General features: G+C 38.0%; 6 protein-coding genes across 15 annotated transcripts; 4 read left to right on the top strand and 2 right to left on the bottom strand.

Moving 5' to 3' along the window:
- Window positions 1-3,685: 3,685 nt before the first annotated feature.
- Window positions 3,686-50,760, top strand: BBS7 (Bardet-Biedl syndrome 7). The gene is made up of 19 exons (XM_003816412.5): window positions 3,686-3,971; window positions 6,168-6,233; window positions 10,936-10,998; window positions 12,536-12,711; window positions 15,037-15,223; window positions 19,637-19,709; window positions 20,378-20,494; window positions 22,113-22,243; window positions 26,269-26,353; window positions 27,692-27,794; window positions 29,501-29,693; window positions 31,198-31,272; window positions 35,516-35,581; window positions 39,948-40,087; window positions 41,838-42,002; window positions 46,494-46,603; window positions 46,717-46,820; window positions 46,954-47,077; window positions 49,208-50,760. The coding sequence occupies exons 1-19, from the start codon at window positions 3,936-3,938 to the stop codon at window positions 49,339-49,341; spliced, it is 2,148 nt and encodes a 715-aa protein (XP_003816460.1). The 5' UTR covers window positions 3,686-3,935; the 3' UTR covers window positions 49,342-50,760.
- A 145-nt stretch (window positions 50,761-50,905) lies between these two features.
- Window positions 50,906-58,750, top strand: CCNA2 (cyclin A2). The gene is made up of 8 exons (XM_003816416.7): window positions 50,906-51,777; window positions 52,549-52,792; window positions 54,104-54,216; window positions 54,430-54,653; window positions 55,618-55,825; window positions 56,284-56,397; window positions 57,018-57,151; window positions 57,509-58,750. Exons 1-8 carry the CDS (start codon window positions 51,565-51,567, stop codon window positions 57,555-57,557), a joined length of 1,299 nt encoding a protein of 432 aa, XP_003816464.1. The 5' UTR covers window positions 50,906-51,564; the 3' UTR covers window positions 57,558-58,750.
- On the bottom strand, window positions 58,281-73,894 carry EXOSC9 (exosome component 9). 2 transcript variants are annotated; one of them, XM_003816413.6, is made up of 12 exons: window positions 73,718-73,894; window positions 73,287-73,381; window positions 72,417-72,536; window positions 72,193-72,295; window positions 70,448-70,585; window positions 67,593-67,675; window positions 65,121-65,253; window positions 63,551-63,639; window positions 61,838-61,984; window positions 61,169-61,350; window positions 58,747-58,825; window positions 58,281-58,418 (listed from the first exon to the last, which is right to left on the bottom strand). In XM_003816413.6, exons 1-12 carry the CDS (start codon window positions 73,781-73,783, stop codon window positions 58,334-58,336), a joined length of 1,320 nt encoding a protein of 439 aa, XP_003816461.1. In that variant the 5' UTR covers window positions 73,784-73,894; the 3' UTR covers window positions 58,281-58,333. The 2 variants fall into 2 exon arrangements, with proteins under 2 accessions (XP_003816461.1, XP_034814994.1); XM_034959103.3 differs by lacking the exon at window positions 58,747-58,825 and having other exon boundaries at window positions 73,718-73,888.
- A 34,482-nt stretch (window positions 73,895-108,376) lies between these two features.
- LOC130541495 (uncharacterized) lies at window positions 108,377-110,082 on the bottom strand. The gene is made up of 2 exons (XM_057302254.2): window positions 109,766-110,082; window positions 108,377-108,940 (listed from the first exon to the last, which is right to left on the bottom strand). Exons 1-2 carry the CDS (start codon window positions 110,080-110,082, stop codon window positions 108,802-108,804), a joined length of 456 nt encoding a protein of 151 aa, XP_057158237.2. The 3' UTR covers window positions 108,377-108,801.
- LOC100988236 (small integral membrane protein 43) lies at window positions 108,949-116,254 on the top strand. 9 transcript variants are annotated; one of them, XM_034959094.3, is made up of 6 exons: window positions 110,369-110,394; window positions 111,314-111,422; window positions 112,019-112,034; window positions 113,294-113,356; window positions 113,491-113,648; window positions 114,449-116,254. In XM_034959094.3, exons 2-6 carry the CDS (start codon window positions 111,403-111,405, stop codon window positions 114,639-114,641), a joined length of 450 nt encoding a protein of 149 aa, XP_034814985.2. In that variant the 5' UTR covers window positions 110,369-110,394; window positions 111,314-111,402; the 3' UTR covers window positions 114,642-116,254. The 9 variants fall into 9 exon arrangements, with proteins under 9 accessions (XP_034814981.2, XP_014200210.2, XP_034814985.2 ...); XM_034959090.3 differs by lacking the exons at window positions 110,369-110,394; window positions 112,019-112,034 and adding an exon at window positions 108,949-109,998; XM_014344724.4 differs by lacking the exon at window positions 112,019-112,034 and having other exon boundaries at window positions 110,235-110,369; window positions 114,710-116,254.
- Window positions 110,081-110,272, top strand: SMIM43 (small integral membrane protein 43). The gene has a single exon (XM_063603891.1). It carries the CDS (start codon window positions 110,081-110,083, stop codon window positions 110,270-110,272), a length of 192 nt encoding a protein of 63 aa, XP_063459961.1.
- Window positions 116,255-125,318: the final 9,064 nt, after the last annotated feature.

The raw sequence follows: 125,318 nt of genomic DNA, 5'->3' as shown, positions 1-125,318 counted from the left end.
ATTTTAATGTGGAATTATTTTAGCCTCAGAGAAATAATTGTCTGGAACATAGGGAAAACTTTTTCAGATATTGCTGCAGTAAATAACTTCTCTTCTTAAGAAGCACCTCTTCTCAGGGATTTAATTCTTTTTGTTTCACAATTATTTGTGAACTCTTTCCTGGAAAACCACAGTGGCTCATGTCTGTAATCCCAGAACTTTGGGAGGCTGAGGTGGGCGGACCACTCGAGCCCAGGAGTTCAATACCAGCCTGGGCAACATGGCAAAACTCCATCTCTACAAAAAAAAAAAAAAAAAAGAAAAAGAAAAACCACAAGAATCAGAAAAGTAGCTGTATCTGAACTTATCTGTATTTCCCCAGGCAGAGCTCTATGCACATTAAGGAAGGACTGATGAAAGTGAGTCAAAGAATGTCAGCTCTTAAATCCTGGGTCACTATGGGTCAGTAGTAGTCTGTGGGGCCCCGAGAGTCAGGGGTGGTTCCTGAGGCCTTTTCACAGGTGTCTGCAATTTTGAAACTATTTTCATAACACTAAGTTGTGATTTGCCGTTTCACTCTGCCAACATTTGCACTGATGGTACCGAAACAATGGTGGTTAATACTGCTAGTGCTTAAGCATAAATCAAAATAGTGGCTCCAAACTGTACTAGTAGACACCATATTCTATATAACATGCACTGATAGGAAACAAAAATCATTTCATATAAAAATGTTCTTAACGAAGCAGCAACATTGTTAATATTATCTTTTTTCTTTTTTCTTTCTTCTGATTCAGCCCTCATTTATTACATCTTAACTCTTGAATATGTCTTTTTAAATGTTCTATGTGATGACATAAGGAGTATGTATAAAATCCTTCTACTGAATACTGAAATACATTAGTTGTCTCAAGGAAAAGCACTTGTGGGATTGAGCTGCTAGCTGAACTTCCAGCTTTTTTCATGGGACACTTTTTATTTGAAGGAATTACTCACAAATTATGATTATTCAGACTTAGATATTTGGCATTTACTTTCTTGTGAATTCAAGAAGGGAACCTGTCAGTTCAAGGAAAACAATCGACATTTGTTGCCAATGTGTAAATTTCAAACTTTCAAGCACAAATTTGAATTTTGGAAAATATGTATTCACCATCTAAGTTTGACAGATCTCCCATACTCGGGACTTTACTGATGAGATCCATGGTGATACTAACAGATGGAATTTTTTGATGTTGTGTAACGAAGTCACAGTTCACATTGCAACTAACCTTTCAAAAAACTACTACTTGTTGAGTTTGGACCAAATTGTCTTCATATACATGAACAAAAACAACATATAACAATAGATTGAATGCAGTAGCAGATTTGAAGCTCCTCCTGTCTACTATTAAAATGGACAGAAAATAGATTTGCGCACAGTACCAGTTATTTCATTTTATTTTTTTATTTTGGAAAATATTTTTTTTCATTAAGATATTTGTCATAGGTTTTAAAAAAACACTAATTGTTTTCAGTTCTAATGTCTAATATGGTAAAAATCAATAGGTAACTCATATAAACAAATGGTCTTTATACTTTCCAAAGCAATCTACAGATTCAGTGCAATTCCCATCAAAATATCATTACTACTTTTCACAGAACTAAAAAAAAAAATCTAAAATTCATATGGAACCAAAAGACAGCCTGAATAGCCAAAGCAATAATAAGCAAAAAGAACAAATCTGGAGGCATCACGTTACCACACTTCAAATTATACTGCAAGGCAAGTTACCAAAACAGCATGGTACTGGTAAAAAAAATAAAAATAAAAATAAATAAATAAATAAAGACACATAGGCCAATGGAACAGAATAGAGAACCCAGAAATAAAGCCAAGTACTTACAGTCAACTGATCTTCAACAAAGCATACAAAAACATAAATTGGGAAAAGGGCGCCCTATTCAATAAATGGTGCTGGGAAAACTAGTTTAGCCACAGGTAGAAGAATGAAACTGGATTCCCATCTCTCACCTTATACAAAAATCAACTCAAGATGAATCAAAGACTTAAATCTAAGACCTGAAACCACACAAATTTTAGAAGATAACATTGGAAAAACTCTTTTGGACATTAGCCAAATGCAACAAAAACAAAAATAAATAAATGGGACCTAAATAAACTAAAAAGCTTCTGCACAGCAAAAGAAATAATCAGTAAACAGCCCATAGAGTAAAAGAAAATATTTTCAAACTGTGCATCTGATAAAGGACTTGTACCTAGAATCTACAAGGAACTCAAACAAATCAGCTAGAAAAAAACAATCCCATCAAAAAGTGGGCAAAGGACATTTTTCAAAAGAAGATATACAAATAGCCAACAAATATGAAAAGATGCTCAACATCACTAAATCTCCAGGGAAATGCAAATTAAAACCACAGTGAGATACCACCTTACTCCTGCAATAATGGCCATGAGGCAGGCGGATCACGAGGTCAGGAGTTCAAGACCAGCCTGGCCAACATGGCAAAACCCTGTTTCTACTAAAAATACAAAAATCAGCCAGGCGTGGTGGCGGGCACCTGTAATCCCAGCTACTCGGGAGGCTGAGGCAGGAGAATCACTTGAACCCGGGAGCCGGAGGTTGCAGTGAGCCGAGATACTGCCATTGCACTCCAGCCTGGGGGACAAGAGCAAGACTGTCTCAAAAAAAAAAAAAAATTTTAGAAAATATATGTTGGCGTCGATATGGTGAAAAGGGAACACTTTTGCACTGCTTGGGGGATGTAAATTAATACCACCACTATGGAAAACAGTATAAAGTTTCCTTAAATAAATAAATAAAGGTGGAGCTACCATTCAATCCAGCAATCCCACTACTGGGTATCTACCCAAAGGAAAAAGACACATATACACGCATGTTTATAGCAGCATAAGTCGCAATTGCAAAGATATGGGACCAACCTAAGTGCCCATTGACTAACGAGTGGATAAAGAAAATGTAGTATATATACACCATTGAATACTACTCAGCCATAAAAAGGAACGAAATAATATCTTTTGGCAGCACTTGGATGGAGCTGGAGGCCATTATTCTAAGTGAAGTAATTTAGGAATAGAAAACCAAATACTGCATGTTCAGTTATGAAGATGCAAAGACATACAGAGTGATAGAATGGATTCTGGGAACTCCAGGTAGGGAGGAGATTGGGAGCGGGGTGAGGGATAAAATACTACATATTGGGTACAGTGTACACTGGTGGATGACGGGTACACTAAAATCTCGGAATTCGCCACTCAAGAGCTCATCCATGTAACCAAAACCCGCCTGTACACCCAAAACTATTGAAATAAAAAAAAATTAAAAGTGAGAGAAAACCCACAAAAAGCAAATGGTCTTTGTGCTCCTCAACTGTTTTTAAGAGTTTTGTAAATAAGTCCTAAGGCCAAAAGTCTGAGAACCGCTGCTGTAAGCTAGCACCTATAACGGTGGAACCTAATTCTTTGTGGGACCCTTTCCAATGTCAGAGTGAAATCGGTCAGAATCTAGCAGGCTTAACTAGTTTTTTCTACAGCGATAAGGAAAGAAGTCCAGTATTAGCCCTGGGCCGCGGTGAGGGTGGAGCCAAGACTGCGTCTGGAGTCTCTGTGGAAACCGCCCTGTTTGGGTCTCCCGGACCTCGCCTCTTTGGTTCCTCTCCGCCTCTGATTGGAACACGCTGTCAGTGGGCGGTGCTTCGGGAAAGGGGCGGGCCTTCATCTTCGTCCAGGAGCCCCTCGCAGCAGCGTACTGACGTCACGCAGGACGCCACCGCCCTGTCGCCCCGCCTGTGCAGCCCAGGACCTAGGCGCGGTAGCTGGGGCTGGCTTTTGAGGGGCGCGGGCAGCCTTCTGACTGGGTCGGAGGCCTGCGGGCCCGAAGCCTCTGTCCCTCCTGTTCTTGTCCGGCGCTGCTTAGCCCCTCCGCGTAGTCATCATGGATCTGATTTTAAACCGAATGGATTATCTGCAGGTAAACCCAAGGGATGGGGCGGGCGCCGCGCTGGGCAAGCCCAGCACCCGGAGAGGATTCCTTCCTTCCACTGACGAAAGTCTGGGTCGCCAGGAGCTGGTGCGGAGGCGAAGGAGCCGGGCTGGGTGCCGACCTCTCAGCACCCCGCCTTTGGGCAGCTCCCTTTCGTCTGTGACGGTCCGAGGGGACCGGGGAAAAGCGGCGCAAGCCCCCACGGTACTGGCTTCTGCCGGGTCCTGAGGATGCCCTGAAAATGTGACACTGTCTCATCCCGGATTCCCCCCAGGGCCCTTCTCCTCCTCCCTAGCCGTGGCTGCCCGAGGGCCTCTAATCCTCAATCTCCATCTCTACCCGGACCCTTTTGCGGAGCACCACGCACTTGTTTCTTACTGTGAGCTGTACCGCACCAGGCAGATCATAGTAAAAGCAATGAAAACCGGGCCGGGGGCAGTGGCTCACGCCTGTTATCCCAGCACTTTGGGAGGCCGAGGCGGGCGGATCACCTAAGGTCAGCAGTGGTTAAACCTCGTCTCTACAAAAAGTACAAAAATTAGCCCGGTGTGGTGGCGGGCGCCTGTAATCCCAGGTACTCGGGAGGTTAAGGCAGGAGAATCGCTTGAACTCGGGAGGCGGAGGCTGCAGTGAGCTGACATCATGCCACTGCACTCCAGCTGGGGCGACAGAGCGAGACTGTCTCGAAAGGGGGAAAAAAAGCAATGACAGCAGTTTAATGTGCATCTAGCTTATTCTAAGAATTTAGCATACCTACCAACATATTTAATCCTCATAAGAATTTGCAAAGTAGACAATATTATAAATGAGGATCTAAGGGGTTAGAGAAGGCAAGTAATTTGCTTAATAGCTAAAAATTAGGGAGTTGCTATTTGAATCAAAGTCTCGGACTCCAGAACTGGTGTCTTTTTGTTACACTACACTGCCTTTCAGAATTTCTTTCAGACCTAAAATTCTCTCTACCCCAATTCCTCATCATATTTTTAGGCCATCTCATTTTAGCTAATGGTACAAATGTTTGCCCAGTCAATTTTCTAGGGGTTTATGCTATGTACTTCCATATCCAACTGGTCACCACATCTTGCTGCTTTTAACTCCCAAATATCTCTTGAATCTGTCCCATATCTTCCATCTCTATTACCCTCATTTGGGTTCTCATCTTCTCTTGCTTGAATAATTGAAATAACCTCCAAATTGGGCTCCTGAACTCCAGCTTCATCTCCCTCCAAGCCATCCTTCACATCACTTGCTAGATTGATGTTTCAGAAATACAAATCTAAGCAGATGACTTTAATACAATTTTCTGGAATGCAGAATAAAGTCATTTATACTATATGAACGTTTTATCATGATGTGTTGTTTTCACCAATTCCTCTCCCATTGGTCCCATCCTCTTCTCCTAACTATACACCAGCAGTGACAGTTCCCTGCTGCTTTCATCCTCTGTATTTTTTTGTAAAATAATCTTCACCTGTTAGATTGGATGTTATGGCCTTTATCATATTTGGTATTTTAGCAGAAATCTTTTTTTTTTTTTTTTTGAGACAGGGTCTTGTTCTGTCACGCAGCCAGTCTGGAGTACAATGGCATGATCATGACTCACCACAGCCTCAAATTCCTGGACTCAAGTTATCCTCCTGCCTCAGCCTTCCAAGTAGTTGGGCCTGCAGGCATGCACCACCATGCCTAGCTAATTTTTTATTTTTTGTAGAGACAGAGTCTCCCTGTGTTGCCTAGATGGTGTTGAACACCTGGGCTCAAGTGATCCTCCCACTTCAGCCTCCCAAAGTGCTGAGATTACAGGCATGAGCCACTGCATGTGGTCTTCCGTTGCATTTTTAATAACTATAATCTATTTTCAAAGTTCTTGAATCACTTTGCTGAACAACTGTATGCAGTTGGAAAAGAAGGCTTCTAGAGATATTTTTTAGTAAAGCATCTTGCCAGTCATCTTACACAACTATTTTTGGCTTGACAACTTTATAGGATAAATTTTACTATTTTGGTTGTTTCCTATATGTATTCTGACTAATATGACATATCTCATTAGAAAATAAATTAATTACTGATAATAGTTATATCACTAATTTCAGTTTAACAAAAAGGTTCACTATAACTTAAGTTATTTTAATCTCTGTAATAACTTCAAATTAAATTCACTAGGCATCTGGTGTTTTTCTTTAGGTGGGAGTAACATCTCAGAAGACTATGAAGCTAATTCCTGCCTCAAGACACAGAGCTACACAAAAGGTACTGTATAGATTCTGATTTCTCCACTATTCCCTAGCAGTGACAGAGGAGAGGCTCCTATTTCCTTCTTTATTATTAAGTTATTCTCTTAAAAATGCTAATGTTAAAATGGAAATGAATTTTTTAATTTGAACAGAAATTGGAATACCAAGGGACATTTATAGACAATAATTTTCTTGGACATTAAAATTATTATATACCATTAGTAAATAGTGTAGGCAAACTTAAAAACCATACTCCATTTTTCTGTGTATCAGATGTATATATGAAAAAAGAAATATAAAGCAGAATAAGATATCAAGAAAATGTTCTCTTTAAACTTTCTCATATTTTAAAGTCATTAAATATTTTGATGTTAAACTGTACTTAACTAACAATATTGATTATGTTTAAAGAAATGTTGATCCTATGATTTCCACAAAACAATTATAGTTTCTTAGTAGACTAGCCAAATATTTTAATGGCTGCAAAAAATACTTTATCCTGATATATAAACATTTTAGCAAGATGAATCAACAATTACACATAGTACTAGAAGTCCTAGCCAGAGCAATTATACAAGAAAAAGAAATAAAGTGCATCCAGATTGGAAAGGAGAGTCAAATTATCTCTGTTTGCCGATGACATGATCCTATATATAGAAAAACCTAAAGACTCTACCAAAAAACTCTTAGAACTGACAAATGAATTCAGTAAAGTTGCAGGATACAAAATTAATATACTGAAATTAGTAGTGTTTCTATACACAACAAACTAGCTGAAAAAGAAATCAAGAACACAATCCCAATTATCATAGATAAAAGATAAAATACTTAGGAATAAATTAACCAAGGAAATGAAAGACCTCTATAAAAAAAACTATAAAACACTGATGAAAGAAATTAAAGAGGATACCAACAAATGGAAAAACATCCCATGTTCATGGATTGGAAGAATTAATTTTGTTAAAATAACAATACAACCCAAAGCAATCTACAGATTCAATGCAATCTCTATCGAAATACCAATGTCATTTTTCACAGAAAGAGAAAAAAAATCTTAAAATTTGTATGGAACCACAAAGACCCCAAATAGCCAAAACAATCCTGAGTAAAAGGAACAAAGCTGGGGCATTACACTACCAGATCTCAAAATATACTACAAAGCTGTAGTAACCAAAACAGCATAATACTGGCATAAAAACACAGAGACACAGAGAACGTAAAACGGAATAAAGAACTCAGAAATTAATCCGCATATCTACAACCAACTGATTTTTGACAAAAGAGCCAAGAACAGCCCCTGGGGAAAGGACAGCCTCTTCAATAAATGGCGCTGGGAAAACTGAATATTCATATGCAGAAGGGTGAAACCAAGACTCCCATCTCTCACCCCATATAAAAATGAACCCAAAATGGATCAAAGACCTAAATGTGGCCAGGTGTGGTGGCTCACACATGTAATCCCTGCAGTTTGGGAGGCCAAGGCGAGTGGATCACTTGAGGTCAGGAGTTCAAGACCAGCCTGGCCAACATGGTGAAACCCTATCTCTACTAGAAATACAAAAAAATTAGCTTGTCATTGTGGTAGGCACCTGTAATCCCAGCTACTCAGGAGAGGAAGACTCCATCTCAAAAAAACAAAACAAAACAAAACAAAAAACAAAAAAAGACCTAAATGTTAATGCTTTAGGACATTGGTCTGGGAAAATAGTTAATGAATAAGACCTCAAAAACACAAACAACACAAGCAAAAATAAACAAATGGGATCATATCAAACCAAAAAGCTTCTACACAGGAAAGGAAACAATCAATAAGAGTGAAAAGACAATCTATAGAATGGGATTTAAAATATTTGCAAACTACTCATCCAACAAGGAATTAATATCCAGAATATACAAGGAACTCAAACATACCAATAGCAAACAAACAAGCAATCTGATTAAAAAGTGGGCAAATGATCTAAACATTTCTCAAAAGAATACATACAAATGACCAAAAAAACATGAAAAAATACTTAACATCATTAATCATCAGGAAAATGGCAAATCAAACCACAATGAAGTATCATCTTACCCCAGTTAGAATGGCTATTATCAAAAAGACAAGAAAACAAAAAACCAAAAAACAGCAAATACTGGCAAGAATGTGGAGAAAGGAAACTCTTCTGTGCTGTTGGTGGGATAGTACATCCACTATAGTGAACAGTATGTAGGATTTTTCAAAAACTACAAATAGGGCTACCATATGATTTAGCAACCCCACTACTGGGAATTTACCCAAAGGAAAGGAAATCATTATATCAAAGAGACAACTGCACCCTCATGTTTTATTGCAGCACTGTTCACAATAGCCAAGATATGGAATCAGCCTGGGTGTTTAACAACAGATGAATGTATAAAAAAGTGTGGTATATATACACAATGGAATACTGTTCAGCAATAAAAAATAATGAAATCCTGGCCAGGCATGGTGACTCACGCCTGTAATCCCAGCACTTTGGGAAGCTGAGGCGGGCGGATCACCTGAGGTCAGCAGTTGGAGACCAGCCTGGCCAACATGGTGAAACCCCATCTGTACTAAAAATACAAAAATTAGCCAGGCACAATGGCAGGCATCTGTAATTCCAGCTACTTGGGGAACTGACATGGGAGAATCGCTTGAACCCAGGAGGCAGAGGTTGCAGTAAGCTAAGACCTTTGCACTCCAGCCTGACAGACAAGGGCAAAACTCTGTCTCAAAAAAAAAAAAGAGAGAGAGAGAAGAATGAAATCCTATCATTTGCAGTAACATGGATGAAACTGGAGGACATTATGTTTAGTGAAATAAGCCAGGAACAGAAAGTTGAACACCACATGTTCTCATTAATATGTGGAAGCTAAAAAAAGTTGGTCACGTTAAAGTAAAAAGTAGGACAGAGACTACTAGAGGCTGCAAAGGGTAGAGGGAAGGGAGGGATAGGGAGATATTTATTAAAGGATATAAAATTATAGCTAGATAGGAAGAAAAAACTCAAGTAGTCTATACCACTATAGGATGACTATAGTTAACAATATATAGTTTCAAATAGCTAAAAAGAAGGTATTGACTGATCCTAACCCAGAGAAATGATCAGTATTTTAGATGATGGATATGCTAATTATCCCAGTGTGATCAGTATATGTTATATGTATCGAAACATTGCTATGTACCCCACGAATATGTACAATTGTTGTCAATTAAAAAATAAATGAATAAAATAAAAAAGATAAACCAACAGATTTCTGATTGTCATTTATTGTATTAAGTCTACTAGATTAGCACTTCTCAAAATTTTTGGTCTCAGCACCCCTTTACACAATTAAATGATTGAGGATCCCAAAGAACATTTGTTTATGTAAGTTGTATGTATCAATACTTACTATATTAAAATGAAAACTAAGAAATGCTTAAACTATTTTATTTTTAAAAAATTAACTATTACATGTTTACATAACATGTCTTTATGAAAAATAACTATTTTTCAAAACAAAAAAGAATTTAGTGAGTTTAGTGTCATTATGTTATACTTTTTGCAACTTGTTTAATGTCTGGCATAAGCATACACACATAGATTTTCATATTTGTTTACTGCATTCAATCTGCTGTGCTATGTTGTTTTGGCTGAAATATTTGAAGAAAATCCAGCTTACACAGATACATAGCTGGAAATAAGGAGGGGTATTTAAGTAGCTTTTTCAGATGATTGTGACTCTTTCTATTTGATACTATGCCTAAACTTGATAAGTAGTAGTTTCTTAAATCAGAGCTCCCAGAGTTTTTTAGCACCAGGAACCAGTTTCGTGGAAGACAGTTTTTCCACCAACGGGGCTGGGATTGTTTTGGGATGAAACTGTGTTCTACCTCAGATCATCAGGCATTAGTTAGATTCTCATAAGGAGCATACAACCATGCGCAGTTCACAATAGGGTTTGTGCTTCTATGAGAATCTATGACGCTGCTGATCTGACGGAAGGCGGAGCTCAGTCTGTAAATGATCACTTTCCCGCTGCTCACCTCCTGCTGTGTGGCCTGGTACCCAGCAGGCCACGTACTGGAACTGGTCTAAGGTTGTTTGATATCTACTTTTGAGGAAGAAGTGTTAAAATGTCCCTCTATATTTATTTCAAAATAATTCATTGTCTACATGTTGGTAATTGTTGAAACTAGGTGATAGGCACATGATAATTCATTATAATATTTTGTGTACATTTTCATACATTAAAATTTTTCTTTTAAAAAAGGTGTTTAAAATTATTAAATATGTCAGTCACAACTTTATTTGATAATCTGTTTTAAAAGTTAATCTTAAAATGTTCTTATGCTCCAGTTATGAAAAAAAATTACTTTGTAGGCATTTCTGTCCATAACTGTTGTCCGGCAGTATACCTTCGTAACAACCTGCATGTGGACTCCCAGAACCTACAATAAAAGTTGAAAAAAAGCAAAACAAAATATATTGTGTTGTCCTATTAACACTATAGGAACAAAATCTATGGCCAGTTACTTTTCTAATGACTCTCCATATCCTTCTCTTTTGGCTCTTGTTCTTTTGAGGATTATTTTTTGTGGGGGTGTCTTTCCTAGATTTTCTGATCTCTATTAAGTCAGTATTTATAAATTAAGAATCTTGCTTTCCCTGTATATAATTATTAGGTTATAATATTAATAATAGTAACTTTAGATTATCTTCCATCTATTACAGGTGGTTATTGGAGATCATGATGGGGTAGTTATGTGCTTTGGCATGAAGAAAGGAGAAGCAGCAGTAAGTATAGCTTTGTGAAGGGGAAAAATGGTTTTCTAAAAGAGAATGCACTATTTATTGAATAATACTAGGTTAAAACTTTCCTAAAATACAGGTAATGGAAAATGGGTTCTGAGGTAAGTAGTTATGTGAGGTATGAGTCTGCGGGTAGTTCAAAAGTAATTTGCTAGCTAGTTGTAAGGCACCTTTGGCATCCTGTGGTCGTGGGTTACTTTTCTATGCTGTGTAATATATTACCTCAAATTTAGGGCCTTAACACAACACACATTTATTATCTAACAGTTTCTGTAGCACAGGAGTTTGTGCTCAAGGTTTCACACAGCTGCAATTTAGATGTCAGCTGAGCTGTGTTCCTTTCTAGAGTGTGGGGTCTTATTCCAAGCTCATGTGGTTGTTTGCAGAATTCAGTTCCTTGCTATTATAGGACTGAGGTCCCCACTTTATTAACATCTGTAAACCAGGGGCTGCTCTCAATTCCTTGAGGTCTCTGCAATTTCTTGCTCTGTGGTTCTCTCACAGTCCTTCTCACAACATGGTAATCTAATTCATCAAAGCCAGCAGGAAATTTCTGTAGTCTGCTAAGAAAGAATCTTATGTAGCATAATGTAATCATGGAAGCAACTAACCCACAACCTTTTCCACTTAATTTAACCTAATCAAGGAAGTTATTACTATTACATTATCATATTTACAGATCATAATTAGAAACTTAGAATGATGAGTCTGAGATGTGAATTCTAGTATTCATTATATATTATATGGAATTTCCAGAAAGATGAAGAGAATAAAAACTACCAGAAACTCAGTGTTTCCATTATTCATATTCTCCCAGATATCTTATTCTCTGTATATAAAGTCATGGGGAGGAAGTGGAGGAGAAGAAGCTGGTGCAAATAATAAAATGGAAAATAACCACAAAAAAATTAATGAAATGAATATTGTTTTCAGTTAAATAGATATATGATTATAGGTATTAAGTCATACATTCACATTTTCAGTAAATTCTATAGTCCTTTAACTATTAAAATTTATAAAAATTGTAAAGAAGCCAGGAAAGATTAGTTTTAAAAGATGATTGAAGTGTAAAAACATGTTCATTGGACCTCATTAAAGAATTTGCCAAATGGACTTCCCTGTTCATAGGAGTATTGTTAATCCAATGCCTCTAAAACTTCAATAGGCATAGGAACCAGCTGGGGAATCTTGTTAAAATACAGATTCTCATTCAGTTGATCTGCTGCATTTTAAATAAATTTAGTGATGCTAACATTGCTGCTTAGTGAACTGTACTTTGAATTACAAGGATTTAGATTTCAATGACATCATTCAAATATGTGTGGGAATATATATTTAAAAGTTAAGTATAGCAAAAAACCTGAAGACCTGCTAAAGTATATAGATTATTATCTAAAATTATTTCTATATAGTGGAACTATAATATTTTGCAAATTTAACATCATAACATTTTCTATTGTAAAGGAAAAAATGCTCACAATAAAGTAATTTGTGTACTTTTTTCCTGAATGATTTTTTTCAGGCAGTGTTCAAGACTTTACCGGGGCCGAAGATTGCAAGGCTGGAACTGGGAGGGGTTATCAACACACCTCAGGAGAAAATTTTTATTGCTGCAGCATCTGAGATTAGAGGCTTCACAAAAAGAGGAAAACAGTTCCTCTCCTTTGAAACAAACCTCACTGAAAGCATTAAAGCTATGTATGTCTATTGTTCTCTTTTGTATTTTTACATACTTATTTATCATATTTTGGATAGATATAAGGCAACTAAGTATCATATCTTAATAGGCTTTCTGGAAAATAAAATTAACTAAAGGTATTTTATTAGTCAGAAACTAAATTTGACCTACAATCAATATTAAATTGGTTGTTGAAATTTTTTTAAAGAACTTTATAGTATTTATACAATCATTTTTGACTACTTGGTTCAGTTTGATTCATGATCAAGGTATCAAAAAAATTGAAAATAAATCTAGATATTTAGCTTTATGTTCCTTGGCTATTTTTGATAGTTCTGGTTTTCAGGTAGCATCATTATGTTAAAAGGCTGGCTGTCAAAGTTAGTGATTACCAATAGGGTATAATTTCAGGTATATCAGGTAAGACTCTAAGTGAAATATAGCTCCCTAAATGGCTTCCTGATATGTGAGATTTCGCAATTCAGATTTGAGTTTTTGAATCACAGGGAGCTGAAAAGGGCTTTAAAATTCATCTAATTCATTATTTCTTAAATTTGCTACTTAGAAGAATCCCTTGGGCCACTTAAACAATTCCTTGTCCTACCTCATACCTGCCGAATTAAAATAACCAGGAGTAGGTTTTATTTTTATTTTTTAAGTTCTTCCTTTGAATCTAGTGCAGCCAAGTTATATAATCAGCCAGACTCTTAGGCTAGAAACAACTGATTCAGCCCAAAGTTTTGTATAATGCACAGCACATCTCCTGATGTTTGGGATGTAAAACATTGGCTTGGTGAAATTAGATTAAAATTAAACTATGATAAGTGGAAATATGTAATTTCAAATGGTTTAACAAGAATAGTAACACTTTTGAAATACACTTGTATATAGACATGGCCAATGATAATTGTGAAATACTGAAAGTAATGTGTTAATAGCGTAACTCTACATTCGGACAGTTATATGGATAGTAGTGTGAGAAAGATAGAGAGTTTCTCAGTAATAGTCTCTTTAAGTGGTTTCTTAAATGTTTTTACTAGAGTGGCAAAGATGGGATAGAAAAGTTCTTTACTCAATTTTTGAAAATTGATTGTCTGAATCCCCACATTTGTAAGGTTTTATAGGAAAACAAAAGTTATAACTTAAAGATATTCAGTAAGGAAACTGACCACTTAACATTAGTCACCACATATCCTTTCCTGCTTAATGTTGCCATGTATCCCCGCTCATGTCAACAATAGAGATTGCTAAATAGTACTTTGGCCAATATAATGCAAATATAATACAGACTGGTTTCAAAATGGAATTTAAAATTTTGAAAAACATAGAGAATTTCATGAAATTGATAAAAATAATAAGAGGACTATTCAATCATATGCAGAGCCACAAAGTGAGGCCACTTAATAACTGAAGAAGAGAAAATCAGGGAGGATTATTATAGGATAAGCTCTTCAGAGAATAATTTTAATATAAAATTTTTAAATAGAACTTGGAGGTAGAGGAATACATGAAACATTCAAATAAAATTACCCTCTTTATGATAAATTTGGTAATAACAACCTAGAAGTGAAAAATATATCACACTTAAATATAATTTTTGTCAAGACATTTTAGCTCACCCAAGTGAAAACTCAGTTCAGTCTAAGAATTAGAATATAGTTATGACTATTGACTAAATTTTGTTAAGTGTAATATGAAATAAACTTGTTTTCGTTTCTTTTTTCAAGATAAAGTTCTAATGAAATCTTTTTTTTTCTGCTGTTTATCATTTAGTTTGAGGTAGAATCACTTAAAATAGACTTTTTCAGGCAATTTAGTGTGGTAGTAAGAAAGCTAACTCGAGCAAAAAACTGAGTTGCAGTCTAATCTACTACTAATACTTAGGTGCCATTAGGCAAGTTATTTTACATTTTATTATTCACCTGTAAAAAGGAATAATAATGGTCCTTATTTTATAGAGTTATGATGATTAATTGATCTAATACATAAAAATCACTTAAGATAGTGCTTGGCACATAGTACACAAAGAAGTCATTTTTTGATATATTAATTGTCTTTGGATATAGACAGTTAAATTATCATTATCTTGTCTTTGTTTTCCATTTTTCTGAGCTCAGTTTTTATTGAGAAGCCCGAGGCCTTAACATCCTCATTTTCAGCTTTCAAAATCAAAAACAGTGTTATACCAAAAAGACTAGGAATTAACTAGGAGAAAGTTTTAAAAACTGTGTTCTCTAAGTCTATAATAAAATGTTAGTAAACTGTATACATTTTTCTGTTTTTATCTCTGAAAAAAATTCAGTACCTGTGCTTATTTTTAAAAATTACTATTTTAATGTTCTCAGGCACATATCTGGCTCAGACCTCTTTCTCAGTGCAAGTTACATCTATAACCATTATTGTGACTGCAAAGACCAACATTATTACCTTTCTGGGGATAAAATCAATGATGTGATCTGCCTTCCAGTGGAAAGATTATCTCGTATCACACCTGTATTGGCCTGCCAGGACAGAGTGCTCAGAGTTTTACAGGTTGCTGTTATTTGTATTTTTCTAATTTTTTATAATTTATGTGAAAGAATATCAATGAACATTATGTACTTGAGATAAATTAGTGGTTACTGTTTTAAGGGCTTTTATAAACATGTGGAAACAATTTTTAAATAATTTGACATATTAATTTTTTTAACTTAAGTCAAATGTGTTCTTTTGTAAGTTTTTAGAGAAGCATATTTGGAAGAAAAAGGATATTTTTTGCCTCACCATACACAATTTCTGAGCTATTATCAGAATGGAGTACTTTGACTACAGAGAACCTTTACCTGCCTTTTTGTTTTGTTTTCTTCTTCCATCACCTTTATCTTCCCCAAAAAATCAAATTAAAGGAAGAAATTGGGTTGGAGGGAGGATGTTATATAACTTGAGTTTATCCAGTGTTTATGGAAGTATATGGAATAAGCACTCAGTAAATATATGTTGGATAAGTAAATGAGTGATAGAGGGAAAATTCATTTTGATGTCCTTATATTTCTGGTAAAAACTACGATTGGCTAAAACAACTGCTTCAGGTCATTGTTATGAATAATAACAGTTACCACTATATCTTCTTGAGAGTGACTTTCAGTAAAATATATGCACACACACACACACACACTCTATAGGATGCTTAAAATAATGTTTAAAGGTAAATAGCATGTAACAGTTAGATGAACTGGATCAGAAACAGGCTGATATAGTTGGTGCAGTTGATGAAAAAGTTGAGCTGTGAAGTCCATGCCACCACAGGCTATCTCACTCTTTGGAATTCCATAGTCAGATGGCCATTTCTTGGCATCAGCCCTTTTGTAAAAGGAAAAATCCAGTGAGTCTATGAGGTTTTTACCCCCCCAGGGACAAAGTAATGTTAAAGGTTCATTTTAGGCCAGGCATGGTGGCTCACACCTGTAATTCCAGCACTTTTGGAGGCTGAGACGGGAAGATCATTTGAGGCCAGGAGTTTGAGACCAGCCTGGCCAACATGGTGAAACCCTGTCTCTACTAAAAATACAAAATTAGCTAGGTGCAGTAGCACACACCTGTAATCCCAGTTACTCAGGAGGCTGAAGCACAAGAATCACTCGAACCCAGGAGGCGGAGGTTGCAGTGAGCTGAAATTGCATCACTGCACTCCAACCTGGGCAACAGAGGGAGACTCCATCTCAAAAAAAAAAAAAAAAAAAAAAAAAAAGGAAAGAAGAAAAGAAAAAAGGTTCATTTTAGAGTTATGAATGATTAATTTCCCCCGTAGCCTATGCTTTTAAATATGAATTGTTTTGAACAAGGCTTTTAACAGGAGCTGTTTAGCATTCAATTAGAAATTGACTGAATTCTAGGATTCTGCTTTGACAAGAGATCCATATGCTTATTATTTGTAAAATAATTACTAAAGATCTGTAGAAAATAAAGTTGAAGTCTTTCCCTCTGCACTGCATGCTTTTTTCTCACTCCCCATCTATCTCTGTGAATAATCCATTACTCCAGAGGTTGCCTCTTTTTAACAGTTTTATGTATATTCTTTTGTGTTTATATAGTTACGTGTAGATATCTGTAAATTTTAATATGATATTTTAAATAAAAGATAAAACAGGCTGGGCACAGCGGCTCAGGCCTATTACCCCAGCACTTTGGGAGGCCGAGGTTGGCGGATCACTTGACTCCAGGAATTCAAGACCAGCCTGGGCAACATAGCGAGACCCCCATCTCTTAAAAAAAATTTAGCTGGGCATGGTGGTGCATGCCAGTAGTCCCAGCTACTCAGGAAGCTGAGGTGGGAACATCATTTGAGCCCAGAAGGTCGAGGCTGCGGTAAGCTATGATCACACCACTGCACTGCACTCCAGCCTGGATGACAGAGTCAGATCCTGGCTCAAAAAAAAAAAAAAAAAAAAAGATAAAGCATATGGCTTTCTTACGTTTTCTAAATAAACATTAAACTTTTTTTAGTCCTGGTGTAGTGGCTCACGCCTGTAATCCCAGCACTGTGGGAGGCTGAGGCAGATGGATCACCTGAGGTCAGGAGTTCAAGACCAGCCTGGCCAACATGGTGAAACTTTGTCTGTACTAAAAATACAAAACTTAGCCAGGCATGGTGGCCTGCACCTGTAATCCAGCTACTCGGGCAGCTGAGACAGGAGAATCACTTAAACCCGGAAGGTGGAGGTTGCAGCGAGCTGAGATCACAGCATTGCCTTTCAGCCTGGGCAACAGAGCAAGATTCCATCTCAAAAAAAAAAAAAAAATTAAAACAAAAATGTCATACCATATTAACTATAATTTTGCAAATTGTGTTTTCTTTTTTTTTTGAGATGGAGTCTTGCTCTGTCACCCAGGCTGGAGTAGTGGTGCAATCTCGGCTCACTGCAACCTCTGCTTCCCGGGTTCAAGCAATTCTCCTCCTTTAGCCTCCTGAGTAGCTGGGATTACAGGCGTGCACCACCACACCTGGCTAATTTTGTATTTTTAGTAGAGACGGTTTCACCATGTTGGTCAGGCTGGTCTTGAACTCCTGACCTGATGATCCACCCGTCTTGGCCTCTGGAAGTGCTGGGATTACAGGCATAAGCCACCACACCCGGCCCATTTTGCAAATTTTGTTTTCATTGAATTATAGATCATGGATATTTTTTCCATGTGAGTATAAGTACTTCTAACTCATTCTTTAACAGCATCACAAATACTGTGCCCAAAATGACAAGCATTACAAGTAGCAAAATTGAAAAACTGATAAATATATAAGGACCTAACTTGTTTTTTTATCTAAGTAGCAGGTCATTCAGCCTCTGACTGGAGCAGATTTTGGGAATACCCAAAGGCAAGGCCAAAATTTTCCTTAGGAAGTAACTTTGTGTCTGTTAAAATATTTGGATGTATTCCAAGTTAAAGACTTCCAGTTAACCTACAGAGAACAGAGGGAATAATTTGTTCCTAGAGACTTGATAGGAAAATCTGCCAGTGTCAAGTTTTCAGGCAAACAATGTATTTAAAATGTATTAAAGGTAGAGAATATGTTAAACGTTTTCTTCTTGGTCTTTACATTTTATATATATATACACATATATATGTACATATATATGTGTATATATGTACATATATACATGTACATGTACACATATATACACATATGTATATATGCATATATACACATATGTATATATGCATATACACATATGTATATATGCATATATACACATATGTATATATGCATATATACACATATGTATATATGCATATATACACATATGTATATATGCATATATACACATATGTATATATGCATATATACACGTATATATGCATATATACACATGTATATATGCATATATACACGTATATATGCATATATACATATACACATACATATATGTATATATGCATATATACATATATACACACACCTATATGTATATATGCATACATACACATACATATATGTATACATGTATATATACATATATACACATATATATACACACATATATGTGTATATACATATATACACATATACACACATATATGTGTATATACATATATACACATATACACATATATGTGTATATACATATATACATATATACATACATATATGTGTATATACATATATACACATATATACATACATATATGTATATATACACATATACACATATATACATACATATATGTATATATACATATACACATATATACATACATATATGTATATATACATATACACATATATACATACATATATGTATATATACATATACACATATATACATACATATATGTATATATACACATATACACATATATACATACATATATGTATATATACACATATATACATACATATATGTATATACACACATATATACATACATATATGTATATACACACATATATACATACATATATGTATATATACACATACATATATGTACATATGTATATATACACATACACATACATATATGTACATATGTATATATACACATACACATACATATATGTACATGTGTATATATACACATATACATACATATATGTACATGTGTATATATACACATATACATACATATATGTACATGTGTATATATGTATACATATACGTATATACGTATACGTATACGTATATACGTATACGTATACGTATATACGTATACGTATACGTATATACGTATACGTATATATGTATACATGTATGTATATATGTATATGTATATATGTATATATATGTTGTTTTCAAATCAGTTGATATATGCAAAATTGCTAACAAATGCAAGTTGTATTCATAACCTAATTTTTAAAGCAATTTTATTCTAGGTGTTACTAAGAGTACTGTATTTGAATATTGATGTTATTCATGAATGCCTCTATTATTTTCAGTTTGTATTCTGTTTCAGTTTTTAAATACTTCTCCTTCAGGGATCTGATGTGATGTATGCAATTGAAGTTCCTGGACCCCCTACTGTCTTAGCACTACACAATGGAAATGGCGGTAATCAGGATTTTATTTTTCACAAATCAACTATGTGTTGTAATAGTAAGTGAAAATGGGAAATTGTAGAAAGGACATAAACTAGAATTGAGACAGTTGTCTTTCTGGTAACTTGCCAGTAACTAACAGCACGAGTTATTGAACTTTTAATTCTCCGTTTTTTTCTTTTTTGGGGGGCTGGGGGGCAGGGTCTCACTCTGTCTCCCAGGCTGGCATGCAGTGGTACAATCTCAGCTCACCACGGCCTCGACCTCCCAGGCTCAAGGGATCCTCCCACCTCAGCCTCCCTAGTACTACAGGCGCACACCACCATGCCCGGCTAGCTTTTTGGTATTTTTTATAGAGACAGGGTTTCGCCATGTTGCCCAGGTTAGTCTGGAACTCCTGGGCTCAAGGGATCCTCTCACCTTAGCCTCCCAAAGTGCTGGGATTACAGGCATGAGCCACGGCACCCAACCTAGTTTCTTCATCTTAAAATTATATAATGGGGAAATGTCTTATCTCTTATAGCTATAAAATTGTGTGAATATATAACCATTCTCAAAAATTAAGTTTTATATCTTTTTATAGTACTTTTTAAAATGATATTTTTACATAACAACATTTTAATTTTAAAGAGATTACTAATTGTAGGATAAATATAATATGTTGACTTTAATTATAACTAGGTGACTCTGGAGAAGACCTTTTGTTTGGGACATCAGACGGAAAACTTGCGCTTATACAGATTACTACATCCAAACCAGTACGCAAGTGGGAAATTCAAAATGAGAAAAAGAGAGGAGGTATGCTTTTCATGTAGTTCAGATTCTGAGGTGTCAATGATTATTAAGTATCTTAAATTATATAATTTATTCTATTTTATCTATTTATACTACATAGCAGACTTAGCAATTCACACCTTGATTTATATACTATTTGTTTATTTGTCAGGTCTATTATACTATTGGCATAATTTTTTAAAAGTAAGAAATGCTGATAGTAATTTGGTATTGATACGTTTTTATAGGCTAATATCATTTTATGCTAAAATCCAATTTTAATTGGATTTTAATTGTCTGAGGTAATTTAGTTTTTTGAGGTACAGAATTAATTGGAATCTGGGAGTCTTTGTTATAAGGCAAAGAAGAAGTGCAGTGGGTCAGAGAATATTCCTGTTTTCTAAGGAATTTATACCTTTCTAAGGAGAATTTATAACTGATTTGGTAGATAGTGAGATGCCTATGTATATGTTCAGGATGTTCATATATTCATTTATTCCTTCAACAAATACTTATTAGGAGAGACAGAGTAAAAACAAATAAATACATAAGACAGCTTTACCTAGTCACCTGAAGAAAATAAAACAGGACTATGTATTAGAGAGTGATGGTAGAAGGAGGAGGGTCACTTTTAGACCAGGTAGTCAAAGATAGCCTCTTAGAAGAGGTGAAATTTGAACTGAGATCTGATTGATAAGAAAAAGAGTTAGCAATATGAAGATTTGGGGGAAAAATGTTTCAGGAAGAGGAAAAAGTAAGTGTGAAAGATTTGAGGTGGAGGTAGATTTGATTCATTTGAGGAACAGTAGGAAGGTCAGTCAGTTTGGCTAAATGCGTTAACATGGCAGGAGATGGAGTCAGAGAGGTAGAGTAGAGCCAAATTGTGTAAGCCTTGGAAAACAGTTTGAATTTTAATCTAGGTGCTGTAGGAAGTCATTAGAAAATTGTCAGTGGGAGTGTGACATTTAATTTACTAAGCCTAAACAAAACAAAGGACACTGGAGAATGGATTGGAGGGGGCGGGGGGCAGCAGGTCAAAACTGGAAGCATGGAGACCAGTTAGAGGAGTTATTATAATTTATTCTAGTCTAGGCTAGCTTAGTCTAGGCTATCAGTAGCTGGAAACGTAGACAATTTCAGTATATATTGTGGAGGTAGAGAAGATGGAATTTGCTAACGGTTTTGATATGAGGGGTGGTGAGAAAAAGAAAGAAATCAGAGATGTGGCCCAGAATTTTTGTCTGAGCAGCTAGGTAGAATAATTTATGGAGATCGGGGAAGACAGAGGGAGGAGCAGTATTGAGGGGGTATGGTAAAGAGGGGAATAAAGAGTTTTGTTTGGGGTATGGGAAGTTTAAGATGCAGATGTCTGTGAGAAGATACCAAATTGAATATATAAGTCTGGAGCTTTGGCCAGAGCTGGAGGGAGATATAAATGTAGGGGCCGTTCTCACACAGATTATATTTAAAGACCTGGAAATAGATGAATGTGGATGGACAAGAGAAGAGCACTTGATTTTGCTCAAAGTTTTTTTGCTCACCATTCTGAGTCGGTATGTGTGTTTTTTTAATTCTTACTTGGCATATACTTGACCATAACTATTAGTCTTCTTAATAACTTATCACATATCTCTTTTTAAAGGTATTTTGTGTATTGACAGCTTTGACATTGTGGGTGATGGGGTTAAAGATTTACTTGTTGGGAGAGATGACGGAATGGTGGAAGTGTATAGTTTTGATAATGCAAATGAACCTGTTCTACGATTTGATCAGGTAAGTTCATTAAAAAAGACTATATGCTTATTATTTGTCAAATTATTATAGAGATGACAGATGGTTTGAATTTTATTAAGTGAAAATATATTAAAATCTCGTGTTTGGTTTAAAATATTGCTATTTTGATGTTATCAGAATCTTCTCTAGACTTCTCTTGTGTTTGAATAATAGACTCTTGCCTTTAAGCAGGATAATAAATTACTTTTTCATTATACTTTAAAATATTATTATAAGTCTCTAAAGTATTAAATATTTTGCCTTAGTTTATAACATATAATGACACTTTATGGGAGTAATATTTATATGTTTGGTTAATATAAGTAAGTCTGTTGTTTTAAAATAGTAAGATTTTAGGAATAAACTTTATATTGTTAGGACAGTATCAGAAATAACCTTAAGCAAAATGAAAAAAGTAGCAGTTTCACTCCTACCCACTCAAGGGCTGCCTGTATAAGAAGAAATACTAGATAAAAGTAATTTTAGTTCACAAATTTTAAATGTAATTAAACTCATTTATGCCAAGCTATAAAGTTACATAGAGAAGCATTCTGGCATAAATTGAATCTGTAATTTTCATGAACTAGTGTTCACCAATCCAGGGCTTCCCTATTCTGCTTCATATAGGACACACTGAGGCTATTAAACTTAAAGAAAAAAAAGAGTTCACAACTCAGTGTCAACTGAGTCTAATTTTTGGTCTAATTTATCTACTAGTGGTACCTCCCAATCCTAACTTTAACTGCAGTTCAGAAAATACAAGTGGTTTGAAGCACAGGTGTGAAGTATATCATTTAGAAAATATAGGGATAAAAATGTTACACAGTTGAGATTATTTTATAGATTGGTTTCAAATTAGTTCATCTTGTTTTGGTGTAAAAAGTCATCCTGCTAATGATGCAGGTAGTAGTTTAGACTTAGAAATAATAATCCATTGTTGATGATCTCCTGCTTTTTCTCATCAGCCCTTTGAGAAACTTTTCTATTCAGACCCCAAGTCTCCTCTTTGACTTTTATTCCAAACCCCAGAAATGTCATAGCATTTACCTGTTCCGCCAGGTCTGGCACTAAGAAATCCTATCCTCTTCCTATTTCTTCTGTCTAATGACAGAGGTCCTGCTTTCAGCTTATGCTTAGGTTGGGAATACTCTGCCTCATCTTGGATTCACATCATCACTTTCTATGTTGCTTTTCTAATCAGGAGAAGACGTACTGTCTGACACAGTCTGGACTGGTAGATGGTTGATTAATCAAAAAAGGTAGTTAAGGGGTGAATCATAAAAAGAGAAAATATGTATACTTTAAATATTGCATTTTAACTTAAACTTGTATATTCATTTGCCAATATTTTGAGGAAGGACCAAGGTCTTTTTTTTGTAAGTTTAGTTCCATGTTTTCTTACATAAAACTTATCCATACTATATTGCCCAGGATCTCTGATTTTGTGGTTATAGGATCATTTCTTTCTTTCTTTCTTCCTTTCTCCCTTTCTTCCCTTTCTTTTCCCCTCCCTCCCTCCCTTCCCTCCTTCCCTCCTTCCTTCCTTTTTTCCTTTCTTTTTTTTTTTTCCTGCTCCTTGCAGAACAGGGCTACCCCATAGGCAGTGTGCAGAGTAGCCCCGATTTTTTTATATAAGTACATAAGATAAATGAATTTCATTAAAATGTTCTATTAGCAAAAAAATGTATAGAAATGAACAGTTAAAAAAAGGAAATGAACAGTTTTTTAAAAATTTTTGTAATGTTTTCCAAGTATATTGCATTAAATATACTCTTTAAAGTTGTAATTAATAGTTCCCTGATAAACCACTCAGAAAGTGAGAATGTGCGTGTTTCTATTGGATAAGTAAAACATTCTTCTGCAAGTCAGGTGATTTCCAGTGTTTTGTGTTCAGTAAATTAAAGGAAGATCTAATCAATCTGTCAGATCAATAATAAACAATTTTTTGAAGACTTTATTATACACAACAACTGGACACTTGTTAAAAATGCGGATATTTGACCCCACCTGTAAATCTAACTTTATGTGATTTATTATAATCAAACCTTTGTTACTTGAATTTCTCAGGTAATTAGCCTCAGGAACAACTATCATAGCCTAATTTGCAGGATAGCTCAGAGGTTTGCCCCCATAGGGTAGGTGAAGAGTACTAGAATTTTGTTGATTGTCCGGTTTAATGCTAGTGTCCCTTCCTTCCACTCCCTCCTTTAAAACAAAGGTTCTCAGCCTTGCCTGCTAAGAACTACCTGCCAGAGTTTTTCAAACTGCTAGTCAAAACCAATTAGTGTGTTGCCAGTGCAGTTTTTAAAAAACAAAATAGAATAGATTAGAACATATCAGAGTATGACACAAATCTTTTAAGTTAGATACATTGCTGTATATGTTTATGTGTGAATGTATACCAGATTGTGATATAAAATTTATATTGCTTGCTTTCCAAATAGCTTGAAAGCCACTTACCTAGAGTGTTTGTTAAAAACACAGTTTCTGGCCTGGCACAGTGGCTCACACCTGTAATCCCAGCACTTTGGGAGGCCAAGGCAGAAGGTTTGCTTGAGCCCAGGAGTTCAACACCAGCCTGGGCAACAGAGGGAGACCCCATCTCTGCAAAAAATTTAAAAAATTAGCTAGGCATGGTGGTGTACACCTGTAGTCCCAGCTACTTGGAAGGCCAAGGTGGGAGGGTCACTTGAACCTGTGAGGTCCAGGCTGCAGTGAGCCATGATCATGCACTGCATTCCAGCCTGGGCAACAGATCAATGTCCTGTCTAAAAAAAAAACAAACAAAAACAAAAAACCAGCTCCCTACAATTATTTTAAAATAAATAAATAAATAAATAAAAATACAGATTCCTAGTTGAGTTACCTAAGTGGTTGTCAGACAAGTTTGGAAAGTACTGCTTAAAAGATGGTTATTATAAACCCTGAGTCATCTGAAAAAACTTGGTTTCTCTCCACAATAGCAGATTTCCTAAAGATTCCATATAGGTTACCATCTTCTTTCTTTATCTAAAAAACTATTTTGAGAATACACATAAGAGATGCTGTATGGAATTCAGATAATAGACTACACTTACGGGGTATTTTGCTTTTTGCTTTATGTAATTTTTTTTTATTTTTTATTTTTAGACAGAGTCTCGCTCTGTCGCCAGACTGGAGTACAGTGGGACGATCTCAGCTCACTGCAACCTCCGCCTTCAGGGTCGAAGTGATTCTCTTGCCTCAGTCTCCCGAGTAGCTGGGAGTACAGGCACGCGCCACCACACCCGGCTAATTTTTTTGTATTTTTAGTAGAGATGGGGTTTCACCATGTTGGACAGGACGGTCTCAATCTCTTCACCTCGTGATCCGCCGACCTTGGCTTCCCAAAGTGCTGGGATTACAGGCGTGAGCCACCGCACCCAGCCTTGCTTATGTAAGTTTTTTAAAAACCTTTCTTTATAAAAATAAACTGGCGGGGCGCTGTGGTTCACGCCTATAATCCTAGCAGTTTGGGAGGCCAAGGTGGCAGATTGCTTGAGCCCACGATTTGAAGACCAGCCTGGGAAACATGGCAACACCCCATCTCTACAGAAAAATACAAAAATTAGCCCAGCGTTGTGGCGCGCACCTCTGGTCCCAGCTACTCTGGGGCCTAAGGAGGGAGGATCGTTTGAGCCCAGGAGGTCAAGGCTGCAGTGAGCTGTGATTGCACCACTGCGCTCCAGCCTGGGTGACGGAGGGAGACTTTGTCTCTAAATAAATAAATAAACTATTTTTGCTCATTAGGTGGGTATATCGTTAGCTGAGTGGTACCCACAAATATACTAGGGTCGTTTTCAATCTTCTTTCCCAAATTTAAAAACACTGAAGTTTCCTGCCATTTGTTCAAGATATTTTGTCTTTCTAATCTGAGTGTCTGCACATAAACATTCAGTAAATATATGTTGAATGTCTGGAGCCGGGGAAAACGTTGTGTGGCTTATTTTAACATATCTGTGGATTTTTTAGTTACTAATGAAGTGCTTGGTCTTAAACTTTTTTAGATGTTGTCTGAAAGTGTCACATCTATCCAGGGTGGTTGTGTAGGAAAAGACAGCTATGATGAAATCGTGGTGTCCACATATTCAGGTAAAGTAAATGATAATAGGTAATTGAAGAAAGAGTCAACAACAACAAAAAATCTAAATTTAATAAACTGCTTTTGATGACTCTTTAAAAAACAGTTATAGTAGTTCCCCCTTATTCATGGGGAATCCATTCCAAGACCCCCAGTGGAAGCCTCAAACCTCAAATAGTGCTGAACCCTATATATATTATATTTTTTCCTATACCTACATGCCTATGATAAAATTTAACTTATAAATTAGGCATAGTAAAAGATTAACAATAACGAATAATAAAATAGAGCAATTATAGCAATATGCTTACATCACTACTCTTGTGCTTTGGGGTCCTTATTAAATAAAGTAAGGTTACTTGAACATAAGCACTGTGATACTACAACAGTTGATCTGATAACTGATTTGGCTTCTAAGCAAACAGTAGATAGGCTGGTAGCGGGTATCATATACAGCAGGTGATATGTTGGACAAAGGGATGATTCACATCATGGGCAGAATGGAGCAGGATGGCATGAGATTTTATCACCCTATTCAGAATGTTGTACAATTTAAAACTTAGGACTTATTTCTGGAATTTTCCATTTAATATGTTCAGCCTACCATTGACTATGGGTTACTAAAATGTAGAAAGTGGAATCGTGGATAAGGGGAGGCTGCTGTATTAGTCAGTCACTCTTACTTACAGCATTAAAAACTTTATTGGTTAAAAAATAAGGAGAAAGTATAGGCTTCTTGATTTATAAAATAGTTGATATTTGAATAATACTTTTTAAGAGTGTTTAGCATGTCACTCTTACCTTTAAGTATTAAATTACATTCTTTGATTTAAAGAGAAGTACTTATTGAGATTTATTTTATGTTTTGGACTATGTACATGTCTTATAAAAACTTTTTTTTTGAGACAGGGTCTCAAAAACTTGCCAAAACTTGCTTTTGAGTTGGTAATTTTTGCATTCTCATAGTAGTCATGTGAGAGTTTAAATTTCCATGAAAGTAATTTTTAAAAGGCAATTCTTATTTTTCAGCTATTTTTGAAATTGCTAGACTATGTTGACTTATTCCATACTTTAAATCTGTTAAGTAAAAGATTCCCTTCATTATAGTATTATAGTATTTCAGGCAAAAAAAAAATGATATCGTGAAATGCTTAAGTAATTTCTCTGTAGTCTGAATATTTTCCAGCTTGATTTTATGTTTTGTTTTTGAATGAAGTCCTAGGGTTAAGTTAGGCTGATATTGGTGGACAAAGGGGCATGTACATTGGAGTTTCTGCTATACAATGCATAATTTAGCTTTTTAACACTAGCAGTACTAAGTGGTGCGTGATTGTAATTCATCTCTACAGGCTGGGTTACAGGTCTGACAACAGAGCCCATTCATAAGGAAAGTGGACCAGGAGAAGAACTAAAAATTAATCAGGAGATGCAGAATAAAATTTCTTCCTTACGGTAACTTTGAGTTTTTTATTTGCTTTTTTAAAAATCTCATGAAGTGTGTGGTTGTTGCTTTTTATTACTTATAGATGCAGTATATTTTATTGGAAGGAATTATGTAGTTAATTAGTTTATCACCTTTTAAAATGGAAGTTTACAGTTTCGAGAAAATTAGCGTAAGTGTTGATTAATATTTTGGAGATAGAAATATACTTTTTTGTGTGCCTTATTCTATGTTGACTTTTTCTTAGGTCAAGAGTTGTGTTTTTCTTTTTTTTGTGTGTGTGTCATAGACACTTGTGTTTTATTTTTTATTTTTCACAGACATTAGAAATCAACACAGATGGCTGTATTATTTCTCATTAACTCTAAAGTTTGCTGTTCCTGTGGACCCTTCTGAATCTGTAATGTTGGCTTGTAAATTTTCTTAACTGGAACTGAGTAATTTTGACTCCCCTAGACACAGGAATTGCTTTTATGGTCTGCTCAATTTGACGTGTGCTGTGAAAAGGGGGACCTCAAACTCCAATAAAGGTGCTTCATACAATGAAGACGTGGGAGTTGCTGAAACTTTTAATGACTGCTCTCCCCATTTCAACCCATGCTGACCTTTTGTGGAGTGAAGGATGATTTTTTTCTGGTGGTAGTTGAAGGCTACAGAAACTTTTAAGGCAGCAAATGCCACAAGTACTAGTAGCACAAGCCGTTTCACCAAAGCCACCAGAGAGCAAGCTGTAATGTTCATGCAAACAAGTATACCAGATTCATTCAGGATATCCTACTTCATGCAGCAAGGATACAAGTATAGTTAATGACTACTCTCTCACATCCTCAATACAGTACCTTTTATTTATAACCAAGTCTACCATTTCTTGATTCCACTGGAATGTAAGCTTTATGAGAAGCTTATATCTGATTTGTTCATTTGATACCCAAACACTGCTAGGTACATAGGAGTAAATATGTAATATTTAGCAGTAAATATTTCTTTGATGAATGAATCTTTTCCTTTGTTCATTACACAGATCCCTTCCAAGCTCCTCCCTAGACTTTTCCTCCTAAACTGTGGCTAGTTAAGCCTCATGTTGTTCTATCCCAATGACTGTTTACTCCATTTGCATGTGGCCCTTCCCCTTAACTGGAGCTCTAAGCAATGCTGTAGTTCAGTCTCAGCAGAATCCTCTCTAACTCTTGGTAGTTAAGTCATACCACTGGCTCATGATCATCCTTGTGGAAAATGCTAATGCTCTGCAGCTTCCTTTTTATTTTTTATGTCTCCCCTAATGTCTTACTGAAAGTTACATGTTTACTGGCTTCACACATTTTGTCTCTTTTCATTAAGACTAATATGTTCTGCAATATTAGTTTCTCTTCTCATTAGTATAAGAAGTTTCTCTTCTGATTAGTACTTTATGTAACTGTAACAAGATTCCTGTGTTAAGATTGATTATTTTGTAGCCTACCATGATATTTAAAACTCTCTATTAATATTGCTAGTATGGGAATGAGTAGATATTTTAATTTTTGGGTTAAGGATAAATAATGTGGAATCATTTAGTCAGTCATAGAAGCAAAAATTTTGCTCCCTTTGTTTTTATTTTATTAGCTCAACCAATAAAAACCCATTTTGTAAAAGCAAATGTCTCAAATTTTTGTAAACATTCTAAGGACCTCAAATGTTTATACTTATATTTGACAAATTTGTATGTGTTTTTCTCCAGGAATGAGTTGGAACATTTGCAGTATAAGGTATTGCAGGAAAGAGAGAATTATCAACAGTCTTCTCAATCAAGCAAAGCAAAATCAGCAGTACCTTCCTTTGGTATAAATGATAAATTTACACTAAATAAAGATGATGCCAGTTATAGCCTTATCTTAGAGGTACAGACTGCAATAGATAATGTCTTAATACAGGTAAGCAAAATGTCTAATTTCTTAGTTTTATGACTGGATCTATTTTGCAAACCAGTCATATGTACTAATTATTATTGAACATTGTTAGTTTTAGACAGTAATTTTATTTTATTTTTATTTTTATTTTTATTTTTTTGAGACAGAGTTTTACTCTGTCACCTAGACTGGAGTGCAGTGGTGCGATCTCAGCTCACTGTAACCTCCGACTCCCAGGTTCAAGTGATTCTCCTGCCTCAGCCTCCCGAGTAGCTGGGACTACAGGTATGTGCCACCACACCTGGCTAATTTTGTATTTTTAGTAGAGACGGGGTTTCACCATGTTGGCCAGGCTGGTCTTGAACTCCTGACCTCTGGTGATCCACCCGCCTCGGCCCCACAAAGTGCTGGGATTGCAAGCGTGAACCACCCCACCCAGTCATAGACAGTAATTTTAAATGTTTATGGCCTTTTATTCTTCCTTTAGATAATTGGTTTGCTCACAGATTATTTGAATTATATTTTTACTTTTTATTTATGTACTTAACAAACAAAAGATGGGCTTCAGTTTTAAGAAGAGTTAGAAAAGACAGTAAGGTTTTTCTTCTTTGGCTACCCTCTGGGAGAATCTTAACAGAGATGTGACTTAGAAAACTACCATATTTAATGCCCTTGCTAGAACATTTTTTTTTAAAGCCCCAAACATTAAAGTACAGCTTGCTCATTAACCCAACCGTTTCTGATAGGTCAACAGGCAAAGTAGAGAATCCTAAAGGGCGAAATTTAGGGATAATAATATATGACTCCATTCATCAATGTATATATTTACTGACTTATTTAAATTAGAAGGTATTCAGGAAGTAGAAAAGAATAATAGGATGAATAGAAAACAAACAAAAGGTAGTAAACCAATCACAAAATGAGAACATAACAAATTGGAGGAAGAAAAGGTTTAAAAAGATGTAATGGAGAGATCAGATTATTAAAAAAAAAAACCTAAAGGCAGAAAACTCTCTTAAGTAATGCTAGCTCACGGGCTGTTGCATTGAGCAACTCCAGGAATGCCATTCACATAGAACAGTGCAACAGCTTTGTCCTACAAACTGCCTCTCCAGAGGAGACCAAAAATTATCTTCTTTCTGTGTTACAGGTAAAATTAAAACTGATAAAAATGAACTGATACAATCAGAATGGCCATGTGATTATTTATAGCTCATGGTAACATTTTTAGCACTTTATAAAAATAGGTGGGATGATTGGACTTTTAAGGGGGTGGTGAGAGATGTTATTCTGTGATTTTTATAATCCAAGTTAGAAAAAAGCAGGTGATTGTAAAATAACATTTATTCTTTATTATATTTATTTTCTGTAAGTATATACTATCAAGTATAAGTTAAGAGAATTCATACTCTCAAATTTAAAGATGAATATAAACTAGAACTAAGGAGAACTCTTAGAGAAAACATAATTTATGAACATTTTTAGGTTTTCCATCTCAACCTTCTTTTTTTTTTAATATTGACTGTAGAGTGATGTTCCAATAGATTTACTTGATGTGGATAAAAATTCTGCTGTCGTTAGCTTTAGCAGCTGTGATTCTGAGGTGAGTAAAAAATATAAAAGAATTCTTCACATGCTTTCATTTCTATTATGCCATTTTGATTAAAGTCTATAGATGCTGCTAGGTTTTGATGTTTCTTTTTCAATTATTTCTTATGTAACCTTTCCTTCAAAATCTGTGTCGGTTCTCTTTCCCTGTCCTCAGTCGAGAAACCTGATGTTGTCCTAGATTCCTTCTTTTCTGTGATCTGTTACAGGTTGATATCCCTTATGTGAAATGCTTGGGACCAAGAAGTATTTTGGATTTTGGATTTTTTTCAGGTTTTGGAATATTTGTTTTGTATTTACTGGTTCAGCACCCCAAATTTGAAAATCTGAAATCTGAAATGCTCCAATGAGCGTTTCCTTAAAGTATTATCTTGGCACTCAAAAAGTTTAGAGTTTTGGAACATTTTAGATACTCAGTTTGGGAATGTTCAGCCTATATATCCAATTAGTCACTAGTTTCCGTCAGTTCTACCTCCATGGCTTTCATACTTCCACTTGGCTTCATTCCTACCCCTGTTAACTTAGTCCAGGCCCTTATCATGTCTTGCTTGACCTACTTTATAAGTTTCTCTGCCTCTAGTCTTGCCTCTGACTTCTAGGATATGCTGTATGTACACTACCACCAGAGACGTCTTCCTTCCTAAAACACGAACATCACTGTATCTTTCTTTTCTCAAAACCTTTTAAATATTCCTGATTTCCTGCTGAATCTATGTATATATATATAGATTCCTTATTGTGGCATAGAAAACTTTCCATGATTCAGCTCTTGATTACATCTCTAACTTCTCTCTCACTGGCTGCTACCACCCCTCCCATGCACATTATTTCTGCCAAACCGAAGTTCTTAAAATTCCTGAAAATGCTATATAGTTTCACACATCCCTGCATTGGAACATGATCTGTTGCTTCCCCCGCTCTTCCTGCCCTGCCCCACTTTTTCTAGGCTTGTTGAATGCATACTAAACTTCATTCAACAGACTTTTATTGAGCACTTAACGTGCACAGTACCTGAGATGATCACATCAGTTCTTTTGGACATGCTTACTGTATCATTTCTTTCTGCTTAGTACTAGCCGATAAGCAGTCTCAGAGCTAGGTGTGACTCCTGAAGAGAAGTCAAGGTATAGATAAGGTTTGGATTAATTGCATTGGAGAAGGCAAGCCAGAGCAGGAGGAGATGGTAACTGGAGTTGGTGGTTAGTTATATTAATATATATTTTATTTTATTTATATGCATTGGCACTGTTGCAGAATATATTTTATTTATTTGGTTTTTGTTATTTATTTACTTTTTTAAGACATGGTCTCGCTCTGTTGCCCAGGCTGGAGTGCAGTGGCGTGATCATGGCTTGCTGCAGCCTCGACCTCCTTGGCTCAAGCAGATCCTCCCACCTCAGCCTTCCAAGTAGCTGGGACTACAGGCACAAGCCACCATGCCTGGCTGATTTTTAAATTTTTTGTAGAGACAGGGTGTTCCTATGTTGCCCAGGCTGGTCTCAAACTCCTGGGCCTAAGTGATCCTCCCACCTCAGCCTCCCAAAGTGCTGGGATTATAAGCATGAGCCACCACGTCTGGCCTTATATATATATTTTTAAAAAGGAGGAATAAAAGAGTAGATAAAGTAAAATATTGATAGATAAAAGAATAATTTTCTTTTTCTTTTTTTTTTTTTTTTTTGAGATGGAGTCTCACTCCTCACCCAGGCTGGAGTGCAGTGGCGCAATCTCAGCTCACTGCAACCTCTGCCTCCCAGGTTCAAGCAATTCTCCTGTCTCAAGACTCCCAAGTAGCTGGGACTACACGCACACGCCACCACACCCGGCTAATTTTTGTATTTTTAGTAGAGATGGGTTTTTGCCATGTTGGTCAGGCTAGTCTTGAACTCCTGACCTCAGGTGATCCACCGGCTTTGGCCTCCCAAAGTGCTGGGATTACAGGTGTGAGCCACTGTGCCCAGCCTATTTTTCAATATAACTTCATAGTAAAAATTTTATTTTTAATAAGCGATTTTATAACAGTTGTATTATATTATCAATATGTGGTTTGTCATTCCTGTTTGAGAACAAAACACAAAAGATATGGCCTACATTTTTATGATTATTTAGAAAATCAATAAACTTAAAACAAACTTAAAATCTTTGATTCTTAAGTTACTATGAAAGATTAATCTGTTTTAATTACATCACTGAAGGATTCTTTGAAATGACTATTTGATACTAATTTAAAATATATTTTCTAGGACAATGGCTTTAAAAAAACGTATGGAGGTTTCAAGTATACACAAAAGTAGAAAGACTAGTATAATAACTTGCATGTACCCATCACTAATTTTCAACATATGGTTAGTCTTTTTTTTTTTTTTTAAGAGATGGGGGTCTTACTGTGTCACCCAGGCTGGAGTGCAGTGGCGTGATCATAGCTTATTGCAGCCTGAAACTTCTGGGCTTAAGCTTATCTTCTTGTCTCAGTCTCCTGAGTACGTAGGACCATAGGCATATGCCATGATGCCCAGCTAATTTTTTTTATTTTTTATTTTTTGTAGAAATGGGGCCTCACTTTGTTGCCCAGGCTGGTCTTGAACTCCTAGCTTCAAGCTGTCCTTCCACCTTCCAGCCTCCCAAAGTGCTGGGATTACAGGTGTGAGCCACCATGCCCAGCCCAGTCATTTTTTCATGCTCTTCACCCTCTCCTTCCCACTCCCAAACCTCATCCCAAACATGTTATCTGTATCATTTATTGATAAACACTGTAGTATATAACGTTTGCTTTTAATCATACAAGAACATATTTATGGCTTGGCACCGTGGCTCATACGTGTAATCCCAGCACTTTGGGAGCCCAAGGCAGGTGGATCACTTGAGGCCAGGAATTCAAGACCAGCCTGGCCAACATGGTAAAACACCCTCTTTACTAAAAATACATAACAAGTAGCTGGGTGTGGTGGCATGCACCTGTAGTCCCAGCTATTTGGAGGCTGAGGTATGAGAGTCAGTTGAGCCCAGGAGGCAGAGGTTACACTGAGCTGAGATCACACCACTGCACTCTAGCCTGGGCAGCACAGTAAGACTCTGTCTCAAAAAAAAAAAAAAAGAATATATTTACTTTTAAATTGATCAGTCCTCTCTGTTGAGTTTAAATGATTTGAAATTGAAATGTTTGAGTTTTATATTTTATATTACCATCCTTTTTATTTCTTTGATTATTTAATAAAAATAGAGAAATAGCAGTCTCGAAAATTACATATAAATTATCTTATGTTGCTGTGTCTCTTTTTGTAATCCATGAACCTAGCTATGTTTCTCTATTTCTAGTAGTTTAATATTCAATTTCAAGAAGTTGTAATATTTGAAAAAACTCCTCTAGGTTAGTTCAACAAACATGTATTAAGCACTTACAGTATGCCAGGCACTGTGCCATTTGCTGGGAATACAGAGAAGAGATATTTCTCTTTCCTGTATAAGTATTTGTGAAAAATCTAAGAGATTCAATATTAAGCTCTGGTGTATGTGCCTTTACAGTATAAACATTTTGTATTAGTCCATTTTCACACTGCTGATAAAGACATATCCAAGATGGGACAATTTACAAAAGAAAGAGGTTTATTGGACTCACAGTTCCACCTGGCTGGGGAGGCCTCACAATCATGGCGGAAGGTGAAAGGCACATCTCACATGGCAGCAGACAAGAGAAAATGAGAGCCAAGAGAAAGGGGTTTCCCCTTATAAAACCATCAGATCTTATTCACTACCATGAGAGCAGTATGGGAGAAAATGGCCCCATGATTCAATTATCTCCCACTGAGTCCCTCCCACAACACATGGGAATTATGGCAGTACAATTCAAGATGAGATTTGAATGGGGACAGAGCCAAACCATATCACATTTGGTGTTTGCATTGTCAGATTTTTAGAAGAATTCTTAATGTTTAAAAATGTTATTGTAAAAACTCAAGATGGAAAGAGCATGAGCTTTCGATAGGAATTTGAATTCCAGTTTCATCACTTAATGGCTTTTATTTAACTCCTCATGACCTCAGTTTCTTCATCTGTTAAAATTTAATTAGTAAAACTTAGTGCATAGAGTTTTTGTAAGTGTAAGTTAGAACATGTTTGAAAAGCGCTTAGCACCAATGACAGGTGCTTAAGCAAATGGTAACCATTATTATTATTGATGTCTTTTTTTTGTCGCTAAAAACATGGATTCATTCTTTTCCTCCACTTTGTATTCTTCCCAGTCAAATGACAACTTCCTTCTTGCCACTTATCGGTGCCAGGCAGATACTACAAGGCTGGAACTCAAGGTAAAAATATTAGAAATTACCTTTACTTGAATGTTTGAATTTCCTTTTTCCTGCTGGTATGTCTTACAACATATGATATTATTTGTTTGCATTTAATTTCTCCCTGAAATGAATTGTGTGGAGTAATGAATTTTGAATGACCAGTTAGGATGTAATTTAGCCCAGACCACAATCTCTGCTATTACTTCTTAATCACCTTCTCTAAAATTATTGATTTTATTTTTTAAATAGAAACTGGATTTTGCCACGTTGCCCAGGTTGGTCTCAAACTCCTGAGCTGAAGCAATCCACATGCCTCAGCCTCCCAAAGTGCTGGGATTACAGGGGTGAGCCACCATGCCCGGCCTAAAATTATTGGTCTTAAAGTTTCCTCTAACTGAAAAATTTTTTTCAAATTTTCTATTATAGAAAGTTTCAAACATTTATAAAAGTAGTTAATCCCCATGCATTAATCACACAGCTTCAGCAATGATCAACTCATGGCCACTTTGTTTATGCTATTCACTTACTACCCTAAAATATTTTGAAGCAAATACAAGATATTCATAATTTCATTTAATGTGTCTAAGATAGGTACTCTCTTTTTTTAAAACATAACTACAACACTATTATCACACCTAAGAAAAATCAACAATAATTTTTTAATATTATAAAATATTTAATGTTCAGATTTTACTGAATTTTTGTTTTACAGCTTGTTTAATCCAGTCATCTTTTTTTTTTTTTTTTGAGATGGAGTCTCGCTCTTGTGCTCTTGTCGCCCAGGCTGGAGTGCAGTGGCATGATCTGGGTTCACTGCATCCTCCACTTCCCAGGTTCAAGTGATTCTCCTGCCTCAGCCTCCTGAGTAGATGGGATTACAGGTGCCCACCACCACACCTGGCTAATTTTTGTACTTTTTTTTTTTCATAGGGACGGGGTTTTGCCATGTTGGCCAGGCTGGTCCTGACAGTCATCTTCTAAATTAACTTAGTTATTAAAGTATCTGGGCATTCACCATATATTTTCTTACAATCTGAATTTTGCTGATTGCATTCCAGTGATATCATTTATTACCATACATTCTAGAGAAAACCTTTTAAAGTTTTCTCTAGCAATTTAATGACATAGTCATTTTCATAATTAAATACTTACCATAGCACACAAATCTGTTTTAGTTATTTATAGTGGGATTAGTTTTGATAGACCTATTATCTAAAAATTAAGCACTATAACCTTTTTCCTGGTGTTGCTGATGTTTTGAAACTCAAAGGTTTTTTTTTTTTTTTTTTTTCAAGAGAGATGCTGTCACACAATATTTTTTTCACATCTGGTTAAGGAAGTTCCAGTTAAATATGATTTTTCCCCTAAACAATTCATTTTGGTCTGCATACATTCCCTTTTATGTACTTTGAAAGAAAAATGGAAAACTAGGATAAATTTATTTCTAAAAGAAAAAACACATTTAAACATTTTACATTGAGCAAGTTTCTGCTAATAAATTCAAAAGTCAAGTAAAAATTGATTAAAAGCAATGTTTCTCTTTTTTTTTTTTTTAGATGGAGTCTTGCTCTGTCGCCCAGACTGGAGCGCAGTGGCACAATCTTGACTCACTGCAACCTCCACCTCCCTGGTACAAGTGATTTTCGTGCCTCAGCCTCCCTAGTAGCTGGGATTACAGGCGTGTACCACCATGCCTGGCTAATTTTTGTATTTTAGTAGAGACAGGGTTTCACCATATTGGACAGGTTGGTCTCGAACTCCTGACCTCAGTTGATCCACCTGCCTTGGCCTCCCAAAGTGCTGGGATTATAGGTGTGAGCCACCACGCCCGACCGTGTTCCTCTTTTTTTAATTGGATATACTAATTTTAATGTATAGAAGAAAGACAAAATGCCTGAAAAGAGCCAAGAAAATTATGAAGAAGAAGAAAAGTAAGGTGGAACTTGCTTTGCCATATGATAAAACATACCATAAAACTACCATAATAAAAATAATGGAGGATATTTCCAAGCCTAAATAAATAGGCCATGCAACAGAATAATCTGGAAATAGAACCCAGAATATATTTCACATTTATGGGAATTTAGTGCATGACATTTCTATTTTAATAGAAGAGAACACTTCTATTAAATCACTATTTCTATTTAAAAATTGCTGTTGGCACAACTGGCATCCATCTAGAAGAAAATTAAATGAATTATTATCTTAAGCCATATATAAAAAATAAATTCAGATGAATTAAGTACCTACTTATTTAAAGAAAGACTTAATTGTCTAACCGATAATAGGTAATTGTCAATAACATATAAACAGCCTACTGTTACAATAAAAACCACTGAGTAAGGAAAATAGGCAAAGGATATGGATAGGCAAGTCACAGAAGAGAAGATTGGGCACAGTGGCTCACGCCTGCAATCTTAGCACTTTGGGAGGCCAAGGGCAGGCGGATCACTTGAGGTCAGGATTTCAAGAACAGCGTGGCCAACATGGTGAAACCCTATCTCTACTAAAAGAAACAATAAAAAAAATTAGCTGGGCAGGGTGGCACACATCTGTAATCCCAGCTACTTGGGAGGCCGAGGCATGAGAATCGCTTGAACCCAGGAGACGGAGGTTGCAGTGAGCCGAGATTGTGCCACTTGTACTTCAGCCTGGGCAATGGAGTGAGACTCTATCTCAAAAAAAAAAAAAAAAAAAAAAAACCCAAAACACAGAAGAGGGAATCAAAATAGCTAACAAACAAAAAAGTTCTACCTCATCTTTAGCCAGAGAAATTCAAATTCAAATAACAAAAAGCAGTTTCTTCTTATCCAACAGATTGGCAAAAAATGTTAAAGAACAACATCACTAGGGGGCAGGGATGAAGAAAATGACACTGTCAGTCATAGCTGGTGGAAATATAAGTTGTTACAGCCACTTAGAAAAATAGATATTAGCTCCTTTGGGGGAATCTATTAATGGCAATAAAATAGCAGTAATATACATAACAGACATGAATATAATTAATTGCAGCATTGCTTGTAGAAGCGGAAAAGTAGAACCAAGGTGAATACTCATTAATGATTGAAGGGTTGAATAAATAGCTATTTATCCATATCTTGGAATATTATACAGCTACTATAAAGAATAAGTTGATTTATACATGTTAACATGGAGGGAATTCCATAAAACACACAAAATGCTGATAAAACCTCTATATATAATTTGAATATATTTTATCTATAATGATATAAATATGAAGAAATGTATGAAAAGAAACACACCTGTCTGATATAGCCAGTTATACAATATGAGGAGGCATAAGTGGGATGGGAGGAGCAGGGAGGTGATGGTAATAGGAGAGGCAGAGATAAGGGGGAAAATGTGAATATTGGAAATGAAAGCAAAGATGTCTGATATCCAGTAGAACTTAGTCATGTGAAATGATATATTAAACTAGGTCCTTCTCTTAAATTAGATCTTCCTAGCTTAGTGAATTACTATTTCCTGTTAAGCATGTTGAATTCTCAGGATATCCGGCCAGTCATATCCAAAATAGCCCAAAAGAATTTCCAGTCCAAATATGCCATAATTAGATTATAGGTATGCATCTCTATTTTCACAGAATGTCAACAATTAAGTTATTTGAAACAATTTTTCTGTCAATAGATTTTTATAGTAACAGCTATATGCTAAATACTCTCTCTTTTTTTGTACATGTACGTAGAGAGACATATGGAAGCATAACTACCAAAGTAGTAATAGTGATCATCTGGGGTGGGAGGATTGCAGGTGACTTACATGTTTCTCCAGATTTTTCTTTATTGTTTGAATTTGTGAATAAGGAATATTGTTATACTGATTATTACAAAATAATTTTTCATATAAAATTGTTATGTCCTATATTAAAGCTTTTTTTCTTATGGAAAAAATCTCTGCCAATATGAGCTTATTACTGTTTAAAAATCAACACCAAAATATAAGTTTATCAGATCTATTTTTTGTTTTCTTTCTGTACTTTTACTTATTATCTTTTCTTATCCTCTTCCTTGTCAGCAATATTCACAGTGCAACATTTGCAAAAAATCTTGCTTAAACTTTTAAAATATTTCCCACTTAGGTCAAATGTTGATATTTTCCCCCTCATGCCATGAAAAGTATGAGTTAAAGTATTAATTAGATTAGAGAAGTTACCTTTGTGTAGTACAAGAGGTACTACAGTCTGTCCCATGAATTGGAACAGAGTGGGACAGGAGAAAGAAGCTGGACAGCTTTCCAACTCCTCTTAAATTAGGTCTTCACATATTAGTGAATTTTAAGTACTTGATAACTTGTGTTGAACATTCTAAAGATATGTTTTGTTGCTAAATATTCTTATTTTATTTCCTCTTTTGTGTTGAATCAGATTCGCTCAATTGAAGGCCAGTATGGCACACTACAAGCATATGTGACTCCAAGAATTCAACCCAAAACCTGTCAGGTCCGCCAGTACCACATCAAACCTCTTTCACTCCATCAAAGAACTCACTTTATTGATCATGACAGGTAGGACAAAGGAAAGAGCAAATTCTTTTTAGGATATTACACAATTCAAATAGACCTGTTTTTTATTTTTATAGTGTAAATTCTGTTAGCAATTTCTACTTTTAAAAATTAAATAAACAGTTTAAATATTATAGATTTAATATTTCTAATAAATATAAGATTCTTTGTCTTATTTTAGAGGCTGGTTTGAGTTGGACTTTCCCATCTTTCTCATATATTACTATTCTGGGATTATTAGAATAGCAGTTCTCTTTCTCAGGTACTTAATGTGAGAGCAAATACTGTTGAACCTTTAGATAGTATAATAGTTCTCTGTGAACAGGACCTCATTGTATCAGCCTCAAATATTATATTTCCTTTATATTTCTTCTCAGGATAAAGAAAAATCAGATAAAGCAATTGGTTGTGATAGTGCCTTTTATTTCCATGCCAACTTAGGCATCCACTTCTTTGTAGTTTTTCAGAACATGAGCTTAAAGAGAAGGGAAAGAGATGAACAATTACTGATTACTTTCTTTGTGCCATGTATTATGCTAGGAGCTTATGTAGTATTTAATTCTTACAGCAAGGCAGGTAATAATGTCTCCATTTTACAAATGAGAAATGGAGGCTTAGAAAAGTTAAGTAACTTGCTGATAAAAGGACTAAAGCTATGAATTGAAGCCAAAACCCATATTCTTTATATTGCTGCCTATAATTTAAAATATATAATTTAAATAAGATGTAAGACAGACTATTCCTAAAGAAGATTTTTTGGAAACATTTAAGAGAACAGACTCTTTCTGTCTTGCTTAAAAGTCAAGGTTGTACTAATGGAGGCAGCATGGTATGCTAGAAAGAACAGCAAATTGGGAATCAAGAGACTTGGATTACAATCTGTTCCTGTCTGACTTTGGGGGAATAATTTAATTTAGCCTCTAGGTTTTAGTTTTTTCATCTGCAAATGACAGGATTGGTCCGAACTTTTCATTTCATAAACTGCATTTTCTTAACTCTTTATAATTATCCATCTGATTTATTTTAAATTTGATTTATTTTACAGTTTTTTAAATGTTACTTTAGGGTGTGCTTTTGCAAGATAGAAAGTATGATCCCATATTTCAGGAAGATAGAAGGTATTATTCTATAAGTTGTCCAATGGCACACAGCTAGTAAATAATGGAACAACCCATGCCTGTCTTACTCAAAAGCCCAATTCTTTGCCTTCACACTATACTGATTATTTCCCTAATGAGATCCTTGTATAAGTATGTTTTGTAGTTTATGTAGTAGAAATACTAGATAAGCTTTTTTAAAATGAGGGCTGGACGTGGTGGCTCACACCTGTAATCCCAGCACTTTGGGAAGCTGAAGCAGGTGGATTGCTTGAGCCCTGGAGTTCAAGACCAGCCTGGGCAACATAGTAAGACCTCGTCTCCATAAAAATAAAAAAATAAAAAAATAAACTTTTTAAAAATGAAATATACCCAAATAAATGAAATTTTATTTGAAAAGCATGTTATAATGAATAAAACCTGTTTACATATATCACTTAACTGATACTTAGCACAGGTGCAGGTATAGGTAAGTGTTCGATTTTTTTTCATGAAATTGAAATGTTCATTTATTTGACCTATAAGATTAATCTGAGAAAATTGAATGTTTTCATTTATATTTAACAACTATCACAAAATTCTGCTTATTAACGTGTACATATAATACTTTTATGTATTCCCACACATAAATGTGCGCCTCTACTATTATATTACAGACCCATGAATACACTGACCCTAACAGGCCAGTTCAGTTTTGCTGAAGTTCACTCCTGGGTGGTTTTTTGTCTGCCTGAAGTTCCAGAAAAACCTCCAGCAGGAGAATGTGTGACATTTTACTTTCAGAACACCTTTCTAGATACACAACTTGAAAGTACCTACAGGTAAATCTAACTTATTACTGGTTCACAAGTGTTGTTTTATATAAATGTAGCTTCTAAGTTTTCCTTTAAGTTAGGAGTTATTTGTGAGTAATCTGATTGAAAATCTATACTGTTCAAGATAATCTATTGAAAAATCAAATTAGTAAGTTTAGAAAAGCGATTGAGTAAAGATGTATATGCAAAGATCAATATATTTCCTAAGTTCCCAACAATAACAATAACTAGTGATAAAATAAATTATTTAAAAAGAGCCCTTCAGAGTAGCAATAACAATAACAAAATAGCCAGATAAAATCTGTAGGAATATTCTTAATTAGAAATATGTAGAAGTTACATGAAGAAAACTGTAAGATTTTATTGACATAAACGACTTGATTAAATGGAGTACTATATTCTATAGTCATCAATATGAAGACATTGTAAAAGATGACAGTCCTACCCAAATTGATTTGAATATTTATCCTAATTCCAATAAAAACTCCAGTTGAATTTCTTTATGCACAAATATAACATGGCTTAGAACTTCAGGGCTTAGAAAATGCAGGCTTTTTGTAGCTATCCTGATATGGTGCGGAGGTCATTATATTGTTCTATACGCTTCTCAAGCTTCTAGTTGCACCCCTCGCTCCTCCACCATCACTTCTAACTCATCTTCTATAAGCTCCAATAATTCCTCTCAACTTCTCAATATAGTAGAAGCTAAACTTTTCCTTCCTTTTTTTAACCTGTCTCTGAATGTGAAATGGCCTACTTCTTGGGCAAGGCCAATTTCTCTACATCTACCCATTAAGCTTGGATCCTCCTGCTTCTTCAAAGTCTTTGTATTCTCATTCTCACATCTGTAGGTTGTTTTTTGTTTTTGTTTTTTTGTTGTTGTTGCTGTTTGTTTTGTTTGTTTGTTTTGAGACAGGATCTCACTCTGTCACCCAGGTTAGAGTGCAGTGGCATGATCTCGGCTTACTGCAGCCTTGACCTCCCACCTCAGCCTCCTGAGTAGCTGGGACCACAGGCACGCACCACCATGCCCAGCTAATTTTTTTATTTTCTGTAGACAGGGTTTCACCATGTTGGTCAAGCTGGTCTCAAACTCCTGAGCTCAAGCAATCCTCCTGCGTTAGCCTCCTAAAGTGCTGGGATTATAGGCGTGAGCCACCACACCTGGCCTGTAGGTTGTTTGTTTTGTGTGTGTGTGTGTGTTTTTGTTTTTGTTTTTTGTTTTTTTTTGCTTTGTGTTGTTTGTCTGGGAGAGAGCTCATTATTCTTTCTCTGCCTCTGCCTCTTAAGGTTCTTTCCCTAAGCAGATTATTGTGTTTTTCTCCTAAGTTCTAAAAACTTAGCATGGTAAAGTCTCAACTAGAGAGCAAGAAGTAGAATACCTCTTGCTTCTCTTGTTATTTTAAGATAATAACAGTATTATTCTAAAAACATAATTTTACCTCAGAATTCAGCCTTTTAGAACCAAGAACTCTTCAGAAATCTAATTGGTTTTAACATCCATTCTGTGGAGGTTTGTCACTGTACCGTCCAAGGAAGCTTATCTGTGTCTAAACCTGTAATAATTACTCCCATTTTGAAGTACCACAATGAACCTCACACATTAATCATAGCAGACAATTCAACATGCCCCTAGCATATTATATACTTTTATAATAGCAGACCTTTGCTCTTTTATCATTCTGTGTCTTTGAGTATTTTTTCTTAAGATTCAAAACTGTTTATCCTTTAAGGTCCAACTTAATAGCTACTTTTTTTTTTTTTAAGAGACAGGGTCTCACTGTGTTGCCCAAGCTGGTCTCAAACTCCTGGCTTCAAGCAATCCTCCTGCCTCAGCCTCCCCAGTAGCTGGGATTATAGGTGCAAGCTACTGCATCCTGCAGTAGCTACATTTTTGAAGCCTTCTTTGATTCTCCCTTGATTCTCTTCTCTGTTTCCATAGCATTTTTTCTTACTTGTCTGTGATATTTATTGTTATCTGCTTAAAGTATATAATAATTTTTTATTTTTTATTTTATTCTTTTTTTGAGACAGAGTCTTGCTTTGTTGCCATTCTGGAGTGCAGTGGCACGATCTTGGCTCACTGCAACCGCCACCTCCTGGGTTCAAGTGATTCTCCTGCCTCAACCTCCCGAGTAGTTGGGACTACAGGCATGTGCCACCACGCCCAGCTAATTTTTGTATTTTTAGTAGAGATGAGTTTCACCGTGTTGGCCAGGATGGTCTTGATCTCTTGACCTTGTGATCTGCCCGCCTCAGCCTCCCAAAGTGCTGGGATTACAGGCATGAGCCACCAAGCCCGGCCTCTAATAATTTTTATACAAACTTATTTCTCTAAGTTAAACTTTATTTTCATGGACAGTCTAATTTTAAATATCTTTGTATGTAGCCTGCAAGGACCTAAAACATAGTTTTGCACATAATAGGTACTCAACAGATGTTTTTCAGATGCCTGAATAAAATATATGTGTATGGAGGTAGTGTAGAAGTATGTGCTTTGGAGGCAGACGTACTAATGTTTCAATCCTGGCTCTGTGACTTACCAGCTATGTGACCCTAGCTGGTTGCTTAACTCTCTGAACTTCAGTTTTCTTTTCTGAGGAATGAAAATAATAGCACTTACTTTATTGAATTGTTATGATGATTAAAAGAAGATAACCATTTGAGTCATTCTATAGTACCTGGCACTATGTGTTTACTAAATATCATCTGTTAAGATTAAAGACTAATAGAAATGTCATGATTTCTAAAACATAATTGAGATCAAAGTAGTAAGGGTGTATTATTTATCTTTCTAGAAAAAAAATTATCTTTTTTTTAATTTGTTTTGAGACAGGGTCTCACTCATCAGCCCAGGCTGGAGTGCAGTGTCTCAATCTCAGCTCACTGCAACCTCCTCCTCCCAGGCCCAAGTGATTCTAATGCCTTAGCCTCCTGAGTAGCTGGAATTTTAGGAGTGTGCTACCACGCCTGGCTAATTTTTGTATTTTCAGTAGAGACGGGTCTCACCATGTTGGCCAGGTTAGTCTCGAACTCCTGACCTCAACTGATCTGCCCGCCTTGGCCTCCCAAAGTGCTGGGATTACAGGCGTGAGCCACCACACCAGACCAAAGCAATTATCATTTGCATATAGCTAGTTGGTATACATCATTTGTGTGTGTGTGAAAACCAAATGAAAAGGTAACATTAACTATATGAAAGATGATATATGTTAATTAGGAAACTTGGTCATCATAAAAAGGAACCAAATGCAAGCAGCTTAACCAAATAAAATAAATTTATCGGCTCACATAACTTAAAAGTCTAGCAGTAATCTGCCTCACGCACAACTGGATCAGTGGCTTAATTGATGTCATCAAGATTTTATCCCTTGTTCAGTTCTGCTTTTATCTTTTCTTGGCTTTACCATGCAGTGTTATGGCCACCAGCAGTTCCTAGAATCCAGTCTTACATATTTTCAGCTGCTATAGAGCTTCTCTTGCCCACTGGCTCCAATAAAAGTCCCAGGATTGAGTATCATTGTTAAGCCATGAACCACTGTGGTCAGGGGTATGGAATGTACTGCTCAATGCTTCCTCCTGAAGTCCCAGAAATAGACTGAGACCATTGCCACTGAAACTGAAGAGGGCAAGAGAAAGAGGAGTGGTACCCTAAAGAAAAATAACGATCCTGGCCGGGCGTGGTGGCTTACGCCTGTAATCTCAGTAGCTCATGCCTGTAATCCCAGCACTTTGGGAGGCCAAGGTGGGCGGATCACAAGGTCAGGAGATCGAGACCATCCTGGCCAACATGGTGAGACCCCCATCTCTACTAAAAATATGAAAACATTAGCTGGGTGTAGTGGCATGTGCCTGTAATCCCAGCTACTTGGGAGGCTGAGGCAGGAGAATCGCTTGAACCCAGAAAGTGGAGGTTGCAGTGAGTGGAGATCACACCACTGCACTCCAGCCTGGCAACAGAATGAGACTCCGTCTCAAAAAAAAAAAAAAGAAAAATAATGGTCCTCTGACCATAAGCAGTGGCATTGGATGCTGAGCATGAAAAACAGCAGATGTCACTCTTTCATATTTGATATCAGATTTCTTTTAAGGATAAAGCATATAGTCACACTGTAATTTGTGTGATTACATGAAAGAAAAACATACTTATGTAAGTAAGCAATTCTAAGTGCATTTTATATATGTCTATATATGAGACTAGCTGTTGGAAATATTAGTGAAAAATGAAGATAAAAGTTGTTTTAAATGAAGTTTTTATATAAATTGTCACATCTTTAGGAGGCATATATCTTTTGTTTTACGAGTATATTCAGAAGCTGAATTAATATAACAGTAAAGGATTACATGTTTAAATTTGCTTTATATTAATGATATATGTATACAGAAGAAATCTACAGTCAAATGAAATCTATACACTAAGTACTAATCATAAAATATATATATACTGGACAATTTCCTTCTACAGCTATTCTTTTAAAAAATATATTAATTTTATAGAAAAGGAGAGGGAGTTTTTAAATCTGACAACATTTCTACTATCTCCATCCTAAAAGATGTGCTTTCTAAAGAAGCTACAAAAAGGAAAATTAACCTCAACATATCATACGGTAAACAAACAAAATTAATAATTCTTTCTGATGTTTATTTTGTGTTGTTGTTACATTATTAATGTTTCTGATCAAAGTGATTTATCTAACTGCATCTGGTCAACTCCTTCTAGAGATAAATGAAGTATCAGTCAAACACACTTTAAAGCTAATCCACCCAAAGCTGGAGTACCAGTTGCTTTTGGCTAAGAAAGTGCAGTTAATTGATGCTTTAAAAGTAAGTACATGTGTCGTCGTGGACTGGTGATTATTATTTGAAGTCATAGGATTTCTAAAATTATCAATACTTTAACATTACATTGGATTGAATTTTGAATATTAAGGTGCTTCTGTTTTTAATTTTAAATAAGGAATTACAGATTCATGAGGGAAATACGAACTTTCTGATACCAGAATATCACTGTATTCTAGAAGAGGCAGATCACCTACAGGAAGAATACAAAAAGCAACCTGCACATCTTGAAAGACTCTATGGTTAGTGGACCATTCTAGAATACCTTGCCATATTTCTTTTCAACTGGCTATTTCCCAAGGATCATGTAAGAGAAGCTGGGCAGAAAGATAAAAAGATTACATCAGTCATGAATCAGTTGACAACAAATTTATTGCACAGAATATTTCTGTATTTTGTCAAGCTACTTTTAATATTTAATTCTTTTACTTGATAAAATGCAAGTATATTAAGAAATAAGTATACTGTGATGAATTAATCTATATATATGAACAAACCTGGTATAAAATGAATGTAATCTATGAACCTTTAGAGCTTAGACTGTATTTCACACAAATAATTGTCATGTTTTGTTGCTATTGTGAATTATAAAAATGCAGCATTTAAAATTTTTAAGGCAAAATTTAATAAAGGATATACAGTATTCGTGTTGTGTCAATTTACAGTTCAAAACTTTGGTGGTGAGAAGCTGAATGTTTCACAAATTGTATTGAAACAGAGTAAGGGAGGTGAGGAGAGGGAAAGAAGGAGTGAGGAAGGAAGAAACAGCTTAAGAAAAACAATTTTGTTAGCAATCTTTACATAAGACCTGTTGTATATAGCACACTATTTACACTGTCTTCATAATCAGGTGAGATATTTAATCCTTACAATAGCTCTGCAAGGTAGGTGGTATTATCTTCATTTTTCATATGCTTTAACTGAAATCTGAGTCTAAGGAATTTGTTGTCACCTAGCAAGTTAGTGATCATGCCTGCATTAGAATCTTCTCACCCCAAAATGCATGCCTTTTACACTATGCCAAGCCTTCCATAGTCACTGTAGAGCCAATTGGTATCACTAGTACACATGGATCCTTAAGCCTGCCTACTGAATTTTTTATTACATATCCAGAGACTTTCTCACAAACTGTAGCTATATTTAATGTCTTAACCTTTATTACATGACAAGCACATGATCTCTTTTATCCTTATAATAACTTATGAGATTGGCTATACATAATATCACTGATTGCAAAATCCAGACAGCTTTGTAAACCAAAGTTTTTTTCATAAATAATTTGACAGCAAAATCTTGACTTAATCTGAATTAATTTAATAACAAAATCTGACTTAAACTGACATGAGGTTTTATATATATTTTTTGTTTGTTTGTTTGTTTTTTGAGACGGAGTCTCGCTTGGTCTCCCAGGCTGGAGTCAGTGGCGCGATCTCGGCTCACTGCAACCTCTGCCCCCTGGGTTCAAGCAATTCTCCTGCCTCAGCCTCCTGAGTAGCTGTGATTACAGGTGTGCGCCACCATGCCCGGCTAATTTTTTTGTACTTTTAGTAGAGACAGGGTTTCACCATATTGGCCAGGCTGGTCTCCAACCCCTGACTTCGTGATCTGCCCACCTCGGCCTCCCAAAGTGCGGGGATTACAGGCATGAGCCACCGTGCCCAGCCCAAGGTTATATCTTTTTTATTCCAGTTAGTGCAAATATTCATCCGTATATTTTGTGACAGAAATAGTACTATGTTTTGCTATTGGATGCTGCTACTCAGTCCCCTTGGGGTTAATACCATAGTATATTCCTTTCATTATCTTCCTAAAATAGGAAAAATTCTGAAATACATCTTGCATCAAGCTTTTTGGATAAAGGATTGACAGCTTGAATTATTCCTGCTTTACATATGAGAAAACTCAAGGTGAAATGATTTGCCCAGATCTTTGAACCTAGGACTATTTGCCTTCAAGTCAAATCCCAAGAATGGTCAACATATAGGTGGAATATTTTAATTCAGATAAGCTGTTAAAAATAGAATCTGCCTAGACTATGTCAAAATGGTCAGCTTGGTGGAAAAAATATACCACTTGTTGTGATGTTATATATACTGATAGCAGTTCAAAAATGGCCAGTAGTTGATTGTCTGAATTAATAGCTTGTAATCAATTGTTAAGAGGGTTATTAGGCAGATGATTTATATCTTGAAACTTGTTTTAAAATCCCCCCAAAATGAATATTTTTAAAAACATGGCTTTTAGGTTTGTGTATGTTAAATCATGGAATTACAGGTGCTTAAAAATAGATTATCAAGCAATTACTTTAGTGAAATACTGTGTCATTAAATATAACTAATCACTGACAGGAAATTTATGTTTTTTCTTTAAAGGCATGATCACTGATCTTTTCATAGATAAATTTAAGTTTAAAGGCACCAATGTAAAAACTAAAGTACCCCTTCTATTGGAAATTCTGGACAGTTATGACCAAAATGCATTGATTTCATTCTTCGATGCAGCATGAAATACAAATAAGGTAAAGTCCCAAAGAAGTGGTCTGTTTAAATGAAAAATGTTAAAAGAGAATTAGAAGTTAACTGTGTATGTACTTTAATTTCAAATGCTTTTTTATATCTAAAAATATTTGAGATATAATGGCTTTTTAAAGTAATGCTTCTATTTCTTTTGACAAATTGAACTTTCTAAAACTAAGAGTCTTTTTATTTTTAAAACACAAGTAGAATGATTTAAATAGGATTTTAATGAATTTTTGGCAAGTGGCTGTTTTAATTTTTAAATTGAGAAGTAATATGTGGAAAATTAAAATATATTCAAATGTATTACAAGGTACATAAACACATAAACATGTAGACTGCTTTATAGGCTTCAAAATGTATTTTTATATATTATCTTATTTGATCTTCACAACTGTTGTAAAATTTGTCAAATCATATAAGAAAACTGATTCTCAGTGAAATTTTGTGATTAAGAGGACATGCTAATATTTTATAAAGCTGGGACCAGAACCCAAGTACTGGTACTTGCTTTGTGTCCTGGTTACTATGTATGTTGCCAGCTAGTGGAAATAACCTACCAATTGTTTTTTCTAGGAGATAGGATTGATTTGCAACTGATATTCCTTTTGCTTGGTAGTGTTTTATGACTCTGCTGCAGTTTGTGGAAATGCTGGACTTGGCTCAGTGCTATAAATTGTAGCCAGGAAATAAGAAGAGCTTACACAGAGTGGGGGGATCTTAACTAGACATGCTGTAAGCAGTGGAGCTATTCAGTGTGCTTCAAGTGAAGAGTGCAGAAATAGTGATGCCATCTTAGATTTTCCTACACTAGTATCTTCTAGATCTCTTTTTATCATATATGACATTAAGGCTACATAAGTTTTGTGCATTAATCTTAATTCATATTTATTAATTTCAAGGGAATATTGAAAGGTTTTAAAATGGCATACAGATAATGGAAAATAAGCTTTATGTTTCAAGAAGGGCAGACTCACGAATTTTTTAGAAAACAGTGCTTCTTAATGATATGCTATTATACTTATTAGTTATGTGCAAGCTTTGTATATTCTTATATTTATATATAAATATAAAAATTTGTTAAAGGCACATATAGTTAAGAGAGTTTTATTTTAATAAGGTCATATTGTTTTTACTATGTTTAAAGAAACTTTACTTCTGAAAGGAACATAATTATATCTAGGTCACTAGAACGTCATTGTGTTCTTTGTTGGTTGCCACAGCTTGGGGAAAAATAGAAAAAAATTAATGACTATTTGAATATTTTGTAATGCATTGCTATTTATTATATATATCAACAGTAGTTCAAGGTGCCATCTTAAATTAATTGCATCTTCATTAGGAAAAATAAAAAGCATAAAACACAATTTCTGGTTACTATGAATAAACGCCTAAATGTTAAGATGACATTACAGTCTTGACACTTGAGTACTGTATTACTATGTGAGCTCTGTGTTAAATAATTTATGCACATTAATCCTAACAACCATATGACTGTAGTTATTAGTCCCTATTAACACATAAGAAAACGGAGAATCGGAGATACTGAAAAACGTGCCCCAGATTTTAGACCTTTGGAAAAAGTCACTTAAGCTAACTAGACGTCCCAGAGCTAAAGGCTGGGCAACCCAAATGATAGTCGCCAAAGTTTAATTCCGTTTAATTCCCTAAAAGGCTTAGAGTCAGCTTTCGGACAGCCTCGCTCACTAGGTGGCTCAGCTTAAAATAATCGGAAGCTCGGGCCCTAAATCCTACCTCTCCCCGCCCCGCGCAGGCGTTTTCTCCCGCCCCAGCCAGTTTGTTTCTCCCTCCTGCCCCGCCCCTGCTCAGTTTCCTTTGGTTTACCCTTCACTCGCCTGCGACCCTGTCGCCTTGAATGACGTCAAGGCCGCGAGCGCTTTCATTGGTCCATTTCAATAGTCGCGGGATACTTGAACTACAAGAACAGCCGCCGCTCCGGCGGGCTGCTCGCTGCATCTCTGGGCGTCTTTGGCTTGCCACGCTGGGCAGTGCCTGCCTGCGCCTTTCGCAACCTCCTCGGCCCTGCGTGGTCTCGAGCTGGGTGAGCGAGCGGGCGGGCTGGTAGGCTGGCCTGGGCTGCGACCGGCGGCTACGACTATTCTTTGGCCGGGTCGGTGCGAGTGGTCGGCTGGGCAGAGTGCACGCTGCTTGGCGCCGCAGGCTGATCCCGCCGTCCACTCCCGGGAGCAGTGATGTTGGGCAACTCCGCGCCGGGGCCTGCGACCCGCGAGGCGGGCTCGGCGCTGCTAGCATTGCAGCAGACGGCGCTCCAAGAGGACCAGGAGAATATCAACCCGGAAAAGGCAGCGCCCGTCCAGCAACCGCGGACCCGGGCCGCGCTGGCGGTACTGAAGTCCGGGAACCCGCGGGGTCTAGCGCAGCAGCAGAGGCCGAAGACGAGACGGGTAAAGGGATGCGGGATATCTGCAGGAGGGTGGGTCGAGCAGGGTTTGGCATTGGCTTAGCAGGCAGAGAAGAGTGGCGAGAAGGCATGTCCTGGGCTTTTGGAAGGGGGCCAGGGTCTGGAGTGCACTTGGTGCTGGTGTATGGTTTGCCACAGTAGGAGTTCTCCCATATTAGCATCAGGACCCCGCCAACACTGTGTGTATGCTGCCTGCCTGCTCTCTATAGGGGGCATCTGCCTGTACATAATGGGGTCAAACCAAGCTCTAAAACGTGTAGTCTTCGCTCAGCTCCGCGCCTTTCTCTCCACTTTTAAACCCCAGGCACTGCTGTAGGACTCTGACCCCTATCCTCCTCACGGTTAAGAGATGACCTCTACTTTAGAAAAGCGTGTACAAAATACTTTGCTTTTGGCAAATTCCGCCATTTTAGCCGGATTTGCTCTGTTGCTCCACCCTCGGGCGACAGTGGTGAACCAACAATTTTTTTGCCATGTCTTTCCTAAACTTGTCACGTATTGGCCTGTCACCCGACCCTTCTTGTGGCCCTGATAAGTTTTGCATAATTCCACCTAGTGTTATCTATTGATAGCCTTTGTGGGAATGCCTGTGACAAATGGGAACATCCCTTCTCTTTTGAATACTCAAACTCTTCTTTGTCCCAGAAAGTTTAATTCCTGATAGAGTATTTGGGAGAAAAAGCAAAGGCCAACACCCATAAGAGAAAGAATGCAAGACTAGTAGGCTCAAAGCCAGTTATTAATTTTTTTTTAGGTTGCACCCCTTAAGGATCTTCCTGTAAATGATGAGCATGTCACCGTTCCTCCTTGGAAAGCAAACAGTAAACAGCCTGCGTTCACCATTCATGTGGATGAAGCAGAAAAAGAAGCTCAGAAGAAGCCAGCTGAATCTCAAAAAACAGAGCGTGAAGATGCCCTGGCTTTTAATTCAGCCATTAGTTTACCTGGACCCAGAAAACCATTGGTCCCTCTTGATTATCCAATGGATGGTAGTTTTGGTAAGTTTTAAGGAAAATCTGTGTGGAATTACGGTAATTATAATTATTAGATGATATTAATGATTTGCATTTTAAGATGTCTTATGTAGTCATTTTGACTATAGTGAGTTAGGTTTAATGTAACAAGGCTTAGAAAGGATGTGACTTATCTCAGATCTCACAGCTAACACTTGACTTGGTGACATACAAAAAGATCCTTATCCAGTGCTCTTTCAGGTTCACTGCCAGTCACATCAATCTAATTATAATTAGATCTTAAATGCTTATTTTAATCTGATCCCATAAATGTGTTCTTGGTTGGGAGAATAGATTTCAGTTTTATTTAACTCACTTATATATCACTTAGTGCTATTTGAAGATGCAGTCTTAAATATTGTGATTACATAACATCTCTTCCAGTTTTATAATTTTGTTTCTATAAAACCAGTCTGGATTAGCATCTGATACCAGAAAGTGACACTTTTCCTCCTACAAGTAAATAGTTGTACCATGGCTGTTTACTCTTACCCATGTATTAAAGTAGCTTCTGTAAACAGCTCTTTGCAGTTTGTACTATTTCTTTGCCCTAGGGATATTGAGTCACTGGACAGCTCACTAAATCCAATCTCATTTTAATTTTAGTTGTATTGATTGTGAGGAAGGAGGGGTGAGCAGGAAAAGTCCTTTGGAAATAATAATTTGTGTGTTTTTATCAAAATTTTGCAGAAAATGTTTAATCTCAAGGTGATCTTTGAAGTGAAAGGAATAATGGATGATACTCTTTGCTTCAAAATAATTTATACTACAAAAAATAAATTATTTATAGTGTTAATCTATTTGCCCATAACAAACCTAATTTCTTAATAACACTTGTTAATAGAGGCCATTTAACTGATTCTAGCTATTGCCTACTTGTGCTTTATATATGTCAGACTCTGGGATCTGCAGTTTCTCTTGGGACAAATCTTAGATATTATCTCAAAACTTGGATTTTAAAAGTGTTCTGTCCTAACAGAACCACCATGCCATTTGCTCCTTTCTGTTGTGGAAGATGGATACTTTAAGATAATACCTGATTCTCATTTTCCTGTTAGGGGCCTACCAATATGTTTTTTTTTTTTTCCCTCATTAACTAAAATCATTCCAAAGCTCTATGTACAGAGATACTGAGACTAGGGTAAAATATTCTACATATGTTGTCATGAGAAGCTCTTTTTAGTTTGAAGAAATAAGTGCTTTGTTAATATGAGATTCCTTCCATGGCAGTCATTTTTAGCTATTAAACTAAATAGGCAAACAATTAATTTAATCATATCTTTTGAATTGTCCCAGAGTCACCACATACTATGGACATGTCAATTGTATTAGAAGATGAAAAGCCAGTGAGTGTTAATGAAGTACCAGACTACCATGAGGATATTCACACATACCTTAGGGAAATGGAGGTAAAGGTTCTCTGAATCCAGTTTGTATAATGTATTTGTTAAATGTGGCTAAATGAAATTGAGAGGATAATGTTGAAATTTTTAAACTAATGAATTATTCTAATGCTACAGTTAAGTTTACAGCATGTAGCCTCTCTTAATTAATGGTAAAATAATCTAATTGCAGTTTTTACACTAGAATAATTTTAACACTATAAATAATTTTCTCAATAGGTTAAATGTAAACCTAAAGTGGGTTACATGAAGAAACAGCCAGACATCACTAACAGTATGAGAGCTATCCTCGTGGACTGGTTAGTTGAAGTAGGAGAAGAATATAAACTACAGAATGAGACCCTGCATTTGGCTGTGAACTACATTGATAGGTTCCTGTCTTCCATGTCAGTGCTGAGAGGAAAGCTTCAGCTTGTGGGCACTGCTGCTATGCTGTTAGCCTCGTAAGTCTACCTTGGTTTGTTTAAAAGTGATCACGACCTTTTGTCTAGGGAAGAAATTGATTTTTTTAATGGTGACCTTTTAACATACACCAGGCAGAGTCAGTGACTACTTTAGGGATGGCAATGTGCTGGGGCTTAGGGCAGTGGAGGAGGATGAAACTGTTCTAATCTAGAACACTAATTTTCCCCCAACTGGATTCCTTGAACATGATATAGTACACTAGGTTACAAATTTTAAAACATTTTCCTTCCAATATTACTTTCTGGCGTATAAGCAGTGTCTCTTTTATTAAGAAGTAAAGGCTGGGTGCGGTGGCTCGCGCCTGTAATCCCAGCACTTTGGGAGGCCGAGGCGGGCGGATCACTTGAGGTCAGGAGTTTGAGACCAGCCTGGCCATCATGGCGAAACCCTGTCTCTACTAAAAATACAAAAATTAGCTGGGCATGGTGATGCATGCCTGTAATCTCAGCTACTAGGGAGGCTGAGGCAGGAGAATCGCTTGAACCCAGGAGGTGGAGGTTGCAGCGAGCTAAGATTGCACCACTGCACTCTGGCCTGGGCGACAGAGCAAGACTCTTGTCTCAAAAAAAAAAAAAAAGAAAAAAGAAAGAAAAACTAAATTTAAAAATGAAAACATGAAACATGTTTTCCTGACTTGTATTTCCTAAATTTTCAGCTACTTGGTGAACTCTGGCATTGTTCCCATCTCGAGAAGTCTCATGCCTTTCATTTACTTCCTTTGACTGAACTGGGGAAAATATCTCAAAAGTCCTTTATTGATTTGGGCCTTTTAATTAACAATTAGCTATCCAGTCTCTACTAGAAATGATGATCAAGTGTCTGGAAATGCAGTTGGTGTGGATTTTGGATTCATTCCATATTCTGCTAATGGGATTTCAGAACTGGGATAAGGAAGCTTGCTTCTCTTTTAGGACTGATTACTTAAAACTTTTTTCATTGTAGAAAGTTTGAAGAAATATACCCCCCAGAAGTAGCAGAGTTTGTGTACATTACAGATGATACCTACACCAAGAAACAAGTTCTGAGAATGGAGCATCTAGTTTTGAAAGTCCTTACTTTTGACTTAGCTGCTCCAACAGTAAATCAGTTTCTTACCCAATACTTTCTGCATCAGCAGCCTGCAAACTGCAAAGTTGAAAGTTTAGCAATGGTGAGTTAACTTTCATTTTGTTGAATGGCGATTCTTAGGTAATAATTAGGGGTAAGCCCTAATTCCTTTGTACAGGAACCTAGTTCCTTTGTACAGCGGTGGTGAAGAGATTTAGTATTCAGAGGGAGATTAATGCTGCAGTATGGAAGAAAGCCTACTGCTGGCAAAAGATAATCTATATCAGGAAAGCACTAGAAGCAGAGGTCTAAGGATGACATCTTGGGGATGGGTAGTCAGAAGAGTTGTTTTTTAAAAGTTAATAAAGGAGGGAAAATACAGGATGAGGATGGAACAAAACACTAAAATGATTGATATGTTTAAAGATGAGGCTGTGAGATATTTTTTCTAGAGTTGCTACAGAGCCATTATCAAAGGCAGGAAAAAATTAGGTTACAAGGCAGAGGTTTGACAGTTGAATTCTAAACGCTCTTGTGATCATAAAGTATTTTTTATTCCAGTTTTTGGGAGAATTAAGTTTGATAGATGCCGACCCATACCTAAAGTATTTGCCATCAGTTATTGCTGGAGCTGCCTTTCATTTAGCACTCTACACAGTCACGGGACAAAGCTGGGTATGTATTACGGTCTTCACACACCTATCTTGTGACTGAAATGCCTGTGCCAGATTAAATAATAATTGTCCTACAAAACTGAGGGTTGCCTAGATGTTCTTACTTGGAAAAACTTCAAATATATATAGTTGACCTTTGAAAAACACAGGTTTGAACTGTGTGAGTCCACTTACACATGGATTTTTTTCCAATCAAATGTGGACTGAAACTACAGTATTCAGGGGATTCACAACCCATATATATGGAAGGGTGACTGCAGGACTTGAATATGTACAGATTTGGGTATATTTGGGAAGGGTCCTGGAACGAATCCCTCATGTACACTGAGGGATGATTATATACTGTTTAAGGCATGTTACCTGTTGAACAGTGTTTGTTAGGTAGTAAGCTTAGTTGTAACTTGGATTGAAAGGTGAGCTTTTTTAAAAGCATCTGACCTGTTGCTGGCAGGGAAAGTAGTAGAAAATGGATCGAGGGATGGAATAATGGCCTAAGAAAACTAGTAGTTAGTTGGAAAAGATTAATACTGGAATTTAACATAAGCTTAATGGCAACTATTTACTGTGTTTGGTGTGTTACTAAAAGCAAAACTCAGGGGTTCTCTATTCCCTTCTCTGTAGCCTGAATCATTAATACGAAAGACTGGATATACCCTGGAAAGTCTTAAGCCTTGTCTCATGGACCTTCACCAGACCTACCTCAAAGCACCACAGCATGCACAACAGTCAATAAGAGAAAAGTACAAAAATTCAAAGTAAGAATTAACTTGGATATTGAAGCTTACTTTTCTAGATTATGGTTCAGAGATCTTTGACATTTTAACCTTATTCATGAATCTGCCATAGCCTCCTTGAGAAGCTGTTCTCTAAATTGGTTATGTGTTTGAAGAAGGTTGTAGTTCATGCTTTCTGCCCTGGGTCTGGGGGAGAAGAGAGAAGGAAGGGGGCATGCATGTGTGTTTCAGGGACCAGACAGTGTTTCTAAAACCATCAAGTCGGTCAGACAGAAATAGCATTTTTTAGTTCCCAGTACATGAGTACAAACATTATTCCATGATCTCCTTTACCCAGTGAGTGTTTACTAAAAATGCTTTTTTTTTCCCTACTTACAGGTATCATGGTGTTTCTCTCCTCAACCCACCAGAGACACTAAATCTGTAACAATGAAAGACTGCCTTTGTTTTTTCTAAGATGTAAATCACTCAAAGTATATGGTGTACAGTTTTTAACTTAGGTTTTAATTTTACAATCATTTCTGAATACAGAAGTTGTGCCCAAGTACAAATTATGGTATCTATTACTTTTTAAATGGTTTTAATTTGTATATCTTTTGTATATGTATCTGTCTTAGATATTTGGCTAATTTTAAGTGGTTTTGTTAAAGTATTAATGATGCCAGCTGTCAGGATAATAAATTGATTTGGAAAACTTTGCAAGTCAAATTTAACTTCCTCAGGATTTTGCTTAGTAAAGAAGTTTACTTGGTTTACTATATAATGGGAAGTGAAAAGCCTTCCTCTAAAATTAAAGTAGGTTTAGGAAAACAGACCCTCAAATTCTGACATTAATTTTCCTAAGCAACTGGATCAATTTGCTGACTTGGGCATAATCTAATCTAAGCATATCTGAATACAGTATTCAGAGATAGATACAGTAGAGAGTCCCCAGACTTTTTCGCTCTTTGTAAAACCTGTTTAGGTTTTGCGAGGTGAACTCAACAGAGGTTGGGAGCGGAAGAGGGTGGGAAGCTTATATGCAAATTAACAGATGAGAAATGCTCCAGGTTTATTATTTTAAAGCACATTAAAAACAAAAAACTATTTTTAAAATCCTGCTAGATTTTATAATGGATTTGTGAATTAAAAATACCCAGGGTTCTCAGAATGGAATAAATATCCCTTTTAATAGTTATATATACAGATATACAACTGTTAGCTTTAATTGGCAGCTCTCTTCTTTTTTCTTCTTTTCACTGGCTTTTTACTTGGTGCTTTTTCTTGTTTTGCACTGGTGGTCTGTGTTCTGTGAATAAAGCAAAGTAAGAATTTACTAAGAGTATGTTTGTTAAGTTTTGGATTATTGAAATAAGAGGCATTTCTTAGTTTTCCAGTAGGATCTAAAATGTGTCAGCTATGAGTAAGACTGGCATCCAAGAAGTTTATATTATAGATTTAGGTCCTAATTTTTATAAATCACAAGGTAAAAAAATCACAGAACAGATGGATCTCTAATGAAAAAGGGATGTCTTTTTGTTTATAGTCATGTGGCAAGATGAGAGTAAAACCAGAGAGCAAACCTCTAGAAGTGTTGAGTATATGTATACATTTGAAATAAACCAGAAATTTGTTACCTTATTTTCTTTGGATTCTTGTCTGGTTCCAAAATGATCATTTCTTCTTCTTCACTATCTGAGAGTATTATGGGAGCATCTTTGTTTTTTTATTAATTTAAAAAAAAAAAAAAAAAGTTAAGCAATCTCTTGCAAAATTTATTTCTATATGAGTTTATTTCTATCAGACGTTCTAAACTCTTATTTCTGGGGCTGGGCATGGTGGCTCACACTTTTAATACCCACATTTTGGTAGGCTGAGGCGGGTGGATTTACCTGAGGTCAGGAACTCGAGTCCAGTCTGGCCAACATGGTGAAACCCCATCTCTATTAAAAATAGAAAAATTAGCCAGGCGTGGTGGCATGTGCTTGTAGGCCCAGCTACTCGAGGCTGAGGCATGAGAATCGCTTGAACCCATGGAGGTGGAGGTTGCAGTGCCACTGCACTCCAGTCTGGGTGACAGAGCAAGACTCCATCCCAAAAAAATAAATAAAAAATAAAAATAAAACTCTAGGTGGAGGCCTAATCTTTTCTTTAAATCAGCTTCTTAGAGCACTCTAGAACTCATCTGTAACATTTGTTTCTTTAAACTCTTATTTCCTACAGGTGCTTGAATGGTGTGACAATTTGGTACATGTCATAATAGAAAAGCTAGGGGGAAATGTATATAGCATCTTTTGTAGAGACAATTGAATTGTTTGTGCTACTCTATTCCTCCAGAAATAGTTCCAGTTTACATTCCAAGAAATAAAAGAACCCATTTCCCATATACCTTTGGCATTGCTGGTGTTTTTAATACTGCCCAAAATACAGTAACAAAAAATGCCATGTCATTTTTCTTTGGATTTTATTTGTATTACTGTCAGGGCTGACCATGAAAAATATTACTGGCCATTGTATACTTTGAGAACTGCTCCATGTATTTTGCCCATTTTTCTCCTGCTCATTAGTTAATGATATACATAAAATGTGAATTAACCCATATCAATTATTTGTATTTTTAGTTTTCAATTAGTTTCTCCCTTCACATGCTTTAGGAAGGCTGTACCTGCTCCATTTTTCCAATGCTTAGGTCCACCTTCATTATATTCAGTTGAAAATACTATTCACTGTTAGAAGAATACACTAAACAAACATATAAGAGGTATATGCAAGTGCAAGGATATTGTTAACAGTGAGAAAATGGAAACAACTTACATCTTCAACAATAAGAGAATTGTTAAACCAACTAGTTATATTCAATGCTATACAAGTATATGCAGCATTAGCTTACATCACTGCACAGAGAGTAAATAAATACCTGGAACAAGTTCTGGAAGAATAATACCAAATAGAAGTAACCACTGGGAAATCTGAGTAAGGGTCCCAATCAATGGGAAATTTGTTCCTTACCTATTTACTTAAGTAAAAAAACAAAAAGCCCAGGCTCCAGTAATGTTCATAAGCAATAATTTCTCTCTTTGAAAACAGAAGTATTTGCATTACATTCCTATTAAACACATCACCTTCAATTTTCCCTGCCAGCCTAGCTCCCAGTTCCTTGTAGGATTTCTGTTCTTACCACGTAAGAAAATAAGTCATTCTATTATATAGACCAGCAAGAATTTGCTTTTTTAAAAAAGTAGAAATAACCATACATAAAAACAACTTCAGTTCTATGGCTTTCAGAATGCAAGAAACGTCTAGGACTACCAGTATTCTAGTTACTTATAGAATTTTTTTATGTTCTAATTCTGCGATGTCTAGCATGGTAGCCACTAGCCACATGTGGCTGCTTAATTTTGTATTAAGTAAAATTTAAAATTCAGTTCTCAGTAACACAAGCCACATTTCAAGTGTTCACTAGCCATGTGGGGCTAGTAGCTGCTATACCAGTGTAGATACTTAATGTTTCTATCATCATAGAAAGTTTTATTTAGACAGTATTATATGTTATGATATGGGATGGGCTTTTTGTTTCAGTCTAGAAACTACAAAAAAAAAGACAGCACGGAGGAATAAGATCTTCAAGAAACTCATTCCCTTAAAACCCACCCACATACATACACACACAAAAAATTTTTTTAATTAAAAATATCACTATCATTTTATGCCAAAGTGTTCCACTACTCTACAAAGATATGCATATTCTTTTAGAAAGTAGCATTAGTATTGCAGCTAGCCACAATAATTTAGTTGAAATTTAAATCACAATATTTAGCCCCTCTAAAAATGCAATACTTACATCCCTACATATAACTACATATCTATATTCTCTCTATATAGTATCCTGTATGTTATTTATCCAGTATACATCTCTATATAGCTAATATGCTATATATTACTATACATAGTGATAATATAAATATACACACATTTTATGCATTATTATATATATAACTATACGGTAATACTATATATATGTAATATATAGTAATAAGTGTGCCATAAAGTGTCACCTACCTTGGCTTCCAATACCAGAGACTTCTACTCCAGTGTCCATTTTTATACTATCAAGAATGATAGCTTGATCACCACCGCCTTCATCATCTTCCTTCTCAGAGTCTTCAAGATCACCCCAGGAGTTTTCTACTCCCTCTCCAATTTGGGCAGTTCCAGGAGTCCATAGCACAGGTGTAGAAACACTTAACAAGTTAAGAAAACTGAGTAACAAAAATACTGCTATTTGATGAACTGTTGAAGATGAGAATGAAAGTTTTCTTCTTGTAAGATTGATTCAAGTGTGCCCCAAGTTCCTAGGGGAAAAAAAACTTAATATAGCTACACTATGGATGGCTGAACAATGAAGAAGAAAAAAAACTCAGGCAAGATTTTATGGATGCAATTAATAAGAAATTGTGAAGAGACAGATTCTCTCAACATTTTAGTTATAGTACTAAATTAAATTGGTCCTTAAAATCTGTTTTTTTCCAGGATAACTGAAGAGAAGCTGAATGTTATACCATCAACAGAATATGACTCACATCTCTATCTTGTATTTTAAGTGTTTTCTCTAACAAAGTACGGTGTTTACAAAAACTAATTTCAGTATACACATCCTTCATATAGCCTAATATTATAATGCCAAGTGTTATGAATCTTGTTACTGCAAAAACCACCAAATAAAGATACACTTCTGAAGGAGGTTCTGCTTCAGCAATGATTTCTTCTGCTTTTTCTTCTACATCCGAGGTATCAATAGGGGCCTTTTCCATTTTAAATGCTGTGATCCTTTGATTTGCTATAGACTCTGCAAAACCAAACTTTCCACCTTCTTTCCTGTATGTGGGGGTTTTTTTGGTGGGAAGGAAGGGGGAGGAAGGTAACAGATTGGATAGAAGACAGGAAGGGAAAAAAACTATTATTTTATCCTTTGGTGGATGAAAAATATTGGAAGAGAGTTAGTTTATCTAACTTAACCTCACGAATTTATTATGCCTAACAAGAGTAAATAGTTAGCATAATCATTTATTAAACCATGTGCCAGACCATGTGCTAGGTGCTTAAAATATACTATTCTCTAACCCTCAAATCAGCCCTACCAGGTAGTGTTAATATCCCATATTATAGAAGAGGACACTGAAATGCTGGGTTATATATCTTGCTTAAGATAGCACAGTAAGAGGTAGAGATGGAAATCAACCTGTTTCCTTCCATTAATTTGAGTTACTAGATTATTTTTATCCTAAGGAAATGTTAACTGCTAAAGAAAAATCTTATGTCTCCAGGCACGGTGGCTCACACCTGTAATCCTAATATTTTGGGAGGCCCAGGCGGGTGGATCACCTGAGGTCAGGAGTTTGAGACCGGCCTGGCCAACACGGCAAAACCCCATCCCTACTAAAAATATAAAAATTAGCCAGGCATGGTGGTATGCATCTGTAATCTCAGCTATTTGGGAGGCTGAGGCAGGAGAATCACTTGAAGCCATGAGGCGGAGGCTGCAGTGAGCTGAGATTGCACAAATGCACTATAGCCTAGGTGACAGAGTGAGAAGTGAGACTTCATCTCAAAAAACAAACAAAAATCTTATATGATTTTTCAATATAGGTTATATTTAAATTGCAGAAAATATAACAAGTCCAATCAATTTTCTAAAAACACATTAAATAGTATACTCAATTCAGATTAACAAATAAGGAAAGATCAAGTGTGAAATTTATATGGTTGCCCTCGTTCAAGGAAGATCCTTAAGAGAAAAAATATATTAAAAGACCATTTAGGGCCATTTCCTGTTCCCTGTGTTGTATCTTAGAGTCTGGAGCAATGAAGACCTCTTGCTCTTAGGTGGGTCTTTCCTCTTTATTGTTTTAGAATTCTGGACTTGACCCAGACTTAAATTCCCATCTGTGATGCATTTTGCAATAAGTGGGTTTGATGCCAGCACTTTGAAAGATATCCCTCATAAAACAAAAGGACAAGAATCACCAGCTCCCACACAAAGTAAAAAACGTGAACCTAATTTTAGCAGTGTTAATAAGGAGCAACTATCCACAAGTCACTGCATCAATAATGCTTGTGTTGTAACATCCTCTCCTCCCTAAGGCACAGGAGCAAGTGACACATACTTGTCTGGGAACCAGTTTCATTAACACTTTTATTGTATCCGTCCAAAGATGAGTAGCAATATCTGTTACCAGTTTCACTACCTTTCGGAGTTTTGGATAACATAACTATACCATGGTATTTACACTTTTTAATGAGTCAATTTTAAGTGAAATTGCCATTCTAACTTTGTATGTGAAATCAAGTTCATGCATAATAAAGCTTGCCTATACTAAAAAAAATAATAAAAATTAAAAAAATGAAAATAAAAGACCACTTAGTTCTGGAAAAGTTACTTACCTTACTTTTTGGTCATTCTCCAAAGCTTTCAATATTAGCTCTGTAATTTCTGCTACTTTCACACCAGCGATTTTACTGCATCTCAGAACCTATTTATAAAAGTGAATTCTGTTGTTTAAAGACAATAAACCAAATAGTTTTCTCTAATGAAACTAAAACCATGAAATTTTTCTACCTTTATAATTTAAGCCTGACTTTTCCAAACATGAATACAATGTAAACACAGATTAAGGCAAGATGTGAAAGTTGTTTTAAGATATGTGAAGGACTGTCACATCAAGGGAACAGACATAAAAACTTTCTTATACAACAGTATAAAACATACCACAGAAGAGGCCACAGACACATATATGCTCCAGGATGCACTAACTTCCTTTTTCTGTGGGTAATCTGGGTAGTACTTGTGATGCTGGTAAAGATGATGATGATGATACCAGAAACTAACATTTATTGCACACTTAATAAATGTGTGCTAGACACTGTGCAATATATTTATATCCTTATAACAACAAGGTGTTGGCAATAACATCATTCCCTATTTTACAGATAAAGAAAGTGAGACCCAAAGATATAAAATCATTTGCCCAAGATCAGCTAGTACGGGGGCAGAACTAGAATTCAAACTAAAGAAGCTTTTAATCATCTACACTGTATGCTATATGGAGATCTATTTTCTAAAAGCTCCCATGTGAATATGATATACAGCTGGGTTTCAGAACTACTGCCAATTGTAGTTCTAAAAGTGAAAGTAAAACTATCTTTTTACATAATGTCTACTATTGGATGTTTAAAAATTTTTATTTGCTTTTGAGACAGGGTCTCATTCCGTAGCCCAGGCTGGAATGCAGTGACACGATCTCAGCTCACTCAACCTCCACCTCCTAGGCTCAAGCAATCCTCCCACCTCAGCCTCCCAAGTGGCCAGGACCACACGCATGCACCACCAAGCTCGGCTAATATTTATTTATTTATTTTATTTTTTATTTTTTCAGATGGAATTTTGCTGTTGTTGCCCAGACTGGAGAGCAATGGCACGATCTCAGCTCACTGCAACCTCTGCCTCCCAGATTCAAGCAATTCTCCTGCCTCAGCCTCCCAAGTAGCTGGGATTACAGGCGTGCGCCAGCCACCACACCCAGCTAATTTTGTATTTTTAGTAGAGATGGGTTTCACCATGTTGGCCAGGCTGGTCTTGAACTCCTGACCTCAAGTGATCCACCAGCCACGGCCTCCCAAAGTGCTGGGATTACAGGCATAAGCCAACATGCCCGGCCACTTTTTTTTTTCTTAATAGGGATATAAATCTTTTTCTTCACTAGACCCTGCTTCTAGGTGGAAGGGTCAGACTCCAGCAGGCCAGACATGGGAGCACCAAGGTAGGAAGGAGGAGGATACCTCATAGCCACCAGTCAACAGAATGTATTTAATAGTGACAGTACTGAAACCAGATTCTAACATATCCTAGAATAAATCACTGGAAGTATCCCCATTGGATTTTTGTTAAAAGACAAGAAAAAGCATCTAAAGAGAAGCAACCTATTATTAATGGGACATTAATCAAAGCACTAACTTGATCTTTTAGTAGCATTATCCCACCACTGGACTGGATAGTACAAATCTCTCGATGTTTGTTCATGGCAATCACCAGCAAGCCATCCATCACACGTTCTTCTCGTTCATTGGGATCCACCAATAAATATGTTCTGAAACGAATGTTAAATGGACCTGAACAAATCTGAGACCGAATGCTTACCATTTCTTGGGTAATGAATTTTTAAAAGATGGCATCAATAAAGTCAACAGAGAATAAAGGTCTGAGCCTACAGATTTGGGTCACTGAAATGGGGAAAGAGACAAGAAAATTATTGTGTTTATGAACACAAATGAATGCTAAGTGGGTATCTCTAGTTATTACAATGAAATCACATTAAGTTCAGATTGGATTTACTTAAATGATATATAATCTAAACCTAATGCTATCTCTTTGATTAAATGACTTCTGGCTCATTAATAAAAACTTAGATAATGTTAAATTGGTTAACCCTAAAGTTGCCCTAGTGTCCTGTACTCCAAAGTTCTACTGCGTTCTGCTAATGGCTCATGAAAAAAATACTGTCTATTTCTGCACTGTCCGGTACATTTGCCAATAGTCACCTGTGGTTACTGAGCCCTTGAAATGTAATCAGAGTATGTAAAATATTGGATTTCAGAGACTTAGTGGAAACAAAAGAATGTAGACTATCTCATGAGTAATTATTAAAATACTGATTATTTCATTAATCATTTTATTTCATTAACGTGAAAATATATTAATTAAAAATATATAAAAATTAATTTTACCTTTATGACTACTGGAAAATATTAAATTACACATATGAGGCCAGGCATGGTGGCTCATGCTTGTAATCCCAGCACTTTGGGAGGTCAGGACTGCAGGATCACTTGAGCTCATGAGTTTGGGACCAGCCTGGGCAACAAAGTGAGACCCTGTCTCTACAAAAAAAATTTTTTTAAATTAGCTGGGTATGACACACACCTATAGTCCCAGCTACTTGGAAGGTTGAGGTGGGAGGATCACTTGAGCTCAGAAGTTGGAGGCTGCAGTGAGCTATGATCACACCACTGCACTCCAGCCTGGGTGAGAGTGAGACCCTGTCACAAAAAAATAAAAAAAAAATTTAAAAAGTAACAAATGCTGCGCATGGTGGCTCAAGCCTATAATCCTAGCACTTTGGGAGGTGGAGATAGGCGGATCACTTGAGCCCAGGAGCTTCAGACCATCCTGGGCAACATAGTGAAATCCCATCTCTACAAAAAATAAAGAAATTAGCCGGGCATGGTGTGCACCTGTGGTCCCAGCTACTCAGGAGGCTGAGGCAGGAGAATCACTTGAGCCTGAGAGGTTGAGGCTGCAATAAAACATGATCACGCCACTGCACTCAAGCCTGGGTGACAGAGGGAGACCTTGTCTAAAAAAAAAAAAAAAAAAAGAAAAGAAAAAGAAACAGCCAGGCATGGTGGCTCATCCCTGTAATCCAGCATTTTGGGAGGCTGAGGTAGCTAGATCACTTTTGAACTCAGGAGTTCCAGACCAGCCGGGGCAATATGGCAAAACCTCTTTTTTACAAAAAAAATACAAAAATTAGCTAGGCATGGTGGTGCATGCCTGTAGTCTCAACTACTCGGAAGGCTGAGGCTGAAGAATTGCTTGAGCCCAGAAAGCAGAGGTTGTAATGAGCAAAAATCGCGCTGCTGAAATCCAAATTGGGCAACAAAGCCAGACCTCATCTCAAAAAAAAGAAGAAAATAAGAAAATTATATATATGGTTCACATTTTATTTCTACTGGACAATGCTGGCCCATTTTCCTCTGATAAAACTCTACACTTACAATCACTAAAACTTGTAAGTTTTTCTCTAGTCCTTGTGCACAACACTGTGTGAAATATTTTTATCTTCCCTTGTTTCTAAAGGAATTTAAGGCTCAAGTTTTCATTTGAAAGCACCATTAAATGGACCTGAAAAACTCCAAGTTTTCTGCCACAGGAGGATTTAGCAGTTAAGTAATGAAAACGCTGGAAAACTTAAGAACATTAGATTTTTTTCCTCCAGTTTGTGAACCATCCCCCCTTGTAACCGACTCCTAGAACTACTCCATCTAATATGTTCCAAAGTCCCCTATCTTCCAATAACCCACAGTAATTCTCACCCCACTGTCCCAAATTAGAGCCTAGCATATAATTCTCTTAACCACTGTACATCCTTAGGAAACATAAAACACTACCATGCCATAGTAAATTCCTAAGTTTATAAGTATCCCATGAAAAGAAAAATGTTGGGAAGTATCTTCATCAAAGTATAAGAGTTTTGTTACTTCTACTGAGAAAGTTCTTTGCCAACTAATGCCCTTACAAAGAAAGAAAGGAAATACAAGGTGCTTTAATATTAAGGGAAGTGTTTAATATTAACATGACATACTTGAGTAGAGCAATAAAATTCCTAGCTGCATTTGTAATTTTGGCCCATAATAAGGCGAGGCTTACCCTTGCTGGAAAAAGGCAAAACTGACACAAATGGGCATGTGGTGGATACTTAATGGTACAGGATCACGCTCTTCAGGTGTATACTGTTTCAAAAAAAATGTTTAATAATTATAGTCACTAAGTTATGAACATCCAAAAAAATCATCTTGCACATCAAATACTAAAAAATGAAGTTCCTTTATTCCTTTGAGTACCCAAATAACTTTTTAATTAATTACCAGTTTGATTTTGCCACTCACGTTCCTCAAACTGTACAACTTTTTCAAAAAGCTTTTTCAAAAATTTACTGACACATAATTTACATCCCATAAAATCCACTCTTTTTTTTTTGGAGATGAAGTTTCACTCTTGTTGCCCAGGCTGGAGTGCAATGGCAAGATCTCAGCTCCCGGCAACCTCCGCCTCCTGGGCTCATGCGATTCTCCTACGTCAGCCTCCCAAGTAGGTGGGATTACAGGCATGTGCCACCATGCCCGGCTAATTTTGTATTTTTAGTAGACGGGGTTTCTCCATGTTGGTCAGGCTGGTCTCGAACTCCCAACCTGAGGTGATCCACCTGCCTTGGCCTCCCAAAGTGCTGGAATTACAGGTGTGAGCCACCACACCCAGCCAAAATCCACTCATTTTAAGTATATGATTCAATTTTTAGTAAATGTATAGTTATGGATACATTTACGGACCCATCACCACAATCTAGTTTTTTAACATTTCCATTACTCCCCAAAATTCTTTTGAATCTGTCTGTAGTCCGTAGGAGTCTGGTGTACTCCCACCCTAGCCCCAAGGAATCACTGATCTATCTTATTTCTGTCTCTATAAATCTGACTTTCTGAGCATTCTATATAAATGGAAAAAAAAAAGTTCTAATGTTTTGCGCCTGGCTTCTTTCAACTTAGCATGTTTCATGCACCTTGCAGCATTTATCAGTAGTTCAGTTCTTTTCATTACTGAACAGTATTCCATTATTTGTATATATGACATTTTATCTATTCACCAGCTGGACATTTGGATTGTTTCCAGTTTCTGGCTAATAAATGATGCTATGAACATTTGCATTGAAGTCTCTGAACATAGTAAGCTCTTATTCCTCCCGTAGATTCTTAGGCATGGAATTGCTAGAATTTTTTTTTTTTTCTAATTTTAAGCCATGGCAGTTTGTTTTAACATTATAAGGTCGGCTGGGGGCAGTGGCTCACGTCTGTAATCCCAGCACTTTGGAAGGCCGATGTGGACGAGGTTGGAGTTCAAGATCAGCCTGACCAACATGGAGAAACCCTGTCTCTACTAAAAATACAAAATTAGCCAGGCGTGGTTGCACATGCCTGCAATCCCAGCTACTTGGGAGACTGAGGCAGGAGAATCGCTTGAATCCGGGAGGTGGAGGCTGCAGTGAGCTGAGATCACGCCATTGTACTCTAGCCTGGGCAACAACAGTGAAACTTTGTCTCAAAAGAAAAAAAAAAAAAATTACAAGGTCAAACCTGCTGAAAGATGTACATATAAGAGAGTGTCTTCAGCCGGGCATGGTGGCTCACGCCTGTAATCCCAACAGTTTGGGAGGCCAAGGTGGGAGGATCACTTGAGCCCAGGAGTTCGAGACCAGCCTGGGCAATTTGGTGAAACCATCTCTCTACAAAAAATACAAAAATTAGTCAAGTGGGTGGCACATACCTGTAGTCCCTGCTACTCAGGAGACTGAGGTGGGAGGATTGCTTAAGTCCAGGAGGCAGAGGTTACAGTGAGCCGAGATCACGCAACTGCACCCCAGCCTGGACAACGGAGTGAGACCCTGTCTCAAAAAAAAAAAAAAAAAAAAGAATATTTTCTTCTACTGTTATTTTTCTGAATATAGAATGCTGTCTACACTTAAAACTTAAGCTACCAAACTTTTCCAACATGGCTGTACCATTTTACATTCCCACTAGCAATAACACCACAGTATTCTTTAATTGATTTTTCAAGTGTAGTAATCGCTTTCTACTTTTTTTCACTTCCTTATATAAACTCCCTCCTCTAAAAGAATATTACCTCTACTGTTAATAAACCTTTGTCCCTATTTCTCACTTTTTAATGGTTCTGCTTCAGTCTACTGCCCAAAATCAAAATTATGAATCATTGCTTAGAAAATCTGGGCATCTGATGTGTCCTTTTGCAACTTCAGGATTCAAACTACAACTACAGTGCACTTTCACTATTCTAGCATGTAATTTATATAAACCAAAACTGACATACTCAGAACAAAAGATAAAGACAACGTAGGTCAATGGTTTTCAAAATGTGCTCCCTGGACCAGCAACATCAGTATTACCTAAGAACTCAAAGTTAGAAGTACAAAATCTTAAGTCCTAGCCCTGTTTTACTTTGGGAGCAGAGTCTGGCAATATGTTTTAACAAGCCCTCCAGGTATTTCTGATGGACTTTCGTCATCTCTTTGCCTAATGAACAAAAGTCCTGGAGACAAATATGAATCTGCTGATTCCTCAGTGCTTTTCAGCTATTGCATGCCTCTTGCAGGGTAAGCATCTCACTGTGCTGAGATTCATGTATTTTTCACACATATGGCCCCTAAACATAAGTCAACCACTTCATCTAATGTTCAATCCAAAATAGTCATCTAATTCTATTCTGGAAAACCAGGCTAGGGTATGTTCTTACTGACAAATGTTTCAACAGAGGAACGGTTAAGAGATTTCCAGGGCAATTTTGACCATATGCAGTTTCAGTCTTACAAACAAATTTTTAGAAACGACCCAACTGCCATCTACAACATAACTTCACTAAAAACAAGTTGCCTGCACATTTAAGACCCTCCTCATTCATTCATATCAAGGATCCTGGTTCACATAGGAGCTTACCAGTGTTACTTCATCTCCTTGGACAGAGACATCAGGTCTTCGAAAATGACATAAGGCCACGATTGCAGCAATGCTGGCAGCATCAATAATATTTCCATCATGATTGAATAAATGTAGGTCTACACGTATTTGCCAAACCTGATAGTGAATTTAAAATAAAAATAAATCCTAACTGATTACAACCAGTGGCTATTTATCAGGAAAAGTAACATTGTGTACAAATTATTTTTTCTTGCTGTTAAAACATGCAGTTACTCCTTGTACTTTGTCAACAAAAAATATATTTTAGAAAAGTTAAGCCAAACATCTGAAATACTATGTGGGTCGTTTAACAACAGAACACATACTTTAAATAAACAGAACCACTCTAACATTTAATACTACGATTTTCCTAACCTCAAATCTAATTACATTTTTATCATGTCTGTTAAAAACCACAAACTCTAGGCCAGGCACAGTGGCTTACACCTGTAATCCCAGCACTTTGGGAGGTCAAGGTGGCAGAACTGCTTTAGCCTAGGAGTTCGAGACCAGCCTGAGCAACACAGCAAGACCCTATCTCTACAAAAAAAAAAAAAAAAAAGTTTTTTAGTTAGCTGGGTGGAGTGCCTATAGTCCTAGCTATTCGGGAGGCTAAGGAGAGAGGATCTCTTGAGCCCAGGAGTTTAAGATTACAGTGAGCTATAATGACACCACTGTACTCTGGCCTGGATGAGAGTGTCACCCTGTCCCTCAGAGAAAATAATGAAATTTTTCAAAAATTAAAAAAAATTAAACTTTTAGGTTTTGTGATATTTTTAATAACCTTACAAGTAATGCAAATAGGAAGTATTATACTTAGGTATGGAATATGGGAAGCTAAATGACTTCTCTGGGATAAAAATGCTTGTCAAAATACCCTAATCAAGAATCAAATTCTGGCCAGGCACAGTAGCTCACACCTGTAATCCCAGCACTTTGGGAGGCCAAGGCAGGTGAATCACTTGAGGTCTGGAGTTCAAGACCAGCCTGCTGGTGAAACCCCGTCTCTACTAAAAATACAAAAATTAGTCGGGCATGGTGGCCGGCGCCGGTAGTTCCAGCTGCTCGGAAAGCTGAGTGGGAGAATCGCTTGAACAGGGGAGGCAGAGGTTGCAGTGAGCTGAGATTGCACCACTGCACTCCAGCCTGGGCAACAGAGTGAGACTCTGTCTCAAAAAAATAAAATAAAATAAAATAAAATAAAATAAAATAAAATTCTAATATCCTAATGCAGCACAATTTATTGGGACTAAGATTTTCAAAGTTATCCCTGCCACTGACATGGTGTGGCCCTGTGTAAATCGATAAACCTATCCAAATGAAGGATTTCATCTGTTCTTGAGTTCTGCATGAAAAAGGAAAACTACCTGCTTCTATGAACTCATGTAGAAAATGAGAGATTATATGAAAAAGCCACAAGTTCTTTGAATAAAATATTTTTACACAAAAATCTAAGTTGCTATTTTCACCCTTTTAAGATAAAGGGTGAAAACCTTTTAGAAACCTTTAAGAAAAAGGGTGTCCTCTGAAGGGACACCCTTTTTGTCCCTTCAGAGAGAGAGAGGTAGCACAAAGTTCTAAGGGTATCACTCAAGAACATCTGAAGTGAAGCGAACCAGTACAATACTGAGTTAACTAAAGTTCTGAGAATAAAAGCATAGATACCGGGATCCATGATCAACAGTATTCATCCTAAGATTAAGAATTATGGGCATATTCCCCACCTTTTCACCAGCAACAACACAGAGAGACTCAGTGTCTATACACTTCGAATTTCTTAGACATCTTTCCAAGAGTCGATTCAACTTCACCAAGAGATCTGACTGCCTATAATGAGAAAATAGCAATGGGCTAATGTCATGAAATATAACACCAGGTATTAAAACAAAAGCTCACTGCTGTTAGGTTCTCCTACGACTAAAGCAACTTAAGAAAAAGATTTAAATACCTGCCAGGTTCGAAAGCTGGAGCCGCCATCTGAGAGAGTTCAAGGTTAAAAAAAAGAATACCTTCTGTTGCCCGATTGAGTTTTGGAGACACAAGTTCACAGGAAACCTGTCCAAGAACTCTGCAAAGATAAAGTTACAAAGTATAAACCAAATAGACTCTCCTTCCAAAACAAAAAACTGAAACAGATAACAAGTTTCAATCTTAATGTGAGTAATATCATACTCAGCCAAATAAATCATAGGAGGTAAAAATTATATGTAAAGTATAATATACACAAATAAAACATAAATTGGTACAACTAAAAACACGACAGAAAAAACACCTCTCTTCTTATTACAATGTTTACTATTCCACAGATTGTTTTAAAAAATCAGTGACCTTTACCTCTAAAGCAAGTATTTATTGATACAAGATGGCATGAAAACTTGAGATTTCTTAAGGGTTTTCACATGGCATAGTTCACCACCATTATGTGACCAAATAGCCTCTCAACTTTCAAATGAACATTTGAAAACCTAATTTTCATGTCACTCAGGAAAAAGAAAGCAGGATGTACACTTAATGACAAGATGCTCAAGATCTCTATATTAGTGTGAGAAACAAATTCGATATGATCACTACTGGTTGTCTATATGATTTATAGAAGTCAGAAAGAACTATGTGATACGTGACAGAAAATACGTTTATGATTAAAAAGTTCAAGTGTGACCACAAAATCAAAAAATCTTGCATAAAAAAATACTTATTTTTGTCAGCTAAACAAAGAATACTGTCCAGACTTCTTAGCTGCTTTATAAACAACCGAGTCAATAAGGTCTTTTTTCAAACTTCTCCCTTCTGAATGTGTATCTCATTTAAATCCTGTTACCTTGTTTTTCCAAGTTCCACAATGCAGCATCCGTAATCTGTTCCAAATGAGATCCTGATGTTCCTATAATCATAGGTTTGTCTGCCATCCAGCCGCTGTAAGCACAAATTCATTCATTAATTTATTCCTTCAACAAGTATTTCTTAAGCAACTACTTTTTGTCTGGCCCTGGGCTAAGCACTTGGGGGAAAGTGGAATCCTAACCAGCCCGCCCATACAGGAAAGTGGAAACTACAGCATGGACAACTGCTGGGGTGACTGGAGCCTTGAAAAGAACCTGCCGAAAAAAAATAAATAAAGCCTGAGGGATGGGGTGAACGTGCCGGTCGTTCCCCTAGTGGCTCCCCGGGCCCAGGCTGGCCAGGTATGAGTCCACACCTTGAGACCCGAGCGCCCACGCAGCGCGCCATTCTGCGGGCACCAAACCATACCTTCTTCTCTTCGATGGCACGGAGTAGGAAGCGGCGTTCGCAGTTTGAGAGTGGCGTTTCCTTCATGGTGTTGGGTCAGCGGCCCCACAGGCACCAGAATCCGCGGGAAAAACGGAACCCGATTTTTCCTTGCGCGCCGCCGCTCGTCCCGAGGCGCAGGAAAATTACGTCATCAAGGCGCGGCGGCGGAAAAATGGGAAATGGCTTGGGCTGCCGCTACTGCGCAGACTCAAAGCGTGATTGGGGAAGGCCAGCGAGCTGCGAGAACCCATTGCGGCTTTGGGAGGCCGTTTCTGAACGTGAAGTTCTGTTTCTTTTCTCATAAAGTGCAGAGGAGAAAAGGATACTTAAAATAACCATGAGAATGATAGAAATTATTATCAGTAGACCGCTCGCACACTTCACCCTTTGCTCAGTCCTCTCACGGGGTGGAGACTAGACAGGTACTTTTGCAATTTCACAGATGAGTTGACATTGGTCCCTAGAAAGCCGCAGATGCAGGATTTGGAGCAGATTAAATGAACAAACACTGGAATGAGGCGGCATAAGGGTTGGGGGAGAAAGATAAGTTGGTGAAATGGGATGTTTTTGTGGCCAAAGGTGAAATCTTGTGGGATCTGAGAAGTTGATGAGAATGGAGAATGTTCGCACGTAGTAACCAATGATGTTACTACTACTGTGGACTGAAAGTAAATGTACCGTTTATTTCTTATCCCCTCTCCAGTTCTTTTAAGTCGATAGACTTTTTTTACGGTCACAGAGAAGCCTTAGCGGGGCCATGCTGCCAACCACTCAGCTTTTTTGGAGAGGCAGTATCAAATAGTAGTTTTAAAAAGTGTTCACTGCCAGGGTTCAAATTTTAAGGCTATCATTAACTACTATAACCCTGGGCAAGTTAACCTGTGTGCTTCACATTACTCACCGGCAAAAAAAAAAAAAAAAAAAAAAAAAAAACGAAGCAGGGGAAGTGAGAAACCTATTTATTCTGAGGAATAAAAATGAGTTAATATATACATAAAATGTTTAGAACAGTGCCTGGCATGGAATAAGCACTATTTAAGTGTTTGCATATTATTATTTTGTTTCCTTTTGCTTTAGAGGTGGTAGGCACTGTAACTCCTACGCAGTCTCTCTGTGGCTTCTTTGGTAGCTTCTCACAAGTTTTTTCTACCAGTGATACATTTTAGTCTCACTTTGTACCACTTGCAATCCATGTACTCAATAAATACTTGAAGAGGGCCTACTCTGTCCAAGAATAATTTAAGTGCTGGAGAAACAGGGTAGACAAGATCCTTTCAAGGAATTTATATTCTTTTTGGAAAAGGCAAAAAACCCTAAACAAATAGAACAATTTCATACAGTGTTAAGTGCTCTCTGAGAATAGGAATGCTATCTTAATAGGGGTAGTTGCAGGAACAGGTGACTTTGTAGCGGTGACATTAAAGTAAAGTAAATCTTTGGTGTTGAGCAGGAGCACCCTTGATGCCATCTGGAGAGGAAAAGTGTTTCAAGCAGAAAGAGTAACATATGCAAAAACTGAGATGAGATGAGCTCCACATGGTCTGGAGAGAGAAATTGTGAAGAAGGAGGAAAGTGGACAGAAATGATTAATTTTCAGAATCGGCAAGGGGATTACAGGGTACTAACCACTTAAGTTCTTTAGCAACATGAATTCATTTTTATAGTACAGTTTCATACCAGAACTCCTGGTTGATAAGTTCTTCATTTAAATCCTTGAGTTCTTTCAGTGGCCATTTGGTAATTTTTCCCTTCAGCGATGAAATAGACCTTTGTTGAAATAGCCTGTTATTTACTGCAAGGCAGCTTGGTAATGGAAAGAGAATGGACTTTGGCTTCAGATAAACTTCAGCTCAAATGAACTTGGAGTGAGCTAAATATTCTTTCTGATTTGGGGGTTCTGTATCTTCAGATTGGAAATAACAATTATTCTGTGTTAAGTGGTCTGAATGAAAGCATCTGATGAAACATTTTGGACATGATAGCTATTCAAATGTTAGTTTCCTCCTTCCTTGTTGGCTTGGCAAAGGTTTCCCATGAAACTGCCCAAACTCAGCATGACAGATTACTTTTCTGAAACTGCTGCTTGATTACTTTGCTTTCCTTCCACTTTTGTTGAATTTCCACTGTTCTTTTCTACTTTCACTTTTATATTCTAATTTAAACACTCTTGCTTTTGTCTTTTTATTTTCGAGTTAATCCAAAGGTGTATGACCCATCTCCACTTACATCTACATACCATCCTAAAATATATGTACTTTACAACCTTGTGTTTATAAGAAATTTTTGAATGCCAAAGGAAAATTTGTTTCATGATTTCAGGGAAAAATAAGTTTGGAAGGTTAAGAAGAGGTTCAGATAATGTGTCAGGTAATGTGATACATTCTATTATTTTTTTCTTTTTTGAGAGAGTCTCACTCTGTCACCCAGGCTGGAGTGCAGTGGCATGATCTTGGCTCACTGCAACCTCCACCTCCCAGGTTAAAGTAATTCTCCTGCCTCAGCCTCCCAAGTAGCTGGGACTACAGGCATGCACCACAACGCCTGGCTAATTTTTGTATTTTTAGTAGAGATGGGGTTTCACCATGTTGGTCCGGCTGGTTTCAAACTCCTGATTTCAGGTGATTCGCCCACCTTGGCCTCCCAAACTGCTGGGATTACAGGAGTGAGCCACCGCACCTGGCCTTACCTTCTGTTCTTAAAAGAAGAATCAGTTGGAATCAGCATGTTAATCTGGATGATCTGTCTAAAAATAACCTAGTTCTCAACAAACTATTTGAGTGTGCATTCTCTTTATTGAACATCAGTTGCTTTGTCTGACCAGCAGCCTTCTATTTCTTAGAGAAATGCCCTTTCCTGACCCCATGCGATTCTAGTGAGCCAATACATTTGAGTTGGTCTTTGTAAAAGTGTGTCCGAAGGAATTCTAGTACATTTCTACTAGAGTATAAAGTCTATGTCTTCTTAACCTTTGTAGCACCCACTGAGACTGGTAGTGTACCTTGTGAATCAAAGGATGAATGGCCTACTTAGCACATCTGGTGAAAGAATTAATGGGTGGAGGCCAGGTGCGGTGGCTCACGCCTGTAATCCCAGCACTTTAGGAGGCCAAAGCAGCCAGATTACTTGAGGTCAGGAGTTTGAGACCAGCCTGGCCAACATGGTGAAACCCCTGTCTCCACTAAAAATACAAAAATTAGCTGGGCATGGTGGCACACACCTGTAATCCCAGCTACTCAGGAGGCTGAGGCTGGAGAATCGCTTGAACCCAAAAGATGGAGGTTGCAGTGAACTGAGATTGCACCACTGCACTCCAGCCTGAACAATAGAGCAAGAATCCATCTCAAAAATAAAAAAAGCCTGGGCACAGTGGCTCATGCCTGTAATCTCAGTACTTTGGGAGGTCAAGGTGGGCAGATCACTTGAGTTCAGGAGTTCGAGACCAGCCTGACCAACATGGTGAAACCCTGTCTCTACTAAAAATACAAAAATTAGCCAGGCATGGTGGCCCACACCTGTAATCCCAGCTACTCGGGAGGCTGAGGCTGGAGAATCACTTGAACCTGGGAGGCAGAGGTTGCAGTGAGCTGAGATTGTGCCACTGCACTCCAGCCTGGATGACAGAGTGAGACTCCATCTCAAAAAAAAGAAAAAAATGGGTGGATGAGTGAACAAATGAAAGCTTACCATTTTATTTACCATATATCTGCTGTACAATTTGTCTGTATAGAATTTCGTGTACCAAAAGTTATCCTGGAAGGGTATAATATGAAATATTAAAAATGGTTATCTCTGAGTGATAGGATTTTGGGAAAAGGTTTTTATTTCATTTTGCTGTTTTTTCTTTATGAACTTTCCAAATCTTCTGTAAGGCATGTGAATAGCTTTTATTATCAGAAAAAGTAAAAAGTAAAAAGGTGTTATGTTTTCTTTTTATTGTTTGGCCATACTTAGCTAATTTTTTTATTTAAGGGAATTTTGACTTTCAACTACATTTTAACAAAGACATTTGTTTTGTTTTTTTTCAAGATTCAAACGGGAAACCACTTATCAGTTAATATGTTGAAAAGATTTTATGTATTGACAACTGAATATGTCAAATGTAGTACAGGCCGGGCACGGTGGCTCACGCCTGTAATCCTAGCACTTTGGGAGGCTGAGGCGAGTGGATCACAAGTTCAGGAGATTGAGACCATCCTGGCTAACATGGTGAAACCCCGTCTCTACTAAAAATACAAAAAAAATTAGCCGGGCGTAGTGGCAGGTGCCTGTAGTCCCAGCTACTCAGGATGCTGAGGCAGGAGAATGGCGTGAACCCGGGAGGCGGAGCTTGCAGTGAGCCGAGATCGTGCCACTGCACTCCAGCCTCGGCTACAGAGTGAGACTTCGTCTCAAAAAAAAAAAAGATGTAGTGCAAATTTCCCTCGCATATGTTTTATGGGAATTATAGATTTTTAAGTCCATTAGATTATCCAGTCCATCTCTAGCTTCCTTGGATATTGAAAAGAGCTTTTCCTTTGACTCTGATTATATCATTTGTTATGTCCAGGAAGCTATATTATTATTATTAAGGCTTTCCAATGTATTTAGAGGAATAAAAAATTATCCATTTTCAGCTTATCAAAAATACAACAAATTAGAAGATAATTCAGGGAAGGGACATTTTCATTTCACTTAGATTATGCATATGGCTCTATCTTGGACACATCACTGATGCCCTTGGATTTGTTCTCATCTATTAAAAGAAGATTCATGCTCATCGATAGAAATCTGTAGGAAATTATATTGTTTAATGTCTAAGCAATAAATATAATGTAGAAAAGTTGTCACTTAGTTTTCTACAAATAAAATAAGTGGAATTTGCTATTGTGAATTAAACTAATTGTCATGTAAATAACTTATAGTGTTGTATAGTAAGCAAAACAATGGCCTCTTTTAAAGATTTCCACATTCCAATCTCTGGAAACTGTGAATATGTTGCCTTATATGGCAAAAGTTATTTTGCAGCAGTGATTAAGTTATGGGTTTTCAAATGGGGAGGTTATCCTGGATTAGCTGGGTGAGCCCAAGAAGGAGGCAGGAGAGAGAGACCTGGAAATTTGCATTTTTAACTGGCTCTCTGGTGATGCTGATGCTGCTGGGCAGTGGATCACATTTAAAAGTGGCAAGAGTTTGGATAAAGATGATTTCTGTTCAGTAGACCTTTTGGAATTTATAAATAGGAAGAGTTTAGGATCAGTAATCTGGCCGAAAGGGACTGAAGAACTCAGAAGGCTGCATTTGCTTGGTAATCACACTGCGTTTACTTAGAATGAGAGTTTATTTGGATGGATTGAGGGTGATAGAGGTTATGAGAGAGGAACTAATCAGGCTAGCAAGCTGTGTTTTGTTTTTCTCTCAAAGAGTTTTAACAATATTTGAATCCTTTTGGCAGGGCATGTGTTGAAGGCCAAAAGAATGAGGGTCATGATCAACTCAGCATACAACTGAAGGCTATATGAGTAAACAGCAAACTGTTTCTCATGAAAGCAGGATGTTGGCAAACTGACAAACTGCATCTGCCGCCCAGAAGGAATGCTGAGGGGAGTCACAACCCAGGCACAGGTGTTTCTTATGATTAGGCACATGTGAAGCCTGTTAGCAATAACGTGAACCTGTGATCAATCAAGCAGCTGACCAATTGTTACCTCCTTCTCCCTGCTCTTTCTACCCAATAAATACGAAGGGCTGCAGAAGCTCAGGGGCTGCTGCCTTTGCTCACTAGAAGCAAGGAGCCCTCTTCTTTTTCCCCTGGTCCCTTCCTTTAAAACAGTTTCTTTTGTTTTAAGTTTTCATTTCTGCATGCGTCCGTTTTCGTTCAGTCTCGTAATGACAGTCTCAAGTAGTGACAGTAGTAAGTCTTGTAATGACAGTCTCAAGTAGTAACAGTAGTAACTGTTGTAGTGACAGTCTCAAGTAGTAATGTTTTGTTTTTTGTTTTTTTTTTTAAGATGGGAGTCTCACTCTGTCACCCAGGCTGGAGTGCAGTGGTGTGATCTCGGCTCACTGCAACCTCCACCTCCTGGCTCAAGCAATTCTCCTGCCTCAGCCTCCCAGGTAGCTGGGACTACAGGCATGTGTCACCAAGCCCAGCTAATTTATTGTATTTTTGGTAGAGATGGGGTTTTGCCATGTTGGCCAGGCTGGTCTCCAACTTCTGATTTCAAATGATCCGCCCACCTCGGCCTCCCAAAGTGTTGGGATTACAGGCGTGAGCCACTGTGCCCAGCCCCCTCCAGGTGATTCTTATAAACATTAAAGTTGGAGAAGCCCTGATCTAAATTTCTAGGAGAGAGATATATATCCAATCTTATCTAGCTCTAGGATTCCCTGTCTGTTTTGTGCAAAATGTGAGGGGAGGTGTCCTCCACTCCCCTGTTCCCATAAGGCAGTGCTAACTGCCTGCTTACAGATTTCGAGTTAGGTGGAATTCCTGCTATGTGCTAGGCAGTGTGATTGGTGCAAAGTTCAATAGGAGGTACTTCCCTACAATGTTTGCTAACTTGCTGTTCACTCACTTTATGGAAGGAGTGCTTTCAGTGACAATCTAATCTTGAGGCATATTTTAACATCATGATTTTATAAACTCATAGACAATTTTAAGAACAATTTCAGGTTAAGAGAAAAATTGAGTGGAAAGTACATGAAGTCTCCATACACCTTTCCCCCACATACACAACCTCCTCCATCCATCAGCAGCCCTCATCAGTGTGGTCCATCTGTTACAGTGAACCAGTATTCGTTATCTGTCTTTTACAGATGCCTATGTTACAAGGTACAGACAGAGTAATCTGTCCAAGTTTGCACAGCTAGTAAGCCACAGAACTAGGATTCATACCCAGACAGCCTGACTCCAGAGACCGTACTCTGTGCTGCTTCTTGTAAATGGGAATTCATTTCTATGGCAAGTGTATTCTCTTCACTCTTAACACCAAACCAGGTTATTGCCTTTCTCTCTGTGAGGATCTTAACTTTCCTCATTTAATTACTTTGCCATCTGATATCCATATAGAGAATAAAGCTGCTATTATTAGATTATCCAAACTCAATTTCTCATGCTTTAACTTGACACACAATTAGAAGTATAATGATGAAGTAGGGCTCATTAATGCAAAGAGAGATATGAAGTCTGACTACAATTCCAAAGCTAGCATACAGGCAAGAGTGAGGTTGATATTGAGCTTTTATCACAAGCAATAGGAGGAGTTCTACAGGCAAAAGTGGCCCTGGTTCTTGATGGATAGGCTCTTACAGAATACGTTATTTGTACTACGTTGGCCGCTCTCCATTAGCCCAACTCCCAGGGATGCTGTACCCATACCATTGATTGACTCCTTATTCAAATAAATGACTTAAGAGGAAAAGTTTCTATTTTGTATCTCTTCGCTCTTACCCTGCTTGCTTCTTCCTAAAGTTGTCTAACAAGGAAGGCTTAGGCTGTTTCAGAGGCAGCAGCTTCAGCAGAAATGGGAGAACACCAGACGATGCTGACTCTCCCATGAGGTGACCATGGACAGCCTAGGCTGGACTGTGGTATCATGTAGGCACGTTTCTTTTCTTTATCTTTTTTTTTTTAGACATGGGTCTCACTATGTTGCCCAGGTTAGTTTAACTCCTGGCCTCAAGTGATCATCTCAGCTCGGCCTCCTGAGTTACTGGGATTACAGGTGTGAGCTACTGTGCCTGGCTGAAGCGTACATTTCTCTAGCAAGCAATATAATATTATTTTGAGATAGTATTTCAGTGGTAACAGGCCCCTAAGATGGCCCCCAGTGATTCATACCTCCTGATATTTAGGGCCTTATGTGATCCCCTCCCCTTGAATGACTTACTTGTAATCAACAGAATACCTCAACATTAAGGTATTAATAACACTTCTGTTATTGGATTATAAGAAAATATAACTTCGATCATGCTAGCGGACTCCCTCTCTTGCTGGATTTGATAAAGCAACTTTCCATGTCAGGGGGCCCACATGGCAAGGAACTGAGGGTGTTCTGCAGCCAGTTGCCAGGTAAATATTTGGGACCTAAATCTACATCTCAAAGGGAATTGAAGCCTGACAACAGTCACAGAAGTGAGCTTGTTGAGCTTCCTATGCTGAGCTTTTAGATGAGACTTTAGCCCTCGCTGACATCTTGATTGTAGCTTTAAGAGGGACCCTTAAGCAAACCCTGTTAATGTGTGCCTGGGTTCCTGACCCACAGAAACCATGAGATAATAAGTGTATGCTGCTTTAGGCTGCTAAGAAGCAAAAGATGACTAATGCAACTTTGAGCACAAACTCTTCTCAGGTGAGCATTACTTATGAATCTCGTAATTCACTAGACTACTCTCACCTTGATGATAGTATAAATAAAATCCCCATTTGCCTTATTTTTTTTTCAACATTTGAGGTTATCAAGATGTTGCTAACACCAAGTATGGTGGTGTGCACTTATAATCCCAGCTACTCATGAGGCTGAGGCAAGAGGATTGCTTGAGCCCAGGAGTTCAAGACCAGCTTGGGCAACATGGCAAAACCCTGTCCCCACAAAAAATACAAAAATTGGCCGGGTGTGGTGGCACACACCTATAGTCCCAGTTACTTGGGAGATTGAGGTGGGAGGATCACCTGAGCCTGGGAGGTTGAAACTGCAGTGAGCCGTGACCATGCCGCTGCATTCCAGCCTGGGTGACAGAGTGAGACCCTTTCTCAAAAAAAAAAAAAGTTTGATAATCGGAGTTTCCCTTAATTTTTGTTTCTAGTATTACTAATAAAAATTAGGTTTGTAAGAAGTAAAAATTTATAAGAATTCAGTCATTTATATAAGTATTCTTTGCGAACCTACTATGTGCCAGGCTCTATTTTAAGCACTGGGATAATGTAAACAAAATAGAACAGGTCACTTGGAGCCTATATTATAGAGACAGGTAGACAAAAAAGTAATAAACAAACTATCAGTAGTGCCTGGTAATGAGAGGTGATACAAAGAAAAGTAAAGCCTGGTGAGAGAGAGTGGCCAAGAAGTTACTGTGCAGTGATGTAATCAGGAGAGAGGCCTCTTTGATGAGGGGGCATTTGAGGAAACCTGAAAATGTGAGGAGTCAATAATTAAGTAAATGGCCCGGGCACAGTGGCTCATGCCTATAATTACAGAACTCTGGGAGGTTCAAGCTATTCTCCTGCCTCAGCCTCCCGAATAGCTGGGATTACAGGCATGCACCACCATGCCCAGCTAATTTTGTATTTTTACTAGAGATGGGGTTTCTCCATATTGGTCAGGCTGGTCTCTAACTCCCGACCTCAGGTGATCTGCCTGCCTTGGCCTCCCAAAGTGCTGGGATTACAGGTGAGAGCCACTGCACCTGGCCATGATGTACCTTTTAAAATAGGAGAGGTATAGCCTTCAAAGTTGCAAGCCCAATGTTCTAAGTAACTTTCCTGGCCTCTAGGAAAGTTTCGGCATATAGACCCAGAAATAGCTTCCCAGACACATTAGGTCTTTTGCATATCTGGATACATTATTAAAGTAAAAGTATAAAGAAGTGGATGTCAAAGGTTTTTTTGAAAGCCAAAAATGTCACACTTTTTAAATGCCATTTCTGATGTGGTTCAGGGCATGGGCTTTGGCATCAGACAGCCTTGGGCTTAGATCTTTGCTGGGGAAACTGTGATGTCTTCGACACATGATCTTACTTACCTCTTGTCTTAAGCAGCTCGTGCTGCTATATAATAAAATACCACAAAGTGGGTGGCTTATGCAACAAAAATTTATTTCTCATAGTTGTGGTAGCTGGAAAGTCCAAGATCAAGGCACTGGTTTGCGGAGGGCAACTTTCTTGCTATATTCTCAGACGGTGAAGAGACAGCCTCGCTCTTGTGTCTCTTTTTAGAAGGGTACCCCTAAGACCTAAGTACTTCCTAAATGTACCACCTCCAAATACCATCATATTGGGGATTATTAGGGGATTATTTTAAGAGAAACACAAACATTGGGATTATTAGGGGATTATTTTGAGAGAAACACAAACATTGTCAATAGCACCTCCCTAAAATGGAATTGTTACAGCTGATGCTCATAGAGCAATTATTACATGCCAGACACTGTACTAAGATGTTTGCATTTATTAATTTAATCTTCACAATTCCCTTACACTCCACTTTACAGATGAGCAAAATGAGGCAGAGATTAAATTACTTTCTCAAGGTCACATGGCCATTTAAGTGACAAAGTCAGGATCTGAATGCAGGCTATCTGGTTCCAAGTCTGTGTGCTTAAGTCACATGCTGCTGCCTCTTGATGATAACAATTTCTACCTCATAGATAAGCACTCAGCACAGTGTGAGACATGAAGCAAGCCCTCAATAAATACATGTTGAATGAGTGACTTTGCAAAGTCATAGTAAATTATAACATAGCCAATAGAATATTTGTATACTCTGTTATGGCTAAATAACTCAAGTTTTCATCTTTTTAGGCTCTCTGGTGTGTATGATAGCAGCTTGGCAAATCTATTTTCCAAAAATAACCCTATTTTGATAGGACCATTATATTCTCTAGTAAAATTCGATTGTGCTGAGCCCATGCTGATGCCTAATCGTCACCTCTTACATTTCTAAATGATTACAGACTATCTGATCACCTGTTTTAGAATTTTGTCTGCAATCAGTATAAAGCTCTTCATTCTTTTTCTTTCTATCTTTCTTTCTTTCTTTAACAGCCTCACTTGACTATTTTTTGTTTTTGTTTGCAAAGAATGAGGTTTAATCATTGGGCTGGCCCAACTAGGAGATAGGAGGAAACCTCAAATTCATCCCCTTAGTGAGTTTGGGCTTGGGTTTTTAAAGGTTTGAGAGTGGGCGGAAGTGAAGAGATCATTGATTGGTTGAAGAGTTCAGGGTGGAGACATGGGGCAGGGAGATGAAGAAGCTGTAATCTCATGTTGATTCTGTTACTCTGTGCGGGTCTTTAATCTGATTGGCATCAGCTGTTTTGCTGAATGCAGGATCTCTCTTCATTCTATTCAGTGTACAGTATTTGCCTTCTTTGTATTTTTTGGAATTTAGGGGAACTTCTGGTTCTCTTCAGGATCAAAATTGGGTATACTTCATTAGTGAGGAAGACCATCAGAAATTTCCCACATAATGTTAATTTTTTATTAAAGCAATGAGATAACTATATTGTACTTGAAGAGCATTTGAATTCTACAGCTAGCAACTGGCTCCTATTTCAGGCCATAACTCCGTATCAAATTGTGGGTCTGATCCAACATAAAATGAGATTACTCATCTGTCAGAGGAAAAGCTCCAACAGGAAAATTTAGGTAGGATGTGAGTCATATAATGTGACATTCTTCTGCCCTGTAAATAAATCCTATTTAACTAAACCATATGTTTTAAAGGAGTTTAAAAAATGAAAATGTAAAAATGTTCATATATCTAACCCCTTGAAATTATGTCTTTCATACATTTGAATTTCTCAGAGTTATACTTGGACTTTGAGAATAAGTCAGTCACTTTCTTTGTGGCAAGCTTTTCCTACTGCATTTTTTCTTTAATAAATAATTTGTGATCATTTAAACATAGCAAAGAAATTGAGCTATGTGTACTTTTGTTGTTGTTATTGTTTTATCTAGATGGTATTGCCTGAGTCAAAAGTTGGTAGTAAAAGTTCTGAAATGTTGAAATGTATAGTCCATGATCTCCCTTCTTAAAATTTCTAGGAGTCAATTGAATTCTTAGGAGATGAGAATTAAACTTCATGACTTCAGTGGTCAAGTTAGCATTTTATCTCTGCAGTTTACTTTTAAAATAATGATAACTTGCTTCTATTGGGAAGTTTCAGTTCAACAGCTAGAATTTGCCAGATGCAGTGGCTCACACATGTAATCTCAGCACTGTGGGAGGCTGACGGGGGAGGATGGCCTGAGCACAGGAATTGGAGACCACCCTGGACAACATAGCAAGACCTTGTCTCTACCAAAAAAAACTGAAAGGAGGGAAAGAAGGAAGGAAGGAAGGAAGACAGGCCCGGTGTGGTGGCATGCACCTGTGGTCCTACCTATTTTGGAGGCTGAGATAGGGGGGATCCCTTGACCCCAGGAGTTTGAGGCTGCAGGAAGCCATGATTGCATCAAAACCAACAACAAGAAAAACCAAAACAAACAAACAAACAACCCCCCCCAAACCCAAAACAAAAAGCCCCAGCTAGAATCAGGGTACTACTGAAATGGATTCAGTTTTGGTCACAGAACTTTCAAGTTGTACCCTACCCCTTGTTTCTTTTCTCTTTTTGCTTTTGGTATGCTGAGGGCTACAGATGAGTCACAAAGAAACTGCAAAAGATGGAGGTGGTAGGAGAAAAAAACAAGAGAGAGCAGACCTTGTTGTCTCTTAGGGGAACATTAGCCTCTTATCTGAGGGTTTAAAGTGTGTGAGTATGTGTATGCATGTGTAAGTGTCTCTGTGTGTGTTTGTGGAATCTAGATAGACCTACATCTCCATGTTAAAACTAATAAATATTGAGTCTCTTAATTTTCTGTATCATTTAATATCATCTGTCTTCTTGAAATACTGTTTTTTCTTGACTTTAGTGATCTTCTCAAAGTACCTTTTCCTCTTGACTTCAGTGACTTGTTATACTTCTGTTTTTTCTACCTCTTTGGATATTCCTTTTCAGTTCCTTTTGGGGATTCCTCTTCTTCAGTTCATCTCTTAAGTGCCAGTGTTTCATGGGATTCTGTACTAGAAAATGTCCCCTTTTATACACTCTCTTTAGTTTTCCACTTCCATGGTTTCAATTACCAGCAATATGCTGATGACATCTAAATCTATTGTACCAGCCCAGACCTCTTCTCTGGGCTCTCAGTGTCTCCAGATGTTCCAGGGACATTTCAAATTCACTGTGTCCACAGCCGAACTCTATCTTTCTTCTAAACTTGTTCTTTCTTGTGTTCCCTTGAGTGAATGGCAATACCCCAGTAGCCAGTAAACCAGAGTATCATTCTTGATTCCTCCGTCACCACACCCACTCCTTCTCATAAATCACCAAGTCCAGCTGAGTCCACCTACTAAACACTTAACCCATATGTTTTATCCAATTTCATTGTCACTACCATAACTCAGGTCACTATCATCTTTTTCCTAAATTATTGTATCAGCCTCCGACTTAACTGCCTAGCCTCCAGTGTTGCCCTCAAACAGTTCATTTTCCACATCTTGTATGATGCTTCTAAAACACAAGGCATGGTAGCTTGTGTCTGCAGTCCCATCCACTGGGGAGACAGGTGGGAGAATCAATTGAGCCTGGAGTCTGAGGCTGCAGTGAGCTATGATTGCACCACTGCACTCCAGCCTCGGCAACAGAGTGAGACTTCATACCCCAAAAAGAAAACAAAACACATATCTAACAATGCTGCTTTACATATAGCCCTCCCATGGCTTCCCATTGCTTTTAAGATACATTCCAAACCCTGTGCCATGGTTTACAATGCCTTTTCTCATCTAGTTCCTGTCTGTTTCCTCAGACACATCTTTAAAAACTTTCCTGTTCATCTAATCTTAAACTTTACTGAATTATTTTAAATTACTCAGAAGTACCAAGTTCTCTCTTAACTTCAGCCATTTGCGTTGGGGTTACCTGCCTGAAAGACTTTCCCTGACATTTTATGCTTGGCAAACTCCTAAGCATTCTTCAGGTTGCATCTCAGAGAAAGCAAAAAGCCTTTCCTGAAACCACAGACCCAGTTAAACCCCTGCTCTGTGCTCCTGAAGATTTGATACTTCCTCCATCTTTGCATTTCTGGCATGGATTAAAGTGGTCTGTTTTCCTGGCTGTGTCTCCTGTTAAGTTCTGCTGTAGTCACTTTTTAATCCACACTGCCTGGGACTCGACTATGGAAGGAGCTTAGTAAATATTGAATGAGTGAATGAATGAATGAATGAATGAGAGAAGAGTGGGAAAAGGATGAAGATGGAAACATGTTTATCTGGAGCCACAAGCCTAAATGGTACTGCCTAGCAAGAGTAATCTTCATAGCCACCTTTGCATTCTTTCCATGTTCCAGGCACTGTTCAAAGCAACTCCCATACATTTAATTTTCCCAACAACCAGGACTAGATAAGGATTCTGATGCTTAGATAAATAAGGTAACTTGCCAAAGTCAGGCATTTATTAGTTTGATGCTTTCTCTTCTTTAGTGGGGAAGCTATGCATGTTTAGGACATCTAACAAAATAGACTACTAGTCATATATCGCATATAGGTAAGACCAATGTGATTATAACAGACTTCCAGTGTAAGCCTTCAGGTTCTCTGAAACTAACAAATAAATACATTAAATCATTAAATTAGAAAATATTTTATTTAAAATAAATATACATCTTTGTTATGAGAAAATTGTTTTCAATTTTTTTTTTCCAGATAGGGTCTCACTCTACCCAGGCTGGAGTGCAGTGGTGCAATCACGACTCACTGCATGCAGCCTTGACCTCCTGGGCTCCAGCGATCCTCCCACTTCAGCCTCTTGAGTAGCTTGGACTACAGGGGTGCACCACCATGCCCCACTAATTTTTAAAATTTTCTGTACAGACAAGGTGTTCCTATGTTGTCCAGGCTGGTCTCCTGAGCTCAAGCAATCTTCCTGCCTGGGCCTCCCAAAGTGCTGGGATTACTCAGGTGTGAGCCATGGCACCTGGCTAGAGAAAACTGTTAAACAGGATTAATTACTCTACAGAACCTTTAGTTGACATTATATAAATGAAATGTGGAACATTTCAAGGAAACTACCTTATTTTCTTTAAAATAGTTTCAAAGCCTCGAGAAGGATAGATGGTGTTTCAGTCATCTGCAATAATGTGAAGGACACCAAAGTCAGCTGAGGTGAGGCAAAGAACCAACTACGATTGAGCCAGGCTAGTGATTTAAGATGCATAAAGACATTTGTTCAGAATTGGAAAATTTTACAGAATCCAAAAAAACCTCACAACATATCTAGCCATCCAAAATATATTTCACAAGCTTCTCAGTGCACTCAATTTTTCTTTAGGAGATTAGTCAATGTTTTGGTAATCAGGCTTTGGGAAGCCAATTTAAAACTCTGCTTTTCACAGAGAAGGTGATCAGTGCATATTTGTTGATGGAGTGGCTTTAGATGGCAACACTTTGAGCTTTACCCTGAAGGAAATACATGCTGGTTGATTAACATTGTGTAAAAATAAATTCATAGCAGTTAGAACTCAAAGTAATTACATGAAATTTAAACCAGTGAAGATATTAGAGTGGTAGGACTTTTCTCCCTTAATTTTATGGAGATGCTGTATGTTTCATAGCTAAAAGTTGGGAAGAAATACAAGGTTTGCCTAGCACCATGTACAAGGGGGGAGGCTCAAGCATCTGGCTCATGTCCAGGTGAACTCTGCAAAAGCAACCCTGTGGACTGGAGTAGGTAGCTTCACCCTGTGGCCATACCTCAGGCTTTGATGTCTATTTTGTCTTGTTGACACCAGTTAACAAGATTTCATTCTGTCCCAAGCCACAAAGCAAACTGATCATTTGATTAGCCCACACTCTGCAAAAGCCTTGTGCTCAGTGCACGGTCATATGTACATATTTGGTTGTGCATGTCCAATATTGAAGAGCCTCCAGCAGAGCCCAGGGGCAGAAATAGAGATGCTCCGTCAGGCTGAGCTCTACCCCACCCTTCTCTGTGGGTGTCACACTGCTCGGAAAGAAGTAGGCAGAACAGCTGGAGTGAGGCAGGGCTGTTGGCAACAGAACATGATGTCAGAACCCACTTGGCGAAGAGCACCCATTGGTAGTTACATTCAGAGTGCCAGGGCTTTTCAAGCTGCCAAGAGAGAATGCTTGTGGGTGGGTGGTAGAACAAAAAGGCAAAGGGAACAACGCAAGCCCATTTCCAAGGAGGGTCGAGAAATAAGCAACAAAGAAGATGCCTTCAGATATGTGACATGTCAGTGGCTGTTCTGGGGTGACACCATCTGTATTAAGTGAGCTACCTAGAGATAAGGTAAGTTGACAGCTTGCTTGAGGAGCTGTGTATGAGACACAGTTCTTAAAACACCAAGATGGGCTTTGTGGGCCTGCTGTGATTCCACACAGGGTCAGAGAGGGATGCAGGGCTGCTAGCATCTCTGCAACAGCACAGTCTTAGAACAAGGAAATAACTTGCTAGAACCACAAGGCTCTCCTGTGACTTCTGGACCAGAAAAGGGCTCCATGAATATCAGGAAGGCATGTTTGTGGCATCCCAGGAATGCACCAGGCTTGCCAAAGCAGATGAATAGTCCAATTTACCAGACATGATCCCATGAAAATAAGAATCTAAATATGAATGAGTGACCTCCTGGAGACAGAAAATATTAATATTTAGTCTATTGCCTCCATATATGTGGGCATTGTTTGTTCCTTTTGCTTTTTTGTTCTACCCATCCACCCACCCATTGTCCTTTTCTAGCAGCCTAAAAAGAAGCAATGGGCCCCCCAAAAAACAGTTTCCTAGCTAGAAAAATACCCATTAAATGTTAATCTCAGTCCTTCCTACGAATCCCACCTCCTTCTGCTTATTTATATCACTTTGATACATATGATATCAAATTCTGTAGCTCTTTTCCATATTCTGCTCTGTAATTGTTATCTGTTTTATTAAATTTAATCTCCTCCTAATAAGAAAATAAAAATTCCTTGAGGATTCCTTAAAGATGAGGATGTGCATTATGCATTAGTTAGCTGGGGCGGCAATAATAAAATACCATAGACTGGGTGGCTTCAATGACAGATGTTTATTTCTCACAGTTCTGGAGGCTGGGAGTCTGAGATCAGGGTGCCAGCATGGTTGAGTTCTGGTGAGGACTCGCCTCCTGGCTTGCAGATGGCTGCCTTCTCAATGTGTCCTCACATGGCAGAGAGGGAAAGAGCTCTGGACTCTTCCTCGTCTTATAAGGACACTAATCTCATGATGGGGGCCCCACCCTCATGACCTTATCTAAACCTAATTACTTTCCCAAAGGTCCCACCTGCAAATACCATCACATTAGAATTTAGGGTTTTAACATACGAGTTTTGGGGGAACATATATTCAGTTTATAACAGGATTCATATTTTATTAATTGGTATTCTATCTAATGCATAAAGGGTGAACTGTGGAAAATACAGAGTTAATGTTAAGTGGTTTTTTTTTATTTCTTTAGTACCTAACACAGTACAGTTGCAATCAGACATTAGAAACCTTTTGTTGATTTGTTAGATAACTCTGTATGTTCATGATAAAGTTTGTGTTTTTGATTTTGAATCTATTTGGTGAAATGAAGTGGGGAGTTCCACAACTATTTGGTGAATCTTGATTAAGTCAATTACTCTTCACACCCACTAGGTTGGCTATAATATAAAAGACAGACATAACAAGTGTTGGCGAGGATGTGGAGAAATTGGGACCCCTGCATATTGCTGGTGGGAAGGTAAAATTGTACAACCACTTTGGAAAACAGTTTGGCAGTTCCTCATAATGTTAAACATAGAGTTACATAAGTTAACAGAGTTCAATATATGACCCAGCAACTCCACTCCTACATATCTACCCAAGAGAAATGAAAACATGCTCACATAAACACTTGTACACAAATGTTCAAAGAAACATTATTCGCAATAGCCAAAAAGTAGAAATGATGTAAATGTCCATCAGTTAGAGAATAAATAGACAAAATGTACTATAGCCATTAGTTAAATGGAATGTTATTTAGCAATAAAGAAGAATTTTTTATTGATACATGTTACATGCCACAATAGGGATGAACCTCAGAAACATTATGCTAAGTGAAAGAAGCCAGTCAAGAAAGACCACATAGTGTATGTTCTCATTGATATAAAATATTCAAAAAAAGAAGAATTTAGAGACAGAAAGTAGATTACTGGTATTGTGGGAGTGAGGAAGGAAGGAGGTGGTAAGGAGAAAGGGGAATGGAGAGTGACTGACAGTGGGTCCAAGGTTTCCTTGCGGGATGATGTAATGTTCTAAAATTGGGTTATGATTATGGTTGCACAAGTCTGTAATATATCAAAAACCACTGAACTGTATACTTTAAAGGAGTGTACTTAAATTATATATTAATATATAATGATATATAATTATGTAATTAAAGGAGTGTATGTAAATTATATTTCAATAAACGTGTTTTTAAAAAGAGAAAGTGTCCATCCATGTGTCCGAGCTAAGATAAACTTTCTTAAATGATTGATTTTTGAGCAGAGAATCAGAGTTTCCAGTTTCCAACTTGTGTTCTGCCACTACCTTTGACAAGTGATTTGATTTTTCTTGACATAGTTTTATTAACATGCTTTCCAGATCTAAATTTTTAATGATATAACAATAAAACCAACCCCCCTATCACTCTTATATTTTAAAAAACTTTCTGTAACATAAGAACAAAATATATTTGAATGAAGAATACTGACATTATTAAATTGGAAAATAATGCCAAATAACTCTTTAGGTTTAGACTATGCTCATCTCTGGGAACAATTCAGGAAATTCTACCCATGTCTCTTCACATAGTTGGAATTGAATTTGTGCACTTTGCAGAAAGCACTTCGTTCTTAATTGAAGATTGCAGTTGGGATCAAATTAGATAATGTATGTAAAAGTGCCCTGTTAATTGGTCTACAAATATATGTTATTATTATTATTTATTTTTAGAAACAGGATCGCATTTTGTTGCCCAGCTTGGAGTGCAGTGGTGTGAGCATAGCTCAATGCATCCTCAAACCCCTGGGCTTAAGTGATCCTCTCACTTTAGCCTCCTGAGTAGCTGAGACAATAGGCACTCTACACACTTGGCTAAGTTGTTTTTTTTTTTTTTTTTCTCAGTAGACACGAGATCTCATTATGTTGCCTAGGTTGGTCTCTAACTCCTGACCTCAAGCAATCCTCTTCCCTTGGCCTCCCAAAGTGCTGGGATTACAAGCATTAGCTGGGAATATAAGAAATAATGCAGCCTAGGATATATTTTAGGATTATTTAAAAATCAGTCCCTCTAAAAGCTTCCTGAAAAGTGATGTACCCTCTCAAATATTTTAAAATTGACATCTTAAATATTTCATCATAAATTTAAACAGCAGCAAAGGATATTGTTTATGGCACATTGTAAATATTTATATTTTAAAATGAAGCTTTTCTATCACTCTCCAGTGGAAATACAGATACCACAGTAATTTGGAATCCATCACCAGCGTCCATTTAAAACATTAATAAACAAGCTCCTCTCCAATAGTTAGAAATTTCACATCATCCTTTTTCAACTTCCATTTCTATTCTATGTCTCCAATAGAATATATTATAATGTAATATATTTATATTGAATGTCTTCAATTGGTAATTCAATTGGTAGTCATTCTTCATATAAAATATATGTCCTTTGACCCCATGTGTAAAACAATTTCTTTTGGATTTACTTGTTATTCTAAATACTGGTGATATACATTTGATTAAAACAGCATACATTATAAATTTTGATAAACCATTCTTATATGACTATTAGTTGGCACAATCCCCGTGGATGATACACAGCGGGGCAGTAAGAAGGTTTATTGGAAGTCTTATATCAAAGAGACACCAGCAAAGCACACAGAATCTCTCAAATCATCATCCCGCAGAGAGGGGTGTGTAGGTTCAGGACCTTGCTTGTGGAAAACTGGGGCACTAAGAGGAGACGGAGCACTTATTTGACTATGTGACAGTGGGGCTTCCTAGAGGTGGGATGACCGTCTTAGAAAAAGGAAATATTTGGAGCTCAGTGAGGCTGACATTGGCTAGAAGCTGGTGGAGTAGGGAGAGAGCCACTGAAGCTGTGCAGCAGGAAAAAGCTTGTTTCTTGTCACCTAAAAAGTACAATTTATTGGAAACCTATCTCTTAATGAGGGGATAGGAGAGGATGTATTATGGTGCCTTGATCAAAGGATTGCTGGATTTCTTCTTGATTTGGCAATGTGTGATAGGAGTTAGGATAAGTTAGGATTCAGTAAGATATTGTTAAGGTGGGGAAAAAAATCTGAAAAGCAGACTATGAAAATAGACCCGGTCAGGCACGGTGGCTCATGCCTTTAATCCCAGCAGTTTGGGAGGCCGAGGCGGGCGGATCGTGAGGTCAAGATATCGAAACCATCCTGGTCAACATGGTGAAACCCCATCTCTACTAAAAATACAAAAATTAACTGGGTGTGGCGGCACACACCTGTAGTCCCAGCTACTTGGGAGGCTGAGGCAGGAGAATCGCTTGAACCGGGGAGGCGAAGGTTGCAGTGAGCCGAGATCACGCCACTGCACCCCAGCCTGGTGACAGAGTGAGTCTCAAAAAAAAAAAAAAAAAAAAAGGAAAGAAAGAAGAAAGAAAGAAAACAGACCCTTGACCTATTGCTAAGTGAAAGAAACCAATCTAAAAAGACTGCATACTGTATGATTCCAATTATATGACACCCTGGAAAAGCCAAAACTATTGAAACAGTGAAAAGATCACTGGTTGTCAGATGTTAGGAGAGAGGCAGGAATGAATAGGTGGAACACAGAGGATTTTTAGAGCAGTGAAACTATTCTGTGTGATCCTGTAATGGTGGATACCTGTTATTACACACTTGTCCAAACCCATAGAGCATATAACACCAAGAGAGAACGCTGATGTGAACTATGAACTCTGGGTAATGACATACCCATGCAGGTTCATTGATGGTGACAAATGTACAGCTCTGGTGGGGGACAGTGACAGTGATCTGTTGATAGGATGGCTGTGTGTGCGGAGAAGGGGACGTATATGAGAAAACTCTGTACTTTCTGCTCAGTTTTGTTGTGAACCTAAAACTGCTCTAAGAAATAAAGGTGAGAGTGAGAAAAAAGAGAGGCAAGGGTACCCTTGATGACAGACATCTTCTTAGACAAACAATTTTAGGAAAAAGTATGTAGATGTTGAGTATTTGGACATAGTCATAAAATTAACCATGTTCATGTGCCTTTATTTATTCATTTATTTTTATTTGTTTGTAGAGAAGGGGGTCTCACTGTTTTGCTCAGGCTGCTCTTGAATTCCTGGGCTCAAGAGGTCCTCCCACCTCAGCCTCCCAAAGTGCTGGGATTATAGGCATGAGCCATTGTGTCTGACCTTCATGTGCCCTTTAGAAAGTCTTCATATACCCTTAGGTGTATCTGAAACCTAGTTTGAAGACTTTTGGTCTAAGGTTGTGGAGAGTGAATGAACAAGGAAAATGTAATAGAAAAGATGGATTATTCACCGAATGAATGATTCTTGGAGAACTGGGCAGTCAAATGGAAAAAAAAGGATGGATCTCTACACCATATCAAAAATTAAATTCTGGATGTATCAAAAATGTAAACATAAAAAACAACCAGGGACCCTGGTGCATGCCTATAGTCCTGGCTATTCAGGAGGCCAAGACAGGAAAATCGCTTGAACTCAGGAGTTAGAGGCCAGCCTGGGCAATGTAAAGAGACCCTGTCTCTAAAAATATATGTCTGTATTTCCCTATATATAGATGTATATATAAAAGTTTAGGCCGGGCGTGGTGGCTCATGCCTATAATCTTAGCACTTTGGGAGGCCAAGGTGGGCAGATCATCTGAGGTCAAGAGTTTGAGACTAGCCTCTACTAAAAATATAAAAATTAGCCAGGCGTGGTGGCAGGCACCTGTAATCCCAGCTACTCGGGAGGTTGAGGCAGGTGAATCGCCTTAACCCAGGAGGCAGAGGTTGCAGTAAGCCAAGATCATGCCATTGCACTCCAGCCTGGGCGACAAGAGTGAAACTTCGTCTCAAAAAAAAAAAAAGTTAAAAAAAACCCATAAACATACTGAATACCAGCAGAAACAATAGCTGGAGAATGGTACGTGTGATTAGTGAGGTGGGCAATGAAGCATACAGCTGGTTTCTCTCATCACAAGAGTGCTTACAGATTGGCGCTGACATCGGTATGTTAATACCCTGACTTGTGACATGTTAACAATAAGAATGATAGTTAACCATTATTGAGCGCTTATTATGTTCTTGACAATGTTCTAAGCATTTTACATGTATTAAACCAATTAATCTTCACAACAACCCAATGATGAGAGTAATATTATTACCTCCATTTTATAGATGAGGCAACTGACTCACCAGGAGTTGAAGTTACATGGTAGTTAGGAGTAAAGCCAAGATTTATTAATTTAGGCAGCTGGCTCCAGACCTCAGGGACTAAGTCACCACACTTTACGATGAAACAATGTTTTCCACAATATGCCTTTAAAAAATACTAGACATACCAGATTAATAACTGTTACATTTTGACAAAGTTGAATCTGCAGTGATAAGTTTAAACAATTTGTATATTTCCTTTAGAAAAAGACTGTCTTTATTTAACAGTTCAGCGAAAGGACATAGTACTATTTTATCCCTTATATATTTCACTAGGATAGTATAATTTTGACATCTCTACAAGGCTTATTTCATAATTTAATTTCATAGTATTAAAAAATACAGCTCATAGAGTAGAAACACATTGCCATTATGTATCAATTATTTTACAATTATGATTATCAATAGTTTATCACAGGATGGTAGACAAAATAGTCATTCTTCACATTAGTATTCTGCTTGTGTTGAAGCTGGGAGCAAATATCACATTATTTCTTTGGCAGACTAAATCTGTAAATCTCATTAGAAGTGCGTAAATACCAAATAGCATACCAAATGTAATAGCTTTATAAGACTGTTGTGAAATAATTATTGTGATGTTAAAGAAGATATAAAATAATGGATTGTCAGATGCTTGATAACAAAAAATGCTCTATTAATGCTCTTTAGTATTTAAAAAGGAATTTGTAAGATAAGACCACTTTTTGTTCAAAATTAAAGATGAAGAGAAGCCTTTTTCTCAGGGAGGTAGAGATGGGGAAAGTTTCATTCTTAAGCCTGTACAAATGAATTTTTATTTATTTGAATAAATAACCTGAAAGAGACTAAAAACTGCATGCCATCACACAGTGCATGAAGCCCTGTCCTCAGAAGCATAGGTGGGAGGTCTTATCAACATAGCTTTCTTTCTTTCACATCCTTTTCTACTTGGAAATGGTTTGGGCTGGATCAGAGAAGTTGAAGAGGTATGTGTAATACTCGGGAAAAATATCTTCTTCTCAGCTAGTAGGAGAATTCCTTGGGGGCAGAGGTAATTTTATTTAAAAGGCAATTTGATAAACCTACAGGTAGAAATTAGCTCAGGTTGGCACCTAGGTTTCCTGCATAACAAAGAAAGGAAAGGAGGGAGAAGTGACAACTTTGCTGGGGAAGAAAGGTTATAAAAAGGAGACAACTCCACGTGCTGTCTACATTGTTCAGTCGTGCTTTGTGGAGTGATTTTTCTCCATGAGGGAAACAACATGTTGTGCTGAGTCCTGTTTGTGGTTTGCACACAGTGAAAATGTGGCTGATATGTAGGTGACACATGAATAACCCCACTTACTTAATGTATTAATAAAAGGAATAAAGTCGTGGCTGGAATGAGCAGTGAGCCGTGAAGGAACCTCTTCTGCAAATGTGTCAGAGGCCCTTCCTGGAGCCAATGACTCCCCTGAAAGAAAGCAGTCTGGGTTCCCCACCTACTCTGTCATCCTGGCAGCTGGCAGCAACTCATTCTGATAATCTCTCTCTTCCACCATCCCTTGTTTTGGCAGTAAAAAATGATAAGCTATTTGAATTTTGGAACTAGAAGGGATTTGGAGATAATTATGTTTAATCCCCCAGTTTGAGGAACAGAACTACAATGAAGTTTAAGACATGTGCTATGTTGTATGGCTTATGCTGGCAGGGGATGGTGAGAATCCAGGTTCTGAAGTTTTCAACCAATACTCTTTCCACAACACCAGAAAATCTGAAGAAATTTGGAGAAGGAGGAAAAGTCTTACAGGTAAATATAACCAAGGCATCAGCAAAACGATGAAACTGATATATAGCTGTTTTCCTCTTGCAAAATACTTTTTCATCTGACAAGATACACAGGATAGATGAAAACATTAAATGTGAAAAATATGTAAGTAGCAGGTGCTGAGCTTCATATAATGAGTTGTGTGTTCATTTCTTCTTAAAGGTGAGAAACGGTTCAACCACAGCTGGGGTGGGTGGAGAAACATAATTCTTGGTGATGCATAGTGAAAATCATAGCCCCCCAGCTCAGCCATACAGCATTTGAAGAGGCCATGATTATGAGGGGCCACACACAAGAGCCAGATGTGTACAAGTGACAAGGAATACACATTTTCTTCAGATGTCACAAGTCCTCTTTTTCATTATTGAGTAATGACTATAATAGCATCACTTAGTTCAACCAACAGTATCTGTGATGGAGCAAAAGAAAACCTCAAGACGGTATTAGTGTTCAAATAACACAAGTTTCACAAACACCCAGAACATTTTCTTTTTACAATGATTCACAGGTTATTAAAAAAAAAAACAACAACAACAACTGTAAGACAATTTCCTGTTGGTGAATTTATAACCATAGCTTTTGAATTCTTGAAAAAAATGCTTTCAGGTTGGCCATCTCTATAATGCTGATCATCTTGGTGTTTAGGTGTTCAGAGCCACTAAGCTACAACAAAGCACTTAAGTATAAAGTGATAAAAAGAGTCCTTGCCTCTCTCTCCAAGCCAGCAGCTTCTAATCGGGAATAATGATTTCAGAGGGGAGAGTTAGAAGATTCCTTGGATAGATTCACAGTGGCTTCCAGATGGCTGATACAAAAGCCAGAGGGAGGCTTGGGTAGGCAGTCATTTGATAGCTGGTTTATGACGGGGATAGCAAAATTAATTTCCAGATATATTTCCAACTAGAGGCCTTAGAATCTCTCACCAAGGGTTTCTGTTGTAAACCACAATTGGTATTCATGACAATGGGCCTTCTAATATGACGTATTACGGAGGCAATCATACCAAGCCTGTACCTTAGCGACTGTGGAACTGGCCTCTCTAAATATAGAAAACTAAGTAGAAATATTATTCATACGTGCAAAACAGCATTGTGGCTTTCTATGTTAACATACTTAAACTCTAAGGAAATAGTCCAGGAGGGATATGTGTATGCTTTCCTATAACTTACGACGAAAATAGATTACTTTAATGTTTCAGATCATATGGTGAAACCGTAGTTTTAATCAAAATAAAATATATCTACAGGAGTGGCATATGCAAATAATGGAATATGTATTAGTCAGGGTTCTCCAGAGAAACAGAACCACGAGGAGAATGTTAATGTCCTCCAGAAACACCCTCACAGGCACACCTGGAATAATGTTTGACTAAATGTCTGGGCACCCCAGGGCCCAGTCCAACTGACACATAAAATTAACCATCACAGAATATTATTCAGCCTTAAAAAGGAAGGAGATTCAGACATATGCTACAACATGAATGAAACTTGAGGACATTATGCTAAGTGAAATAAGCCAGTCACAGAAAAGAAAGTTACTGAATCCACTTATATGAGGTACCTAGAGTAGTAAAATTCATAAAGACAGAAATTAGAATGGCTGTTGCCACGGGCTGGAGGAAGGAGGAAATGGGCAGTTGTTTAATGGGCATAGAGTTTCAGTTTTGCAAGATGGAAAAATTCTGGACATGGATGGTGGTAATGTTGCACGAGAAAGGGAGTATATGTAATATCACTGGACTATACACTTAAAAGTAAGTAGGATGGTAAATTTTATGTTAAGTGTATTTTACCATGTTCAGAAAGAAAAAGAAAAGAAAAAATGCTGTCTATAAGAAACATTTACCTAGATGCAAATCAAATGGATTATAATGTTTCCAAATATTTTAGGAGACCACCTGGATGATGTAAACACCCCCTCTATCAAGGTCATCACACAAGCAGATTCATAATTTCCACAGAAAAAGCTGTGAAATTGTTTTACCAGACAGTAGGGATTGAGTCAATATTAGTTCCTCAGTTTACTGCATAGGCATATCATCATTTGTACATAAAGTAGCTTCTCTTTCAGTCCCCTAATATACTGAATTTTTTTTTGAAATAGACAAAGTTTCAACAATGTATTTCTATATATAAAAATTAATAAAATTGAAAACAAACATCGATCATTGGTTTTACCTCTAATGTAGTAGATTATCATTATAAAATGCTTTAACATAAATATGTCATTTGATTCTTAAAACAATCCTGCAATGTTTTATTTTTACTGTTGATGAACTTTAGTGTCAGAAAGGTTAAACAATTTTCCTGAAGACACACAGCTAATTCACAGTGGAGCCATCTAGAATGCCATCCCCGAAGGGATGCAGAGGCAGAAGAGAAATGCCTGAGTGAAGTATCACTCAGGGGCCTGCCAAGAGCCAGGCATCCTCTAAAGGCGTGATCAAAGAGTTGGTGTCTTACTCTGTTTGGGCTGCTGTACCAACAATACCATAGACTAGGTGGCTTAAACAACTTACTTCTCACAGTCTTGGAGGCTGGGAAGTACAAGGTCAAGGTGCCCTCAGATTATGTGTCTAGTGAGGGCCTACTTCCTGGTTCATAGATGGCTGTCATCTCACTGTGTCCTCACATATTAGAAGGGGTGAGGGAGCTCTCTGTGCTCTCTTTTAAGGGCACTCATCCCATTCGTGAGAGTGCTGCCTTCATGACCTAATAGTCTATCAAAGGTCCACTTCCTAAGCATCCAGGATTAGGATTTAACATATGAATTGGGGCAGGGGGACACAAATATTATCTTAGTTTGTTTTGTGCTGCTGGAACAACATATCTGAGACTGGGTAATTTATAAAGAAGATAAATGTATTTCTCACCATTCTGGAGGCTGGAAAGTCCAAGACCAAGGTGCTGCAGTTTGGTTGTCTGGTGAGGGCTGCATCCTCCTGAGAGGAGGAATGCTGTGCCCCAGCAAGACAGAAGGTGGAAGGGCAAGCTTGCCAAATGAATGCTGCAAGAAGCCTCTTTTGTAAGAGTTTTAATTCCACTCATAGGGGAGGAGCCCTCATGACATAATCACTTCTTAAACCCTCACCTCTTATTACTCTCACATTGACAACACCTAAATTTTTGAGGGGGGACATATTCAGACTATAGCAAACAATTAGTTCATAGCAGATGGTAATGAAGGGGTGACAGCAACAGCGGGAAAATGTTACCATCCATAATCTCAAAGAGGCAAAGGGAGAAGGTGGGTACTGGAACCTGATGAGATCAGCAGCTACTGGACACTGAGGACTCCAGAGGAGGGAGTTGGCTATGATTAACTTCCAGCCTAGCAGGGAGGGGCCAGAGAATAAATACCACAACCCCTCTCTGCTTCCATCCTTCAGTGGTGCCTCCCTTGGAAAAAGCCTAGCAGAAAGTGTAGGGCAAGGGGTGGCTAATCAATATGAGCTAATGGGACACACAGCAGGGTGGAGGGTAGACCTGAAAGGCATATGGAGAAGATCTAACACAGACAAGAGAAGGTTAGCTTTATTCAAAACCTTTCAAGTGAGTGATTCACTTGCAGAACTTCCAGTTACTGTGGTAATTAAGAAACATTATTTTCATTAAACTTTAAAAAATTATTAATATTATTTTTGATTGAAAAATTATAACTGTCTTATTTTTTGAAGAATTCATTTCTTTGAGTTCTCTTAGATAAAACACTGCAGTCTATTATATTGTGAATTAATAATTTTTTAAAAGTTCAATGTGGGTTTTAATTAATTCTAATTCAGAGGCAAAATTACCATTTTGAAAACAATTCTAACTATAGGAAAACGGCTACATAGTTTAAAAAGAAAAGAAAGGAATTCTCAATTGGTGGAAAGGACATAACTACCAGACACTCAACCTGAATTGCAGTTTTCACTTCCTCTGTGTCTGACTTTGGGTAAGTCACTTATTCTCATTAGGTTTCAAGGTCTTTATCTGCAGTATAAAGAAGTTGAACTAGAATAGTGATTCCCACATCTAGTTAATCATCAGAGTCATTTGGGAACTAACTACCTTCCTTCCTTCGTGGTTTTTTTTTTTTGTTTGTTTGTTTGTTTTTACACAGAGCCTCACTCTGTCACCCAAACTGGACTGCAGTGGCGCGATCTCAGCTCACTGCAGCCTCTGCCTCCCAGGCTCAAGCGATTCTCGTGCCTCAGCCTCCTGAGTAGCTGGGATTACAGGCACACGCCACCACGCCCGGCTACTGTTTTGTATTTTTAATAGAGATGGAGTTTCACCATGTTGGCCAGGCTGGGCTCAAACTCCTGACCTCAAGTGATCCACCTGCCTCAGCCTCCCAACATGCTGGGATTACAGGCATGAGCTAACACTCTTGGTTGAAAGAGGTTTAATCATTGGCCTGGTCCAAGGAGGAGAGACAGGAGGAAACCTCATATCCATCCCCTCAAGGAGTTTGGGGCTAGGGTTTCATTCCTTCCTTTTTTTTTCCGGTAGCAACTTACTTTATTGAAATGAATGATACAAATATTGAAGGGAAAAACAGGTAGATAGTTTGGTACAGTCTATGGGAAGAGTGAAGATAATCCAAAGATGTGTGTAGTATATTGGTGACCATGGAAAGTCAACCCCATGGCCATGAGTTCCCAGCCTCAAGCCTAGGCTTGTCAAAGAGATGCTCCACATGCCAGATTCTATGGCCAGTTCATGCAAGCTGCTTACACCTGCTCATTCACATAATGAGTCTCAAGAAAGCCACACAACCCGGGGTTGTTTCATAATTTGGGTAATTTCAGTGGGCTATTTAGATAATTTCAGTAAAGGCACAATACTTTAAAAAATGTAAACGTACTCCTTTGTACTGGGCTTACACTCCTAGTTTCATGGTCTGGTTTCCTGATGATCTGAGGATTAGGTCAGTTTATTGGTTCTGCTGTTTTACCAGTTTCTCAGCATGGTTTCTTTCCACATCATCCTACTGCTTCCATAGTGAGGTATGGAAAGTAGACCCGTGGGAGGTGAAGAGCTCCAGATTGATCCAGTCTCCAGGTCCTGGTGGTGGCTCCAGTGCTCTTACGAGGAGGAAAAAAGGGAGGTGGAAACTGTGTGGTGGATGGTGGTATGAAGGCCTCAGCATGGAAAGCTGTTTATGGCAGGGATGGAGGGCTGGCCTGGAGTGGCTGACCACATTTATTATTAAACAATATTTGCATGGCAAAACAGTTAGAAATATTGTTACCTCCATTAAAAATGATAGTAATAATAATAACACAAACTGTCATTTGTTAGGTGCTTACTAAATGCCAGGTGCTTTACACGTATTATTCCATTTAACAGTTACAACACCCTTATTCAAGTAGATGTCATTAACATGCTATTACCCCATTTGACAGATAAGAAAACTGAGGCTTTTGAATGTATCTTAGGGTGCCTCCAGCAGTTCAAAATAATCAAACTCAAACCAGCTTAAACAATAATGAAATGCATTTTTGTACAAAATAGAATGCCCAGAAGTAGGCAAGCCTTCAAGACTGATGGATTTACTGGCCCAATAGTGCCATCAGGGAATCAGGTTCTCTCTGATGTGCCATTTATCAATTCAGCTGTGGCTGGTTCTCCCCATGGACATAAGGTGGCCACCACCAGAAACTGGGCTGCCATTCTTATTTACTTACATTTGACATGCATGGGAGAGAACCTTCTCCCCAGTGCGTGGATCATGTGTACTTCCTGTGCTGGGTAATGCCTGTTGTATTTCAGCTTCATTCTTGCCCTTCTCTCCTCTTGACCATCTTGCTGAGAGCCTAGACTCCCCCGCCACCCAGCTTCCCATCAGGTAATGTCATAATGGGAGGCACTGCCAGGATGTTGGAAGATGAGCGGAAGGGAGAAGACTTCTTTGTTTTCTGGCTTCTGGTGGTGTCTTGGGAGGTGGCTGGTGAGCCCAGTCCTCGGATCCAGTTGGGAGATTAGACTTCTCCACTGGCAGCAGCAGCCATAGACACTGTGGGGGCTTTCCTGACACAGTGATCATGGGCTCTGTGTAATCCCATTTTCCCCTTTGCTTCTCTAGTCCAGGAGAGCTACAATCTTGTGGTAAACCTACTGTCTCCTTTTTACTCCTTCTACCATTCAACAGCCTTGTAACTAATTTTACTAGTTTAAACAGTATTAAATTCCCCTACTTTAGATACTTATAGTGGTTTTATTTTCTTTGTTAGACACTGTAAGACTTCAGTTAGATTAGATCAATTTACATCAGATGTGCCCTCCTGGACAAAAAAAAACAACAAAACTTCATATTCCCTGAATGCATTTTAGACCATTCTGGACCCACTTCCCTGGAACGGTTTCCTCTAAGTCACATGGGATGCATGGAGAAGAGGTAGATATCTAAATAAAGTCTTGTTGCCACTTGCAGCACTACAGTATATGGTGCAGTACAAGGCCGAGTATCTAGGGCTGGGACTGGAACCCAAGTGTGTTTGCTGCCAGTCTGTGCCACAGTGTCTACCTGCACATGTCTGGAAGGCAGATTGGGTCATGAGGTCTGGGAGTGCAAGCCCTAGGTGTTGAGGTGGTTAGATCTCACAAGCTGGTGTTTCACTAAGGATGTAGGAGTTACAGACAAAATCTACTTTTATTATTCCTTTCCCCCCTCTGGACTGCCCAATTTTTGTCTTGTGTGTGTGTGCAAGTTCAACGCTCTTCATCGTCAACTCGTGCAGGAGCTTGCAGACCTGTCATCAGCAGCAACAGTTTCTCCACTGCCATTAAAGTTATGCTGAACAAAAGATACATTGCTCGATAATGCTCAGATTCTTTATTTTGCTACATGACATAGTATTGATCAAGTCCAGGGTTGGCCACAGTCACATTGACTTTTTTCAATGTTCCTGTTAATTTACTGCAGAATCCAAACTGAAGATATAGCATTTGGCTGCAATTACAATCTGTCACTTAATATTTTTCTTTTCCAATATTGAACAGACTTAGTGTATCTTCTGCTGTGTTTAAAGACATTCTAAATCAAGGACAGAATCCAGAGTATTTTTCACAGAACTATTCTTAGTGGTGAATTCCGGATTTCAAGGGCTACCCACATAGGACTATCTCCCACATACCCCTCCAGTAAATTTCTTCATTAGATTTCTTTTCTTTGTCTTCCCTCCCTCCCTTTCTCCCTTTCTCCCTCTCTCCCTTCCTCCCACCCATCCTTACTTCCTTCTCACTGGAATTCCTAAATGGTTACATGAAATTTAAATAGCTTATCACATAAATTTTACTTATTTCCTGAAGAGCGTCTCATTTTATATGCCCTGTATAACTGCTGAAGTCATTCATTTGAGGATGGGATCTGGGAAGAGGTGAAGGTGTAAAGAGCAAATCCTGTCATGGGGTGTTACAGTAACAGCTGATGAACTTTATACAACTCCCTCAGGCAGAACAATTCACTTTTCTGTTCTCCTATAGCAGCAAACATTCTCTTAGCCTTTCTAATTCTGATCTAGAGGGTTGTAGGGGTGATAAAGAGTATAAACAAGGAGCAATTTCAAAGAGGCCCAGTTTGTATCTCCTCCACAGAAATGAACATGGTGGTGTTTTTGTGTACGGGGCAGAAGCAAGGGAGATGAGGTGCCACAGAGGCATGAGTAGTATGGCTGGGATATTTCTGGGCCATTGGAGTCACCAAGATCATTGGGGCTGATTCAGGTCCTAACTAGCCAGGACAGTGTCCTAGGGCCTGGAAGCTTCCAAGGGGTATGGACCTCATCTCCACACATGCATGGGTGCTTTAAGGTGATCCCATCTAAGCAAAAATCATCTATGGGTCACTCAATTCTTATGGCCTGCAGTACCTGGGAAGGTGTGCTGTTACTTAAGAACCTGTCTTACCAGCCAGGTTAACAACACATCTCAAGTCCAGAGCATGTTGCAAAACATTTGTTTTTTGGAGGGGTTCATGTCAGGCCAAGTTGAGTCAGCCTTAGACAGGTACCCGGAAATCTCTTTTTCTCTTGTCTCCCAATCTTATCCTGCCCTTCTCCTGGGGAAGCTGCTTCCATCCTCCAGTTTCCCACAACAGGTAAGTCCAGGTAGGATTGTGACAGTAGATTTTTACAGCCCTTTCTAGGTGTCTTCTTAGGTGTTTAGACACTTTATAGAAGCACATTTACAAGACACATAAACCTTTCTGTTCCTGGCATTAATCATTTCTCATAAATATCTATGATGCTTGTTATGATCAAATACCTGCTTCCTATAAGAGGTGAGAGTGGGGAGGAATAAGGTGGGAAAGGGAAGGGGAACCCTCATCTTGCCCATGCCATAGAGGTCCATAGGCTAAGACCTTGGGTAGCTCCAGGGCAATATCTAGTTGTTTTGAGACCCACAGGGAGGAGACTGAGAAGATGAAAGATGCATGAAGTCTAACTCTGAGTGGGGGACGAGGCACGCTGTTAGTGGGAGTGTATGTGTGGTCCACACTGTGGGCAGCCGGATGAGATTGTAGTGACACAGCTCCCTCCACCTACCCATTTGTGCATCTTTTAGTTGCTGGAAGCAGCAATGCTCTTATCTATAGTGAGTATCCTTTCTGCTTTTTAAAATGCTTGGGTTTTCTTTCTATGAATTTCCATTAATGTGCATCTTTAGGAAGAGAAAGATTCTGCTTTATTCATATGGAGTCATTTATAATATAAACTGAAGTTCAGAGCCTTTTATGAGATACATAAATATGACCAGAGGCTGAAAAACATTGGGAGCATCCACTAAATGTAATATGTTATTTTTCGTGGCAGCAATATTATTTTAAATACAAATTCTACAGAGAGTGAATATAAGAATTTATTAGTTAACACCTATAACCTATAAATCCATTTAAGCTGCTCAGATAAATGGATAATCTAAATAGTTATGGTTAGAAAGGCTGACATGGGTTGAGCTTGGCAACATAAAACCTTCATCCGTTGGCCTTTTCCCACAGCATTCTGCAGGCAAACACTGGCTCATTTGAAGTTCTGACCTTCAAGATTTCAAAAGTAGGAGCTGAGATGCAGAAGGCATATGTCTCTTGAAATGTGTTTCTTTTTAGTCTGACGCTCAAAAGAAAAAATATGGTGATTAATTTGATGGTCATGCACACAAAAGTATACTTTTCCCTGTGAGGCAGTATAATCATGAGGGTTGGGAGTGCAGGCTCTGGAGCCAGACTTCCTGGGTTCACATCCCTCTCCTGCCACTTGCCAGCGGTGTGGTCTTCAGCAAGTCACTTAACCTCTCCATGCTTCAGTTTTCATCCTTAGATACCTTGGATATCTGGATGGCAATGTGCCAAATCACATGCCTTTCCGACCAAACACCTCGTTAATTAAGAGTGCTTAACATGTGCAAAGTACTTAAGCAATGCTTTCTTAATTGGTTAGCATTCTCCTTTGAAAACTGGCGCTAACCACTCTGCCTCGCAGCAAGATTTCCTGGAAAGCCAGTGGAAGGTTACGGAATGGAAAGAAAGCAGGAGGGCCCAGTCTGGGCCAGGAGTTGAGGATGCTGTCGAAGCAGGTAGCAGTAGCCATGGCTAGGTCACTCTTGGGACTGTTCTGGCGCTCAGATTGCCTGTGCAACGGAGTTGCATCTGACTTCCGAACATTCCTCCTGTTCTGTCAACTCCCAAGATTCAGAGTCCTGGAGACAAGGATATTTAGCTAAGTTTCTGGCATAGCTCTTCCTGCCCTCCTCCCCACACTGTATCAAGAGTGGGTAAAAGATATATCTGATCCCCCTGGTTTCCATAACAGGAGGTGGCAAGGGAAAGTAGGCACTGGGATCTGTCTTCTTGCCAAGATTACATAAAATGGAGAATTCCATCCGTAGGAACATGTGGTGCTTAGAGTGGAGGTGTGTGGATTCTGGGCAGTCAAAAAAAAAATCACAAATCTTTGCTAAACTTGTATAAGACTTCAAATTTCTCTCAATAGTCCCACGAGCAGTGTTGCGCTGGTTAATTTAACAACTGCCTCCCTGGTCCTGATTTGTAGCATTTGTCCATTTTCTCAAGGCAAACCCACTCATCATGGCTAATTTCAAGCTACCAACATGACAGCACTGAACACAGCTGGGAAGAGATGCGCAGTAACATACCACTGTGCAGCATCTTCACCACACAGCTACAACAGATGTAAATAACCTCAAGTGCATAGACAGCAGTGAAATGTAGTACTGAGGTTGGTGCAAAAGCAATCTCGGTTTTTGCTTTTAATGGCAAAAACTGTGATTGCCTTTTCACCAACCTAATAAAATAATTAGAAAGTGATGAGTTTGGAGTATTAATTACCTTTGTTGTTAACATAATTGTAGGTTTATATAATTTAACTTTTAATAATAGCTGGAATTTAAAAATTGGTTTACAAAATTTAACAATCAGCTCCTGTGAGTCATTACGAGCCAGCTCCAGCATACCACTGCCTATGAAGTGGATCAATATAATGTTATTGAGAGAGAGACAAAGAGAAAATGAAAGAAAGATTCTTCTCACTTATGCACTAAGATGCTTGATGGAGAGGCCTAGGGCCTGGAAATTTTGTACAATAGCTTGTAGCATTGGGGGCCCTTCGTAATAGAATAATACCAGTATCTGACATTTATATAGCAAAACACATTTTTATTTAACATTGTCTCATTTTTGAGCCTCACAACAAATCCAAGGGAAAGATAAGCAAGGCATGTTACAGATGAGGGGACTGAGAGTCACTGAGCAAAAGTGACCACTGACAGAGCTGACACTAGAATCGGGTCCATAAGACTTGCAGTTCACAGACTGTTTTCATACCACCCTGTCTCTTTGAACCCCTGTCATCCCTGGAGCAGCCACTTATTACAATCTGGGATGTTGTCAGCCCTCATCCCCAGAATTCAGTCCAGGAGGCAATTCTGCATCTTCACAAATAAAGAATAAAATAAAGTTAGGCCTACAAATGGGCAATGATAGCTGGCTGTATTAACAGCTGTCATAGCCGACTCTAAGATGAGCCCCAGTGATCCTTACTCCTTGGCGTTCGTGTCCTTGGACTCCTACCCTGAATAGGGCTGACCTGTGTGACCAGTAGGATATTGCAGAAGTGATGGCACGTGACTTCTGAAGCTGGCGGTAAAGGGCACTGCAGCCTCTGCTTTGTTTTCTTTCATCACTTGTTCTGGGGGAATCCCGCAGCTGTATTGGAAGCACCCATGGAAGGGAACTGAGGCCTCCCACCAACAACCAGCCCTACCTGGCAAGCAGTGAGTGAGCCACCCTGGAAGTGGATCCTCCACCTCTACACAAGCATTCAGCTGAAGGCAGACCTGGCTGACATCTGAACGGAGCCTCATGAGTAACCCGACACCAGAATCACCCAGCCAGTGCTCCCACATTTCGGACCCACAGAAACTGTGAGAGATGATCAATGTTTATGCTGTTTGAAGCCACTAAATTTGGGGGTAATTTGTTCTGCAGTAATAGATACACTGAACAGCTTTTAAAGCTGCGCGATATGGGCTTTGGGTCACGTCAACCAGATACAGAAAGGCTTTAGGGACTCAAGAAACACTTTGAGTAAACTTGTTTTCCTCTTTTCACCAAATAAACTGAATTTGAGGCCAATATTTGAAATCTTTGTGCTATATAACTTCTGAAATACATTGTATTCTTAATGCGTTTCCAAGTGACCTGTTGTCCATAGAAAAGTACACTCAACACTGAATGCATCTGCTACTCTGAAGAGCAAGACAGCTCGAACTGGAATTCACTCAGACACCTCATAGCACGAAATCATCTCATAGCCTTTCAGACCCCATCTTCACTGCCACCTTTCATTCTTTTGGGTCTCTGGGCCATGACATCCCCTGTCCTTTCGGAAAGCAGGAACGGAGGGATATAACGAAATAAATTAATTGGGAACGCAGCGGGGCTAGGGACCCTACTGGATGTTGGGGGTGGAACTTTTAAATCATTTGCAAAACACCAGTCCCGACCTCCCCTGGGAGACTGAGCTGTTACCTCTTCTGGCGTCCCTGCCCGCGGAAGTTCACTCCTAGGGAAGTCGCTCGCGTCCTCAAGAGCACCTGAGAGGATCTCGGCGAAGCGGAAGGCTTTGGTGCCAGCTGGGAGAGTCTGCGCCGGATTTCCTCAGCTCCTTGGCGCGTTTCCTCGGAGCCGGGGGAGGCAAAGCACGGACCCCGGAGTCGGCGCCCATAGCGGGACGCCCTCGCGAGGGGCGGGAGTGCGGGGAGGTGGGTGTGCGGGCGGCGCGCTCGCCCTCCAGCTGCAGCCCGCGCGGAGCGCGCAGGGCCAGCGAGCGCCGGCGCCTCCAGCATGGAGTGGGAACTCAACTTGCTGCTCTACCTGGCGCTCTTCTTCTTCCTGCTCTTCTTACTTTTCCTCCTGCTCTTCGTGGTCATCAAGCAGCTGAAGAACTCCGTGGCCAACACGGCCGGGGCGCTCCAGCCCGGGCGCCTCTCGGTGCACCGCGAGCCTTGGGGCTTCTCCCGAGAGCAAGCGGTGTGACCCGAGAGCGGGCACTGGCGGGAGGGCACCGAGCTGCGCGGGCGCTGGGCTGGGTCTCCGCCTCGATTCTCCGTCCTCGCGGCCTCCCAGCTTCCAGGTGCGGGGCTCGGCGGCTCTGACGGGTCCGTTCCGGCGTAAGGCGCAGGGACCCGCGTCTCCGCTCCTGTGGGAGGCCCGGGGCTCGCAGCGCGTTCGGGTGCCAGGGACGGTGGGTGTATGGGGTCTGGGCTGGCGCTGTGCTCTTCGAGAGGGACCCTAAGCTGTTCCAGGGCTGGGAGAGATGGCGAAAAGAGAATTCGCCCTTTGGAGCCGGAATGACTTTGGACAACTGCAAGCTCTTTTCTGTCCAACTGCATTTTAGTTATACCCAAGGAGTGGAAAAGTAAATTATTCGGATAATGCAGTTTAGCCACTTTCGAACAAAATCGAAGGTTAACCTGAATATCCACATTTTTGAGAAAGACTGTGTGGGCTTTGGGACGGGTGGCAGGAGGAAACAGGGCGCACTTAAAGTATTTTAAATATTGCTTTAAATATTTTTGCGCTTTGAGAGATGGTAAATGGGGTTCGTCTGGTGGTGCTGGGGTGGGGCGTGGGGGAGAGAAGATTCAGTCGCCCATTTGGAGGGAGGAATCCCTTCCTCCCGGTGATCCTTACTCATATTCTAGCCACCAACCACGGTTAGTGCCTGCGGATTGCCGTGCAGGGTAGGTTTCGAATCTGGGACAGCGGATGGTGAACGTTACAGTGAGAGTCATTTGGAAGATGCCTTAGGGTTGGCCGGTACGTGACCTTTTGGGTGATGGCATGGAGGGCCGGCTAAAAGAGGTACTGTTTGCATAGTGTAGGGAAACAGGAAAAAGGACGGAGAGGCGGGTCTGTGGTTTCAGGTTAAATTACTAGAGCTTTTGCAGAAGATAGGCGGCCAGGAGCAAACTCGAGTACCAGTATGCCCTAAGTACCCTCTCGCTAATGTTAGTTTGGGAAATATCTTCATCCTTCAGTAGCTTTTCCCTAGATTTATGTCGTCTCTCTTTCTAGAGCCGAGCTGCTGCCCTTGACTGGTGCTCAGGGGACCACAGCTGCAATGACAGTTTGGGCCTGCAAAAAGAAGGCTGGAACAACGGGAGATGGAAGCTTTCTGCAAATGGTAAGTTGGGATGACGCATGGTTTCACGTTGGCCTTAGTTATGACTAAACTTCTAAAGATCCAGGGCCTAAAAACATGTTGGTTCAGGATGGGGGAAATGGGTACAAGGAAGGAAAGGGCACTCTCTCACTCAAATCCGGTGAGCTTCTACCAGATCCACAAAGCCAAACTGACTCCTAACTCATTGCAAGAATCAGTGTCTTAGTAGAGGATTGTGGAAATTTGAATGAGATGTCAGGAGTGTTTGCACTTTTAATAATCATTCGGCCCTTTTGAAAAACAGTGCGGGGGTTCATGGGGTGAAATATGTGATGCAGATATACTCAATCTTCAGTAAGGGAAGATTTGGGTTTAGTCATGTCAGTGTGGGATAAGCTAAGTCATAACTATAGTATTGAAAATACTAATTTTAGACACAAAGACCATATAGAGAGGCTAAAAACAATGAAATACTAAAGTTTGCCTAAGTTGATAATATAAAAGTGAAGTGTAAGACAATTATTTTAATGCTTCAAAGGAAAAATAGTCTCAGGTGAATAATTTTGGCCCAAGACATTAGATAATTTCCCACTTTCTATTTCACTCTCCCCAAATAGGCCTGTTCTTAATGAAGTAAGTGGTTTACTTTAATTATTATGGTATGAGCAAATCCTCACCTCTTTATCAGAGTTATGGTAAGACTTGATTTGAATTCCCAGTTTGAACTCCCTGAATCAACTGCAGTGATTCTGTATTGTGCTTTGAACAATAGTTCTCTAATTGGTTGATATCTCTGCAGTGGCATTTAGTTGAAAGGTTGTATGGTTAATATGGACATTGAAGATGAGTGTGGGAGTAATTAATTAGCAATTATAGTTGTTTGTAAGGATTGAAAACAATCATTTCACACTTTAGAATAACCAGAGTGGAAATTATTTTAACCACATGCTTGGCTTCTTGAGTGTGCAATCCTTTAATCTTCCTAGCAGCACCACTGGTATCCATGAATTTAACCTGCCCATCATTCTTCCTAGACAAGAGACTATTGAAAAGTCAGGGTGAGTAGTTTATTACCATCTCAGTATTAATCCAATCTCTCAGCTGGTTCTACTGACTCAGGTTCCTAAGAAAGCAGGGGTGCCTTTCTATCTTGTATCCAGGGCCATTTTATTAACTCCTTGTAATCAAATTCATTAATGACCAAGTTCCCATTTATCCAGGCCACAATGAATATTTCTTCCTATTACTCAACCTCTGCTTGGAACTTGACTCTAAGCTCTGGGAATTAAGGTAACTCACATTTGCTCTTAGATCTTGCTGCTGTTGATCTCCTGCCCTGTACTTGCTTTGTTAGAGACTCTGCTTTTGAAACTTTGACAGCTGTAGATGAGCTGTCTTTTGCTGTTTATTTATTTATTCAATCATCATTTTTCCAAGACCTGACATAGACTGATCTCTCAAATTAGAACTACTTTCAAACTCACAATTTTGGCCACCTTTATGCATTTTTGGCTTAGATCAAATACTCTGACACCCACAATGGTCTAGGTTGCAGGCTTCTACATGTTGGCTACTCCATCCCCTGACGATCCCCTGTTCTGACAATCACTATGTGCCAAATCTATTTTTAAAGACTGTATAAATATGAGCTAGACATTAAAGCACTTGAAAAGTCAAGAACATTTAAAATAACTGCTTATTATATAAATGTAACTTGATTATAGAAGATTCCTGTGTTTTAGTTTCAATAAAAAGGTTTTTAGTGATTCTTCAGCAATGTTAGAAGGTGACTTGAATTTCTTACATTATAAGGAAATGAGCCATAATTCTATTATGTAATATTTGTATTTTATTTCAAATGTTATTATTTCATCATTGTTTCTAAATTTCAGGTGTTCAAAATGGCTTCAGATCTTGTCAGGACAATCTTGGTTGTTGCACTAATTTCCAAACTTGTAAGTGCAATGGATCTGCAGTTCTACTTGGCAAGATAACCATTTTAAGTTGAATGAGAATGACATCACACTCACACCTGCAAAATCTAAAATGTCTAATAAAGTAGATTCCTATGTCTGAACTTCAATTTTAGGGCACAGCTGTAGATGCAGAACTGATGCCATCTGGTGCGATTCTACAGAATAAGAGAGAAAATTTACCCAGAGTGTGCCATGCACTGGCTTTTCTGGGAATGGCAAGGTGCCAGGATTTGTTTTTGGTTCGCTTGCAGGGGTGGAAACTTGGAACTAGGTGAGTAAAAAATATGAAATACTCTATTTTTAGTTTGACATTCTATATTTCCAATTTTGTCTATAGTTTCAAAATCAGTGCAATAGAGTTAAATTTTAAATGACCAAAATTTTAAAGTTTGTAAATGGTTAAACCATTTAGAATAGCGGGAAATGTTTGTTGTTTTCTAAGTCACACTTACTAATCTAGAGACTGTTAGAACACTAAAGATACTAATGTAGTGCATAAGGTATCTACACAGTGCTGTACTTTGTTTTTAATTTTTACAGCTACTCTGAGATATTCATGCACATTTAAGCTAAATCCACAATTAAAACTCTAGGATCATTAGAATGTCACTGTCAGATGTCTGTGTCACATACAAGAGAAGGTTAAGAATTGAGTTGTAAATCTTTGACGTAGTTTTTTTTTTGTTTGAATCAGTGAAATAAATTTCTCAGTCCTCCACTTTTTATTTTGTCTACACAAAATAAATAATGTTATGGGTTAATAATGATCTGATTAAGTATCTGAGTCATGAGCATCTTCCCATACCGGAAGGTGGATTATCAGAAGGGCGTTCAGACCCAGTAATCAGAACCTAATAAGCATGCAGAAAAAGCTTTCTGATGGATTAAGGTTAAAAAAACCTTGTTTTTTTCCTTAATAGTAGCCTTTTTATATAATAAGCCCAAACATTTCTGCCATTCTTGGTCTGTATAGACAGATCCTGAAGACATGGGTGGGTTTGAGCTAAAACCTTTATCTGCGACTTTTGTTTTATTAGTATGACTCTGAAGTTACTTGAATTTATTGAACAGGTACAGATTCTTCAAGCAAGATGTCTTTTCCTTTCAGATGAAAAATCACACTTTCCTATTGGGAATCAAGATGAATTTTTATCTTGATAATGGAATAGGAAGTTCTGGACTGAAGAGCGGCTTAAATAAATTAGAGGGTTTGTTCTTTTCTCACAGAACAAGGAGGTTAGAGGCAGGCAGCTGCTGGTGCTGATTCAGCAGCTCACGGGTGTCAGGCTTAATTAAGGTGGCTGCTGAGGTTCCCTTGGCTTTTTCCTCCAGGTTCCAAGATGGTCCCCGCAGCACCCCACAAGAAGAAGGAGGAAGCCCACAGAGAAAGCGGAGCATGCCAGTTCAAATCCACTTCCTTTTAAAGAGCTTCCTCAGCAGCCCAATAACTTTTGCCTTCATCTCATTGGCCAGAACTGTGTCATTGGCTACTGCTATCTGCAAGATTGTCTGAGAAATGTAGTTTTTGTAGCTAGATATATAACTGCCTTTGACAAAAATCCAGTTTCTCTTGATGAGGAAGAAGATGGTGGTGGATCTTGGGAGGACAACTAACATTTTATGCCCTGGCTACAAAATACAGTTGCAGAGGAGCATAAAGTTCAAAAAGATCAAAACTCTAGTTCCTTCACAACTGTCAAAGCTCCAAGCAGCACTGCTCCCCTCTGACAGAGTGAGCAGAGTGAAGGCATGTCAGGTGTTCTCACAAAACTCTTGACAGGGCTGACCTCTCTCAGTCAATATCCTTGTCTCACATCAGGATTTTCTAGAGGGCCCTGGGTACCTGTGCACTTCCTTGGTGGCCATAACCTCTTTGTGGAGGGTTGGTGTAGGATAAAGAATGTTCTATTACACTGCTCCCTCATCTGCATCATTTCTCTCCTCTCTAATTTTCCTGTCAGTTATATTTTGGTGGAGTCTGGGTTTGTGTATTTGATTCCTATAAAAAGACCATCGCTTTCATGCATGGAGGAGGGGAATCTACGCAAAGAAAGGCTACCTTACTCCTTTCTGTGACTCCACCACCAGTCTAGGAATATCCTGGGAGAAGAATTGCCTCTCAAAGCTGCTTCTATAAGCAGCCTACATCCTAGCTAAGCAAAGAAGAAACACTTCCCACATCTAGGGCTGTCTAAAAGAACTTTCTGTGATGACAGAAATGTTCTATATCTGCAGTGTCCAATATGGTAACCATATAGGCACATGTGGCTAGTGAACACTTGAAATGTGGCTAGTGTGACTGAGGAAGGAAAATTTAAATTTTGTTTAATTGTAATTAATTTAAATTCAGATAGCCAAATGGGGCTACTAGCTATTGTGTTAGATAGCACGGTATACTTTATTCTCTTTCTTGTGTTGTAGAACCAGCTGGGAGAGGTGTGGGTCAGTCATGGGCTTGATATCCCCTGGTCTTCACTATTCTAGCTTGCCATTGAATTTGTCTCCCAGAGGAAAAGAAAGAATGGTATTTGGAATTAAATTCAAGATGTTAACTTGACATCTATATATTGCACATATTCCTGTATAGTGAATGGATGATCTCCTGGGAATAGTTCCTGTGACTGATTTTAGTGATAATTGATCATGAAGAAATGGCAGTACTGCTCCACTTCACCTTCCTAGTGACTATTATGTGTTCCTAGTCAGAGTGACTCAGCAGAGATTATTTTGTTCTCTTGTGCAATTTATTCTGTGTCATTTTATTTTTGTAATATTGTGGCAGCTAAATGATTATTCTGTGTATGTTTTTCAAAATATTAGGTGGCTTATATTTTTTAAAAGGCTATGAAATAAAAATAAACTATATGTAACACAGTTTTTAATGTGGCTTTTTATTGGTGAGTTATTATTACCAAACTTTGTTAATGGTCAATTAGAATGAGATTCATAGATAGAAATATTTAGTTTTATGTTAAATTTACTTTTTAATGGGCAAATTTATATGCCAATTAATGTTATCTTCTTGAAATATTAAATGATTCTTCCATTATATTCAGAGTTTGGATAAAGTATGAGGGTTGTATAGTATTACTGGATTAATTCTTTTCTCATGTATCTGGTTGTTTCATCACACTAAGCATCACTTGGTCCTTATTTCTCTACAAGTGCCCTGTTTTGGGTTGTTTGTCTTTTGTTATTGAGTTATAGGAATTCTTGATATCTTCTGGACACTAGTCCTTTATCAAATATATATGCTTTGCAAATATGTTCTCCCACTTTGTAGCTAGCCTATTCATTTTCTTAACAGTGTCTTCAAAAGATGTATTTTAAATTTTAAAGTTTAATTTATCTACTTTTTTCTTTTATGTTGATTGCTTTCTCTGTCCTAAGAGACTTTTGCCTATACCCTGTCACCAAAAATATTCTCCTGTGTTTTCTTCTAAGCTAGAAACTTTGTAGTTTTAACTTTTACTAGGTCTATTTTCCATACTAAATTAATTTTTGGCCAGGCGCTGTGGCTCACGCCTGTAATCCCAGCATTTTGGGAGGCTGAAGTGGGTGGATCACCTGAGGTCAGGAGTTCAAGACCAGCCTGGCCAACATGGTGAAACCCTGTCTCTACTAAAAAGACAAAAATTAGCCAGGTATGGTGGTGGGTGCCTGTAATCCCAGCTACTTGGGAGGCTGAGGTGCGAGAATCACTTGAACCCAAGAAGTTGAGGCTACAGTGAGCCGAGATCATGCCACTGCACTCCAGTCTGGGCAACAAAGTGAGACTCCGTCTCAAAAAAAAATAAATAATTTTTGTGTATGGTATGAGGTGAAGATTGAGGTTCTTTTTCCTCTTATATATAAAAAATGTTTCTGTTTTTTTTTTTTTATTTGTTGAAGAGACTTTCCCCATTGGATTACTTTGGCATCTTTGTCAAAAATCAAATAACCATGTAAGTGTGGATGTCTTTCTGGTTTCTCTGTTCTGTTCCATAGGGCCATCCTTATGTCATTCCCACAGTGTCTTGATTACTGTAAGTTTTATTGTAAGTCTTGGTATTCACCATAAAATATTATGCATTTGAACTTTTATAATCGCCCACTCTAAGTCTGAGTCTACACACTAAGAGGCTTGAGTAATTTTGTTGAAAGTGGTTCAGATTCATTTAAAAAAACCCCACCCAACACCATGCTTCCTTTATTCCTGCTCCCAGCTCCATGGAAAATCAGAGTCTACATCTGGGGTAGCTCTTGGTCAAGAGGAATGCCCTCATGTTTCATGATAAGTAAACCATATGCACATTGTTTTTACTTTCCTTTAAGAAATTTAACCATTATTCTCTATTCATTTATTCAACAGATACTTATTGAGGATCTAGCAGGTGCCAGACACAATTCTGGTTATTTAGGCTGTATTAGTGAACAATAACAAAACAAAGATACCGTCCCTATCATGGAGCTTACTTACATTCTGCACATATAGTTGTCCCGTTTTTTTTTTTGTTTTGTTTTTGAGATGGAGTTTCGCTCTTGTTGCCCAGGCTGGAGCGCAATGGTACGCTCTCGGCTCACCACAACCTCCACCTCCTGAGTTCAAGTGATTCTCCTGCCTCAGCCTCCTGAGTAGCTGGGATTACATGCATGTGCCACCACTCCCAGCTAATTTTGTGTTTTTAGTAGAGATGGGGTTTCACCATGTTGGTCAGGCTGGTCTTGAACTCCCAACCTCAGGTGATCTGCCCACCTTGGCCTCCCAAAGTGCTGGGATTACAGGCATGAGCCACTGCACCCGGCCAGTTGTCCCTTTTTAACTGCTCTGTAGTATTTCATGTGTAAAAAAAGCATAATTTATTTAACCAATTATTTGTTAATGGATATTTAGTTGTTTCCTGGCTTTTGCTATTACTGACAATAGTACATAATCCTTTGATGTAAATCTTTGATCAATATATGCATACAGCTATAGGATAAACTCCTAGCTGTGGACTATCTAGGTATGTACATTTTGTAAAAATTTGTTATAGAAACTTGAAACACATATAGAAATAGAGGGAATATTGCTTCAAAATTTATTCTCATTGATTATTTTAAATTTTTATTTTATTGATTTGTTCTTTAATAGATTTCATAATTGAGGGGCAGTTTTCAGGTTATAGAATAATTGAGTTTAAAGTAGAGAGTTCTCACATACCAACCCCACACTCCATTTCTATTCTTATTAAAATCTTTTATTAGCGTGTTACATTTGTTACAATTGATTACCAATATTAATACATTATTAACTAAAGTTTACAGAGTTTACTCTGTAACTGTAAAGTTTACAGTTTACATTAACATTCACTCTTGATGTATGTTCTATGGGTTTTAGCAAACGTACCATGACATGCCGCCGCCATTGCTGTATCACACAAAATCATTTCACTGCCCTAAAAATCACCTGTACTCCACCTATTTGTCTCTCCCTGCCTCCAAACTCCAGGCAACCACTGATTTTTTTTTACTGTGTCCACAGTTTTGCCATTTTCAGAATGTCATATAATTGGAATCATACAGTAAGGCAGCCATACAGATTGCCTTCTCTCAGTTAGCGATATGCATTTAAGTTTCCTCCATGTGTTTTTGTGGCTTGATAGCTCATTTCTTTTTATCTCTAAGTAATAGTCCGTTGTACAGATGTACCAAAATTTGTTTATCCATTCATCTATTAAAGGATATCTTGGTTGCTTTCAAGTTTTGGCAATTACAAATAAAGTTGCTATAAACCCTCTCATGCAGTTTTTTGTGCGGATGTTAAGTTTTCAACTCATTTGAGTAAATACCAAGGAATATGACTGCTGGATTGTATGGTAAGACTATGCTTAGTTTGTAAGAAACTGCCAAACTGTCTTCTAAAGTGGCTTACCATTTTGCATTTCCACTAGCAATGAATGAGCTCTGGTTGCTCTACATCCTCATCAGCATCTGATGTTATCAGTGTTTTGGATTTTAGTCATTCTAATAAGTGTCTAGTGGTTTCTTGTTGTTTTAATTTGCATTTCTCTAATGATGTATGATGTTGAACATCTTTTCATATACTTATTTGTCATCTGTATATCTTTTTTGTTGAGATGTCTCTTTAGACCTTTTGCCCATTGTATAGTTGGGTTGTTGTTTTTTTCTTATTGTGAGTTTTAAGAGTTCTTTGTATACATTGGATATCAGTTCTTTATGAGATAGGTATTTTGCAAATATTATCTCTGTGATTTGTCTTTTTATTCTCTTAACGGGCTTTTGCAGAGAAAAAGTTTTTAATTTTAAGGAAGTTCAACTTAACAATTTATTCTCTCATGAATCATGATTTTGATGTTGTATCTAAAAACATCACCAAACCCAAGGTCACCTAGATTTTTTCCCTAAGTTATCTTCCAGGGGTTGTATAATTGTATAGTTTTGCATTGTACATTTGCATTGCTGTGGCCCATTTTAAATTAATTTTTGTGTATTTTTGCATGTAGATGTCCAGTTGTTCCAGTACCATTTGTTGAAAAGACTCACTTATTTTTTTTTCTTTTTTTAAATTTTACTTTAAGTTCTGGGATACAAGTTCAGAACATGTAGGTTTCTATATTTAGAAAACCCCATTGTCTCAGCCCAAAAGCACATGTTACATAGGTATACATGTGCTATGGTGGTTTGCTGCACCTATAAGCCCATCACCTAGGTTTGAAGCCCCGCATGCATTAGCTATTTGTCCTTATGCTCTCCCTCCCCTCATCCCCCACCTCCAACTGGACCCAGTGTGTGTTGTTCCCCTCCCTGTGTCCATGTGTTCTCATTGTTTGACTCCCATTATGAGTGAGAACATGTGGTGTTTGGTTTTTTGTTGCTATGTTAGTTTGCTGAGGATGATGGCTTCCAGCTTCATCCATATTCCTGCAAAGGACATGATCTCATTCCTTTTTATGGCTGCATGGTATTCCATGGTGTATATGTACCATATTTTGTTTATCCAGTCTATCACTGATGGGCATTTGGGTTGGTTCCATGTCTTTGCTATTGTAAATAGAGCTGCAATAAACATATGTATGTATGTGTCTTTATAGTAGAATGATTTATGTTCCTTTGTGTATATACCCAGTAATGGGGTTACTGGGTCAAATGGTACTTCTGGTTCTAGATCCTTGAGGAATTGCCACACTGTCTTCCACAATGGTTGAACTAATTTATGTTCCCACTGACAGTGTAAAAACGTTCCTATTTCTCCACAGCCTCACCAGGATCAATTGTTTCTTGACTTTTTAATAATTGCCATTCTGATTGGTGTCAGATGGTATATCATTGTGGTTTTGATTTGCATTTCTCTAATGATCAGTGATGTTGAGCTTTTTTTCATATGTTTATTGGCCACATAAATGTCTTCTTTTGAGAAGTATCTGTTCATAACCTTTGCCCACTTTTTGATGGAGTTGTTTGTTTTTTTCTAGTGAATTTGTTCAAGTTCCTTGCAGATCCTGGATATTAGACCTTTGTCAGATGGGTAGATTGCAAAAATATTCTCCTATTCTGTAGGTTGCATGTTCACTCTGATGTTAGTTTCTTTTGCTGTGCAGAAGCCCTTTAGTTTAATTAGATCCCAGTTGTCAATTTTGGTTTTTGTTGCAATTGTCTTCGGTGTGTTTGTCATGAAGTCTTTGCCCATGCCTATGTCCTGAATGGTATTGCCTAGGTTTTCTTCTAGGGTTTTTGTGGTTTTGGGTTTTACACTTAAGTCTTTAATCATCTTGAGTTAATTTTTGTATAAGGTGTAAGGAAGGGGTTCAGTTTCAGTTTTCTGCATATGGCTAGCTAGTTTTCCCAGCACCATTTATTAGATAGGGAATCCTTTCCCCATTGCTTGTTTTTGTCAGGTTTGTTGAAGATCAGGTCGTTGTAGATGTGTGGCATTATTTCTGAGGCCTGTTCCCTTCCATTGGTCTATACATCTGTTTTGGTACTAGTACCATGCTGTTTTGGTCACGTAGCCTTTTAGTATAGTTTGAAGTCAGGTAGCATGATGCCTCCAGTTTTGTTCTTTTTGCTTAGGATGGTCTTGGCTATGTGGGCTCTTTTTTGGTTCCATATGAAACTTAAAGTAGTTTTTTCTAATTCTGTGAAGAATGTCAATGGTAGTTTAATGGGAATAGTATTGAATCTATAAATTACTTTGAGCAGTATGGCCATTTTCACAATATTGATTCTTCCTATCCAAGAGGATGGACTGTTTTTCCATTTGTTTGTGCCCTCTCTTATTCCTTGAGCAGTAATTTGTAGTTCTCCTTGAAGAGGTCCTTCACATCCCTTGTTAGCTGTATTTCTAGGTATTTTATTATCTTTGTAGCAATTGTGAATGGGAGTTCATTCATGATTTGGCTCTCTGCTTGTCTACTGTTTGTGTATAGAATGCTTGTGATTTTTGCACATGGATTTTGTATCCTGAGACTTTGCTGGACTTGATTACCAGCTTAAGGAGCTTTTGGGCTGAGACAATGGGGTTTTCTAAATATAGAATCATGTTGTCTGCAAACAGAGACAATTTGACTTCCATTCTTCCTATTTGAATACCCTTTATTTCTTTCTCTTGCCTGATTGACCTGGCCAGAACTTCTAATACTATGTTGAATAGGAATGGTGAGAGAGGGTATCCTTGCCTTGTGCTGGTTTTCAAAGGGAATGCTTCCAGCTTTTGCCCATTCAGTATGATATTGGCTGTGGGTTTGTCAAAAATAGCTTTTATTATTTTGAGATATGTTCCATCAATACCTAGTTTATTGAGAGTTTTTAAACATGAAGGGATATTGAATTTTATCAAAGGCCTTTTCTAAATCTATTGAGATAATCATGTGGTTTTTGTCATTGGTTCTGCTTATGTAATGGATTGTGTTTATTGATTTGCATATGTGGAACCAGCCTTGCATTCCAGGGATGAAGCTGCCTTCATCATGGTGGATAAACTGTTTGATGTGCTGCTGGATTTGTTCTGCCAGTATTTTATTGAGGATTTTCGCATCAATGTTCATCAGGGATATTGGCCTGAAGTTTTCTTTTTTTGCTGTGTCTCTGCCAGGTTTTGGTATCAGAATGATGCTGCCTCATAAAATGAATTAAGGAGGAGTCCCTCCTTTTCAATTGGTTGGAATAGTTTCAGAAGGAATAGTATCATCTCCTGTTTATACCTCTGGTAGAATTCGGCTGTGAATCCATCTGGTCCTGAGATCTTTTAGGTTGGTAAGCTATTAATTACTGCCTCAATTTCAGAACTTGTTATTGGTGTATTCAGGGATTCGACTTCTTCCTGGTTTAGTCTTGGGAGGGTGTATGTGTCCAGGAATTTATCCATTTCTTCTAGATTTTTTAGTTTATTTGTGTAGAGGTGTTTATAGTATTCTCTGATGGTAGTTTGTATTTCTGTGGGGTGACTCACTGATTGTTAGATACAAAATAAGATGTGTCATCAGAGGGGACTCCTCATCTCTTCATATTTCAAAATCCTACTTATTAAATCATCCTGTATGTTGTGAGTTCTTTTGCTCAATAGAAATGATTAATATATCTATTGAGCAAAATATTTAATATTCTGAATATTTAATATTCTGAGCCTAATAAAATGTTAAGCCTTTACTGGCTTAGTCTACTGGTCCTGCCTACTTCCCTATTACCTTTTGGGTGCAAGTAAGGGAAATTCAAACTCAAGATGCTGTAAGCAAATAAAGAAAATTTATGGACTTAGTAACTGAAAGAACCAAGGGTAGACTTAATTGAGGTACATAGAGACAGAAATTCAAACAATGTTATCAAAATCTAGTTTTTCTCTAATCTCTAGCTCCATTTTCAGATATTTAACATCCAATCATATTTATTAAGCATATACTTTATTCCAGACAGTTTTAGATGCTGAGGAAGCAGTGGAAATGAGAAAGGTAAGGTCCTTATTTTTGTTGAGTTTGCATTCTAGTAAAAGTCTTGAGATGCATTCTGATTGAATAGGCTTAGGTCATATGCTTACCCTTGAACTAATTACTTGGCCAACAGGATACATGCTAATGAGGTTTAGGCTGGGATCATTTGACTTATCCCTAGGGTTAAAGATGGGCCTGCACCTGGACCATATAGACTGAGAGTAGGGCAGGGCTCGATGCTCAAATCAAAATCTGGGCTGTTGTTGAGAACAGGCAGAATGGATGCCAGGAGTCAAAAGACAAATGTGTCCTTCAATTAATTTCTTTGGGATGGCCTACTCAAGAAAATTCTCCAGGAAACTGTTTCTTTTGCAGTGGTTCTCAAGGGGTTAGGAAGTATTAATATTAGGATCCCTCAGTAAGCTCTTACAACACACATATTCCCTAGGTCTTTATGGAACCAAACTAATTTTATTCAGAATAGTGTGTCTGAGACATTACTTTTCCTAGACTCCCTTGCTGATGAATTAAAAGCTGAAGCTACCAGACAGGATCTCCAAGATGACTCCTGAAGAGGCAGATGTGCTAGAGCATCCCCTATTGCCATTTCTGCCTTCCTCTTTCCTGCTGCCTGCATGGTCTCAATGGCCCCAGCTCCAGAAGCTCCCTTGGACATTAGTCCGTAGTGACGATGGAAGCTTGTGCTGAGAATGGCAGCCAGAGAGAAGGAAAGAGCTGGATCTCTGATGACCATGGAGCAACCATACCTACTCTAGACTACTTTTCTCTGAACTTCTTCTGTGTAAAGTCCCCCTTATTTTCACTCGTATGTTGTATACAGTTGAATTTAATCCTACCTGCTTCACTTCTTCACTCACATATTCTGATATGTTTGAGGTTGAGAACATATAAAAAATGCTTCCTAAATAGTTTGATGTGAACTTGTCCTAGTTGTTTGAAGACCACCATCCTAATGTCTAATTTTGGCTTTTGAGGATTAGTGGTGACAACAGACATGATCATGAATGGAAGAGGAGAGTCATTCAGTCACCCTGCTTTTGTTTCTGTTTTTCTTTGTTCTTATTATGCACCAGGATGTGCATACAGCTTTGCAGGAGGGGACCAGACTTGCTGGCAAAGGGGCCCTTTCACTGCTACTTAGGATGGAAAGCATCTTTTTATGGACCAAACTGCCTTTGTCTGGCTGAGTTGGTGGAGAATATGGTTTAAAAAGCTAGATGTCTTCTAATTTCATTTTTCTTTTTTGTTCTTTTTTTAAATGAGGCAACCCAACTCTGCAAAGGTAATAGTTACTTGCTTCACTGTTATGAAATATAGAAATAAGAATATCATATGGGCTAAACTGTATTTCTCCAAAATTCATATGTTGAAGTCCTAACTTATTCTTTTTCTCATCGTTTGAGACAAGGTCTGGCTCTATTGCCCAGGCTGGAGTGCAGTGGCGTTATCTCCGCTTGCAGCAAGCTCTGCCTCCCAGGCTCAAGCCACCCTCCCACCTCAGCCTCCTGAGTAGCTGGGACTACAGGCATGTGCCACCATGCCTCGCTAATTTTTGTATTTTTTGTAGAGATGGAGTTTCAGATATTTAACATCTAATCATATTTATTAAGCATATACTTTGCTCCAGACAATTTTAGATGCTGAGGCGGCAGTGAAAACGAGACAGATAAGGTCCTTATTTGCCCAGGCTGGTCTCGAACTCCTGAGCTCAAGTGATCCTCCTGCCTCAGCCTTGCAAATTGCTGGGTTTACAGGTGTGAACCATTGTGCCCAGCCTGAAGTCCTGAAGTGCTAACTTCTAGTATCTCAAAATGTATCTGGAGATAGGTCCTTTAAAGAGGTAATTAAGGTTAAATGAAGTCATTAGGCTGGATCCTAATTCAATATGACTTTTATCCAAAAAAAGAGGCGATTAAAACACAGACATGCCATGTAAAGATAGAGGAAGATGATGGCTGTTTTAGCATTCTCCAAAGAAAACTATGCATGTGTATATATACATATATATAGATGTA

This window comes from Pan paniscus, chromosome 3, assembly GCF_029289425.2.
Source record: "Pan paniscus chromosome 3, NHGRI_mPanPan1-v2.0_pri, whole genome shotgun sequence".
In the NCBI taxonomy this organism is placed as follows: domain Eukaryota; kingdom Metazoa; phylum Chordata; class Mammalia; order Primates; family Hominidae; genus Pan; species Pan paniscus.
This window is presented reverse-complemented; position numbering and strand designations above follow the sequence as displayed.

Coding starts and splice junctions, on each gene's coding strand:
- EXOSC9 (XM_003816413.6), bottom strand. CDS start 73,783: ATGAAGGAAACGCCACTCTCAAACTGCGAACGCCGCTTCCTACTCCGT. Junction 65,254..67,592: donor TTTGCCTTTTTCCAGCAAGG/GTAAGCCTCGCC, acceptor CATTCGTTTCAG/AACATATTTATTGGTGGATC. Junction 61,351..61,837: donor GCAGAACCTCCTTCAGAAGT/GTATCTTTATTT, acceptor TAACTTGTTAAG/TGTTTCTACACCTGTGCTAT.
- LOC130541495 (XM_057302254.2), bottom strand. CDS start 110,082: ATGCTGGAGGCGCCGGCGCTCGCTGGCCCTGCGCGCTCCGCGCGGGCT. Junction 108,941..109,765: donor GGGCAGGGACGCCAGAAGAG/GTAACAGCTCAG, acceptor CTTCCAATACAG/CTGCGGGATTCCCCCAGAAC.
- LOC100988236 (XM_034959090.3), top strand. CDS start 111,360: ATGACAGTTTGGGCCTGCAAAAAGAAGGCTGGAACAACGGGAGATGGA. Junction 111,423..113,293: donor ATGGAAGCTTTCTGCAAATG/GTAAGTTGGGAT, acceptor TCTAAATTTCAG/GTGTTCAAAATGGCTTCAGA. Junction 113,357..113,490: donor TTGCACTAATTTCCAAACTT/GTAAGTGCAATG, acceptor CTTCAATTTTAG/GGCACAGCTGTAGATGCAGA.
- CCNA2 (XM_003816416.7), top strand. CDS start 51,565: ATGTTGGGCAACTCCGCGCCGGGGCCTGCGACCCGCGAGGCGGGCTCG. Junction 54,654..55,617: donor GCTGCTATGCTGTTAGCCTC/GTAAGTCTACCT, acceptor TTTTCATTGTAG/AAAGTTTGAAGAAATATACC. Junction 55,826..56,283: donor AAGTTGAAAGTTTAGCAATG/GTGAGTTAACTT, acceptor TTTTTATTCCAG/TTTTTGGGAGAATTAAGTTT.
- BBS7 (XM_003816412.5), top strand. CDS start 3,936: ATGGATCTGATTTTAAACCGAATGGATTATCTGCAG. Junction 26,354..27,691: donor CGTGGTGTCCACATATTCAG/GTAAAGTAAATG, acceptor TCATCTCTACAG/GCTGGGTTACAGGTCTGACA. Junction 42,003..46,493: donor CAACTTGAAAGTACCTACAG/GTAAATCTAACT, acceptor TTAATTTTATAG/AAAAGGAGAGGGAGTTTTTA.
- SMIM43 (XM_063603891.1), top strand. CDS start 110,081: ATGGAGTGGGAACTCAACTTGCTGCTCTACCTGGCGCTCTTCTTCTTC.